The sequence below is a fragment of the Carassius carassius genome, chromosome 21, assembly GCF_963082965.1.
Source record: "Carassius carassius chromosome 21, fCarCar2.1, whole genome shotgun sequence".
NCBI lineage: Eukaryota > Metazoa > Chordata > Actinopteri > Cypriniformes > Cyprinidae > Carassius > Carassius carassius.
The window spans coordinates 20,349,348-20,458,105 of NC_081775.1; the positions used below are offsets into that span (position 1 = coordinate 20,349,348).

The following is a 108,758-nucleotide window of genomic DNA, read 5'->3' on the forward strand; positions in this document are numbered from 1 at the left end:
TCCTCTCAGGGTTTCTCAACAAAAACACCTCAAGTTTACTCTAGTCACTATTCTGTTGAGCTACTAAGGTCATGGCTAGGTCAAGGTCTTCTTCTAATGTTTTATTAAGATTGTAGAAACATTTTAGCTCAACTGTCTCTAAACTCCTGAGTGAACAATACATTTTCCCCAAATGCATTTGAGTTCCATAGTTGGTTTGAAATGTCCTTACTGAACCTGCAAGATCACGATGAGACAGGAGCAGTGAAGTACTGCCCCCTGGTGTTAGTGCTGCAGCAGTACATGTGGGTAAAAACTCTTCCAACCTGCTCTCTTGGAGATAGCTGCCTCAAGAATGATCAAACAGAAATTTCTCTTAAAAATGTAGAACTGATGTAGAATTGAGGGACATAATTTATTTTTAAGATGAATGTGTAAAACTGATAAACAGCCATATGGGTCCAGTCTTTTGAGTATTTATACAAATGTAAAAACGAATATTTAGAAAATTTGTAAATATGTCTAGTTTGAACATTTTGAACTATCGTGACAGTGTTTAAGGAATACTCCAGAATAAAATATCAAATGTAAATTCTATGTTTACTGCTAAAACAATTTACTGTTTTAGATCCTATCATGAACCTAAGGTCATAAAATGAAGTGTGACAAATACTGCACCTCATGAGTGTGCTAGCAAATCTATTTTTGTTCCTGGCTGATTTTATGAAATTACGGTAAGTGTTGATCCTCGCTATCCACAGCTCCTGGAATTGATTGAACAGCGGGTCAAACCTCTGGTGAGCAGCTATGCGGTTCTTGCTGCTCTTTGTCACTCCATGATGAAATCCCATCTGTCCCAAAGTAACGGTCACCAAAGTCTCCTTCAATGACAGCAAAAACACACCCACAAGATCTCAGGACATAGTGTAGGGTTTGTTTCTTATATTTATATACACTACCATTTAAAGATTTGGGGTCAGTAAGATGTTTTGGTATTTAACAATAAATTCCTATTAGTTAACATTAGTTTATGCATTTGCTAACATTAACTAACAATGAGCAATATATTTGATTGCAATATTTTTATTCATCTTGGTTAACATTAGTTAATAAAATAGAACTGTTAATTGTTAGTTTATATTAGCTCATGAAATATATTAGTCCATTAAATATTACAGATATAACTTTTAATAATGTATTAGTAAATACTGAAATTAAAGGGATAGTTCACTCAAAACTGAAAATGCGGTCATTAATGACTCACCCTCATGTCGTTCCAAACCTGTAAGACCTTCGTTCATCTTCGGAACACAAATTAAAATATTTCAGATGAAATCCAAGAGCTTTCTGACCCGCCATAGACAGCAAGGGACCTACCACGATTAAGGTTCAGAAATGTGCCAAAAACATCGACAAAATAGCCCATGTGAAATTTCATGGTTCAACAATTTTATGAAGCTATGAAAATACTTTGTGCACAAAAAACTAAAATAACTTTATAAAAAAAAATCTTCTCCTTCGTGTCTCCATAGCACCATTTTGGAGAATACCACGAAGTATGTACGTAGTTGCGTTGCTGTCTACGGAGGGTCAGAAAGCTGACGGATTTCATCAAAAATATCTTCATTTGTGTTACCAAGATTAACAAAGGTCTTACGGGTTTGGAATGATAGGAGTGTGAATAATTAATGACAGAATTTTATTTTTTGGGGTGAACTATTCCTTTAACATAGCATTATTAATTAAGATTAATAAAATACTATAGAAGTATATTTCATTGTTAGGGTTAATGAAATGTAAATGTTTTTGAACGCCGTCTCTTGTGCTTACAAATGCTGAATTTATTTGAACAAAAATAGTGTGGAACATTATTACAATTTGAAGTAGTTTCTATTTAATATTTTAAAATGTAAGTTATCTCTGTTATAACAAAGCTGAATTTTCTTCAATGTAACGTGATCCTTCAGAAATGAATCTAATCTGCTGCTCAATAAACATTTCTTTTTATTATCATTTGAAAACAGTTTAATTTGAAAGGACAGGATTTATTTGAAATTAACAATCAATTGTTAATGTATTTATTTCCATTTCAAACCTTTTGAATCTATGTCAGGAAAACTCACCTATGCCTGGAATGACATGAAGGAGGTCATCTAGACTCTTGTCCACAGCAGTGGTGATGATTTTGACACGAGGGAAGGCGTAAGCCACTGAGTGAACACCCAGCTCCGCCATCAACAGAGACACCAACAAAACCTTGTCTTCCTGGACATCATGGTCCTGTATATACACACACACACTCACATTCAACAAATGCATCATTGCGGCACCTTATTACTTTATTGCTAGAGAAGACAGTCAAATACACTTTGAGCAAAAATGTTTGGACTGTACAGCCATTCAGGGTTTGTACTGTTCATCAGTACATTGTGGAATGAATGAGGTCGATGGCCACATACCAGCAACACCCTCACTGCCATCATGGCCGCTGCTCCTGTGGAAACGGTGCTGTCCATCAGTATCACATGGTCCTCACTGATGTCTCTGGGCAGTCGCAGGTAGTGCAGCTAAATGGAGGGCGGGGGGGGGGGGGGGGGGGGGGTCTTAGTTACCACGGAAACTAAGTGAGAAAGCGGTAACCACAGCCACCAAAAAGAATGAAACTGAGGAGTCAGGAGATCTCCGTTACCACGGAGACAGAGACCATCAGGCAAAACGGACATATAGGGTTTGTGAAGGGCTGAGACATTAACAGATACATATATATAGATACATACATATATATATATATATATATATATATATATATATATATATATATATATATATTAGTGCTGTCAACGTTAACGCGTTAACGCATGCGATTAATTTTTGTTTGGTTTAACGTGTCAAAATATTTAACGCAATTAACGCAGCATCCGTATTTTCTGCCATCCGTTGGCTAGCTTTACATTATATGATCACGCTCTTATTCATTTAAATGCTTTTAAACATTTTAAGCGTGGCAAGACAAAAGAGAATGCGCTGTCTGCGAATGCCCTTATATGACATTATCCTCATAAGAGCAATCTTAAATGATTTATATAAAGTCTAAAATGAACAAAAAGAGTTGTGAGAGAATGAGGCGAGATCCATAGACAGTATATAAACGGTGAGATCCGCGTGTCTGTCTGCTCTTAAAGGGACAGCAGCCAATAAATCTTTCTGTCAGTAAAGTTAAAGAACAAAGGGAACAGAGAAAATGACTCGCTGCTCTTGACTAAATAACTTTTGTAGCTTTAATAAGGATTAACTATTTAATTTATAGTTTATGCAGTGCAGACTGCATATAACTTTGATAACTTTATTACATTTCTGTATATTTCCTAACTGTTAAGACAGGAAGGGCAGGAGTAAACATGACACTTATTATGGGTTTATGTTAGCATTGTTTTAAGTTTACTTAAATTAAAAACTGTTATATTTTTGAAGCCTAATAATAAATGTAAAAAAAAAAAAAAAAAAAAAAAATCACTGTGTATTCCTTAAAAGGGATGACAAAAGGTCATCAAAATATTTATATTAAGGCAGTCATAGTTACATTAATACTTCACCATGAACCATTTATTTTTAATAATTATTTTATGTGCCAACTGACTTGTATGCTGATTAATTAGCTGACATTTACTGTAATTAATTCAATAAAATGTTGTAATCATATACATGTAAGTGTTATTCATTGCAATTAGTTTGATTAATTAAAAATGTGTAGTTGCATACTGTGGTGTGTGTAATTGTTGCTATTTGTTTGATTAATCAACAGGCATAATTCAATTCACATTTTTATTGATATGTGATTATTAGAAATTAATTTTATTAATTAATTGTCATTTAATGTAATTACTTCAAACTATATTTTATTAATACATGTGTGACTAATTGCTACTCAATTGATTAATTAACTGGCAAACATACTTAACCCAAATTATTTTATTAGCAATTAATTTGATTAGTAACCGACAGCTCACGTAATTAATTCCATTAAAATTTTATTCAAGTCTTAGTTAATAGTTTAAATCTCAAATTCAGGTTTGATCGCACAATAATATCAAACTTTGGCGAAAAATACACTGAGTGGCACACATACACACACACAAAAAAAAACACCCACACACCTTGGAGGGCAAGAAAGACAGCGCATATTCAATAAGCAACCGCATCAGTCTCTTTGAGTAGAAGATGAACTCATCACGGCTGGTGTCTTTGTTCCTTAAAACAAACAGAAAAATTGAGGAGGAGTACATAAAAGACGCAGAGAATAGGGTAAAGCAGGCCAGTGAGTCATTAGCCTGATTCACACATGTGAGGAATTCTGAATGGCAGCCGGAACAGATGAATGGATTCCAAAACACAGTTCAACAATGAGCGTTACCATTTAAAAGTAGGACTCTTGATGTGTTTCAGAGAACTGATTCATACGACGCTCACCTGATAATGGTGTGCAGACCGCGGACCTGTGGTGTGCTTTCCAATACACTGAGAGTCTGAGGAAGCGGCTGGGACTGATGGGCCGTGGCCAGGAGTGCCCTGTGTGTGTGTGTGTGTGTGTGTGTGCATATGAAAGTGCAGAGACATAAAGCAAAAAATGATTCAAATACAAATGAAAGCCACTTGTAAACCAGTCCATGACATTTCTAACACTATTACTAAAGGATCAATTGGGCATTTTGCCTTTATTTGAAAACATAGTTATGGGTTATAGTCCTGTTTAAAGGCACAAACATACACAACAAGACCAACTATATATATATATATATATATATATATATATATATATATGTGTGTGTGTGTGTGTGTGTGTGTGTGTGTGTATAGCTGGTTGAGGGCTAGATGTCAAGCTTTTTACTCCAGAGAATCTCTCTATATTTAACAAATTGATTTTTTTTACAGACCGCAAATTTATGTTTATATATGAGGGTGTGTGTGAGAAAGAGGAAAACTACTCTACCTGACACTAATCTCACGCTGGCGAGAGAATGCATGAAATAGAACAGATATGAAAGAGCAGTGAAAAACTATGAAAGAGAAAGAATGAGGCTGAGAGTGTGAGAGAAGTCATCTGTCTTGTCTAAGAACCACTAAGACAATTGTTTCCTTAATTTTTCCTAGATTCACCGGCAGAGGGCGCCGTTTCTGTTTGTTTTGTGTGGAAATGTGAAGAAAGCTGAAGCTGAAGAACAAGATATAAATTGTATTTGACTGGATTACTTGTTTTGTAATATTTTACCTATTGTATATTCTACCATTTATAAAGTGCTAAATGAGATTTGTGAGGCAATGAATTTTTAGCTCCTTTATGAAACAAACAGTTTGTGATTATACTATACAGTGATTTTTTAGTTGAAATTGTGTATAACACATAACAGTGACTGTAAAATATTTATTTTAGGTATGGGAGTGGCATATATTGAGTTCTGAGATTTGGAAAAGAGCTACTGGGCTATTTTTGACTGGTCAATGAGCTAGTTTGTTTTTGTGACCTGGCAACCCTGACACCACATGCCCCTTAGATTTTGGAGACAATATTGGGAGAAAAAATAAAACATCTCAGGTTTACATGATGACCTAAGCTGTTAAAAATAGTTTTTATTTTTATTTTATTTTACCTGTTTTGTCTAGGGCAGACTACTAATGTGACCACAAAAATAAGCGAATAGCTTCTCCTGGTCTGAAAGAATGGATAAGATCAGTTCACAGGACACTATCATAATGTCCTTTTTCACTCACCTCTTCTAGCTGGCTGTGAACATGCTGAACGATCAGGTCAATAGCCACCATGTTACCTCCACCTGTGTGTGAAGGAGAGAAATAAATAATGGAAACATCTGCAAACTGCAATTATGAACTGCACCAATGCATGTGTGTTGAACTCACCACGTGGCACTACAATGTCTGCAAGTCTCATGGTGGGTTCGATGTACTGCTCGAAGGCTGGTTTTACAAATTTGTTATATTGTTTAATGACTCCCTCAATGTCCCGGCCTCTCTCTGTGATGTCCCTCCTCAGCCGCCGTACCAGCCGGATATCTGAATCTGTATCTACAAAAATCTTCATGTCCATCAGCTGCAAAAAAAAGAAGAATATTATGCTTTCAGTTGTGACAAAGATATTTTTACACTCAAATCAAGATCAAAAATTAAGTAATCAATATTAGTAATTACTTTAGTAATCAATATGCACTAAATAAAAATGCACTGATTTATCAACTTCTCGGAACACATTAGCATATACATCCTATTCTATACGATATGGGCTAAAAATCACAAAAGACCAAGTTTGATTTAATGCGATGTTATTAAGATGGATTTGTGATAATGGTCCTTCAACTTCTCCCGTACTTCATCACCAAAATATTTTTACCGCTTTCTTTGCTTTGAATTTTTATCTGTGTCTTTACAAAACATTCTGAAATCGAAACATTTTACCATACCTGCAAGAGCTCTTTGTCGGCAAAGGACAAGATGCCTTCAAAGATAATGACGCTGGCACCATAAACATTTTTCTGAAAGAGCAAAGACCATCAAACAAACTAAAATCTTTTCCAAGCCATCTTCGCTATGATAAATTATGACTGTATCTGTGGTATATATTTTTATTATACTTCTGGAAAATCTGTGAAACATCTGTCTCACCCAGTCTTTCTGGCGTCCATGTGTAGTGAAGTCATAGACTGGGATTTTTACACTTTTTCCCTGTTTAAGTTTCTGCAGCGTGGTCACAAGCAGCTCAAAGTCGAAAGCTCCAGGATGGTCAAAGTTATAGTCGTTACGGGCAGCCAGAGCTTGTTCCTCTGGAGACAGAACCTGCAGATGGGTAACATAAAGGTTGCATGTTTGATCACTGGTGGGGCGACACAGACACTGGAAAGATCACAATCCTGCCCTACCACCATATGTGTTTTAACAGCAATGCAAGGGATCACATAAACCATAGCATCTGGGGCTGTTTTAATATATTAGGATTAGCAAAAACATGTTCAGAGCTACACACAATTAAAAAAGTCATAGTTTGTCTAAATATGAAATGTTATTTTTCTGATATAACATACAGCATGACCAGTGTAGTCTGATTCTCTTTAGTAGATCAGCACAAATACATAAGTAGTGTAGTTTCTGACTGGTTCTTCATAGCAAAACCTTTAATACTATTTAAAGATATACATGATACACATTATGAGTATTATCAAAAAATGTTTTGTGTGGTTACGTGTTGGTACAAACATCAACAGAGATGGAGATAGAAGGAGAAGGATTGCAAAGATTTTCACAAAAACTTGACTTAACAGGCTAACTTCACATGGTGGAACAATCCCTCATTCAGAACTCACACTCGATACAAACACTCACAAACATCTCACCTTATAGAATGAGTCCATAGATAGCAAAACCACCCAAGGAACATCCAAAGCTTCAATGATTTTATTGGATACAGAAGTTTTTCCAGATGCACTGCCACCGCACAGACCTGTATTAACATGATTACTTCATTCAGACATTCAGGTTTAGTATTTAAACTCAAATCTACAATAAAACCTAAACTGAGCCAGTAGTGAAAGTCTTATTTGAATGGTATTTTTCTGTTCAGCATGAATTCAGTATGTTTCCAGCAACCCGTACCAATAACAAAGGCCTCTTTAAACTGTGCTCCATGTTCATTGTACCAGGGCGGTCTGCTGGCTGTGTAGATGGTACGTGTGCCGGTGCGGAGCAGTGGAGGTTCGGTTTTACCCAGAGTGCTGCTTTTCCTGCGAGAAGTGCTGACCGCAGGGAGGAGTCTGTCCAGAGAGTCTTCACCACTTCCACTGGAACAAAAAAAGAGAACTGTTTTAATCCTAGTTTAGTTTTTACTCATCTTGGTTAATCTTAATTTCAATAATTGTTTAATACATAATTCAAATCAAATGTTGTATCTTTTAATATTATTTAATGGACCTGAGCTAAATGTAATACTCATTGTTAGTTGATGCAGTTAGTTTGGTACCTTATTGTAAAATGTTACCAAGACACCTGTAGGTTGATTTTCCCAAAAAGTGTGAACACTGTTTTCTGTCTGACCCACCCAACATAGCAACAGCAGCTCCACCAATGAGATGCATTTGGGATGGGGCAATCTGTATGTCCAACCAATCAAATACAGGTGGAGTGTTTGGGAAACCTTACTGACTACAGTTATTTTTTCTATTCTTTTTGGTGCCACTAATTTTACGTAATAGCACACTTAACTTTTTTTCATAACGTTTCATGCAAAACAAATATATTACATTTATGCATTTAGCAGATGTTTTTATCCAAACCGACTTACAGTGCATTCAGGCTATACATTTTTTTACCAGTATGTATTTTCCCTGGGAATTGAACCCATGACCTTTTGGGCTGCTAACACAATGCTCTTCCACTGAGCCACAGGAACACTTTACTTACTAAACATGAACACAAACACTTACTAAAACAAACAAAAAATCAGCAACAAAGCATGTACCAAAGAATTAAATAAGTTGCTTTTATCAAAATCCAAAGTGCAAAGTGTTATTTTTGTTTAGTTTATTATAATTATGAACATATATTTTATAACTTGTTTGATGTTTATAGGATATAAATGCCAAATGCAATTGTAAATGCCTTACAAAATTAACTGGCAGTGAGCAGCAGGTGTAATTGATATGCTTAACAAAAAGCAAAACTAAAACTATTCAAAATCTTTTGGTGACACTTTACTTGAAGCCTTTATGTATAATGCATTATAAAGTGTCATTATAGGGTATAATGGATTATAATTATTCATAATACGCGTTGTTATATATTATATCTTGTCGAGACTAATTATAATCAAATTTAAAATGCATAGTGTAACAGCAAATTTATAAGTGTTATAATGTATTAACTGTGGTTACAATTATTCATGACATTGTACAATGCATTATGAGGTGCATTACAAGGCATATTCAAATTAATTAAAACTACATTTATAATACATAAAGGCTTTAAGTAAAGTGTTACCAATCTTTGTTATTAACTGAAATAAGGCTGAAATGAAATGGAATTTTAAAAAATTAGAAATGTTGCCTTCACAAATTAAATGAAATACGCTTTAAGCACTAAAATTAATACAACTAAAAATAAACGAAGGCTAAATATAAAAACAAAAACCAATATAAATGACAAGGCAAATTACTAAAACTTTAAAAATTAATACAAATGTAGAAGCACTATAATAGTGTATACAGCAAATATGACTAAAATAGCAATGATGGGTGTGTGTGTGTGTGAATGAATTTTTAAAGTATTTTCTTGTACATGATCAATTGATTCAACCTAAAACTGAAACGAACAAGCTTTCAAACATTAAAATCCAACTGAAATAATTTAAAAGGTTTAAAACAGCAGCCAAGAGATCTTTTCCCCTGGATCACATCAGTGTCATACATAACCTGTTTCTCATTCTTTGTGTCAACATGAGTGAGTGACTAAATCAGGCCAGCAGTCACAGCTCAGTCAAAACAGCTCAACAACACAGAGCAATGGAGAAAGGTGCTGCTAATACTATGATAACAGCCAAAGGACATGTCAAAAGGCATATGTCACTCTGTTCAGATTGTACTCAAATGGGTGGATAAAACGGCATTTAATTAACCTTTTAAATACTAAAAACAGTGCATTTAATAACTTACCCTCCATCTGTACGGAGTGCCCAGCAGCCTGATATTCTGGCCCCTGTGTATCCGGGCAGCGTGCTCATATCAGCTAAAATAGTCTGACGGCTGTCTTCCATATGAGCAATAAAGGTCACATTCTCAACGAAGCTCAAACGGCCAAACACAGATAAACCAGCTAATAATCACAGCTGAAGCACAAAGCCTGGGTCACAGAGAGGGCAGACATCATCGCACTCCGAACGCACTGGGAAAAACACACGCCTCCCCAAGAAAGCACCAGATCTGTAGATAAACACTGGGATCTGCCTTTGTTTTATCAGAGTAATCCTTGAGGTTTGATCATTAGCCGACCACTCTAATGTATTTGAGAAACCTTTTAATAAATAGAAACCGACTTTTCTTTGTGTCTGGAAACTCGCTCGCAGTGTGTGGGCTTGATTGAATAAGAGGATCAGATCTCCAGGTGACATGGATGGAAAGTATTAATAGAACCAAGAGACAAGGAAAGCTTAGCTACTCAGAGTTCTCAGATTTCATTTATATGATTAACAAAATATATTTATATTATAATATTTATAATTAAACAAAAATATAGCACCAAAACCCAATGGATAGCATTAATCTTATTTGGAATCATATTTCGCTACAGTACTTTTCTTCCTGAAAGACTGAGATTGCATACATATTTTACTCGGAACAAAAAATAAATAAATAATGCTTTTTGTGGCTTTTTATATGCTATAGGGATCCCAAACTTGGGATCACAAAACCCTGGGCTTCGTGAGGAAGCTACATGGGTCTTATGAGTTGATGAAAAGCTAATAATTAATTATAATTCAAAATTTATTTTAAAATAAAAACAATCAAAATAAGAGGTTTACTAAAAAAATATAAATCATTTCATTTTAATTACATGCCATGTGAGCATGAATTAACGTGCTGTTAAAGTATTACAATGCAAATTTGTTGTTAAATGACTTAAATAGAGAACTTAAAATCGCACAGTGTAGGCCTACTTCAAGTAAATCTTTTACATCAAAGGTTGTAGCTTGTTATACTAAATGTTGACTTCACTGTTTTCCAAGTGTTCTTAATCTGAGCTGGCCACCCCACCTACATTCTAAAACTATAATAATGTAGACTATAGATTTTACAAAAAGAATGTGTGTTAAATTAAAATGTAGGTCATACCACCTGGTATTAAATAATTATTATAAACCACAATACTTTTAATGCACGAGTTAATTAAATCACATCTCAAAGGTCGACTCTCGGTTGGGGATCAGTTAGGATGTGATCTCTCCACGGTGCACTAATGGGAACACATGTCGTGTCGGGAGGGAGACCTCAGTCTATGGTTCATTATAATAATAACGCGTCATTAGCGCGCAGCAGCCGCCCGCTGGAACTGGGGCAGGAGGGAAAGAAGGGGGTTAACTAACACAATGCTGATTTATGTTCTTATTACGAGTAAATATCTTTCATCATCATAACGATGAAACGTTGTATTCCATAGTATGAATAACCGTACCATACCGTGGCAAAAATAATTAATTGGCTCGGTGTGGGTCAACGGATAGCAAGGTCAGGGAGAAGTGCACCTGCGTAACGCATTGACACTTTCCCTATAATTTAACTCTATATGTTTGTAGAGTAAATGGTGGATCGCAGACAGCTGTATTGTGATACCTGTTCGACCGGCTTGAGTGTTTCCTCCTGCACTCCATCTCACACATAACTTTCCACTGAGATCCGACTCGCCATGAAGCAGGACTCGACAGTCAGCTGTTAATACGTCGAGAAAAGCATTGTGGGAAATGTAGTTTCGGCACGCTCTGTGTGCCATTCTTATAATTCAGTGCCTAAAGTCCCTAAAGCTATGGACTGTATCTTTTTAAATTTTCTCTAAATAAAAAAATGGCTTAAATGTGTTTTAATTTACTCGTTGAAAATAATTAATTAATTAGTGTTAGTCTCAAACTGTACCTGTATGTCATGACATCACTTAGTAGGCAAACCTGGAAAACTACTTCACAACAGGTCCACTCTTGTAGATTTAAAAGTTTAGTAATTCATGTGGTCAACATCAGCCTAGGTCACATCTCCAAAATTGTTGTAGTCCAAGTTTCACAAGATTAGAAGTTTGTTTTGTAAATAATATTTAAGTATAAGTGCATGAACTGTATAAACTAGCCTTTTTTTTAGTTTCAAAGCTCAAAAGGCTTTGTAGGAATGACCCAAATAAAACAAATAATTTCACAGAAAGAAATCTCTTTAAAAATTATCTCTAAAAAATGAGTGCAAGTTGTGCAGGCTTACTTTATTTTAAATGAAAAGTTCACAAAACAGCTTGAGCTGGGAGTATTGTTATCTCTGAACTAATTCCCATATCACAAACATACTCATACACACAAAAAGTATAAAAAAAAAAGAAAAAAAAAATGTTGCTTCATAACAATCACAAACAACCTGTCATATATAATATGTTCAGAAATAATCATTTAAATGTAAAATGTCAAATACACAAATATGCATGATTAATTTAAATGGTAAAAACTTTTATGATCAGTTAGAACAGTCTTTTAACTGTAGGTCTGAAGACCATAATATATGACAAAATGCAAATGTTTCTTTCGGTAAATGGTATGTCATGTAAAAATGTGACAGTGCATTCTGGAATGTACAATGCAGATTTAACATGATCAGCACTGCCCTAAGGTAAAAGCAAATTGTGTAATCCGAACTTTGACTTAAAAACAAAAAATGCCTATTTTTTAAATGGCAAATCAGTTGGCTTTTTACAAAGTACAGATAATGCTTAAACTAGTTTAGCCTCTTTCAGTAGAAAACTGTTGCCTGTAAAGTGACTTAAATGCCAATGCACTTCACACAGTATTAAGAATGTTTCTGCCTAACCTTGACAGGAAATTTATAATCAAATCTAATATATCACAAGCTGAGTCATGGTGTCACAACACTAGAACTCAGGATCCTATCATTACTTGAAATCAAAGTCTTCACAAAATAACACATTTACGCCGTTTTGCGTTTCCAAAAACACGTTCAGGTTGTCACACTGTACCATCTTGATGTTTTGATGTGGGATTTTTTGAATGGCCTTTTGGGCAGGTCCACGCTTGAGTCTTTTTTAGGCTACAATGCAGCTCGTCATTGTCTTACATCTGTCATCGGCAGTTCTCAGAGACTTACAGAGCTTTGTAATTTTTACACAACATAAACACAGACTTTTGTGACCAAAGATACTTATCATTTCGCTGTAAATGCTGCCGTCATTGTCACATGGGGAACTAGTTTTTTTATCTTTTCGTTCCTAGAACAGAATCATCTGAAAATAAAAAGAAACTAAGTTTTCAGAAGAAAAAATACAACCCACTTAAACAGGCTGTCCAGTTGGGTTCACAGTACAAATGCAGGTTTAAATTATTTAGGTTTAACTCTAACGTCAAATGATTCCAGGAACACCTGCAGGAACTGGATACATTTTGCTTTCGTAGTTCTGTCTTGACGGGCACGTTTGAGGGCACGTCTGGCACGGTAACATTCCAGCAGAAAATAGTTAGTAAGCCTGTTTCTGTGGGCAAAGTTCATAATATAGCAAGTTCTGTCAGTAATACCAGACATCACTGTAGAAGGTCTTGCAGACTTAAAAATGGATCTGACTTTTTACTAAATCAGTGGAGCTTTGGTACAGCCAGCTGGGTCCTCCTTTATCAGTTATGAAGATTTGAGATTCCTCTGCATTTAATGTTTCCATTACAAAGTAGATTTGGGGTAGATAAATCATGAGTGCACATGAAAGCTCCTTTTGTAGGTCTCATCTGGTATGAGTTTTCTTTAAGCTTAGTGAGAATGTGAAGGTTGAGCTGTATAACTGAAACCTGTCCCTGTGTCCTAGTCCATGACAGCTCCAGTCAAATGTCTCTGGCCTCAGTCTGACCAGACCCACTGATGTCCCTTCAGAGTGCAGTCAGTCTGGTAGAACTGCCCCACGCACGGTTGAAGCTATGACAGGTTTCCAGAGAGCCCTGGAAAAACAGAGGGAAAGTGAGAGATGAGGGGAAGAGAAAAAGCATGAATGAGTGAATGAATGTAAAATGTCTCAGAATAGTTCTCCAGTGGTAACTTACACACATATTTAAGTGCTACAGTATATGCTGGACATCGAAATTGAAGAGGCAGTTTTTGGGGAGTTTTATGGATTTGGTTTTTTTTAATAAACACTATGGGACTATCAACAAGCAAATTTTTATTTGTCACTAGTACTGACTGTTCATAAAATTCACAAATGTTAATTAAATCATTAATTTCTTGATTTTTGTTCATACTTCTTCAGGTTTATTCATCTGACATTACTCTAATAGTGATCGAAAAATCAGGGGGATCGAAAAATCAGAGCTCCCTGGGAAGTTTAAAGCTTGGCTCTATCAACACGGACTGTTGCCAAGAATCATGTGGTTGCTGACTGTGTATGAGGTCCCGATGACATGCGTTGAAGGAGTGGAGAGGAAGATCAATAAGTACCTCCGAAAGTGGTTGGGAATCCCTCCAAGCTTCACTTCAGTAGGCCTCTACATAAGATCAGGGCAGCTCCAACTTCCTCTGTCATCTGTAGTTGAGGAATTTAAAGTCGCAAAGTGCAGAGTCGTAATGACATATAGAGACTCACAGGATGAACAAGTCAGACATGCAGGCGTCATCACAAGATCAGGTCGCAAGTGGGCAGCTGATTCGTCTGTTGCACAAGCTGAGAGCATGCTGAAGCTACGTGATGTCATTGGAGCACCATGCTCTGGAAGACAGGGTCTTGGAACCTCACATTTTCAACAGTGGAGGAAGGCAGGAACCAGTGAAAGAAGAGCCGATTCAAGAGGAGGTAAGGGACCTGGAAGAGGAAGGATGAAGATCAAGGGCAGTGGACCTAGCTTCTCAAGGGGCCTGGACCAGATGGGATCTTCCCAAGAGGAAGATTACCGGGGCGGACCTATGGAGACTGGAACCGTTCCGAATCTCCTTCCTGCTGAGGTCAGTGTATGACACACTCCCAACCCCAACAAACTTGCACAAGTGGGGCATGAGAGAGGACCCATTGTGCAAGCTTTGTGGGGAGAGGGGCACCATGGCACACATCCTGGCCGGGTGTAAAAAAGCACTCACCCAGGGAAGGTACAGGTGGCGCCACGATAGGGTGCTCACGACACTCGCCCACACCTTAGAGCAGGAGAGGAAAAAGAGACGCCAGCCTCTTCGGAAAACAACTTCAATCCAGTTTGTAAGAGAGGGGGAAAAGCCACCAACCACAGCAACAACAAGAACCAGTCTGCTACAAAAGGCCCAGTCATGGGAAATGAAGGTCGATCTGAGAGGAAGGCTGCAATTCCCCCAGTTTGTCCAGACAACCCTGAGGCCAGATGTGGTACTGTGGTCTGAAGAGGGAAAAAAGATCATCCTCATAGAACTTATAGTCCCATGGGAAGAGGGATGTGAACAGGCCTTTGAAAGAAAGAACGCCAAATACCAAGACCTGCAGCACGACTGCAGGGGGAAAGGATGGCAGGCTTGGCTGTTCCCGGTCGAGGTTGGCTGTAGAGGATTCCCTGCTCAGTCAGTGTGGAGAATGCTAACAGCCATTGGAATAACAGGGAAGGAGAGAAAGGCATCAGCTCGCAGGACTGGGGAGGCAGCAGAAAGAGCCTCTTGCTGGTGATGGAGCAAGAGGGAGGTGTTGAGCTGGAAGCCAGGAGGGGAAGATGGGCAGTGACTTGGCCACCACTGCCGACCCACCATCTGGAGGGTGTTGCGGATAAGGGTCGAAACACCCAATGAATGATGGGTACCGCCTGATGACATCAACCCCTCCTGGCCAAGGCTACATTCACTTAAGGTGAATGAAGGGGAGAAGCATTTTCGAATGTATTTGTAGCTTAGAGTAGAAAAAGATGTAGTCAACTAAACAATTGGCTTATGTTGTTGGAAAGGGTGTCCTTGCAAGAAGATCAACGTATTTGGGCATCTCTGCCATCAAAAAATGTAAACCCTCCTGCACTAAAGCATAAAATAAAGCTGCTAGGGAGAGATAAATAGGCACAGATTCACCAATCCGCCACAACTTTCATTTTCCATTATGCTCACATTATTGCTTTTAGGTCATGCCACCTGCTGCAGAATATTTCTTCCTCTTTTTTTCTCTTTATTCACACACACACACACACACACACACACACACACACACACACACACACACACACACACACACACACACACCTCTGCTCAGCAGCTGTAAGTTGCGCCCTTCCTCTTGTACTTGTAGTTGTAGAACCTGCTGGAGAAGCTCTTGTCTCAAAGTCTCCTGAACCAAACCCATCCGCTCTAACTTCTCACCATTCAATCTCAGGAGAGCACGACCTGTCAAAGACAAAGTGACAGAGAGAAAGACAGTTTCACTAAACATGAGCTCTTTGGAAACACAAGCTCTGCAGCCTCTGCATTATGCATGCACAGTTTTGCTGGCAGCTATAAACAAGTTACAGCATAGCAAATCTCCCTAAGGTTATTATCTCCGTGTTCCCAGTGATCTTTGCATGTGTGACTATGGTAACATGCTGTGTGGAACCGCTGCCTGAGGGCACAGGTTGCCCCGGGTTCATTTCCCACTTTATTTCCAACTGAGCCTCTCGTGCTGTGACACTGTACACTTCAGTCCACAGCCATGCAGAAAAAACACTGCACCTGTTTTTGAAATCTCTATATTCTGTTTCTCTCAATTTACTTTTCTATGGATCTCACCCAGTGTGTCTGTGATCTTAATGCTTTGTGTCCACTGAATGAAAAGAGAGGATTTGTGGAGGACGTGAAGCCACACTGGTCCCTAGTGAGCAAGAGCGCACTCAAGGAGTGAGTGGGAGAAGCAGCGGTCTATGTGCCAGTGTGTGAGTGGGACCCCGTGATATGCTCAGACATGAGTCGCATATTCACACTATAATGCTTCAAACCCAAGAAAAACATGGTAAAATAGTACTGAAGGATATCAGTATGGCCAATGAGTCCTAGCTTCAAAAAAAACCAACTGGCTGCAGATTTCCCCATTGATGGCCAAAAAAAGTACTTAATTATAATATAAATTTTATTTTTTGGCAAAAAGAAATATACACTACTATTCAAATGTTTGTGATCAGTAAAATGTAATGTTTCTGAAATTATAATATTGTAAAATATTACTACAAATGTCTTCAGTGTTATGTGATCCATTAGAAATCATTCTAATTCGCTGATTTGGTGCTCAAGAAATATTTTATTATTATATATTGATTATTATAATTTTATTAATCATTATTATCAAAGTTGTGCTGCTTAATATTTTTGTGGAAACCATAACACTTTTTTCCAGAATTATTTAATGAATAGAAAGTTAAAAAGAACAGAATTAATTTTTTACTGCCACTTTTGATTAAATGAATGCACCTTGCTGAATGAATGTATTATTATTATTTCTTTTTTTTATAAATATACTGGCCCTAAACTTTTGAACTGTGCTGTATATTACTAATGTTATTATATGACATTATATATCTCAGTGCCTGATTCTTTTCATTGGCACTTAAAAGCTTGAAATTGATACAATTATAACTTGTCTTTCACAGCTCAGGCAAATAGCTAATGAAGGCTTTGGGACTGTACATGTTCATGCATCATGAAGGATACATGTCTCAGATAAATGGCTTTAAAAGTTTCCATGAGCGTAGATAGCAGATGTCCAATTTCATACTTTTGAGGATTCAGTGCATTTTCTAGAAAATGAAAGCATGAAAGACTAAAGCACTGTAAATTCAGGGATTGAGAATGAAATAGAACCAGTTCTTTGACAAGAGACGTATTTTTGGAAAACTAGATGAGCACAGGTTGGCTGACCTTCAGCTAAAAGGTTAATGCTTCTGTCATACCATATGATATATAGTAGATGTGCTGGAGTCAAGGGATTGGTCTATAACTGCTGAGTATGCAATACCTTTTAAAAGGTGATTTTGTGCAAGGTCACTGTGAGATTTCACACAGAATGCGATTTTCAAATGAATAATGGCTAACATGTTAAAATCAAATAGGGATATATTAAATTATAAACAATTATAGGTGTTGTTGTTGTTGTTTTATGCTGGATAACACACCTGTAATGGCGTGGTGGGAGAAGGCTTCAACGTAGGTCAAGTAGTTGTGTGGACAGTGTTTCTTCAGCCATCTGCACACATCCTGCTGAGACCACAAAACCACTGGCCTGGAGAGACACAGCAAGGTTGGGCTGGTGTGGTAAACAGAGCACGATTCACCTGAACGTAACTGAAATACAAAGAAATAGAGCATGGGGAAGAGAGAGACAGGGAAACTAATTTAAATATGCATTTCACAGATAAGCGGTATTGAAAAACAAATCTCAAAATGTGACTGAATAGTATGCGTCCTTCTGGAGTCCAACCACGCATGAATGCCCAACTTTTTATAGCACTACTAATCTGAAATCAATCTCATGCGCAATAAAAGAAGTATATTAACAGACAAACAGCTCTCCTTTCTGCCAAGTCCTCTGGGAAATATAATTTTTGTTTAAATAACTGTGTTCCATGTCATGCACCGGCAGTGATTGAGATGGATGTTTTCATCTTCCACAGCCATCTGATTGGCTGCCTAACGGACACGGCCATGATTCTGCACATCGAGCTGTATAAATGAAGGCCATTCTAGAATGATTAGCATTCGTTACAATGGCTGCGCTAGTGACATGAGCCACAATAACACTCGCTTGACCTTCATCACACACTTCCATATGCTTACAGACTAATTATACAAAATCATCCCGCAAAGATAATTCCAGAAAATCATCCCCATTTAGACATACTGAATGTTTATGAGCTAATGAAACTGAGTTTAATGCATCTGTGACATACAATATTATGATGTTAGTTTACTGTGACACCAAAGAAGCATTACGAATATTTACACTACAGTTCAGAACTTTGGGGTCAGTCAAATTTGATTTGAAAGGAAATAATTTTGTTTGGGTGCACCCAATTGATCAAAATTGACAGTAAAGATATTTATAAATTACAGAAGGTTTTTATTTCAAATAAATGCTTTATATTCTTTAAAGAATCCAAAAAAAAAAAAAAAAAAAAAAGATATCATGGTTTTCACAAAATGATAAGCTGCACAACTAACAACTTTTTTCAAAAACATTAAACATAAAAAAACTCCAAAATGGAGGGTGGTGGGCCCCATGGATAAATGAAAAACAATGCAATGTGCAACTAATAAGTATTATGTGCCCTTGTCCATAGATGTCCAATCAAACTTCACTTTATTACAATTCATAATAAATGCATTAAATATTATTTCTATATTATATTTGACTATTTTCTAATGTGGTAGGTTGCCATAAATTCTGGTGACTTGTTTCACAAATAGTTTCATTCCCTGTGTTTTGCATATTTTCTTCCTTTTCCTTAGTGTTCCATTTCATTAACAGTCATTTATCCTCAGAAAATCACAGGCCTCTATTTTCTCACTTCTCCCTCTATTTATTTTGTTTTTCTAAGCCATTTGCCGCCGTCTGTACCCCATCCCTCAAGTTCATCTTCAATTTTCTTTCTCCTTCACAGTTTTTGCCCCATCTCTACTGCTCTCTCTCTCTTTCTCCCTCAGGCAACTTTCTACTTTATGCCCTTTCTGTGTTTGCCCTTGAGTGCAGTGGGGATTTTTTTCTTCTGCAACTGCAGGAAATTGCACACATACATTCTTGCATGTGAACATACATGTATACATGCATGCATGCACACATAAAGGCTGAATAAGTGACTGTTCCACTCATCTGGTCCTGGGCAGGATGCACATCTCTCTAACAACTGTCTTTGTAGGGCATAAGAACACTGCGGTCTCTCTATGGCTGTAGAACCCCTCTTAAAATTATAGTTAGTCCAAAAATGAATAATGTAATGTACTCACCCTTTGGAAATCCAAGATGTAGATGAGTTTGTTTCTTTATCAGGGCAGATAACATTACATTCTCCCCAATGGATCCTCTGCAGTGAATGGGTGCCATCAGAATGAGAGTTAAAATGCTTAATGATGAATCTGTTTATTAAACACACAGCTGTGTGCTTCACAAGAAATTAATTGATGGACTGGAGTCATGTCAACTACTTGTGGATTATTGTGATGTTTTCATCAGCTGTTTGGGCTCTCATTCTGACGGCACCCATTCACTACATAGGATCCACTGGGAAGTATGTGATGTAATGATAAAGAAACAAACTCATCTACATCTTGTATGGCCTGAGGGTCAGTAAATTTTTAGCAGATTAAATTTTTGGGGAAACTATTCCTTTAAGCACTTGTAGATGAGATTTTCAGGCATGTCAGTAAGTGCATTTACATCTTTTTAAGTACATTGTTTGGGGCTTACAATAGATCTGACTAAGCAGCTTTCAAACTTCCCCTATTTTAATGCCCATTATTCGAGATACTCTCTTGAAATGCACTCTGACATACAATGGAGACAAGCTGATGCAATCATTCTTACTAGGCAATGCTATAGAGAGAGTCTATACTTTACAGAATATGTTAGCGAGAAAGGAATTCACACCACTTAAATGTAAAACATGAATTATTTACAGTATGAGTTCCATTCACACAGACCCTAGAGGATCAGTGTGAGCACAATAATGAGAAGATACACACCCTAACTATCAAAAATGGCCCCCAGTACACAAATGCATACATAACAGTCACATTTTTGACTACAATTAGTCAACAGGCACTTGAGTTCCTTATTTCTTCTTTGATCATTCTGCAATGTCATGTCTGTGGAAAGTGGTTTGTCTTGGCAAAGTTTATAGATAATCACAACAGCGCTGATGAAACGGAAAAAAGATTTGCGCTAAAAGTGACGTTTTCTATTTTCTTTTCTTCTTTGTTCGCTCATTTTTTCTGGGAAGAGCACACTGTGTGGTGAGATGTCAGTGAGTCTTTCATGTACTGAGATACACAAACCTGCATTGTTGAGAAAAAAACTAACAAGTGTAGCTGGGCTGAACAAAGGATTTGTGTATGAAGCCATTAGGGGAAGAGATAAAACAGAGCTGTTTATCTCTCCTGTCACTGTTGGAAGAGGCTAACAAGGTTCACCATTCATTAATGATGGTTTAAATTAAGGCCAAAAAAGTGCAGAGGTTAGTTAGGATCTCATCAGCTCCTGTTTGGTTTTTTCATGAGGAATAAATTAACATGGATGTCTGATCACGCCAAGCTTTTGATCATGAATTCACTTTTTGGAAAATCAAAGGCAAACATTCTGAACCTTCACACTCGGTTCAGCAAAATGCTACAAATTTAAACCCAAGTTCAGAAGATTCACCTTAAGTCTGGTGTTCCTCTTCTAATTACTCTGGCAGAAAGCAAGATTTGTGAATGTTATAGAATCTGGTGTCTGAGACTTGAAATAAATCTGATGAGACAATAAAATTAGATGAAACATTTTTATCCATTTTAAAATAATAATACATAATAATATATGGATGATTTACTTTTGATCTTTGATTATATGTATCATGTTTTCCACAAAAATATTAAGCAGCACAACCGTTTTCAATATTGATAGTAATAAGAACTGTTACTTGAGCACCAAATCAGCATATTAAAACGCTGTCTGACGAGTGACCCCAAAGTATTTATGTATTATAATATATATTATACTATGTGTAAAAATTATTTTCAGAGAATGGCAGCACCTATCTTATGTGTTTTATGTGTACATTTCATTTAGCTAAATTGTTTAAACGCTCATATTTAATCCACTAAACAAAATTTCCAAATGAACAGCGCCTCTGCTAATTTCACTGAGGAGATTAAAAAAAAAACTAATTTAGCACTAGAAAAAGAGAAATGGAAAAGAAAATGGAAATGACAACAGAACACTGGATTTGCCTCAAGTAATTACTTTTGAATACTATTATTTAACAGATAATATATCTATCTCACTTTAACAAAATCAGGTTTGAGTCTAATTAGTATGTTCAAACCTGTCGTAAAATCTAAGAGTCTAATTGCGTGGGCGAGACTGACTCTGACCCACAAAGCTCTGCAGACCTGACTAGAGGCACTTGCTTCGTTAATATGCTAATGCAGAAGATCAAATGAAGTTAAAAACACACATTACTACCCATATCTTTGCTTGCAGTACTCAAATCAGCAGTGCCCATATAACCTGAGGCCCACAAAGCTTTTTAAAGCCACTCTGTAGAGAGTGGTCTCTATCTTCTCTACCCGCTGGCCAAACAGCATCTTATTCATTCTTTACAAATGACACACTTTTAGATGGATGGAAAGATGGAGAGAGAAACGAAGCATTTTGTTGCCAGACCCCCCTCCTTTACCTTTTTTAATGCACAGGTTGCATGAAAAAGTGCATTTCTGAAAGGCGAGAAATTTCCCAGTATTAATAATGCAGAACAGCAATACCTACATTATATCAGTACACAAAGTCTCAAATGATGAGGTATGGAATAACTGAAAGGCGTCATGGCTTTAGCTCTACTGGATAATAACTATAGTTACCTACTCTGTGGGTTTTCATATCGGTCACATAAATTTGCACTGCAAATAGTGAAGTTACTAAATTATCTACTTATCCTTTCATATGATATATGAATATGGTGATCAACTAGCTATATTTTTGAGTCTTTCTCAATGTGCTCTTGAGGTCAGTTTCAACAACATCTGAAAGTGCACTAGCAAGAGCTTGAAAAAGATTGGGTTTTGATACTCAAGTCATGTTAATGAGATCATACAAAATTATAATCATTTATGTATACAGGGCATATATAAAAACCATTTGGCTTTGTACTCATCTTAATTATTTAATCTGAAGAAGAGGAATGTTATTCTTTCTCATGCTCAATGAGACTTTTAAACCACCAGCTCTGATAATAAGACAAAATACGTGTTTCCACAGTTATTAAAGTCATAAATGTAGAAAATATAAAAGTTTTTTGTATTTTCATTCTTAAAAAATGTAATGTACAGTTATAACACTAAGCTATACAATCAAATTGCATATACATTTGCAAATTACATATTGGCATCAAATAAAAAAAAAAAAATAATAATAATAGTTATCTAGTTATCTAAACCTTTCTCTGTTCAAACTTGCATAATCAATCGAAAAAAATCTCTTTAGGAAAGTTGATTTTTGGGGGTAATTAAAAAAATGATATATTTCTTACACTCCCATTCACCAGTATAGAAACTGCCCCAACTATCATGTGAAAAGGGTTCATGTATGAGTGAGATGTTTGATTAAAGATTTCCTTCTTGGTCTCACCTGCAGTCCTTCGGTTCCAGGCTGTTGGAGAAGTTTGACTGTTCGGCCACCAGCTGTTTTGCGGCTGTGCCCTTCATGCCAGGTGAGGTTTCCACCTGCACAACGACTCAGCTGGTACTTAAAGTCCTCTGGAAGAGCCCTGTACTCCACCGCAGGACGACAGAAAGTAAAACTAGAGGCCGCTGCAGCAGAAAAAGAGAGATTCGCCATTTATTCATTCACTTCAACACAAATTCCATTATTCTTTCAACCTGGCATTAGAATGACTAGTGCCTTGTAGGTGATTTAGTGTTTATGTCCAGCAACAGTGCTGTGGTTACCGGTCAGTTTGAGGACTGTGTTTGTCATTAGGGTTTTGGTGGTTAGGAGAAGAGTTTTAGGTTTATGCTTAAGTAAAAGCAAATAAGAAATGTTTGAATGACCCACATCTCCTGCGGCTGACTGGGTGGCTTGGATTCTTCCCAGAATAATACCTAAAGACGCTAGTCAGCAAAGTTAATGGGAAAATTATGCATTAGCATGTCAGAGGGTGATAAAAAAACAGAGCAGTGGTAGCCCATGGGGTAATCTAATGAAAAGCATATGAGGCTCCAGATTTCCAGGAAAGAAAACTTTAAGTGCTGTTAAATACCGAACGCCTCAAAAACATCAGTTCTTGCTGAGCTAGACAAAACTAGCATTTGCAATTCATGAAACAGTTAACATAAAATATAATTAATAAAGACGCCTGCTAAGATCTTCCTGGTACAAAATATGCTTTAAAGGAATAGTTGACTTTGGTTCTTTTGTGAAAAATGCTATAAAACCATAAAAATAAAATAAATAATACCATAAAAAATTATGTTTTATTAATTTGGTTTTATTATTATGTTCAGAAAATAAATAAATAAATAATGTTTCATTTCAGGTTGTTGCGAAGTTGACCCCACAGACTTTCATTATTACATAAACCAAACAGCTAAAAAGAAATATTCAAAATATCTTTGTTTGTGTACCACAAAAGGACGAGTCATGCAGGTGAGTAAATGACAGAATTTTTATTTTTGGATGAACTGTCCCTTTAATAAAAAAAAAAAGACAGTGTACATACATTTAACTGTGAGAGTAAAACTAAAAAAATTTGCATATTTCTAAAAGCAATACAGCAGACCACCACAGCACAGTTTGGCTTGACTGGTGACTGTAAATGAGTCAGTGGGCAGCATAAGAAGATTTTCTTCCAGACGCTGCGAGAGGCTAGTGCATTAACAAACAAAGACAGAGACGTGTGCATATGTGCTCATTAAAATCTCAGACTTCTAATCACCACCTTAGTCCTAGCACAAATGAGTACAATCAGTCATCTCTGTGCATGACAGCTTGTGTGATGGTAATATATCTCCATATGTGTGTGTGTGCATAAGCACGAGTTGATGAGAGGGAGAGACTATAAGTTTGTGTGCGTGTTGGAAGGTGGAGGCCTGGATGAGATAAAAGGGATGTCTTTTGCACTCGTCCCCTGCAGCCTCACAGGCGGCTACAAAGGCCGTCCTCATCAAGAGTGCATGGGGGATGCCTGCCTGTGTGAATGCATTTGGGATGGAGTCACAGATGAACACAGTCTTTCATCAGAGTGCCTCTGAAGCAGACATTAGAGAGATGTCGCACAACTGTGGCTGGAGGGTGAAAACACGGCAAGGCCTGTTAGTCCTGGACAGATGTTGCCCTTATTTCTATTTATGTGTGCACAAAAAGATGTGCTTCCAAATCTAGAAACAGTATATCCTCCTGAAACCTTATTCTTGATCCACTAAAGGAAAAATGAAAAAGTCTATAGAAAGCCAAAACGTTTTATTCTGCAAAACACAAACTAAATTGCTCAATTTAGAAAAATGTTCATATTGCTCTATTCCATACAATATAACTAAATGGTCACCATCTCCAGACTTGACAAACAAAACCATCAGCAATGTTTCTGTGTCATTTTCATTCACTGTATGAAAAAAGCAGCATCAATATCTCCATTTGTTGTCTACAGAAGAAATAAAATGGTATGAAATCAGAATGACATGAGTGCGACCACATGATGACACAACTTTCATTTTTAGATTAAACTATTCCTTTAAACTATTACATTTGAATATCATGAATATGAGGTTACAGCCAGGCTTCATGGCCAAGCACATGTGACCCATTTCATTGCATGTGTCAATAAAAAAAAATAAAAAAAAATAAATAAAAAGATTCTAAATCCATATTTTATCTAGAGGTCCATCATCCATGACAGCTCTTAATTCTGAAAAACATAATTAAATCCAGGCCAAGGTGTTTTTCTCACCTGCTGTACCCACTGGACTGAACTAACGATGTGGTCTCTTGTGAGAAACCAAGCAAGTGTGCCAGAGATCTCCGAACAGCATGAGGGGTTTGAACTTCGGGAAGGGAGAGAAACACAACATCTGTGTGGAGTAATGAGCTACTACAGACTGAAAGAGACAGAAATGTGGAGCTGGAGCTCCCTCAGATCTGTTTGGCCTCATTATCTATGCTGATGAATGCGAAAATGAATATGCAAGCCTTCATTTAAGTGGTGTAGTGACACAAACTGCTCAGCAGGTAACTGGTTCACTAGAAAACTACAGAGACTGAGGACAGTTTCATTGTGTTCTGTGATTTCATACAGTTCTAGGTTTGAAAGGAAAATAGGATCGTTTTTTAGGTTTTCAAGGACATGTTGAGATGTGGAATGGTGTGCAGGATTTTGTCAATGAGAATCCATTATTACAAGTTGACACCTTTCAATTTACACAAAAAATAAATAAACAAATAAAAATCACAAAATCTTTAGTAACAGGCTGATAAATGAAATTCTTAACTCAAACTTCACAACATATCAATAAACCAGTTATTTTGGCATTTTACACTCATAATGGAGAGCCAAATAAATAAATAAATAATAATAATAATAAATCATTATTGCTTGCTTATTATAATTAGAGTTATCATTAAGAAAATGTAGCTTCATTAAAAGCAAATAACTCAATTCAAAATTCATTTGAACTGATTCAAAATACAAGGCTGTGAACCTGAACACACTGAAACCCAAAAATGTATAAGCCATCATACACACATTAATTAGCAGACTGACAACGATTAATTCTTTAAAACCAACTATGTCACTGGGCACAGGCTATTTTATCCTGAGCAGATATAACTGGAAAACAAAATCTAATGTACTTAAAAAATACGCGAAATTGCCTAAATGAGTGCAATTAAAACATTTATATTGAATTCAAATTATATGATATATTCAAAATTATATAATCAGGAAACTGAAAAGAAAATGTTATTCTGGGGAAGCAGATACACCGAATCATCTCTAGCTTGCAACGTACAAACTACTACGATCAACCTTACGAATAAAAATTATATCACATAATTACCGTCTACTGCCATGTCAAAAGTCCAGACTCTGCATCAAGAAACAATACTCCTGTCAGATTTAAAGTTGGGAACTGAGGTGTCCCATTTTCTGCCCTGGGCGCCTTCAAAGGTGTTTCTTTAGCAGGTACATCCAGTGTGTAGTGATCGACTCACGCGCTTCACAGTGTAAAATATGAAAGTACACAGATCGCGCGCTGCTCATTCTCACACTGACGCCTCCCCACGCACACTGTTCACTTCAACCAGCTCTGTTCTGAAGCTTTTCATATTTTGTGAAGAAACGCCTCTTTATTACATATTTTATGTAATCTATTTAAAATGTACGATCTCTTAAATAAAATAAATGAAACACACATCTAAGTATGTTATATAGCCATAAATAAATGTGATCGCACGCAACATAGCCTATATAAAATTGGCTTTGCTAAACAGACTCTTAAATCTACACATTTTCAAAAAGTAATTAAAATATGCAATTCACGTGGAACCACCTAGCGTCGTGTATTAAGTTATTTCTAATCTTTATATCTGTCACCAAAGGGGTGTTTCGTGAGAAACAGTCGCCTGATTCTCTCTCACGTCCCTGTGGGAGAACTCAAAGCCTTTAATTATGTGAACGGCAACATGCACATTGGGGGATGTGACCCTTCAAATATTTCATCAAAATTCGGAAAATAATTTAAAATCATTATATTGTTAGCTTTATTGACGTATTGATTAGAATTATGCTAGAATGCCTGTATTATAACGTACACTAATGTTTATACAACGATTTTAAATCTTAAATATTTTCTTCTTGCAATACAAACACCAGAGGGAGGCATTTCACCTCAGTTCTCTCAACAAATCATCAACAAGACCCTCGCCTAAACTCCATTCGGCTGTTCTCTACGGGCTCTGAGCAGAAGTTTGTACGTTTGCTGCTATTTTGCAAAACAGTTCTCCTGTGAGTATCAGACCTATGTCGGAATATAAAATATTAAAGTAAACAGTAGGCTACCCACGTAATAACAATCTACGTCCTCTGAGATTATTTAAGTGTTGTTCAGTCAGTGGATATTTTTCAATCAAGTGAAATCAGTCGGGAGCTGATTAGATTTGAAAAGTTAAAAAAAATATAAGAAATGGGACAGGGGGCTCTTTTTGTTGTGCGTCGTCGTTACACTGTAACTTGTTTAACGTCACCCATGTAAATTACCTACCCTCGCGGTTGTTTACACGTTATCGTCAACATCCGGGTCAGAAGAAAAAAAAACTTCGTCAAATCGTCAATTTCGAGAAACTTACCCGAGTGCTGTACATCCAGTCCTCAGACCATTCAGGCATTTTTAGAATTAAGTGTGTTGTTGGCAGCCCATATACACAGGCACTACTTCCGTACAGTTAAAATTACAAAAAATCCAATTATTCAATAATTCGTATTTGGGTGAACCTGAATTTACCGTCAGTAGACTATACTTTGACACAGATAATTTGCTTTAAAAAAATCTTAATTAACAAATGTTAGTCATGTGAAATGCACACAATAGAGATAACTTACTAGGGAAACTTGAAATGTTATGTTTGTTTGATTGCACATTATAGTAGTCTACGTGTTGGGTTATGGGGTTCCATCTAAAAAGGCTTTAAGTGATGGCCCTGAACAGCACTTTAAACCATCTTATCCTTCTGTCATTTCTGTCATCACTGTTAATATGATAATAGTGACAGTATATCATCCAATATTGAGGATTAATGAATAAATGGCAGACTATAAATTTGTCCCTTCTATGACTTTTAAGTAGTGATGTCATGTATTTCTCTATATGAGAAAGTATTCTCTCTGTTTTGCTTCTCTGTTGTGCTGAGATATTTTCTTTTCATCTTTCTGAATTGCTGTATTTGAGAGTTTTGTTGTGGAGTAGCCTACAGGCTTATGATTTAAATTTCAGTATCATATTTGTAAAACTTTGATATAATATCTGTAAACTTTAAACTATTGATGAGATGTTGAGATGATAGTGAATCCAAGAAAGTTTTACTCCAAGCTCTGTACTGAGTTCTATACATTTGTCTTGCAGTTTTGGTGAAAAGAGAAGAAACTGATGGTCAATCTTGGTTCTAGACAGAGAACAAATATTCTCAGTCTTGTGTCCATAAGTTTCAGTGTGGTGGGAAGGTGCCAGGCATCAGCCACACTTCACACCAAATATAACAGTCTTGAGAGGACAAACACACAGTTGACTTGACTGATTTCACCACAAGGAGTTGAATGTGGATGGTTGGTGCTAATTTTTTGAAGACAAAGACAACGGAAAAAATGCAAAAGAATCAAAGAGAAATAATACATCTTTATTCATGTCAAAGGCTTTACTAAAACTTTTGCTCATGGTTTCTGTCCCCTTAAAATGAATATTTGACCCCGCACACACCCCATAGCCTATTTACCATGTTTTGCGCTCTTTAAATCATTCACTAGTTTTGGCTTCTACAAGGTGCAAATTGTGATTGAAATGAAAAAGGGCTCCACCCTGCTTGAGGTGTAACACATCATTACACCTGATGAACACGGGTTCTGCCCACTACTGAATACAGAACAGCATTATGAGAGTTGGAGGCCTGAACAGCTGGTTCATTGTGATGTCATGTCCTGTGGACTTCCTGGGTGGAGGTGGTTGTGAAGAATGTTGTATGTGTGCCCGGAGTGGTAGTGGAAAGCCAGTGCCGACAACATACTGTGCATGTTTTGTCAAACAGTTGGTGAATAATGTGAGGGTGGTGTCACACAGACAAACATACTTAACATTCGGGAGTCATTTCTTTAGAAAGCCATTTGAAGCAAGCCAGACCTATGGTATGTGGTTTTTAAAAAGACCTCATATACAAAGTTGGACATTGAGCAGTCAGACACATAATAAACCAAGACAGGGTGATCAGGACACCAACGTGAAGCAGAGGTTTGTATCATCCTCAAGGTCTTTGCTTTGTTGATGACATCGACATGAAATATTGATTGGAGAGAGGACATTTCTTAATTTTTTTTTTCAGAAAAAAGTGAGTGAGGAATGGTATAAGCATGTTTTTTAACTGGTTTCTTTCCCTTAAATGAGCATATTTAAAATATTTTTTTATATGAACAGCACATTAATAACCATCTATATGTAACTTTTCCCAGATCTTTTTCCCGACAAAAAAATGAAACGGTGACGATTTAATCACTCTGTTAAATAACACTTAATTTAAACTATTAATCTCCCTATCCAGTCCCATGCAAAACATACTGGAAACTAGAAACCCAACCCTGTTTCTATTAAAGGGTTAGTTCACCCAAATATAAAAATTATAACATTAATGACTAACCCTCATGTCGTTCCAAACCCGTAAGACCTCCGTTCATCTTCGGAACACAGTTTAAGATATTATAGATTTAGTCAGAGAGCTTTCTGTCCCTCCATTGAAAATGTATGTACGGTATAATGTCCATGTCCAGAAAGGTAATAAAAACATCTTCAAAGTAGTCCATGTGACATCAGAGGGTCAGTTAGAATTTGTTGAAGCACCGAAAATACATTTTGGTCCAAAAATAGCAAAAACTTATTCAGCATTGTCTTCTCTTCCGGGTTTGTTGTGAGCGCATTCACTGCAGTGTAGTGATATCCGGTTCACAAATGAATCACTCGATGCAACCGGTTCTTCTTGAACCTGTTCACTAAATCGAACTGAATTGTTTGAAAGGGTTCACGTCTCCAATAAGCATTAATCCACAAATTACTTAAGCTGTTAACTTTTTTAATGTGGCTGACACTCCCTCTGAGTTAAAATAAACCAATATCCCGGAGTAATTCATTTACTCAAACAGTACACTGACTGAACTGCTGTGAAGAGAGAACTGAACATGAACACCGAGCCAAGCCAGATAATGAACGAACAATTGACTGCGAAATCTGCGTGCGACAGATTCACGCTCGTGCATTATTTTAATGTGCTTTCGCATTACAATAACGCGCTCTCGCTGCTGCTTCTCCACTGATCACAAATACTGCAATCGGAGTACGTGTGAACCTGTATAATGTATAACAAATCTATTTCAACACCTGAGGCACCGCTACAATTAATGAGCTCTATGAACAATGCATGGCAAAAAAAAAAAAAAAAGTCGCTGGACACGGGATTTATTTATTTATATATTTTTGCCATAAGTCTATAAATTTCTTTACACCTTTACTATAGTGATTATTTTGACTTATGTCTGTTCTAGAGACGTCACAACTTTTTGATAAAGCTCTAATTGGTTTTCTTTTGGAAATATGTTTCAAATTCATCCTGAATGCATTTATGACTGTAAAGCATATATGTGTGTGTGTCAAAATAGTGATTAAACTCGAAATCACAAAATTGCTTCAAGAAAACGCGATAGCACAGCCCTAGTTCATTCAATAAATACAGTTAACAATCTAGCTTCTGAGTACTAAGTCATTAACCCAACAATAGCGGGGTCAGTTAATTTTTTGTTTTGCAGTGGGCCGCGCAAACATATGTGTTTGGTTGTGTGGGCCGCGAGTTGAAAAATGTTGGGAACCACTGTCTTCTAAATCTAAAATCTCTTAAACTATGTTCCGAAGATAAACGGAGGTCTTACTGGTTTGGAATGACATGAGAGTCATTAATGACATAATTTTCATTTTTGGGTGAACTATCCATTTAATGCCAAAAAATAGTAATAATAATAATACTAATACTAATAATTAATGCAATGCAGCAGCAATAAGTTCATTTTTGTTTTTCAAGTTTAGAGGATCAAACACCATGAAATATAATGTCACAAAATATACAGGAATGAAGTTGCATTGGATCATATTAGTTAAGTAAACTGACCAACATCATTATCATCATCAAATAATTATGGATGAGTATGGATGTAAATAAAAAAATAATGTACATAAAGAAGAAATTAAAATAAACATCATACCCAAACTTAATTTTTAATCAATTTGTAATTAAAAAATAAAGAAATAAATTATTACAGATTGATGTCAAAATTGTCCAAAATTTAAGAAACGCATTTACCCAGTCTTTTTTTTCATACCAAAAAAGTCATACCAACAGTGATTTACAGATTTCTTTATTTCAGTCCTGCATGCTTTTGCAAATATGGAAAAGTGAAAATGTGAGTGTTTATACAGATTCCTGACCCTCCACATTAGAGCAGCACAGCCCTTGGAAACAGAGTAAACATTGTTGGCTAATTAGCCACTACAACTAAACAAAGGCATGGTGTGTTTTGCCCTTGTGGTCTTTTAGAGGGGAGGTTTGAGGTAGTGTGTGTGTTTGCTGGTGGTGTGTTATGGGTGACTTTTTGGGGCTGTGCACAATTAAGGTCTATGAGTAGTAAAGAGTGTTTGGAATTCTCACTTTATCCACAGACCTATAGTTCAAAGTTTGCAACACCACCACAGACCTCGACCACTACCATAGTGACAACCATGGATACAAGTACTGTGGGCGGATGTCATAGCAATAAAGAGAAAGGAGCGGTTACTTCAATGATTGTTCGTTTGTTCAGCTTTGCAATTAATCCTTTATGGGACAAGCATGGTCAACAGGAAAGATTCTCTTTCACATTGTATATTTTTCATTAGAGCTATTTTGCTATTGCCAGGTAATCGTTAGTATTTACAGTCCGGCTCTCAGTGTTTATCGGAGTTAAACTGTATTTGTTCCATATGGCTGTGTCTGTGTTTGTGTGTGTGAGCATGTGACTGCAGCCTGCAGCTAGTGAGACCATATGCTTTTTTAGATTATCTGCATAGCCATATGCTCCTGTTTCATTCAATGTTGAGAAAATGGGCAATAATCAGAGACTTTACATCTGACCAAAGGTTTTAAAGACACATTCCCATAACTAGATATAATATAAACGCTATCAAATGTGACATCATGACACCAGACATACACCTGTACATTTCAGAAGGCAAGATCGCATTTTTAAACTGATATCAGTCGATGATAATTACTATTAATTGATCCTGATTTGTTTTGTAATTATTTAATTCATACTCAAAATTATAACTATTATTTATCCATCTTGAAGTATTTCCTACAAACCTCTGAGCATCACTGTTGTACTGTGTGGATCAGGTCTCAAAAATAGCACCTTTGTGTAAATTGTGTTAGGTGGCATAGTAGGTGGATCTATGTAAATGAGGTCTGGTGTTTTATGAGGTGACCAGAAGTCTCAGTCCTAGCAGTCTGCAGGAATCTCAGCATCACCACCACAACTGGAGCAGATAGTGTCCTTTTTAGACACTGAGATTTTTTTTTTTTAGTATTGACTAAGACCAACATGGACAGATGTGACACTAGCTAGCGTCACACTTTTATTTACGTAACACAAGGCATATGTCAATTTTTTTAGGTCTATACTAAATTTTTGGTGAAGACGTTTTTTAGCTACGTTTTTTAGGATTTTCCTCTAGTTTCTTCGTTTTTCCCTAGCATTGATAATATACAAACATCATGTTATTGGAGATAAATTTGCATGGTTTTCTCCTTTTTTGGAGTTCTTTTCTGACTGTGGCAGCATTTCAACCTGCGCCAAACCGATACAGCCTCTACTCTGGACCCCATCCACAGTACAACTCAGCAAAACCAACAGCCAGGCATAAGTGAGTATCCACGAGTGAAATATTCTTTCTCTTAACTGATGGCACAGGTGGTGAAATAGCTGTTTGATTTTACTAAATGATTTCAGACACATATGGGAGGCAATAAAAAGGAATCTTCCATTCCAACATCATGTGAGATGCTGTTTAAGATCTTAGTTAAGAAAATATGATACAGGACCACCTGTCCAACTTTTCCTATAGACACTAAAAGCTTTTCATTTTCAAATACATTTTCCAGTTTGGTATTACTGTTGGGTGCAATATGTTTAGTTTACATTGAGGCGCTATCAAAAATCTCCTCAAACTTGGTGAATTCATAAAGAATACATTTTTTTACAATGAGATCTTTACATTAACATTAGTAAATGCATTAGGTATCATCACCAACGACAATGATCATTTATATAGAATTTATTAATTTTGCTTAATGTGATTATATATTCTGTAATTGTTAGTGGAACTATAAAACAATGTTAGTTTATGTCTTTTTTTATGTTAAAATATATGTACAAAAAAATGTAAACCAAGATAAATAAATGTTGAAATTCTGTTTATTGTTAGTTTGTATTAACTACTGGTTGGCTAATGTTAATATATAAAGGTAGTTTTAGGTAACATTTACTGTATTTAGGTAACATAGCATATTGAGTACAGCAAAGCAAATAGCTGATTCTTTCAGTGTTGAGAAAGAGGGAATATTTGGTTTTCTTGCTATTGACAACTTCAATTATTAAGAGTTATATAATTGTATCTCTTCAGGAACCACTGTGCATATGTTGTGGAGAAGACTGTCTCGTTCACTATTCAGGATGGAGCGACTCCCTTCATGAAGCCAGAGTACAACAAGTGCGCTTGGGGTCAGAAATGCCAAACTATAAAGTAAGCTATTAGTAACTGTTTAACTGTCATTCATTTTTAAATAAATATATATTTCTATAAAAAAAGCATTTGTTACATTTAGCTAATTTTGACACCCTGTCTGTTCTTACAGGTATCGCATGTACTACAAACCCATGTATAAAGTTGCATATAAGACTATGACACAGCTGGAGTGGAAATGCTGTCCTGGATATGCAGGTGTTGGTTGTACTGCGATATATGGAATGAAAGCAAGGCCCCTATTCAAAGGAACACTGTCTGCACAGAAGGGTCCTATGTCTCGTTTTAAAGGGCCCATGCCAATGCAGAAGGGTCCTATGCCAACTTTTAACAGGCCCATGCCAATGCAGAAGGGTCCTGTGCCTCCTTTTAAAGGGCCCATGTCTGCACAGAAGGGTCCTATGCCTTCTTTTAAAGGGCCCATGCCTGCACAGAAGGGTCCTATGCCTTCTTTTAAACGGCCCCTGCCTGCACAGAAGGGTCCCATGCCTCCTTTTGAAGGGTCTATGCCTGCACAGAAGGGTCCCTGGCCTATGCAGAAGGGTCCGATGCCTTCATTTAAAGGTCCCAATCCCACTCAAAAGGGTTTAGTGTCTTCATTTAAAGGGCAATTTCCCCATCCCAGCTTCAATGGAAACCCCTGGAATCAACCTCAAACACCACCTAATGGCATGAATGAATACTCTGGCCCTAATACTGGTCCCTCTTCCCGATATACCTCAGCTGAACCTTCTCCAGACCACCAGGAACCTGAAATAGATTATCCTGAACCGATGCCAGAGCCTCAAGATCTTGGCCATGATTTAATCCCAGAAGAGAATGAGCCAATCACAGACTACCAGAATCCACAGCCAGATCACTATAGTTCTATACCAGAACATAGTGAGACAGAGCCTGTTCCTAATGCACAGGCGCCCTCTGGTGGAAGTGAAACAAACCAAGGTAAATGAGCTATATTTTACAGTTACACACTCTAGTGTATATAGACGGTTTCAACGGCCACAACATAAACAAACGTTACTGCGCATGCGCGCTTTTTTGGACCTAACTTAACTTCCGGTAGACTTCCAAATAGAATCAATAACAACAGCCAAGTTCCTCTAGAGTAGATATTTTTTGATAACAAACAAAATATGTTTGCGGCGTGGATCAGGCGGACTTAATGAAAATGCAAATTCATTCCTTGGCAGCAGGAGATGTTTTAAAGCATAGACATAAAGCGCGAGAAATAGAGGTTTCCCCAGTAACAGCTGTAAACAAAGCAGAGGTGGTACTCTCACACGCTGCTTTATCAGGCATATAACATGCAAGTCTTGCTTCAGAAATACAGCGATATAAAAACACCTGTGCCTCGTTTTGATATTTAAACATATAAATGTAAGGATTTATTATTATTAAACGTGCAGTACGTAACGTTACTCATGTTTATTCAGCGAAGCCTTTTTGAAAAATTATCAGTTTTAAAATTGTGGCGAGTCTCCAAAAATAAATAAATGTATGGGAAACACATCCCGCAGCACAACCACCTGACCCCAACTTCAGTGTACTCATCACCTTGACTTTAACTGCGTTTGTAGAAGGCACTGCAGCCAGACCGATATACACAACACAGACTGGAAGTTAACTTAGGTCCAGGCGCGTGCGCCCGATGAAACCGTCTATATATAGTTTTTTTTAGATCATTTCTTTGTACAAAATAAAGCTGCAAGTGTGTTCAGACTAACTATATAAATATAATGCATTACAGATCATGATGACAACAGTATCGAAGATGAGCGGTTGGATAGGATAGAAGAGGATGTGCAGAGACTCTCTCTTGGTCTAGAGACTCTCCGTGGTACTGTGACAGGCCTGGAGGACAGCTTGCGTGCTTCCCTCCGTGAAGATGCCAACCGAATGTTGACTGCTCTTATTTCTGCAGGACCCAGTCCTATCGCTGCTCCTTCCCTGTCCAGGGACACCTCTGTGGGTTTCGGAGATCTGCCTGGAGGTGCACCAGATATTGAGGGTTCAGATGTGGTGGGTCAGTTCCCAAACTTGGTCGATTTGGTTGAAAAGGTTTCAGAGCTACAAGCAGAGCTTGTGGCAAAGGCATCTGAGATTGAAGAGTTGAGAGGAGCAGTCGTGGGTCACAACAACACCCTTCAAAGACTGTCAAATGGGTCGAACCTCACACAAACTCACTTTCAGAAAGCCCTGGAGACAATGGTAGAGTCCAAAATGAGTGAATCTCGGGTGACCATCTTAGATGGCTTTGAAAAGCGTGTGGAGAGTGCTGAAGAGCGATGCGAGAGTCGTATGGAAGAGGTGCGCCTTCAGTGCAAAGAGGAACGTTTGGATGGACAAGAGCAAACTGAGCAAGTCCTAGACATAAGGGCCATAGGATTACGGGCAGAACTCCAAAAACTGCAGGCTCAGCTTCAAGACCTGGAGCCTGAAGAGGGTTGCTGCATTGCCATATCAGGTCTAACTGAAAGGCTTATTCATGTGGAGCAGTCAGTGGGTGGTTTGAATGAGTCCCAAATTCATTTACGTGCTGAACTTGGTGGACACAAGGACCATATAGAGGGCATGTTGGAAGGCCGACTGGGCTATGTGGAATCCAAGATGAACATTGCATTAAATCAAGAGGAACCAAACAAAAGAGGGCCTAGCAAACTTGAGGTACAATTGGAGGGGAAGCTTAAGGCTCTTGAAAGTCGTCTTTTGGCTGCAGTGGAGGAGCTAGGTAATGTCACAGCACCAACTTTACTAGAGGGTCAGGCTGTGCCCACACTGGAGACAGAAGTAGAATCACTCAGAAGAAGAGTTGAGGACGATTTGGACCGTTTACAGAAACAACTCAAATCCATAGAGGTCATGTGCACTTCATCTTGTGTTCCACAGCCTGTTCTTACAGGATATGTCGCTCCTTTGGGAACTGAGGATGAGGGAAGTGATGAAAACCACAAGGAAATGAATGGGAAACTTGATTTACAAGTAGAGAGATTGAACAACCTCAATGCCACTCTACATAACCTTCTTGTCCAGTTGGCAGAGAAACAAGTGGAGGCAGGTCTTCAGGGTGAGGTGACCCTGCTAAAAGTTAGCGTGAACTCCGTTAACAGGTCTCTCTGTGGCTTGCAAGAGTCTCTCGGCTCTGTGATCAGAGAGGTTGGCCAAACCAACCTCACCTGGCAAGAAAGAGAAGAAAGGCTTGCGCAGCAGGTGAAGGGTGTGGTTCAGCTGGTGGGACGACAGGCATCTATGTTGGGTACTGGGGAGCGAAAGTTGACCCGTCTGAAAGGGGAACTCCAGGATCTAAGGCGCAGAGTGGCCGGAGAGCTCCAGGGTTGCCGTTCCACTGCTATGGGTGTCCAGAAAGAGGTGACTGAAGTCGGGGGTCGTGTTGCTCGCGTGGAGGGTCAGTGTGGAGGCCTGGCACACCTGGCTGATGACCTGGAAAGAATACGAGGAGAGCTGGAGAGACACTCTGATGGGTATCTGTCTCATGTAAATAGCACCCTTGTTAACCATTCTCACCAGCTGTCTGAGCTCAGAGATAGCATCCAAAACTGCACTGGACCACCTGGATCTACTAGGATAGCTGGGGACAATTTAACTGCAACACAAGAAATGGCAGAACAACACACAACAGAACCGGCCCATCCCAGAGGAGACCAGTTTGCAGTCCCCACACAGTACAGAGGTAACTAATAATTCAAGTGCACTTTATAATGTGCATACAGTTTTTCCTCACAGATACTATTATATAGTATCTTTCTCAGGAGACTCTTTTCTTTCCAACATCTATGGTATGATCAGTATTGAAAATCAGTCTTCCCAGTCTGTGGTGCTGCTGTTTAGTATGTTTTTTTTTTTTTAAATCATTAGTCTTTTATTATTATTATTATTTTGTCTTTTATTCATTTTTACTAAGCAATTTTATGGTTAAGTGTATTAAATGTCTTACTTTGATATTGTGAATATTTTTAATTTTCAACTTTTTTTATTGTAGGGTTTTTGAATTAGAGAGACATAAAGGTAAATTAGAATTTTGGGAACACAACCTTTTGAACTCTTTTTTTTGTGTTTATACCTTTATATATATGGTTTTGTAAAAGCTGGTTCTTAATAAAATGTTAAAATCTCACTTAATTTTTTGTATATTAATGTATTATTGATCTCCAACAGTAAATATGCAACAGGCTAAAAATTGCACTCTTTAGTTTCATAACATGAACAAGTATATTTGAAAATTTGTCATTTTAATCTAGATTTTTATATGTTAAAAAGAAATGACAAAAATATACAAAATTATCAACTGTAAAGGAGTTCCTGTTGTATTCAGTGAACCACATTTTCGACCATAACATCTGGGAAGGAAAAGAGAACACAATTAGTTGAGCTGTGGTATCAATAATGCCTGGGAAAAAATTGAAGAAAAACTTCAATTGTGAAACCAACATCCAATTTCTAAGATGTTTTCTTTCTTTAAGGGATTCTAAGCTTTGGAAAGGACACTTACAACCACAGCAAATAACTTTATAGTGATTATTGAGGAATGTTGGTGCTGATACTTACTAGCAGTCACAGTCGCCTCCTGTTGTTTCAGATTTTTTATGCGTTTGATTATGCCAAAAGCATCATATCCAAGCGCTGCTGCTGCCAGCAAACCAAAGATCTTAAACAAAGAGCAAACATGAAAAAAGTGTGAGAGAAACAATGATGAAAGCACAAGGGTCATAAAATGCAAAACAGAAAATAAGAAAATCAATTGTTCATAATCACATCTTATAATAACTGAAAAGTATGTTAGGATCTAATTTAGTAAAATTTGTTAAGAGAGTTTGACAGCAACACCATTAGATATTAATTGGAGGGCAGAGTAACCGATAATTTTTATTACTTAATCTTTTAAGATTATCCTTTCAGCCACAAACGCAGTCTTTGCCAGTTTACTCACCGAACCAGCAACTTCCCCGGAAATTTCCCATCCCCAGCGAAGACAGACAAGAGAAGTAACAAAAAGGAGGACTGATCCTGTGATTGCTCTGAATAAGTCCTACAATATGAAGGAGAACATATGCCTTTGTTTAAATGTATTTTTCAGTAAAAAAAAGAAAGAAAAGAGGTTGACAATAAAAAGGTATCGAGTAAGCTGCATTTATAACATAGTGGGCAAGTAATTGGTCTAAATAAAGAAAGAAAGACAATCCAATATCGAGTACACAATTTTTTTTTTACCAGCCATTGGAAATACATCAGTGATAAGTACAGGTGGGTAAGTAAGTCCATGGCATAAATGATGAATATGAGAATGGCCCAGACCAGCTCTGTAATGCAGCCCCACAAGTAACATTCAAAGGATACTGCTTTACAGATAGTCATAATGGTGCACAGAGCCTATTAAAACAAACAGTAAAATAATTTTTAAAAAGGTACTGTATACACACACACACCAATTTGTTCAAGATAAACAGCTTGTAATGTGTATTAAATAAAAGTATTATGCTTAATACTACTTTAAACCAATCAGATTAGTACATTATTGATTTGAAATCAGCATGAATCTTGAATAACTACATTTCTAACTCTGGGCAGACTTACAATTTCAAGAGCTAAAATCATCCCCTTGGGTGACCAGATGAATTTTGTGTTTTGTTCAGTGGCTGAACGTGGCTGGTTATCTTCTTTTGTGTCTACCATCTTGATCCTGTAACTTGATTAAAAATAATAAAGAAGCAGGTACACTAACAGACAATCAGTGCATAATGCTCAAAGAAAAAGAAAAACCTTTATTATATAGATAAAGATATGATATTAAATAACGTGTAGGTCACTGTTTTTCATACAAATACCTGGAAACCATATAAGGTACATTTTTATCATGACATTGAGGTGCGATATGTGTGGCTACCATTTTAACTGTGGTTACCATGACCTATATGTATGCTAATGGAAGACCAATGGTTAATTTTAATAAAACTCAAAACAGTCAAAATAATTAAATTTCACCATATAAAAATGAGGTTGTTACAATCTTTACATGTTACTGTTTGATAATGAACGCTCTCTCTCACTATGAACTAATGCAATATCAAATTGCATTTTACATTTTATTTTACAGAGCAGTCAAAAAGAGACAAGAGGTTATGCAGACAGGAAGAGATGTATTTTAAAAACAAAAGGGATAAATATTTAATCTTTAAACACAAAGAAAAAATTGGCCTAGTTTTGAATGTCAACAGGTAGTTGCCACACTTTACAATTTACATAACAACAAACTTCACAAACCTTTATAACTTGTTAAGCATAAAACTATACTATATATACACTTAACCAATAAATAAATCGAAATATAGCCTATAGTATTTATACTGGGTTATAAATTATTTAAAATCTTAATCGTAATCTGTGATATGTTTGATGCATTAAATACCTGAAAAGAAGCTGTTGAATAAATCGCTCGGATGGGATGCTTTCACAGTGTGTTTGGAGAGAGGAAATGAACCACATACATCTATTGCACAACATAATGCAACTCCCACCCATAAGAGTTACAATGAATGACGCAAGATTCCACATTATCATCATCTCTGCTGCTGTGTTGCTTGTTGCCAAGTCCACAGTTTTCCAGCAAATTTGGTCTTATTTCACCCTGGAGATGCGGGGTGGGGGGGTTTGAGTATTTGTACATAACTCAAGTTGCCCCTTGTACCTAAGTTTAATAAATATGCTAACACCCCCCACACAAAGAAAGTATTCATCTACAATACAGATTTTCTCATTTGCTAAGACACGGTTAATGAAACTGTGATCCACTAGATCTTCATCATCTCATTCTTAACACAGCAGAAGTCTTCTCTTGCACAAGACTTTTTCATTTGTTTCAAACATTTTTTCAAACCCTATGTCCCTACAGATCTCATTGAACTTTGGATTCATTGTGTTGAACAAAAGGAAAACATTTATTCACAGCTTATAGAAACTACTTGCATAATTCTGAATTTCCAGTGCACCTGTGTGAAACTCATTTGCACAACTCTTCAATCAGCAATCAGTCCTCATCTCTCTATAAAAGATTCCTCCTCTGTCCTGCTATTTGCAAGTATGGATCAAAGAGACCAAAGGCATGGAAGGAGTGTAAGCGAGCATGGCAGAGGGCCAGAGAAAGAGGAGTCTGTATACTTGGTGGAGTAGCTGCATTACTGTAAAAGGAGAAAATACAGCTGAAGTTTCAAATAAAATTCAAAGGGTCCAACCCATTCTGAGTTAGAGCACTGTGGCCTCTATTGGCAGGCTTTTTTTTTTTTTAATGACAACAGGTAAATCACAATGTTACCGTATTACATTGTGAATTTTAACTTCACCGTATTGCCCTGTTGGCAGAACAAGCTTTGTCTCCAGTAATGCAGATGTTTCATCAGTCCTGTTTTTATTGTAATGCAATGTTATACAGTTACATGCAACTGGAATAATTTGCTTTATGAATTTGCATTTTTAGAGAATTATGTACATAAAGCTCAAGGGGCATATCACACATTTGTGCTGCCATCTCAAATGATGTCCTTTGCCACATACAAACTATCAGTTCAAAACAGAATGCCTCACCACATTTCTTGATGCACTGAATTAAAGACTGGTTTCACATAAAGAGAGAGGGCTGTTGATGGATTTGCCATATGAGGAGGTATTTCCATTGGTGCACTGCAACACTACAAGGGAAAAAATACAATTTGAAGTTCTGAGTATTTTAACTCTTCATTTTGTTTTTTAGATATTACCAACCATAAGTTTCCTTTTTACTATATTCAACAATTCTGAGTTTGAACAGTATAATTTCATATTGATAGCTGTGTTTTGTATTTTGTTGTCCATTGTGTAATAATTGGTTGAAAGAATAAATTAATTTGACCACAAGCTGTGGTGTTTGATGGAAATATTTGATTATGTTGCAATTTTTTATGTTTTGTGTTGGAGCATTTTGCAAACAAAATGAGTAATTTTGGCCATTAAACTTCAGTTTCAGCCTGTGTGCTAAATGTTTTGAAAATGTGATGTCTGATTGGACAAGTGTGTTTAATCAATGAAGAAAAAATCTGTTGTAAATTTAAGGATCATTATTGCAATATCAAGAGCAATAACTATCAATTTAATCGATTTTAGTCATATTTTGGTTTCACTTTTTAATAGGTTATTTACATTATGCAATTTTGTGTAAATGCATACACGAGTAGCATCAAACATTTTGGTGGTGAAATAAATTGATTTGCAACAGTCTATATTAGTGATTGATTTAAGTTAGGCCTAATGGTTAAGGTACTTATTAAATATTGAAGTATTTGACATAAGTAAACAACACAAATAAATAAAAAATTATGCATATCAAAAGCAGCCCAGTTCTTTATGAAAACTTTTTGTAAGCACACACACATGCTCATGTTAAATATGGAAAATATATCATGAGAAAGACTGACGATCATTAAAGCTTTAACATCTGACATTTGAATTTGTGACACGGTAGATACCTAATTTTCAGTTTTGCAAAAAAAGAAAAAAAAAACAACAACAAAAACCTATTTTATTTTAATTTTTGAATCAACAAAAACATAATTATTGAATCACAGAAGCAACAAAAAACTTTTTTTCAACAGGATAACTTATTTTTTTATTGAATTTCCTTTGTGGATTCCATAGAACAATACAACAGAATTTCTGGATAATTTTGGTGATTGAGTTTTCAGCATGGTCATAACCATTTTCATCAATATCTTCATAAACGCTAAGATAATATCATACACATTAAATACAGCACAACCCAAAGGCATCGAGAGTTTCACAAGACATATCAAACACCACTAACAACGGAGAAGTTGAGTAGCATATTCATTTAGAAGAGGGGAAGAGTGGGCCAGAGCAGAGAATGGAAGAGAAAGAGAGAGAGAACGAGGGAGGGAGAGGGAGACACGCTAATACATTAAGCAGGCCGACGGCCTTCTACCCAAAAGCGAAACCTGGTTTTCCTCAAAGTCGCAGGCAAATTTAATAGTCTGAAAAATATCAAATAGATAGCTATAAGTGGTAAGCTTGCATTATGAGCATCTGATCATGCAATAATATAAAGGATCTCATCATAACAACATCTGCTGCATCAGCCCTAAATAAAACGATGGGTAAAAACTAATCTGGTGCATTTACTAGATTAATAAGATGTTTACTCAGCATCCTTGCATTGGAAAGTGATAGACTTTAATATATACTGTTTGAATACTATACAAAACAATAACTTTAAAGACTTTATTGCATCTGTTAACCTGCCATGAACATGGTTCAACTGATACATTTCGTAGCTAATTTAAACGACCCCCTTGATTCCAGCCGAGAGGTCGAGCTATCATATACACCAGATATTTCCGATCATCTGCATTTCGATTGATTGATCGAGCAGAAAAATAATCTAAACTGGCATCCCGATAATGTTTTGATGCAAATCATGGACATTTCACACTATAGCAGTTCATCTACCTCTTAAAGAATAAGCATATATATATTTATATGTACATCTGAAAATATACCTCAATATCGCAGGCTTAAATCCTGTGATACTGCATATGCTTTTGAGAGAGGGAAACAAGAAAATATTGATGAAATTGAAACTGGCATGTATATCTACATAACTGATGTCTCAACACACAGGATTAATTCTCTCTATTCGGTGCTTACACAACACAAACCAAAACCCCAGTCCATATATATATATATATATATGGACTGGGGTTTTGTTTGTGTTGTGTATATACTGTATATATATATTTTTTTTTGTTTTTTTAGCATCCTCTAACTTAAACGGCACTACATCAACACAGCACTCAGATGCATTGTGTCATGAACAACCACGCTAATTCTGTACAGAGAATGCATGTGCTTTTCATAAGACAAAGATTTCAAAGAGAGAGTTCTAAACAGAGTCAACATTTTCAGTCAGGAAATGAGAAATGCTTTAAGATACCCTTGACCATTTTTCTTGCTGGTTGAAATAATGTGGTCCCTCCATGAGTTTAGGAATGATTCTGCCCACGGTAGCCCTGGATGCTCCCCACCTCCTCAGTCCCAGTCACATCAGTGCTCCATCCCACCCATGAAGAAATGAAAACCAACAAAATACCGAAACAAAAGAGGTCAACATAGAAATGGAACAAATTGTACCAAAGCACGACCCACCAGAGGTAAACATTTTCAAGGAACAAATTCTGTGGGGCTTTGTCAATTTTTTCACATAATTATTATTAGATTTATTTATGGTCTCTAAATTGAACTAGACTACAGTTAAATAATAAATAATCCCAGACATATCTTAAGTAAATATTTATATTTATATATATATATATATATATATATATATATTCGTTTATAATGATATCTACACAGCACAAATACATTCTCTCAAGTTTAGCATTACTATTGTCAACATCATCAATTCAAAATTCATATAGCAATAGGGTTCATATACTTTTTCATATATTTTGGTACAGTATTCAAGTGTTTTGAAATTTGATCAAACTTTTTTAGTTGTATACATCACAATAATAAACAGCACATTAAAATTTCCTCCGCTCTATCCCCCTCCCATCTATATGTGATTTTGGAATAGACCCCTTCCCCTCCCTCCCTCCCTCCCTCCCGCCCCTCTTATCTTTCACAGACGTAAGCACAGATGCACAAACAGGGAGAAGTGTGGGGTTGTGGGTAGGGTTCAGGCACCACACTGCTAGAGTCACACGATCAACGTCTTTCTGTGGAGAGACGGTGAGACACACTATTTGAGATTATGCTGCCATTCAAATTCTGGTCAATAACTGATCAATTCCATTCTATTTTGTCAAAATAAATATGAAATTAAGTCATAAGGATTTAAGTTTTAAAGATTCACTTTAAGTGACAAGGTTTAAAGATGAACTTTAAGTGAGCTAAAAGGGATGCCAAAAACAATCTAAAAGCAAAAAATGATTAAATATCAGCCAATAATAATCCTTCAATATCAAAGCATCACATCAGCACTCACCAGCCATTTCCTGCTTCCTCAGATATTTCTTCGCTCACATCTGGTTGGAAAAGGAGGTGGGTGCCCCCTGCTGTTCATATCCACCCTGACCGTAGTCTCCACCTTGATTGTAGCCTTGCTGGCTGTAATCGGGCTGGTAGCCTCCCTGGGAGCCGGCGTATGGGTCCTGCTGCCCATAACCTCCCTGCCCATGGGAATCAGGGGCAGGCTGCTTCTCCTGGGGGGGCTGTTGGCGCATAAATGGTGCGATGATCCCGGTCTCCTTAAATACGAACCACAGGTTACCCGTCCACAAGATCAGGTTGAGGAAGCCAAAGACCTGGAGAGAAAAGTAAATAAAAATAAGGTTTATAATTCAGTTTCGAAGTTTGCTCTAATCACAAGAGAGACATTGGAAGACCTGCATAAAAATTGATTTTTATCAGTAAGGGAATTTTCTGTATGGCCTATCAGAAGTATTAAGACTCACCACAGAAGTATTAAGACCAGACATGACAGGGTCGTAAACTTCACGGCAGTGGTTGCCTTCCTGTTCACAAGCGGGGACCAGTTCTAGAACCTTCTCTGGGTCTGTAGCTGTCTTGACATCAGACAAGCCCTTAGCCCATGCTGCCGAGCTCACCAGCCACATGAAGGTGAATACACACGTCACACCAAAATCCTGTAATCAAATTATGCATATAGAATTATACGTGAATATATAGTCGGTAACACTTTAGAATACTGTTCCATCATTAATTGATAACTACACTAGAACACATGAGTAACCAATATAAGCACTCTAGTAGCTACTAGTATCTAACAAGAAACTATGATGAATGAAGTAGTGAGTAATAGTGCTTAGTCGAATGTGGTCGTTCACTATTAGCTAATCAGTTATTTTTTACTAATTTACTAGTTGTCATGCTTTTCACTTTAGAATACTGATGCAAGTAATTAGTAGTTCCTTTAAAAGGATTTAGTCATACTTGCGTCATTACTAGTGGGTTAGCATGATCTTTACTTTAGAATTAATCATACATTATGCATAATTCACATTAATTGTGAACCTGTACACATTACTTCTTAGTACTGTAGTTCTCCAGGATATATGAAATAAAAAATAGCAGTTATTGATTAGCTAATAGTGAACTACCAGTTTCAACTGAGCGCTATTAATTGCTAAATCATTAGTCAGAGCTTCTCGTTAGTTAGTAGTAGTTACTAGAATGTTAATAGTGCATTAGTCATTTGTTCTTGTGAAGTTATTCATTAAAGATGGAAAAGTATTCTAAAGTGTTACCATATTGTCTAGTGTTAAATGAGACACTGAGCTGCTACATCAATAATCCACCCAGAATTCTAAATTCATTACAAAGTCAATGCTAAAAAAAATTCATATCAAGGTCATAACCATTTCTTGCAGATTTTTAGAATAGAATAGAATGTTGAAGAATTTGCTAGGTCTAATTCTAGTATGAAAGCAATCAGTCTGAACTATTCGCAAATATGCTCATTCTTATTTGTATGCCGAAAATGCTAAACATTCTTGTCTCATCAAATTCAGTTAGGAATTACACAAATAATGTAAATGATACCATATTTCCAATTCAAAACAGTTGTCAAATATCAAATGTTTCAATTTACTTCAGTTACTTCTATTTTACCTTGCACTCTCTCAGTGTTATAAATGACGCTTGGTGTTGGAATTCACACTGTGCTACTGTGACAATTTTGACACTGACAACCGCTGTCAGACCACTGAGACGGACCACACAAAAAATTCTTTTTTAAACCTTTTCTAAAATACAAGAGCGCTGCCTAATGGATTGCAGCACAGCAGTACAAGAATTTCAAATATTTGGGGGGACAATTTGGCCATTTCTAATTATACTTGCCCCCTTCAATGTCTCTGGTGGTGCAAGATGAGTAAATAATAGCAGATTTAATTTTTTTTGGGTGAACCAATCTTTTAACAAACTGCTGCTTTAGTGCTTATGTATTATAGAAGAGAACTTACAATAAGTGGTCCTTTATTGTTCTCACGGTATTTCTCAAAGGCAAAGACATAGATGCTGAGAGCTGCCATGGAATACAGGAATGCAAAAACAGCTATGGTGACGAAGAACTCTGCTGAGGATGAGTAATCCCCAATCAGGAAGAAACGCTCCTTTTGGGCATTCTTGCAGACAGGGGCATCAAAATATACTTGATGAAGCCTGAAGGAGATACAGGGGAACCGGGTTACTGACAGAACCATAATACTTTCAAAGTTGGGCATCTCAGCACATTTACAACTTAGCCTAATTTAGAGTTACTATATCAAATCTCAATGGGCTGGAGAAACAGTTCACCTTGGATTATGAACCATGAAGAAAAGGAATTTTTTTTTTTTTTTTTTTTTACATATTTAGTGTACTTGGGATTACAAACAACTCTACTTAAATGCTTAACACTACGTGCTCAGAAGCACTAGAATTTAATAAAAATTTCAAAATGGGGTTCAGAGAAAAATACTGTATATTAAGAAAGGATAGATAGATAGTTACTTAGGACCAGCACATGACCATCTTAAACCAGCTCAAACCAGCTACCATGCTTCAAAACATACCTAACCAGCAGCATATGCCGTTTTTTTTTCAACAGGGAAATAGCTAAACAAATAAATGTTACCAATTAAAGAATTTAATCAAGATCTTTTGTAATAGGAATAATATATAACATGATGCTATAAAACATTATATTTTACATAACAGTAATAAAAAACTTTACTAATTTTCCCACAAAGTATAAAAGGGTCTTATATACTGCATGTAGTTGTGTTTATATTTTAGGAAGTAGGACCCTCGTATCAGGGGATCATTTGATAATTTGAAAACCCTGCCAAATAAAACACCAGAGGGACTGACTTTGTACTGCATTAAAAGCTGTTCCTGAAAAAGTAAATGCATATTGATAAACAAGTAAAACGTTGATATGGTCACACAGGTCTAAAAAGACAGAGGTACCTGAAGGGATACTCAAAATCCACAGTTATTTTCAGGTCACTGTCTGATCTGTTTCTGCACTCCACGCTCATCCTGAAGGAGCCGGAGTAACTCCCACAGGTGGAGAATGCAAAGATGGCAAACACCTGGAAAAGAGGTTTATATTTATGCATTTGGCAGATGGTTTTATTCAAAAGCATTCAAGGTAATACATTTTATCATTTTATGCATTTATGAAACAAGCCCATGACCTTGCCATAGCTAGCACCTTCTCTTTGCTTAACAAGTGTTTCACATGTATCACGTTTAGTGACTAGAAGGTTGTTTTGACTACGAAGGTCAAGGTTTGGGACTGAAAAAAAGAAACAGAATGCTTTCTTTACATTTTCATCTGAAGACTCACATTCACACATCAGTGAGGAAATTTGTGAAGACTGGTGCAAATGTGAAAATGCCATATTTTACACATAAAAATGGTTTACTGTAGGAGGTGTGTATGAATGCAATTAAAATAGAGACTAAATAAACCAAATGAAAGCATCTTTCACCATGTGACAGCAGCATCCTGACATTATTTTTTATTTTTCCTTTCAGGATTTAGAGTCATAGAGATTACTTATGGACTTTGCCTGGTGGAGGGACTGAATGGAGAATGAAGCTATTAAATTTCACTGAGATACTCTGCCATCTGTCATATAGCTGAGCTGGGCTCTGTTATGAGCCCAGGAATCATCACAGGAAACTAAAAAAATAGGCAAACATCAAGCCACAGTAAACCATGCTAAACAAAGGCAGACCAAACAAGTCAAATGAGGTCAAGAGACAAAAGCATCTAAACAAAGACTGATAACCAACTGAGTAACTTAACCATACATAATACATATACAATTATTGTACAAACAAAGCAAAAAGCCATAACAACTTGTGTTAGAAAAAACAAATCACATAGCCCAGTATACACCAGGCCAGACAAGGTCCAAGAGAGACAATTAATTCATTAGTCAGGCAGGCTACACACTACACAAGACAGTCCAAACTAATCAAATCTGATCAAATCAAACAAAATCAGATCAGCTCACATTACCAAGGCCAGAAAAGAAAGCAACCCAATTGAATTAAACTGAGTTTCGTGGTTCAGTGAATCAATTAAACTGAACAACTGTATCAAAAGTAAGCTTATACACAAATGCTGATTTGGAGAATTGTAATACGTCCAAACAGTTCTGTATTACTTAAATAAAGAGATAAATGATCTTGAATTATTAGAATGATGGTTGTTCTAGTGCAAGAGAGAGTACAGACAGGATATACAAATATAGTCTTGTTCAGCATTTTACTAAAAAAGTTATTTGGTGCCATTTTCACTTCGTACAAAGTAAAGAAGCACCGTGTGACCAATAGAGGGCACTTATACTCTGCATCTGTGCGTGTTCTCCCACGTGCGTGATAGATAACGGTGCGTTGCGTTCATGGTGTGTTCACGGTGCGTTTACCCTGGCGCAGATTTTTTACGTTTATTCATATTATACCAGATATCTCTGCTATGGTCATTCATAAACAAAGCATCTTTCCAACTGTAATTTTGTATAGGCTATACGTTAATTATATTGGCCATGTACTTACCTTGCCTGAATGAATGCAGTACACAACAGTTACAAAATTATACTGCACTTTTAAATAAACTAATATAATATAAAATGTTCAAATGTCAAATTACACAGAACAGGAACAGCATCGATTATTGTGGTAAAACCTCCTACATTTTTCTACTAGGTACTGAATTGAAAACTGGTGCTATTTAACACAAAATAATTCACTAAAATGTATTAAAATAAGTCATTCAGTGTTCTGTATTGATGATTAAAAATTAACTATTATGTAATGTTGTAGGCCCACTGAAATGATATGTATTACTGCTGCCAGTTTATTTACAAGTAATTTAGATTTCAAACACACACAAATCTGTTTTATGTTACAGTTATATTAAACTGAATCTCCTCTGGTATGTGTACTGTATGTCTAAAGTAGTAAGCTTAAGGTAAAATGGGAACCAGTTACAGCTTTTAAGAAGCCAATTCCTAAGCCAAGCCAAAGTCCCTTTAAGGGTATTCTTCAATCTTTGGCCAGGCTGAGGAAATTACTGACTATACAGAAACCCAAAATGTTTGCAACAGACTGCGTACTGTGCAGGAAGTGTAAAGTCTACTGGTGTTGAATGCTTTCGTATGTTTGATTATCAAGTTTAAGATTTACATAATGTCTTAGATATAATAGTAAAGCAAGTTATTATATGAAAAGTGACAGTATCATTTCACCATGTTTGGATATAGGCTATGTCGCTTCTCAGCTATAATATATGATGGACATATGTGTTTTGCAGTTCTTCTAAGTAAATACATTTATGTCTGAGAGTCATTTATGGACTAAAATTATTAACACACCATCTAATATAGCCTATATATATATATATAATATTAGAACTTACCCATTGTAAGACTTTGATAAAGCCCAGTGGGACTTTCAGCACCCTGAACTGTCCACCGGCAACCAACTGTCAAAAAAACAACATGTGAAAAACGTTAGTCAAACAGACAGACAGACAGACAGACAGACGGACAGATAGATAGATAGATGAAAGTGTTATGGATGATGTGTCTTCAGCACGATGACTCATAGCACAAACAGGCCCCTTCGCTCATATAAAAGCCAATTTATTTTGAAGCGATTGTGAAACCTACGCATAGCATCTGCTACTGTAAAGCCACTGTCGAAAAAAACAAAACACAAACCTAAGCAGTAAAAGGAGGAGACAAAAAACATAATTTTAGTCCAAAATTCTTTACATCTCTGAAGCTAAAAGCAAAGGAAGGAAGGTGAGTCTCGGGGACCTTGAACCATGGCCAGACCGCCTGCGCGCGCGTCACAGCCATCTCCGAGCCCCCGAGCTTCCGAGCAGCAACCGACAGAGATTTCTGAAACCATTTTGCACGCAATCTGGAAAATGCAAGGCCCTTAATTGAGGACAAATATATTAAATGTGCAGCTTAAATGTGACAGTTTTTTCTTCTTCATGCATGACGGCATTATTGATATTTGGAAATATTTGCTCAATCAGCCCTTTGGCATGTGATACTGATTTTACTCGGACATAGTGACGTAGGAAGGTGCGGTTTTACACGACACCATTGTTTGCCCGTGGGGATGGTCCTCCTTGCTAATACATAAATCAGTCAGATCAGTACATCGATTTATATCTCCTCTTTACGCGATTTAATTATTCATTGCAATAGCTTATATAAAATTGGGCTACACACGAATGAAGTTTGCATCCGCTTGCAAAAATTTGCAATGTTCTGTAATATAAGCAATCAATAAATAATATTATATGATTGTGTGTCATATTCAGTAGACACCGATTCCTCGATTACTGCCTGTATTGCCTGATATTAATTAATAAATAATAATAATGAGACAGAAGGGCCTGGGCTTATAGTTGAAAGTCACACAGTCACAGACAGTATTGGGATGGAAGTCAGCTGCCATTTTAAAGCGTAGCCTATCTACGACCGCATCTGCATGTGATAAAGGGGCCTCGTCCATTCGCTTTGGTTTGATGTTACGCTTTTGCACTAAACGTAAATGTAATTTAAAAGCATACCAATAAACGTGCATTTAATAAATGTATAATAACTGCATGTATCACAGCCTTCTACAAATACTTCAATACGTCTAGCAAATCGTGCGCTTCATCCGATTTGTATAAAATACTATAGAAACCATAACGCCAAGCATGTGTTTAAAATGAAAATATAGGATGGCACGAAAGAAAGCTCCTTGAAATACTGTATCAGTGAACAGACGGACTGCATAAGCAGGACACCTCTGCTTATAAGAATTTTCCACCATCATTTCTAAGCGCATTTTTATCGTATACAATGAATGTCCAGCTGAAAGACAAACGAAAAAACATATATAAACACGGCAATAATATGCTAAAATAATTTTTAACCCAAATGCCCTACCTGATTTACAACATCCATGTTAGTCGCCTGCTCGTAGATGGGAGAAACAGCTATAATCGGGGGGAGGCGAGTGATGGAAGCGGAACAGCCCTCGGAGGGGGAGGGAAAATCGACAGAACGGCTGCTTCAGTTGCGTCACTCACGCGCTTCGAGAACTAGAAGGCGTTTTTGGTGCGCAAAGAGCCGAGCGGGATGAACCGACCGACGCTGATCGCTGTAGAGCAATGAGATCATTAAACTGTCACAATTCACCTGCTTCTTCTAGCTGTATCTTCAGTGATGCTCTCAAATATTATATTTCCCCTTCTAATGAGTTGTTGTTTCGATGGCAGGCTGCTCGCGCTGCAGATGCCGTAAATTATGAATGTGATTGACCACTGACCACCAGAACCGGCGGCCACTAACGTAAATGCGGAGATTGAATTAGATCGTTTCATTTTGCAGTGGTTCGGTGGAACGTTATTGTTGGTATTTGGGAAATACCAACAATTCATGAGAGTCTTTAACAACAATATCAAAAACATGAATAGCTAGATCTATGAGAATGATGTAGGACTGTGAGGATATTCTGGAGCTACAGTTGCTAACTCAGGATTTGACTGGGCTAAAGAAGATTGCATGCTGGAGGCCTGTATCGAACTTCATATTTTCAACTGAAATCTTGTTAAAATTTCGTAATGAACTATATTTATTAAGATCTTTCACAGACTAAGGAAGGTGTGAATAGAATGTTCTCCTTGTGGGAAGTAACCATACAGAGTTGGACTGACGATGATGACTCATACACTATTTTTAGAGATGGAAAAAATAAACACTCGTTTAATAAAGAAATGCTAAAACATGAAAATAGTTCTGAAATCTCAGCTAAAAAACCTTGAAAAGAAAAAAGAGCACTTGCAGAATAGGCTTAATAGATTATATCCATAATGTGTTTTATATATTTAATTTGATATTTTAGCGATATTTAATAATCGTATTAATTTTTTTTTAAATTCTGATATACAGTATGCAATTTTGTAATATAACAACATTTTATATTATAATTGTATAATATCTAGAGCTTTTGGTGCTTTTTGTGATAAATATTCTCTTAGATATTACAAGCACGAAAGGCAGACTCATGATAAACTATATTTTTTCCTCACTCCCTACTTCTTCCTTTTGAAGCCCAGAGGCCTGCAGCTGTTCTTCTCATTGCTAATAAAAACACTATAATTAGAGGTTCTCTCTGTATGTTATGAAAGTGTCTCAGTGACAAAACTCATGTGCTTCAATATCCATAGCTTCACTTTTGGAAATGAGGCTGAGAAATGTTCTAAATTCCCTTGATAGAGAACACTAAATATTAATCATATATCTTTCCTCTGGCCAAACAATTTGGGCACATTTCTAATAAACACATATAAAGCAACCCTGGTGGAACTTGAACCCACAATCCCCAGCTCCAGAAGTTGATGCCTCATTAGGCCACCGATCCTTGACATGATTTGCTGTATTTTGTATTACAAATTGGCTTTGCAAAAAGCTTTCCCACAAAATGGCTAAGTTGGCTCAGTTTTCACAATTTAAAATGACCATGATTCTCCATGATATTATAAAAATGACAGATTGCAATGAGTGGAAACATTTCATCTTTATATTTGTTTACAAACATAATTCAGAATGTAATGAACTCTCATTCAATCCCACATATAAATCTTAAGTTAATATAATATTCCATGTGAAGCGGTTCTATTAATTTTGTTCTGTATATTTACACTAATGAAGTAAAATTGTTAGGCAAGGGAGCAAAAGCTGGGGATTACATAGAGATGTGGTATGACAGACAAGTTCACATCTGCAATCTGTGGTCATTTATTTTTTAGAAAATGTTCAGTAATTTCTATTTTTACTGCATGAGAATAGGGCACAGTGTCCTTCTGAATAGATCACTGTGTCTGTGGCTGTTTTTTTTTGGGGTATTATCAGTGAAAGGAATCTGACAAGACTAAAGTACTGTAGCTAGGCATATCAACAGCATTTCAAAACCACACCACATGTATAAAACTGGAATAAAAAATTAAAACAAACAATTAAATAATAATAATAACAAAATACAAAATTAAACAACTTTTCAACAACAACAAAAAAAAGCCCATCATGGAAAACTGAAAAAAAACACAAATATACACAACATGCGAGACAAACCTGTAAAATTATTAAGTGTTAATATTTAAATTATTTATTAAAACTTCATTTTAGTTTAATTATTTCGAAAATTATTTCAATTATTTAAAATACTGTATATTTTAGGTACAGATAATCCCTCTGTAAAAGACGCATAAAAATAAACAAACAAACATAAGAGTGATGGAGTAAAAACATTAACATATATAAAATGTTCAACAACATAAGCTGTTTATAAAACGAGTCCTTTCAGAAATCTGAATTTAAAGAATGTAAAACTGCCATGTTGACAGGGTAAACTGGAGCTGGTCTCTTTCACAGATTGAGTAAGAACCGGTCACAGTGTTTCAGAACTAAACCACCATTCTCAGCAGAGTCTTTCTGTGACTCAGAGCAGCATGAACGATGTGATTGGTCAGTCAGGATTCTGTAGCTCCACCCACTGACATCCAGATCAGCTCTTTATCTGTTATTCAGAAAGATGTAACACAAGTCATCTCATCAGCCAGTTCTTCTTCCTCGTGGCTCCTGATGGGCTCCTCATCACTGTATATGAGTCCCATGTCTGTGTGGTTCAGGAAGCCTTGACTTTCCCCTGAGCCCCCACGACTCAGGAGATCACTTGCAGCACTTTCCATCTCATCTATGGTCATGTGACAGGCATCTGCAATCTCCCGCTTGGCAAAGGCTACAAATTTGGGGTCCTTGGCATACAATCCCAAACCCTCAGAGATCAAGACCTGAGGAAGGCAAAAAGAGAAAGATCTGTAGTGACTAATGGCACTATACATGTCAAACCCAGAAGACATACGGTATAAATATAGTCATTTTTCTGTAATGTTCCCTCGATGTTGCCTTAATGTTGTTTTAGTTGTAACATGTTATAATGTTACTGTAATATTGATGTAGTCAAGCTGTAATGTGTCCATAATGTTATTATCGCAATGTTGCTCTCATGCTCTAGTGTTTCTCTGCTCCTACCGCTTCTACCAAACTGTCAGCGCTGCCTCTCTTCTCGCTGTAGTGAGGACTGAGTTGGGTGGGGACTCTGAGGGTGGTGTAGGCTCTATACGGCTGCCCCCCTCCACCCGTAGAGGGTCCCGAGTACCATCCTGAACTGGAATGCCGAACTGTCGCAGGAACTCCGATGGCACCAGACTTTTTGTCCCAGATGCCTACATTTCCAGCCCCTCCTGCTCCATCCTCATCTACTAGGATAAGGGGAGCGTAAAGCAGACGACCCTGTTGAGGGCCGGTGTTTGCCCAGGATGCTGTTGAACCTGTGGACGATCTAGCGCTGCCGTGACGAGAATCGTAGCTGCTGTATCCCTAAGAGGGAGAGAAAGAAACAGACTGAGTCATAATGTTATGACTCGTTAATATTCAATGGAGTCACTTCAGTTATAAAAAGCAGTTGACAATCAGGAAATGTGAACTGTGTGAAGATAAGGTGTTTCTTCAACTACAGGCAAGTTGCAAGTTTAGGCATTTTGGAAAGTAAAATCCTATTCAAGCTATTTTAATTGGTCTGCTAAGACTAATTTCACAATTAACATTTTTTTTGCATCCTAAATACATAAAAATGTATATATTTACACACAAACATATTTCACATATGGTCACATATTATCACAACAATTTAGCCCCTGATAAACCTTTTTAAAAATGTATTTACTGAGCAGTACTAGCGAAGCACATTCTTGAGACTGATATGTGAGTATATGCAATATATAAAAATAATTTTTACACAATGTATATTAAGCTATATATATATTTATTTAGCAATTTGTTCCTTTTCATAGTAGTTAAAATAATTCTTATTTAATTAATATACTGTATCAATTGAAAGACTAGGTCTGGGAAAAGGGTAAAACTATTAAACCAAATGCATTAGAAATGCAGATTTTTATTTTATAGTCTGTGCCACCTCATTCAGTGAATAAAATATATATACAATATAATAAATAAATAAGTAAATATGTGCTTTATGAAAATGATGTAATTGTAACATTGGAGAAGATGTAAGAACAAAAAGAACACATTGGTAACACTTTATTTTAAGGTGTCCTTATTACACATATTACATGTACACGTACTTAATATTATAATTACAATTAATAACACATAAATACATGCAAGTAACCCAAACCCTAATCCTAACCCTAACCATATAGGAAGTACATGTAGTTAATTAATATTACTCAGTACTTAAAAACTACCCTGAAACAAGGACACCTTAAAATAAAGTGTAACCAACACATCTGATAGTGTGTCATGGACAAAAAATGATATATTGTAACATTACCTGTGAACGCGCTCTGCAGGGTGGGGAGTTCTGATGGTAGGTTCCCGGGATGGGCAGATCATCGCTGCTATCTTGCCTTCTTAAACACTGTATGTTAAATGAAGCCTTTCTCCCTGAGAAACAGACAAAAATAATAATAATATGTCACAAGGTGACGATCTTTAGGGGCGGAACCAAAATTCGGGAAGTTTGGTTCCGCCCGGAAGCGTTTCCGCCCGGACCGGAAAAACAGAACACCGGAATTTCCGGTAGCGCCGTAAGAAGGAAAATCAGGGAATTCGATGCACCTGTGCCTAGTTAGGGACAGCGGTTGGTGATTGGAGGATACGCTGGACAAGGCAGTACTTAAGGCCAAGTTATTTCCCAGTCTGGGAAGCTCTTTTTGGTGTGTGTGAAGCACTGGGTTGTGCCCGTCTTGGTACGCTGCTGGTAGCTGTCTAACTCTCTCTCTCCCTCAGGCTGGAATTGTATGATTGTGAAGACATCGCGAACCTTAAAGGTTGAGAAGTGAACAGATTATACGGCGAACTGAGACGACGTGAAAAAGGGGATTGGAAGTGGCATTGATGTGAGTACTAAGAGCCAGTCGAAAGTGCCCTGTATATTGACCTGGCGTTGTGTAGATCTCTCCAGGAGGAGGAGGGCGGCCCTACCCCTAATATAGTGTGGTGGGAGAGCCGAAGGAATACTTATTGAAGTAGTCACAACGACGACATCACTAGCTAGGCCGCATATTCCATCGCCAGATCCGAACCAAGCGAAGTGAAGGAAGACGGGTGTCCTTTCCGTACACTGAGTGTGGTGGGTGAGTCTTCGTGCTGTGAAAACCTATAATTTTGACGTGGTGCTGTATATTGCTGTGGGCTGCTGTGTATTGCCGTGTGTCCTGTCAGATAAACCCCCGCCTTCACGCACTTCGGCGTGGGAGGACAAGGAGATTGCTGGTCCTAGCCTAGTTCAGTACAGTATATGTTGTGAGCGTGCTTCAGATCTCCGGAGATAGCACGGTACGCTGTGTCCAGCCCAGAGGTGAAAGCCATCCAAAGCAGAGTAACTGTGTTTTGTGTCCAAGTTGATACCTGTGGAGAGAAAAGGAGAGAGAGGTGAATAACACGAGGAGGAATAGAGCGAACCCTGTACTTACAGTACGCTGTGTCCAGCCCAGAGGTGAGAGCCATTCAAAGCAAACTAACTGTGCTATTGTGCCCAAGTTGATACCTGTGGAGAGAAAAGGAGAGAGAGAGTGAATAACACGAGGAGGAATAGAGCGAACCCTGTACTTACAGTACGCTGTGTCCAGCCCAGAGGTGAGAGCCATTCAAAGCAAACTAACTGTGCTATTGTGCCCAAGTTGATACCTGTGGAGAGAAAAGGAGAGAGAGAGTGAATAACACGAGGAGGAATAGAGCGAACCCTGTACTTACAGTACGCTGTGTCCAGCCCAGAGGTGAGAGCCATTCAAAGCAAACTAACTGTGCTATTGTGCCCAAGTTGATACCTGTGGAGAGAAAAGGAGAGAGAGTGGGTAACACGAGGAGAGACTGAGGAAACCTGTACTTACGCCGCTGCCTGTGGAGAAAGAGAAAGCGAGTGAGCACCCAAGGAACGAACTGTGTGAACCAGTACTTACTGTGAGCTGTAATCAGCGAAGAGGTGAGAGCAGGACCAAGCTGAACTAACTGTGCCTGTGTGTCCCAGCCGTTGCCTGTGGAGAAAGAGAAAGCGAGTGAGCACCCAAGGAACGAACTGTGTGAACCAGTACTTACTGTGAGCTGTAATCAGCGAAGAGGTGAGAGCAAAACCAAGCTGAATTAACTGTGCCTGTGTGTCCCAGCCGTTGCCTGTGGAGAAAGAGAAAGAGCCCGTTGCCTGTGGAGGAAGAGAAAGAGAGTGAGCACCTCGAGAACGAACTGTGTGAACCAGTACTTACCGTGAGCTGTATTCAGCGAAGAGGAGGAAGAAGGAGGGCGCTACGGATACCTAAGACTCAGGCCGGGGCCCGAGTCCTACGCCCCGGATCCCCGTGGCCCCCTTGCTCCCTGACCTCTTCCCGGCCATAGCCCATCTGGAGGGCCGAGTCAGAGTTTAGTTTTAATTGCCCTTTCCCTATTCCCCAAGCTATTTTTAAATATTTAAATAAAGATTGTTTTATCACTTACTTGTTCTCGTGTTGTTTGGCCATTGGGTCGGGTTTGGGGACCTCCTCGAGGTGGAAGTTGAGAAGGGGTGTGGCTTAGTTAAAGCATAGCCAGCCCCTGGGTGTGACAGATTTTGGCGTAGTCGGCAGGGTTTCCACCTCGAGTTGAGTAACCAAGGTCGTCCAATGACCGACAACGCGGGGCTTTCAGCCCAACCCCGTGCCATGCCCGTTTTTATGGGGAGCCCCTGGATTCAAAAATATGGGGGGACAGAATCCGAGGTACGATTGTCTGAATGGAAGGCTCAACTAGAGTACTTGGCCGACCTACAGGGCCTTAGTGCAGCCCAGCGGCTTCAATTTGTGTTAAACTCCCTGGATGGAGAAGCGCGGCGAGAGGTGCATGCCGCCCCCGAAGCCGTTAGAGCCAACGCCCAAACCGTGTTCCAGTTCCTCACTGAACAGTATGGTGACCACACCCCCGTAGCTGTCCTTCGCTCCCAGTTCTTCAATTGTAAGCAGGGCCCCCGCCAACCGATTAGAGCTTTCGCCCTGAGGTTGCGAGAGCAATTCGCCCGACTACAGACCCGTCGGGACCACGGGTTGGGAGATGGAGAGACTCTATTGCGGGACCAGTTTCTTCTGGGGTTGAAGGAGGGTCCGGTGAGACAGAGCCTACGTATCCAGTTTCGAAGGGACCCGGGTCTTACGTTCGAAGATCTGAAGAAAGAGGCACTGGCCCTGGAAGGTGATGAGACTGAGGTGAGTGGTTCCCCAGTGTGTGCGGTTGTCAGTGAAGTAGCACCAGCACAACCCGGAGGCCCTGACTGGAAGCAAGCACTGAAGGCTGAACTTTTGAAAGATGTCCGCGATCAGATGTCTGAACTGTCTAAAGCCCTCGTAGGAGAATTGCGCCAAGGACGGGCGCGGGAGGAACCACGGCCGGCGCCCCGAGACCGAGTGTACTCAGAGGGAGGCCGAGAGCCGTTCAGGCGCCCGAACCACTTTAACCGGCCCCGTTTCGAATGGGACGAGCAAGGGCGACCCATCTGTAACCGCTGTGGCAAACCAGGTCACTATAGCCGTCAGTGTGGGCCCCGCAGGGCGTCAGAAGGGGGTTTTTAGGTCGGCCGGCCACTGTGGGTCGTGTGGCCGGGACCCCTCGAGAAGACCCTGGAAGAGGATATGGCTCTAGGAGCCAGATGATTGGGCGTAGCCCCGTGGCGAAGGTGAGAGTGTGCGGCAAGGAGATTCAATGCCTGGTAGACACAGGCTCCCAAGTGACGTTGTTTGCTGAGAGTTTATCCGAAGAAGTGTTTGGGAAACAAGGGGCACCAGGGGCGGAGGCCCCCTGGCTTACTCTGAAGGGCGCAAACGGCCTCGACATCCCATATATTGGCTACCGATTGACGGACCTAGAGGTTCACGGAGTGATGGTCCCCCAGAAAGGTGTGATTATCGTGCAAGACCATTGTCTGGGTGCACATCGAGCCCTGTTGGGCATGAATGTCCTCGCTGATTGCTGGGAAGAGCTATTTCGGGCTAGGCCCGTATCGAAGATACCACCTGCAGAGAGGCCCAAGTGGGAGTGTGTGGTAGCTGACTGTCGAAGGGTGCAAATGAGCCAAGTCCGCAGGGAACAGGAAGAGGTAGGAAGAGTGATGTGTCGTTTTGCTTTGTCTGTCCCCGCAAAAAGTGAGGCTGTTGTGTGGGCGCGAGTACCGCCCCGAAGAGCGGGCCCAGAAGAGTGGGTGCTGGTGGAGCCCCATGTGGATTGTCCACAAGTGGAAGTGGCACGAGGATTATCGACGGTCCGGCGGGGGAGAGTCCCCGTGAGGATACGGAATGTACATCCATACGCGGTGCAACTACATCGGCACCAACGATTAGCCCGTCTGACAACGGTTACATCCCACCAAGTAAGGGAAGAGAGGGATATTAGTTTTCGTCAGGTGTGCCCCACTGTCATCGAGGTGGCCCTGACACAAGTAGACACCCCATGGGGTGGTATGGAGAGGAGTGTGCCGAGCCACCTGGCGGGTGAGTCGTTACAAGGGGAGGATTTAGAGCAAGCACAGACACAGAAGTTACAGGCCCTCCTTCGGAGATGGCAGCATGTGTTCGCCACCCACGACGAAGACTACGGATGCACCCAGGTGGTACAACATCATATACCTACCGGGGATGCAGGGCCCAGCCGGGAGAGGTATCGCCCAATTCCGCCCACTTTGTATACCGAGGTACGTACACTCCTGCAAGGCATGCTGAAGCAAGGAGTTGTTAGGGAAAGCAGCAGCCCGTGGGCGGCCCCCATAGTGCTGGTGCAAAAGAAGACGGGGGCTTGGAGATTCTGCGTGGACTACCGTAAGCTGAACCTCGTGACTAAGAAAGACGCTTTCCCTTTGCCACGGATCGAAGATTCGCTTGCCAGCCTCACGCAGTCGGCATGGTACTCTACCCTAGATTTGGCCAGTGGCTACTGGCAGGTGCAGGTGGCCGAAGCAGACCGGGAGAAGACTGCCTTTACAACCCCGTTTGGACTATTTGAATGGGACCGGATGCCTTTCGGGCTCTGTAACGCTCCGGCCACCTTCCAGCGGCTGATGCAGCGGTGCTTGGGAGGTCAGTTAATGGAGTCAGTATTAGTTTACCTGGATGATGTGATTGTCTACTCCCCAGATTTTGATTCACACCTGAGGCACCTCGAGGAAGTCTTTCGGGCCATGGAGAAGTACGGATTGAAACTACAGCCCAATAAGTGTCACTTACTACGGAGAGAAGTCAACTTTCTGGGCCACGTGGTCAGTGCGGCTGGAGTGTCCGTAGATCCTGGAAAGGTATCGGCCGTGAAGGACTGGAAGGCCCCGAGGACAGTGAGGCAAGTGCGATCCTTTTTAGGATTTGTGGGATACTATAGGCGTTTCATAAAGGACTTTTCAAAAATTGCTAAACCCCTTAATCAGTTGCTGGTTGGCACAGGTCGTAACCGGGGCCGGGGGTCGCCCAACGTAGACTGGGATGCAAATTGTGAGTCGGCGTTCCAGACATTGAAGCAGGAGCTGCTACAGGCCCCTATCTTGGCATACGCAGATTTCACAAAACCATTCCTTTTGTATACAGATGCCAGCAATCTCGGGCTGGGAGCGGTGTTGGCTCAACGGCAGGACGGAGTTGAGAGGGTCATCGCGTACGCCAGCCGGAGCCTCCACCCAGCCGAGAGGAACGATGCGAACTATAGTTCTTTCAAATTGGAGCTGCTGGCGTTGAAGTGGGCCCTAAGTGAGAAATTTAAAGACTACCTCTGGGGTGCCAAGGTGACGATCATTACAGACAATAACCCATTAGTACACTTACAGACGGCGAAGCTGGGAGCCGTGGAGCAGCGGTGGGTGGCCCAACTGGCCAACTTTGACTATCAACTACAGTACCGACCAGGGCGTGAACGCACGAACGCGGACGTCCTCTCAAGGCTGCCCGAAGCGGAAAGCCCCGGAGGGGCCAGCCCGGAGGAGGGCTATATGGTAGGAGCAGTAGAGGCACCAGGCAGCAGACAAGAGGCCGTGCCTGAGAACTGGGGATGGGATCCCCGTCGGTGGAGGGAGAGACAGGCCAGGGATCAAGATGTGCGGCTGGTAAGAGAATGGCTGGAACAGGGCCGACGGCTGACGCCAGCGGAGAGGTTAGCCCAGACGGATACTGGGAGGAGGCTGCTGGGGCAATGGGACAGGCTGGAGCTGAGAGATGGCGTTTTGTGCAGAAGGGTCAGTGACCCGAAGTTGGGCGAAGAAGTACGCCAGATCGTGGTACCCGCAGATGAGGTAACGGCTTTAGTTTCGGCGTACCACAACCAGTTGGGGCATCAGGGACAGGAGAGGACCGTGTCCCTGCTTAGGAGATTCTTCTTTTGGCCCGGGCTAGAGGCATCGGTGCACGCCCTAATTCAAGCTTGCCCGAGATGCATATTGTTTAAGTCCAGACGGGAGGTCCGAGCGCCAATGGTACCCATCCATGCGAAGGCCCCCCTTCATATCATGGCTATGGACTTCTTGACACTGGGCCGACCACGAGATCGCTACCAGAACATCTTGGTAATAACGGATTTGTTCACAAAGTACGCTTGGGCTATCCCCACCCTCGACCAGACTGCAACCACCACCGCTACAGTTTTATGGCGGGCCGTCTTCCAGACGTTCGGATGCCCGGAGTTTCTGCACTCCGATCAAGGAGCCAACTTTGAGTCCAGGGTAATTAGAGAACTATGCCAGTTGTACGGTTGTACGAAAACTCACACCACTTCGTATCATCCTCAGGGGAACGGCGGCTGTGAGAGATTCAATCAGACCCTATTGGGGCTGCTGGGGACCTTGGACCAACAACGGCAGGACGATTGGGTGAGTGCCTTGCCAAACCTCCTACAGGCCTATAACAACAGTATACATAGTACTACGGGTTACGCTCCCACTTACCTGATGTTTGGCAGACACATACGAATGCCTACTGACCTGGTCCTAGGAGTGATAGCCGACCAAGAGGAAGCAAGTGTAACGGAGTGGGTGGGGCGCCATCACCAGCGCTTGCATTTCGCCTACGAGCAGGTGTCAAAAAGGATACAGACGGCAGGAGAGAAAAGTAAGCGGTTGTATGATCGGACTGCTAGAGAAGCCCCTCTACTGCCAGGAGAGAGGGTGTTGGTGAGAGATAATCGGCGGCAGGGGAAGGGGAAACTGAGTGACCGTTGGGAGGCCACCCCTTATGTAGTCTGCCGGCAGCAGAGGCCGGGGCAGCCGGTCTATACCATCCGGCCAGAAGGGAAGTCAGGCCCCGACCGTGTGGTGCACCGGAACATGATTCGCCCATGCCCTAACTACCCTGAAGCCGTGGAAGAAGTCCCCACGGAACCTGTACCAGCGGCCCCCTGGATTGAAGGTTGGGCTGTGGTACCAGGGAGACCCGTGGTGGCACCACCCCCGATCGCCCCGAGAGAACCAGAAGCAGCCCCTGAACAAGCTGAGCCCGATTCACCAGTGAGACGATCCCAGCGAGAGAACCGAGGCCGACCCCCTGCCCGCTATGGGGAGTGGACAGCCCGAGGACGTTCTAGGGACTAGAACGGATTGGCGGGGGAGGATGTCACAAGGTGACGATCTTTAGGGGCGGAACCAAAATTCGGGAAGTTTGGTTCCGCCCGGAAGCGTTTCCGCCCGGACCGGAAAAACAGAACACCGGAATTTCCGGTAGCGCCGTAAGAAGGAAAATCAGGGAATTCGATGCACCTGTGCCTAGTTAGGGACAGCGGTTGGTGATTGGAGGATACGCTGGACAAGGCAGTACTTAAGGCCAAGTTATTTCCCAGTCTGGGAAGCTCTTTTTGGTGTGTGTGAAGCACTGGGTTGTGCCCGTCTTGGTACGCTGCTGGTAGCTGTCTAACTCTCTCTCTCCCTCAGGCTGGAATTGTATGATTGTGAAGACATCGCGAACCTTAAAGGTTGAGAAGTGAACAGATTATACGGCGAACTGAGACGACGTGAAAAAGGGGATTGGAAGTGGCATTGATGTGAGTACTAAGAGCCAGTCGAAAGTGCCCTGTATATTGACCTGGCGTTGTGTAGATCTCTCCAGGAGGAGGAGGGCGGCCCTACCCCTAATATAGTGTGGTGGGAGAGCCGAAGGAATACTTATTGAAGTAGTCACAACGACGACATCACTAGCTAGGCCGCATATTCCATCGCCAGATCCGAACCAAGCGAAGTGAAGGAAGACGGGTGTCCTTTCCGTACACTGAGTGTGGTGGGTGAGTCTTCGTGCTGTGAAAACCTATAATTTTGACGTGGTGCTGTATATTGCTGTGGGCTGCTGTGTATTGCCGTGTGTCCTGTCAGATAAACCCCCGCCTTCACGCACTTCGGCGTGGGAGGACAAGGAGATTGCTGGTCCTAGCCTAGTTCAGTACAGTATATGTTGTGAGCGTGCTTCAGATCTCCGGAGATAGCACGGTACGCTGTGTCCAGCCCAGAGGTGAAAGCCATCCAAAGCAGAGTAACTGTGTTTTGTGTCCAAGTTGATACCTGTGGAGAGAAAAGGAGAGAGAGGTGAATAACACGAGGAGGAATAGAGCGAACCCTGTACTTACAGTACGCTGTGTCCAGCCCAGAGGTGAGAGCCATTCAAAGCAAACTAACTGTGCTATTGTGCCCAAGTTGATACCTGTGGAGAGAAAAGGAGAGAGAGAGTGAATAACACGAGGAGGAATAGAGCGAACCCTGTACTTACAGTACGCTGTGTCCAGCCCAGAGGTGAGAGCCATTCAAAGCAAACTAACTGTGCTATTGTGCCCAAGTTGATACCTGTGGAGAGAAAAGGAGAGAGAGAGTGAATAACACGAGGAGGAATAGAGCGAACCCTGTACTTACAGTACGCTGTGTCCAGCCCAGAGGTGAGAGCCATTCAAAGCAAACTAACTGTGCTATTGTGCCCAAGTTGATACCTGTGGAGAGAAAAGGAGAGAGAGTGGGTAACACGAGGAGAGACTGAGGAAACCTGTACTTACGCCGCTGCCTGTGGAGAAAGAGAAAGCGAGTGAGCACCCAAGGAACGAACTGTGTGAACCAGTACTTACTGTGAGCTGTAATCAGCGAAGAGGTGAGAGCAGGACCAAGCTGAACTAACTGTGCCTGTGTGTCCCAGCCGTTGCCTGTGGAGAAAGAGAAAGCGAGTGAGCACCCAAGGAACGAACTGTGTGAACCAGTACTTACTGTGAGCTGTAATCAGCGAAGAGGTGAGAGCAAAACCAAGCTGAATTAACTGTGCCTGTGTGTCCCAGCCGTTGCCTGTGGAGAAAGAGAAAGAGCCCGTTGCCTGTGGAGGAAGAGAAAGAGAGTGAGCACCTCGAGAACGAACTGTGTGAACCAGTACTTACCGTGAGCTGTATTCAGCGAAGAGGAGGAAGAAGGAGGGCGCTACGGATACCTAAGACTCAGGCCGGGGCCCGAGTCCTACGCCCCGGATCCCCGTGGCCCCCTTGCTCCCTGACCTCTTCCCGGCCATAGCCCATCTGGAGGGCCGAGTCAGAGTTTAGTTTTAATTGCCCTTTCCCTATTCCCCAAGCTATTTTTAAATATTTAAATAAAGATTGTTTTATCACTTACTTGTTCTCGTGTTGTTTGGCCATTGGGTCGGGTTTGGGGACCTCCTCGAGGTGGAAGTTGAGAAGGGGTGTGGCTTAGTTAAAGCATAGCCAGCCCCTGGGTGTGACAAATACACAGCAGTGAAATGTACAGATTAACTTATACAGGTTTAGTACAACCCCATATTACATACACACAATATTATAATAATAGATTTTACCAGTAGGCGTTGCAGGCAGCAGGCGTCTCCTTGCTGTCCTCCTGCCTTCACCATAACTGTGTCCATAATGATTACTGTAGACAGGGTGTCTCATAGAGTGTCCATCATACATGTCTCTATGTGCCGGGAACATTGTGCTGTCCTCTGGATAACCATGCCTGAGGTATGTATTTTTAATTCATAAAGTGAATCAGCTTCAAAATATGAATTCATTCATTCAGGCATAGGCAAAACTTTATGAGTACCTTTCTCTAGAGATGACACTCTCGCTGTCCTCATATTTTCCATAGAAGCGCTGCTCTCCAGGGTACTCACCACCTTCCTCTCGCCGAGATAACGGAGAGGAGAATCTGTCCCTGGAGTCCCTCCTGAAGGAGAAAAGAGGAAACCTGCAGTCAGCAGGAGACTGAGAGAATGGCAGACAGGAACAGAGAAGGGTAAGAGTGGTGCTGCAGACTATGCTGAATGCTTACCTTGGGTATTTGTAGTATGATGATCTATCAAACAAAAACAGTATGTAAAATTAATAACCAATAAATTACATCATTAATATGAGGTTTAATATAAATAATTACAATGGAAACAACTAGATTTACCTTCTAGGTAGCTGGTCAATCACACCATTCTTGTGTTGGTTATGAAAGGAGGAACGCATGCTGTCTCTTCTTCTGAAATCCTCGCGTTCCAGAGCACCGTTCCTGTTCTGTGTTTTTGCTAAGGAGCTCCTACGTCCCAGTCCACCGTTCAAGATGCCTTCTCCTGAGAAAGGAACAGGAGCACCGCTGGGAGTAGTGGCCAAAGAGGAGCGCTGGCTTTTGCTTGAGGGCTCAGCGTGGCCTGCATAGCCATTTTCGTTCTAAGAGGCCAGCAATATGAGCGAGAGAAAAAAAAAAAAAAAAAGAATTTTGTATTAAAATATATCTAATGCAACAAGAAAACACTCCAAATCATAGCTATTTTTTAAATTATATGTATTTACAATTATATTTTGAAAACATCACATTAAATTAGTCAGAAGTGACAGCAGAGACATTTATGATGTTCCAAATAAATGCTGTTCTTTTAAACATTCTATTTGCATTCTGTTTGCAATAATAAGTAATGTTTCTTGGGCACAAAATAAGCATATTAGAATGATTTCGGATGGATCATGTGACACTAAAGACTATGCTTGTGGCTGAACCTATACAAAAATAAGATCAAGTAGAAGCGCTGTGGCCTCTGGAGCTGGGGATTGTGGGTTCAAGTCTCACCTGGGTTGTCTTTTGGTCACGTTTCTAACAATGCAAGTACTCACAACACTTTAAATATTTGCGCAAGAATGACTACTAATAATTACTCGACTTACATTACAGGTGGTGCACTTTAAGTAAGAAAAGCAATTATGCAATCTATGATTGACGAGTAAACAAATTATGCACCTAGATATATGATGGTTATATATATGGTTTATGTGAGCATTTCACCAACCAAACCACAACATCTACAGCAACACCACAAAACCTTCATCTTTAACTTCCATTCATACTCAAATTACCATTCATCTCAATAGATCTGACTATTTGGATATAATGGACAATTTTCTATTTTCTAATGTGATTCAGTTAATTAATTGAAAAATAGAGTAATAAAAAAATAATTGTGCTCCAAAATAATATTGATGGTCTAAGTGATAGGCACCTTATAAAGAGCATCATCCTCCTCTTGCTCCTCCTCCAGACCCTCCTCTTCCTCCTCCAGATCTTCGTTCATGGCCAGTCTCATTTCTGGCCCAAGGTCCTGCAGAGTTCGCAGCCCTGCCTGACACAGATGCACATGGAAAGAGACAGGCACCAAAGTATATATGCAGCTCAACAAATCATCAAAAACACAAAGGAAAAGACATGAATACAATTTAGAAACCACTAAATGTAAGATTTTAGGTTGGTAGATGTTTACTAGAAGAGAAAAATCAAAAGCCTGTAATGTTATCAAGGCATGTGCTTACTATTACTGAAACTTTCAAATTTACAAGAAGGCCTAATGGATAAGGCATCAGTCTCTGGAACTGGGAATTGTTGGTTTAAATCTCTCTTGATTTGCAAACCTTACGTTGAAATTGTAGAAAACTGGATATCATCAACCTATCAAAGCTAAGCTGTCTGTTAAATGATGAAATGAAGTTGAAGCCAGTCTTGATGAATCATATGAGATGGACTGAGGTTGTGAACCAAACAACTGACAATTTAAAACCAAATAGGGCTAAAAGAGAAGGTGACAATACTGTTGTTTTCATGGTTTGATTTCACGGTTTATGTATAGAATTATTGACTAAGACTACATGGCTGTCAGGGATCTGGAAGGAGGACACAATCACAGAGTGAGCGACAAGGGTTTATTACAAAACAGAGCAATACAAATGGGTAATGAGGTGTGCAGGTGATTCAACGGGAGGAACACAGTTAACAGAGAGAGAGCTAGGGAACACCACTTGGACATCAACTGCCAGAATAACAGCAGAGGAAGCGGCAAGACCAGGAAGATGGAGAAGACCAAGCAAGGCACCATAGAGCTGAGCTCAGATGCTTGTTGACTGCAGACTATGAAGCAGACCAAGTACCAAGCAAGGAGAACCAGTGGCAGGAACTAACGGGAACAGGTCAGGACAGGAACTCTTAACAACACAAAAAGACAAGACAAGGCTCCACTGGAACAGAACTTACTCCAATGCAGGCAGGGGGATAAATAAAACAAGAACTGATAAAAAGTAAAGTACTGTAACATAAGGAATGATTACCAATTTAACCAACACAACTAACTTGAACATCAAACAAAAAATGCAAAACAAAAGATCAGGACTAGAAGAACTGAATAAACAAAACAGACAAGAACATGGAACTACAAAGGACCAGACAAGGCAAGGGCACAAGACCAACCAGGAAGAGAGACATGGACACATACTCAGCCACATCCAAAGACAGTGACAGAAGGGATGAGAATGACCACAAATCAGTAAAAAAAAGACTGATGAATGATGAAATGCATGCAGCATGGACACAAGCACATACATGTAGCCTCAAACTACCAATGACAGCACACCAACAGAGAGTGATAAAAAGAGATACTCAGAATGAAGACAGCCAGGATCACAGCTCTATGGTGAAGGCTTTTGTTAGTTTAGTCTGCTTCAGTGGATCATCTCTCAATGTGGGATTTGTACAAATTCATTAAATGATTGTCAAGTCATCTGTTTTTTGTGATTTAATTTAGTGCAAGTGCGATTGTCATTTAATTTAGTGCAAATCACACATTTTGCATAAAATGTGTAATTTAGCAAATGCAATGCTATTATTGTGTCCAGATATATTGTAAATGACTCAACTGAAATAAAATGCAGAAGCTGGGATAGAGATCTACCTGTAGAGCTGAAGGGTTACCATTCTCTGACTCTCCCAGAGCCACTTTCTCTTTCCTTTTCCGGAACTTTCTAAAATAGTCCTGGATCAAGAATGTGGCATAGAATTTGCCCACAGTCACTTCTTCCTCTGTAAAAGAACCAACACAGAATGTTGCAAATGCAACAGTGCAAAAGTTCTGAAACAGCATTCAGAACTGAATTGAGGCTGTCCTTTAAATGCCAGTTAAATAGGAGTTGAGGCAGAAAACTAAACACAAAAATATTAAATTATAAATAAATTAAAATTGTACAATATTACATATTGTATTCAATACTATATTTAATTTGTCAGTATAAATTACTCATTAATGTTTTCACATGCACAACATATACACCATTTCCAGAAACACCGGATATTGATATTCACTGTATGAAATGCCAAAAAAACCCATTCAAAAACATACATTTCATATACCTATATGTAGGTCATTATATATAATAAATTAACTTTCATTTTATAGACCATAATGGAAGAGCATTTCATCTTCCCTGACAATTTGCCAGAATAATTTACTACAAGATTCATAAGACAGACACCTTATAAAGAGTTCCTAAACTATCTATTCTTGTGTTTTTTGCTGATATATTATTATTTTGCAATTCAGTAAATTCCTCTTCCTGCTACTCCAATTAAAATGAACAATTCTGTCCAAATTCACACTTATGAATTAAAACAGAGCCAATTTATAAATTTTGCCCAACTCTGGTGTATTGTGGTAATTTTCTGAGGGGTGGTTTACTCTTTTTTTAGGGCCTGATTGTGTTTATGGGGTGCAGTCTAACGTATTAATGCTTCATTAAAAAAACAAATTCCTGCTTTTATGAAGCCCCTCCCTCAGAAATACACAAAGGGCTCTGACTGATTAGCTAGTCCAGTGTGTTGTGTTGTGAGACTAAGAGAGAGAGAGAGATGCAGAGCAGGCTGATGTAAGGAACAGGACTGAGAACCGCTGCTTTAGAACATTGATTTTGAAACTTGTGAATCCATTAGAATCTTTAGAAGTCAATGGCAATTCATATATGAATAGATTTTTACGTGCACCCCTATTTTTCTTCCACTACTCTAAAGCAGCGCACCATGGCCATGCGCCCTTTGTTGCATGTTCCCGGGGGCGGGGTTTGTCTGGGCCTGTGATGTCACAAACCTGGGAAGTAAATCGTTGTAGTCCCGTTGTAGGCATTAAACTGACAGAATTTTATCTCTGTTTGCATTGAACTTTCAGCTCCGCAAATTTGTAGATATTGTTTATGCTCAAACAGCAACATTACAAACTAACTAACATTAAAAAAGGGAAATCGCAATCAACCACCCCTTTAAAAGACTAAATAAAAATGATCCACAAAGAACTCACCAGTAGGGGGTGGGATAACCTCATCCAATATTTTGGGTTTCATTCTCTTCCAGATCTTCTTAATGATGATTCTCAACTCTTCGTTCTCTTGATCAGGATTCCCTGAGAACAACACATTGCAGCCACATCAGCTTACACAGCTACTAGGACCATGTCCTTTTACACACGTTGTCTCATTCTTTCCCATAAGTTTAATCGCATATTATTATTCTGCATGGGAACCTACAGTATACGGTTGTATGTGGCTGATTTCAGTGAAGTTTAATATGAAAAAAAAACATGACAATGAAAGGGCTCCAGTATTTATATGCAAAGCACACTTTCATATGAATCATCTGTAGCTTAATTAGAGCGGTGAAGCAGATGAGTATGCAGAGGGTGTGTGTGTTTGTGTGGATGCCCATACTGACCCTCAGTTTTGATTTTCAGAGCAGTTCTGACTAGGGCAAAAAGCGTGGCGTTGAAGGTCACCGTACCATCACTGTTCAGGGGCATGTTCATGGCAACCAGCCTCTGACAAAAAAATAGAGAGATATAGTTAGAGAGAAAGAAATGGAAGAAGAACAGACCAAATGGATTTTGTGTGTCTGTACCTTGCAGGCCACACGATGAGGACAGAGCTTCCCAAATCCAAGTGGCGGCTGGATTGTCCTGAGCAAAGCCACTACATCCAAATGCTTTATTCGACCCCTGAAAAAAAAACACACACATTTATTTAGACTTTAATTGTTAAAAAACAAGCACTAGAGAGAGACTGATAACCTTACTTGGCTTCAGGGTCGTACTCTGACCAGATTCTTTTAAACTCATCCAGGTGATGTGGTCCGAGAATTGACCAATCGCGGGTCAGATAGTCAAAATTGTCCATAATGACAGCAACAAACAGATTAATAATCTGAAAAAGCACAATAGTTCCATTTCACTATGCAAATCACATTTAAAACATTTCAGCCAACATAAGGCTAACATGCCCTGCATAATAATCACTGTACAAATATTTTGTAAGAAGAAAAAAAATGTAAATGTAAAAATGTTCTTTAAAAAATACACAAGTCAAGAACAAAACAAACAAATAAAAAAAATAAAAACATTAGGTTTTTTAATTCTTAATAAAATCTGGGAAATTATGCAGTCAAATGAAACTGCATGACTCAAGTTATCAAGGGCAATTTAATTTAATAAACAACAACACTTACCAGGAAGGCGCAGAGCATAAAGAAACTGATAAAGTAGACAATAGCAAAGTTGCTGCCGCATGTGAATTCTTCCCCGGGCTCATAGTCTGACTCTGGGTCACAGCGCTTTCCTGGAAGACTGGCCAACATGATCTCCTGCCACGCTTCACCCGTTGCACACCTGCACATGAACAGCACATACATTACATTTATGCATTTGGCAGATGCTTTTATCCAAAATAAATTACATTGCATTCAAGGTAAAAATTTTTAACATGTAAACATGTTCATGCATTTCCTGGGAATCAAACCCATTAACTTGATGTTGCTGGCACCTTGCTCTACTGTTCTGTGATTAACAGAAAAGCACACTCTCTCACCTGAAAAGTAGCAGTACAGCCTGTGGAAAAGTCTGAAAATTGTTGTTCCTGTTGATTTGTGTGTGGTCGTGCATGGCAATCTTTCCAAATGTCTGATGAATAGAGCATTATTTATTTATTTTTTTACGGACCAATTGTGTTTCATTTAAAAAATAATAGATATAGTATAAATATAATATAAATATAAAAAAATATATAAATATTAAAAAATTATGATCATACGATAATATATACATTTTCCGATCCTCCAATTACCTGCATTCCAATTACAGCATAGATGAAGAAGATCATAGCGATCAGAAGAGCAACATATGGCAGGGCCTGAGGGACAACAAGAACTGTAACAGACCACAACAATTGCTCAAAATATGAAAAAATGTTTGAGACAAACATCATTGTCTTCTGACCTGGAGTGATTTCACAAAAGTCCAGAGCAGGGTTCGAATGCCCTCTCCCTTGCTGAGCAACTTTACCAATCGCATTACACGAAACAGACGGAAGAAAGTTATGGATACACGAGAGCTGTCCTCTGAGCTCTAAGGAGAAAATAAAGGAGATTTTTTTCCCTACAGGACAAATACAGGGCGATTCTGATTTTTACATGAAATATTTGTGAGCTATTGTCTACATTAAACATTAATATAATCATTACTGGAATCTAATAAGACTAAAGTGATATTTGTAAAAAAAAATATTATTATACAAATTACCACTGAATTTAGCTTGACCGGCACCAATGCCAAGAAATCTGTGCTAGTTTAGACTATCATATAGAACCATATCTATTTCAATCCTGTTGATTGCATAAGTAAAAAAGGAACTCACGCTGAACTCTGTAACCACAATGTCCACCACACTTCCCACCACAATCAAAGCATCAAAGGAATTCCATGCGTCGATAAAGTAATGCTGCAGAACGGAATAAAAAATAAAAATCAACCAGATATTAAAGGTCCCCTTCTTTGTGATCCCATGTTTTAAACTTTAGTTAGTGTGTAATGTTGTTGTTAGAGTATAAATAATATCTGTAAAATTCTAAAGCTAAAGTTCAATGCCAAGCGAGATATTTTATTTAACAGAATTCGCCTACAAAAAACGACCCGTTTGGACTACAGCCCTCTAGTTCCTGCAGGAATGACGTCACTAAAACAGTTTTTTGAATAACCTCCGCCCACATGAATTCACAAAAAGGGGGCGTGTTCTTGTTGCGCTCCGACAGAGAAGGAGGAAGAGCTGCGTTTGTGTCTGCCATGTCATTGAAACGCTGTTATTTTAATCTCAGAGTCCAATCACCTTTGTTTGGGCTTCCCAGGGATGCTGTACTTGGAGATTAATGGTTACACTTTATGTTTAACTCGGTTCCCGAAAATTATAATCCACATGTAAAACTATGTGCAGCACATTTTGCTGAGGACAGCTTCCTCAATCTCAATCAGTTTAATGCCGGATTCGCACAAAGATTATTCCTGAAAGATGGAGCAGTTCCCTCTTTGTCTGAAGAAGGCGTTGTTTATGGATCACAACCGGTAAGTGTATTTTATTATTTAAGTTGGTGCGTTTAACAGTTTCTGTAACTTACTACACAAAGGGCAACGCTGTTTAGTTTTGTTAACTAGATGTTAGGGCTGTGCAAAAAAACGAATGCGATTTTCAAGCTTATCTCGTTAGTAAAAACGCTCCTGTGATTATAAGTACATCTCCAGCACATGCTCCTGCCCACTTGCTTCTCAAAACTAGTCCAATCGCGTTACCAGGAGGGCAGCCTGCTCTAAGCTGGTGTCGAATCACAACACAGGAACCGCTGGCCCAATCAGAACTCGTTACGTATTTCTGAAGGAGGGACTTTATAGAACAAGGAAGTCATCAGCCCGTTTTTGTGACAGTGTAAACAGTGATATACAGATAGGTGAATTGTGTAAAAAATACTGTGTTTTTTTACAAGCGAAACATGAACACATGTTATATTGCACACTGTAAACATTACAAAGCTTCAAAAAAGTGCGAAAAATGGGACCTTTAAGAATAACATACTTGAAAAGTTCAAGATGGTTTGAGAAGTGTCTAAATGATTTTAAGACAACAGATCCGTAACTTTATCGACAGGATACTTTATAGCAAAAACATGTATCACATCAAGTGAAAGGACTGACCCTGAGTCTGAGAGCCATCAGTTTAATGAGCATCTCCACAGTGAAAAGGCCGGTGAAAACCATATTGAGGATGTCCATCACGTAACTAAAAGGTTTTGACTGGTCATAGTGCTGTGGAAGAATCCAGAAAGAGTATGATTCTACATTCAGCATTTAACTCATTATTAGCCTCAAATCATCTGGTCTTGATCTTTCTACTTTATAGACCTATATATGTTTAGATTTATGTCAATTTACAGAGGCCTTCTTTTATCAGTGCAACTGGCTTGGTGCTAAAATGGTGCTACTCAATACTAACTTAACACTGACCTCAAGGTTCATGTTGGAGTTTTAAGTATGCTAACATAAGCTCAGATTCACAATACTAAAAATAGACTAAAATGTCTTTGTCTGTGGTTCTACATGCTGATTATACAGCTTTTTGTAAGGCTATGTCTTTTGTCACACTCAGCTGTTTACCTGCACAGCCAGAGTAACGGTGTTGAGGAGAATCAGCACAAACATGATGTACTCAAAGCCTGTGGAGTTGATTATAGACCAGAACTTGTACTGAACTGGGTTTTTAGGGATGTACAGCTTCAGCGGCTGGGCCTTTAGAGCGTATTCCACACACTGTCTCTGTAAGTAACAAAAAGAAGGAGACAACAAGGAGACTTATATACTTATTGTTAATACATGTTTCAGTTCTTATTATAAAGAAAATTAGCATTTCAGGGGCTAAATATTGTGTTATTGGTGTCAACCTGCGGACATGAAAAAACCTGTGGCAACAGTGTTAACGTAGCCCAATTATTGGCAATACTGAGATCTAACATTTTCTTCCTCCTATTTTTTTGCTGATTACACTTAAGCTGCAATTCAAAAATGTATTTGTTTTGACTCCATTCCCGTCAGAAACACCATCCAATCAGTTTCTGTATAAAAAAAAAAAATGTATTGAATACAAGTGTCAGTGTCACATGATCCTTCAGAAATCTTTCTAATATGCTAATCTGGTGCTAAAAAAAACATTTATTCTTATTATTAATGTTGAAAACAGTTGTGCTGCTTGATATTTTTGTGGACACTATGATAATTTTTTTGGATGCTTCGATAAATTGAAAGTTCATAAGAACAGTATGTATTTGAAATACCAATCTTTTGTAACATTATATTGTCATATTTAACAAAATTCATGCATCCATGCTAAATAAATCAATAAATCATACTGACCCCAAAATTTTTAAAAATAGTATGTCACATTACAGAGGTAAAACTGGTTGTGAACTTAAATGTAAAATGTAAAACACTGAAACCTCTCAAATATTCTTTAAAATAGCCTTCCGTCCAACCTGATTTTTGTCCAGCTCACAGTTCTTGAACTCAGCCTCTCCTTGTTCACGGAAAGTGATGATGACAAAACCCACAAAGATGTTCATCATGAAGAAGGCGATGATGATGATGTAGACGATGAAGAATATAGAGATCTCCACGCGGTAGTTGTAAATGGGGCCATGATTCTCTGCATTGGCATCAATGGCTTTGTAGAGCAGCCTGGATGAGGAAAAACACAATGTGGAGCATTGTGTAAACATGGTCATGGTGACCTTCAGTGACATATGGAGGAAGATGTCAGAGGAGCAGACTCACGCTGGCCAACCCTCAAACGTGGAGACTGTAAACAGGGCCATCATTCCCATCAGTACATTATCGAAGTTGAAGTCGCTGTTGATCCAGATCCTCTCTCTCACCATTGGATGACTCACATCTCCATCTTTATACACCACAAACGTGCCCCTGTGTCACAAACGAACAAACAAACACACACACACACACACACACACACACACACACACACACACACACACACGCACACACACACACACACACACACACACACACACACACACACACACACACACACACACACACACACAATTTGTAGGCACAAATGGATGTACACATAAACCACTCATGACACATAAGCACACATGTTGCCCAAAGGCACACACATGTGGTTAATGTAAAAACATAATTAAACAGGAATGACAGATGCTGAAATATGACATACTTGCACTGTTCTGGAGTGTTTTTAGCTTCATCTGTGCAACGATAAAATTTACCCTATAAAACACAACAGTAATAATGCAATAAAAAGTACATTAGTACACATTAGTATATACATATGCTAATGTTAAACTTGTGAGAGCACAAGATGTAGACAGACTTGTGTGTGTGTGTGTGTGTGTGTGTGTGTGTGTGTGTGTGTGTGTGTGTGTGTGTGTGTGTGTGTGCATTTAACCTTGAAAAGCTGAACACCGATGCAGGCAAACATGAACTGAAGTAGGGTGGTGACGATCATGATGTTCCCGATGGTCCTTATAGCCACAAACACACACTGTACCACATGCTACACACACACACACACACACACACAGAGAGAGAGAGAGAGAGTAATGGAGTCTCCACAATATCAATGACAGAGAAGCACTCAAACAATTCTGCAAATATTTATTACACTACCATTCAAAAGTTAGAAAGTTTCAAAGTAAGATTGTTTTTTTAGTTATTTAAATTAAGCAAGGATGCATTAAGTTGATCAAAAAATTCAATAGAACAAAATGTATTTGAAATACAAGTATTTTGTGATATTCGTATTTCAAATACATTTTGTTCTATTGAATTTTCTATTTTTAAAATAATCCTGAAAAAATTTACCATGGTTTCCACAACAATATTAATCAGTACAAAAGTTTCTTCAGCTCCAAACCAGCAATTTACTACGACTTCTGAAGGGTCTTAAGACACTGAATCCTGGATCAATGGCTGCTAAGTAATTTCTTATTTTAAATTGTGACAATATCATAATATAACTGTATTTTATACAACTACATTTTACAGCATTTTTGAATAAATAAATGCAGCCTTAGTGAACATAAGGGTCTTTCAAAAACATAAAAAAACCACTTACAGAGCCCAAACCTTTGCGTTTACTAAAGATCAGAGTATGTAAACATGAAGAGAAAGGAGGTTTTTTGGGCAAAGAAAAGGAAAGAGGTAAGAAATATTATCATAATTGGTTAACTGTATATATACATGCCTTTAACACATTTGCGAAATAATCCACAGGCACAAACACACTAAAAGTGTACCTTGAGTCCTTTGGCTCTGTTGATTGCTCGAAGAGGCCTCAGAACTCTGAGCACCCTTAGGATCTTCACTACAGAGATGGCACTCGAACTAAGAGAGAGGAAAAAGCAAGAGAGGTTTGACTTTGTAAGTGTGGACTCAAAAAGCATTGTCTCTTAACAGTGTGATTTATACTGTATGGTTTCATCAGCAGTCAAGTCATATTTTACCCCTTTCACATCATCAGTGAACGCAGGTATTCCACTTTTTCATACAGTTATGCACCAAGGTAAATACTATAAATATGTAAATGAATAGTTGAAAGCATTTGGTCATAAGATTTCGATTCCTGTGTTTATTTTCACATTTGCATTGCATTCAAAGCAGGATATGGGAACCATCTTCATTTATCCACCAGAGGGCAATGCATGCATATGCACATACACGTACATATCTCTATACATCAGATAACTCACAGACTCACAGAAATTATGAACAGAAATCTTTTGTATGTCTATGAGTGTAGTAGACTTACTGTAAGAAAAAGGAGACCAGAGACACACTGACCACCAATAGATCCAACAAATTAAACCAGTTTCTACAGAAGGAACCCTTATGCAGGAATGCGCCATGCACTGTCATCTACAGAGAAAAAGGAAGGGAAATTTGAAGAAAGGTAAGGACATTTCAGTGTAGCAACATTTTACAAAAGCATCTGATTGATTGATTGGTACCTTCAGTAAGATCTCCACAGTGAATATAGAAGTGAAAGCATAATCAGCATAACCCAACACCTGTAGAGAGAAATAAATCAGTTCCCCTGATATGAAAAATTATGTTTCACTAGTATGATTGATGCTTGGTGACAGACTTGTTTGTGTAAATGCGATTTAGACAAGTAAGACACGTTCCCGGAGCACACACTAAAAACACACTATTTGTACTGAACAATCATGGTCTGAACTCTTACTATAATGTCTTCCTAAACCTTCAGGGAAATAATAGATTGGTAACCATGTTGTTCAAGCCCTTGGCCCCAGTTCTGACCCCCAATCTCAATTCTGATTGGTTGATCCCATGTTGTTCCAGTACTAACAAGGATACTGATCCAAAAACATGTCCTACTTTAAGGTAAATCATGTTAAGCTATATGTTTATGCGTGTGCGTGTGTGTGTTTGACAGCAAGCTGATTGAAGGATGGCGTTCCCCAGCTGGCACTGAAGAGCTCCTCCAACATGCCAATCAACATGCTGCAGTAAATAACTATTTATGATGCTGCTTGTGTGTGAGCAGGAAACTCACATTGTTCCTGAAGGAGTGAGCTCTGATTGGATCCTCCGCAGCCAGAGAAATGCTGCTGAGAATGATGAAGACCAGGATGAGATTAGTGAAGATGTGGTGATGGATCAGGGTATGGCAGCCCACTCTTATTCTGGAGGGAGACACAAAGAAACATGTGGTTATCTGTGTGATGTCAACAGCGTCCAAAATGTAAAATATCTTTTAGATTTTTAGTTGATTCTTCACATTGCTCAACTCATGAGGTGCACGAGGAAACATAAAACAGATGCATTTTACACAAAACCACCAACTAACCACTAACCTAACAAAGTCACATAAGTCACTATGTTAGTGAGTGAAAATTAGTGCATTTGGATTCATTTCCAGACAGATTCATGCATTTTGAATTATGTTATATATATATATATATATATATATATATATATATATATGTGTGTGTGTGTGTGTGTGTGTGTGTGTGTGTGTGTGTTGCATCCCAAATGAAGAGTTGCTTGAAATCTAAATGACATTCCGAATAATTGCAGATTTTGTGATTTTGTTTGCAAGCAGTGGAAACTCACATATTCTTGCTGTTTAAACTTCAAAAATAAAACAGATTTGAGTCGGATATAATGTTTGCTGTTTGCCTAAATGGATTTACCTTTTTTACTAAAGATAAAAAACTGGTACCTCTGAGGAAATATACCATAAGAAGTTTATTTAGGAAGGCAAACGTTTTATTTGATTAATGAGTAACTCCAGAACTAGTGTTAACACATTGAAATGAAAATGTGAGGAACAAAAACACAATTGCCATGTTTAAGTGAGTGGGTGTTATTTTTCCCCAAAAGTACTTTGGAATAGTTGTGGAATACTTGTAGAAAATGTTTTATATAAAGAAAAATATAATCATAGTAACAAAGAATTAATCAAATAGTTCAGTCAAAAATGTATTGTCAACACTCACCCTCAATACATTCCAAACCTGTATGACCTATTTTCTTCTACACAAAAGAAGATATTTTGAAGAATGTAACCAAACAGTTTTGATGACCAATGACTTCCACTGTATGGATAAAAACAAACAAAAATATCTGAAATATTTCATCTGTGATTCAGAGACGAAAGTAAGTCAAACATGTTTGGAATGATATTATGGCAGAATTAATTTTTTTTTGGGGGGGGGGGGTATCTCTTTAAATGGTCAAGTGCTGTCAGTGAATAGTTTAAAGTGCAGACTCACGGGTTGGTCTTGCTGAGGCAGAAGAACGCACTGCCCTCTGGGATCGGTAGAACTTTCTCTTTAGGAGGAGCAAAGTCAGCAACATTTAGCTGAGTTTTCCCTTATTCCAACAGAGAAGAACATAAAGAAAGAGAGAGGGAGAGATAGAGAGAGAGAAACTGAGTTAATGAGATCACAATCTAGCTCTATCACCACTGTGTCCTTGAGTAGCCACCACTAAACCTCAGGACACTAAGAAAGAGGGACCTTTAGTGCAATGAGTGTGTGCTGTAAGATGAGGAATTATGGTCACTGATGTCTTCTCAATAACTACAAAACTTTTCAGAATAAAATAACTGTTCCAAAGCAATATGCTGTCTTAAAGGGGTCATATAATGCTTTTTTAACAATAATTATTTTGTGTATTAGGTGTAAACGAATATGATGACATGCTTTAATGTTAAAAAAAACACATTATTTTTCAAATACTGTACTTTTATTTATTTTATTTTAGTGATTTTAGGTCCTCTATATGCCCTGCCTCTCTCAAATGCGTAATTTTCTACAAAGTCCCTCCTTTTGACAAGCGCAGTCTGACCCAGTGCATTGTGATTGGTAGATCAGTTCAAGCCCAAAAGGGGAACAGAGTCCTGTGACAGACACAGTGATGAAGCTTGTATGTGTTTGCAGTACACAAGCCACGGACGGTTAAGACAGCTGACTCCACTGTGTGACCCTATCTCTGTCTCTCTCTCTCTCTCTCTCTCTCTCTCTCTCTCTCTCTCTCTCACACACACACACACACACACCACACGCACATACACACGGTGCGCAAAACTCCGCATTTGAACAGTCAATAGCAAATACTTAACCTAATAACAAAACATACTTACAGTATCTGATTCAGAAGCCCTCCTCTCCTAGGTTCACGAAACAGTCGTCCATAAAATGCGTTGCTGTTCTGTTGTAAGTAATCTTAAAGATTCCTAAATGCATCTACTTTCAAAAGTCCAAATAAAGTGCTTTTGCTTTCACCTAGAAACACTCAGCATTTTACCTTCATCATCTCCCTCTTCGGGCTCCTCCTCTTCCTCGTACTCATCATCAATATCCACCTGTGGAAAACAGAATGAAAGAAAGACCTCAGTGTAATAATATCAACAACAAAGACAGAGGAGTTTGATTTCCATACCTTCACCTCTCCGTTCTCTCCTTCACCTTCACCTTCACCTTCTACCTCTTTTTTTCCTCTGTCAGGATCAACAGAATCGCATGTCAGAATTTAGATTTGTTTTTGAATATACAGAACAGTGGGTGAAAATGCATCTATTTTGCATTTTTCTAAAATAAATCATTATCAGCGTAATTTCAGTAAAATGTTAAAATGGAAAATAAACATTTAGTATTTGGTTTATCTCCCTTTTGCTTTAATGAAAGATTCATAATTCTTATCACTTCATAAGGTGGCTATTATAGTTTTTTCTTCTTCTAGGTTTAAGCAGGATTTTGAATCTCAGGACCACACTGTGTATGTTTAAGAATAGTAAATGTGTGTGTTGTCATATTAAGAAAGACAACTGAGTTAAGATTTGGTAATATGATCTGGAATAATCTAAAAACACACTCATTCTTCTTATTGTCTCCATCCCCTCCTGCTAAGTTGTCAACAGCGATGGCCAAGAAGACATTCAGTAGGATATCTTAGAGAGCAGCAGTTAAGACCCAACAAAAACACAAACAGAAAGATGACAAATGACACAAAACTACTACGCAGTGTTGCTTTGTTACTAAATGTAATAAATACAAATGAATAAAAATAGTGTTGTTGTTTTGTTAATGATATCAGATAAACAAAATGGAAGCATAATAAGCAAATAAAAATAGGTTTCAGACAGAAAAGGATACAGTTACCACAAATGAACAAAATCACAAAATAAAGACAGACGATCATTCCAGGGAAAACTGGGCCTCCATATGCCATGATACCATCATACATGACTACATTCCAGTCTTCACCTGTTAATATCTGTAGAAAAAAATGTCCTACATTTAGCAAAAAAACTTAATAGCTCAGCTACACCAAAAAATGTAAAACACTGACTTTCTTAGGATTCTTAACTTTCTTAACATTTGAGCAGAACTTTATACTTTAAAAGCATCACTTTTCTTTGATTTTTAATTTATTATATTTTTTCTTTATTCATGAATAATATGATTAGAAACAATTCGGCTTATTAAACAACAGAATATAATGTTTTGACTGTTGTAGCAGAGTTTACCTGAAAGCAGGTTAGCAGGGCCTGAGGGAAGGAATCAAAGGTGCTTCTCTTGGTCTGCGTCTCGTCAAAGTTGAACTTCCCTCCAAATAACTGCATGCCAAGCAGAGCGAAGATGATGAGGAAGAGGAAGAGCAACAGCAGCAGGGAGGCAATGGACTTCATAGAATTCAGTAGAGAGGCCACCAGATTGGACAAAGCCGTCCAATGGCTGAGGAGGACAAGTGGGGCAAGAATTAGCAGGGCAGAAAAGTGATGAGTAATGAGAGAAACAACAGACAAAACAAATGCACCAGAGCAAAGAGGGAATTCAAGTTTTTGCAGAATATAAGAAAATCACACATTGTTTTTAGACATGCTGTAAATTAGACAGGGTTGCAAACATTAGAAACCTAAAAAAAATTATAAGAGAAAATAAAACTGAGTATATACTATTCAGTTTCTTAAATTTTTTTTTTTAAAAGAGTTAAAAAATTGTTTAAGAAGCCTAAGTACCGTGTGACTTTGAAGATCCGAAGCAGGCGGACGCAGCGCAGCACTGAGATGCCGAGAGGTGGCATGATCTCCATCTCCACAAGAACTGTCTCCAGAATCCCGCCGCACACGACAAAACAGTCAAAACGGTTGAAAAATGCCACAAAATATGCCTGTAACCCCAGACTGTACATTTTCAACAACATCTCCACTGTGAACAGTGAAAGGAGAACCTTATTGGCAATGTCTATGAGAGAGAGAGACAAAAAGAAAGAGAAGCAGATAAACAGATTTAATTACAGTACAACCTTTTTTGTCAACATGTACTGAAAGTTATTGGTAACACCATGATGGACTCTTATGAAAGACACATCAGTATGAAAACAAAGCTAATAGCGTTCTATAAATATAATTATAAACGTGTGTCCAATGCTGTGGGACAGTGCACATGTCATGTCAGTAAGGTGATGTTCGGAAACACCCACATACCCTGAACGTCAGTGAGCCAGTCTGGTTGGTTATAATGTTCAGAGGCACTGAGAGCAGTGTTGAGGAAGACTAGGATCAGCACTAACCAATAGAACGTCACTGATTTCACTGCTGTACGACAGTTTCTACGAATGCAACGGTTCCAGCGGCGCAGGGCACGACTAAGCAAACACACACACACAAACAAAAAAAAAACCTAATTTTTACATTCATATGGCAAAATTACAATACATTATATATATATTATATATAATGGCATTCAGAATATATGTGTTACCCAAATAAAATTGACAAACAGTAAGTCTTTGAGAAGGTGTTTATCAAGCTAGGTGGTGCATTAGAAAAGGGACTCATCTCCTGTTTCCAAAAAGCATCACAAAGTGCTTGAAAAAGCTGTAAACTAATTCCACATTGCACAAGGTGCAAACAACCTTATGCCTGTTTCACACATACTCCGTCTACAGTGCGTATGCGTTGCATATTTTTTTAAGCACCCATGTTAACGGATTCCAGTTGCGTTCCAGGAGCATTTTGTCTGCAGCAGTGCAGCGATCGTTTATGTACCGAGTAGCGGACTGCAAACGCGTCCTGTGTGAAAGCACATCAAGTCCGTGCTGCACCACATACATAACGCACACGGACTGCATACGCACTGCAGACGGAGCATGTGTGAAACAGGCGTGAGCAGGGCCGTAGCTGGGGTCAGCGGGGACCCGGTGAAGGTTGTACCAGTGGGCCCTGTTTGAAATTGTTTAATTTGTACGTTCGTTTATTTTTATTTATTTGTGCTATTTACACAAGTTTGTAGGTGTCAAGGTACAGAAACCAAATAATGAAATGTAAAATAGCACTGGATAGTCTTCAATGTAAAAATGAAATATACAATCAAACCTACATTTATTCAGACACCTTCAACATTTCTCACATTATTACAGTTTTGCTATATATATCAAAAATTATATCTGGTGTCTGAATAATTTTTGGTTTGACTGTTAAAACTACAAAGTAATTCAGTCAAGAGCAGTGAGTGATTTTCATTTTCATTTTCTTGGATTAACATTACAGCAGCCAGTAGCTAAATTAGGCGCAGTCACTTTAAGACACGATGAACGCATCCAATATAATACACATCCCATTTTTTTCCTCAACTGTTTACTTACACTTAAGAAATAACTGACAGTTTTTGAGTATAATTTCCAAGGTGGATATTTTGACATATTTTGTATGTACTTTTCGGCACAAGAGCAAAAATAAGCAAATTCGGTGTTCAAGCGTTTTTAGACGCCTCTCTCTGCATGAGCCCTGAACACCAGAACACCGCGAGTACTGAATTGGGTTTTTCACATCTTTTTGTTTGTTCAAACTGCGATTTGTATTTGTTCGTTCAGGTGCAGGAGGGACTTCGAGGAGAACTTCGCAGAAGAGAGCTCGGTTCAGTGTCACTGTCCGTGATACGCGACTCTCTCTCTCTCGTGCGCACCGAACACAGCGCGCGAGTAACCAGCTACTCTGTTCAGCTTTTCCGCGTCTTGTTTTTGGATGCTTTAATGCTTAAATTGACAAGCGGTAAGGCTTAAAAACATGTGAAAAAGATAAGCTTTCGTGATGATGCGCAGCAGTGGCCCGTCAACTGTCCTGAGCATCTTTTTAGGCTGGCCTCAGCCAGTCGGTTATATAAAATATCAAGGTGAAAGTCATCATAGCTCGCGTAGTATAGACCGAGCTCCCAACCCAACTTTGAGAATAGACTAACGGCAATATTTTTTTATCGCCCGATAAGAGTCTCACATTAACGCAGCATGTTAACGCCGATAACAGCCCACCATATATATATATATATATATATATATATATATAATGTAATATATAATATAATAATATAATCAAAAGTAATGAAACATGTAATCAAAGCAATTTCAGAGGGCATGTATAGCAAAAAATCATTTACATATTCCATATTTTTGTCCTCTCTGCCAGAATAAAATATCTAATATCTTTAAAACAATAGAAATGCACTTTAAAAACAAAACTGCATAACATAAGACTAGTTTTCAGAGAATATACCTTAAAGGAAGGGTTCACCCAAAACTGAAAATCCTGTCATCATTTACTCACCCTCAAGTTGTTTCATCCCTGTATAAGTTTATCATGTTCATCTTGGATGGCATGAGGGTAACTTTTTAGCTAATTTTCATTTTTAGGGAAACTAATCCTTTAACTTTGATAGGTTTGCATTGTTTTATACATGAACTTCTAAGCATTAATTAAATTTAGCTAGATTTATGCTTTAAACAAGAACTAAATAAAAATACAGTGCATTTTCTAAAGTAAAGTCTATATATCTAGTAGACGGACCCTGAACTACTAGTTTGTCCTCATAATGACTCACCAGCAAGGGATCTTCATAATGCGAGCGCTGAAGTCAAAAGACAGTGAACAAAACAAAACAAAGTGACAATGAGCTCAAAGACAAGCAAAACACAGAGCAATGGGCAAAATGTGCACTTTGATGCATTGTGCTTAACAAAGATCCAGTTCAGATACTGAAACAAGGACAGCCAAATAAACCCAGAGTAATGAACTGACTTGCAAGAGCACAAAGAATACAAAGAAAAGAAAACATAATGAGCCGCAACTGAGAAATTAAGGGATGACACTCCATTATGGCTGATAACAACTTCCATTAGTAAGCCGGCAGGACAACGCAATGACAAATGTTGTGGGTTATGCTGTTTCTAATTATAGTGGGTATGTATGTGTGTGTATATTATTACCAGCAAGCAGCACAACAATCTGTGTGTTCCTCATCTATGTTTTCAGTGTTCTCAGAGGCCGTTTCACTGGCTGGAAGACTTGCTATAGCATGTGATAAAACAGGAAGAGAGTGAAAGATACACAGAAAAGTATAGGTATATGAGAGACAAAGAGAAAGAATAATGTTGGCCACACATTGACACAGTTTTGGAGATAAGAAAACTCTCTGAAATAGGGTCAAAGCACTTAATATGGGTCCAACTGAGAGATGGGATTTCTAGCCCCAGATGTAAATTACAGAATTAGACCCGACAAAGTTGAGTGGGGCTATATATAGAACAGCGGGGGAGTGAAGGGGTCATGTGTCTAGTTCTGAATGGCTGTACCGTGGGTTTCATTTGAGTGGCTGAACCAGCCGAATTTCCCCCTCTTCTTATCAGCTAGGTCACGCAAGGTCACACCTGAGGGGAGATTGAAAGATCCAGAGAGAGAAAAAGAGTGAGAGACATGGAATAGAACAAAATGAGAAACAGAACAGACGGAAAAGCAGGTGGTGGGTGGGGAAATCTTTACCTAAAACATCAATAGTGAGATGTTTAATGTATATTTATGTATATTGGGTACTCCGTTTACTATACTTCTAACTGGACCTCAGCACAACTTCCACACAATTACAGTGCAATAAGTACAACAGTTAGTTGTTCCAATTTAACAGACTTTAAGTATACCAGTATAGTTTACTAAAAGTACAATTACAGGGTAAGTATATACTGTTAATATGTAAATGTATTTGTAGATGACTTAGCATAAAATGTATTTAAAAGACATTTTAGTATATTTATTTTCACTAGGGCAGTTAAAGGTAAAATGTGTAATTTCCGCCACTCCAAACTGAGATGTAAAAATAATGATTCATCTTTTAGGGTCCATGGCATAGTAATTTAGTTATTATTTATATAATAGTATAGTATTTATTATTATTTTAAATAGATTTTATTTTACATTAAAAATTTTCATTTTAATTTTACTTTAGGTTTCATTTTTAGTCATTAAGTCATTTTTATTTATATTTTATAGTTTTTCATTTAATATTGACGTCTTATTTTAAATTATTTCAGCGTTATTTAAACAAAAACAATTTGTTAGAGGGTGCATTTTTTTACATTACATTTTAACTTAATGTGCACAATATACAATATATATATTAATTCTTTTTTCTGTTTTGTTTCTATTATATGTCTCATTTTGTTTTCAAAAGGATGGTCAGAAATCATAAGATTAATCCCAATTATTTTATTCTATTGACAACCATAGTTTCAAACACTAAGTAACACTTCATCTAACATTAATAGTGGTTTAAAAACAACAATTTTATAGTTGTTATTCCGTTTTTGTTAGAAGGCCCTCAGTACGGGATCCACATATTTGGGGCCCTTGGGATCAAAAACTCTGTCTTATTTAATAGTCTTTATATGGTAAACTGGTATAGGAGAAAAAGGTGATCAACAATGAACAAGAGATAGAGGACAAAGGGGTTATAGATGGTTAAACAGAGGAAGAGATCTCACGTCTGTTCCCGTCCTCATCAAACTCATCAATGTCCTCAGCCTGAGTGATCCAGTCCATATATCCACACAGATCTTCCTCCATCTGCTGTTTCTCACGAAGCTTCTGGAAATCTCCACGAGCTTTCGCCTTCTCTCTCTCCTTAGAGAATTCTCTACACACAAGTATGGCCTGTTAAACAAGCAAAACAAATGCACACACGCGCAATACACACTGTGGACTTTCACACTCTGTTTAACGGAGAGGTAAGCAGCACAAGGCAGAATCTTTGGGGAATTCTGTTGTCTGCAGGAAATCAAACTCTGCAAATCTGCTACTCTCAGCATCTTGGGATTGTTAAATTCAGGTGAGTAAAAACATCTGATAACTGCTGCTGCTGTTTTCTGTTAAACGATCACAGACATGCAAACAAGTTACAATGCACAATTTATGATGTCATGAAATGCAGAAGTCTTAGCTCATAAATATTGATTGGGTTATGGACTAACTCTCCTAATACATAAATTGTCACATTTGATGTATCTATCATGGTATTCATGCTTTCAGAGTCAAAACTGAAACAAACAATAACATTACAGTTAGAAATCAACAAAATCAACTGTACACTATTGATTTGCTATTTTTCTGCATATTTTCACATTTGTCAGTAGAAAAACGTGTGGATCATAAATAGGTATTAAAAAAAATAAGTACACTACCATTCAAAAGTTTGGAGTCAGTAAGTAATGAATACTTTTATTCAGAAAGGATGCATGAATTAAACTGAGCAAGAGGAAAGATATTTATGTTAAAAAAGATTTCAAATAAATTATGTTCTTTTGAACTTTCTGTTCATCAAACAATCCTGAAAAAAAGACATCACCATTTCCAAAGAAAATACAAATAAATTATATATATATCTTAAATGTATATATATATATATATATATATATATATATATATATATATATATATATATACTCAAAAATATTTAATATTGCATGATGGCTACTGAAAAACTAAAATGTTGCCATAACAGGAATAAATTACAATTTAAAATATTAAAAACAGCTCTTTTAAATTTTAATAATATTTTACAGTATTACAACTGTACACACTTGCCCATAAATAAATCGATCCTATCAACTCACCCGCTCAAAACACCCAACACAAGGTTAAGAACAAAGAAGGATCCAAAGATGACCAAGCTTACAAAGTAAACCCACGGCAGCTCAAAACTAATTGCATCATTCATCTACAGAGAAGAACACACAGGCAAAGGCAACTGTATCAGTGTCATACACAACCACTTCCTTGAAAGATAATTATGGACCATTACAGTCAATCTGAAGACACAGTTTACGTAGTTACCCAGTACAAGACATCTGTCCAGCCTTCCATTGTGATGCACTGGAACACTGTTAACATGGCAAAGAAGAAGTTATCAAAGTTAGTGATGCCACCGTTTGGTCCATCCCACTTTCCCCTGCACTCAGAGCCATTGGCAGCACACTGGCGACCGTGACCCGCATACGCACACGGGACTGGATCATCATCTGCATAACTATCTGGGAAAGATAAGAGACAGACAGATGAAGTAAGACAGAGAGTGACAGAAAATGGACATAAATATTTTATGTGACTGTGTGTAGTTACCTGTGCCTATAAAATAACAGGTGCGATGCATTCGTCCGATGAAGAGCTCCAATCCAATGATGGCATAGATGATGATGACAAAGAGGACAAGCAGAGAGATGTGCAGCAGGGGAACCATTGCCTTCATGATGGAGTTTAACACAATCTGCAGGCCTGCACACACACAGAGCCGAGAAATCATCAGTCTGTAACCCAAAATCTGTATTTTTGCATTAGATACATTCCCATGCTTACAGGTTATGTCCATTAAATAAATTGTAATTTTTTTTTTTTTTTGCAAATAATGAAAGTTTTGTAACAATGTAATGTGCTATTGTCCTTTTTGAGAAATTTTATGCAGCATTGCTAAATTAAAGTATTAATTTCTCTATATGAAAAATCTAATTTTAGTCAAAGACAAAAAAAAAAAAAACATTTTATTTGAAAATAATGTTCAAAATGACAAAATGTTTGTGACTTTTCACTTTCACAATGAATAATCTTTTTCATCTCATCTTTGTTATCATCAAAATAAAAATAAAATCTGTATCAGCATTTTTTCAAACATTTTATATAAATGACTGACTGAGTGGTTTATGGACTGATTGACTGACACCAACATCAGTTTACCTTAATCAAGACAATGGCAGCCAGAACATAATAGTACTACATATGTACATAGTGTGGATTTTTTATGTGTGTTTTCTGGCAATGTCACCTTGCCTTACTGGGAGAAGTGCCAGGATTAATGTGCAGGTGGGCACATGAGGGAGAGATCCCATAATACATGCAGGTAGGCTGAAAAGATCCACACCAGCTTCTAAATGTACTGTGGTGGAATAAGTCAATGGTTTACATGATCCTGTTTTCTGCCATCTTGGCCAGCTTGTACAGTACAGTATGTAATTGTGTTTTCAGCACCATGGACAGCGCTCTTTAAAATCATCACCTTAGTATTGTAAAGACACAAGCAATGAATGGCTTTTTGTTTAGTTGGTCAATAGCACCTTTGGCCACACTACACATACAGTCTTTACTGGTAAATTACTGTTAAGAGATCATGTGTGAACAGGGCCTTTTTAAAAATACTGGTAAATTTGTTTCGGCAGTTTAAGGTTATGAGAAGTTGTAACATTACCAGTAAATTGCTGGAATGATGCCACGCCTGAACGCAGAATGTAGATTACCAGTATGAGCACGTACAAGTTCAGAATGTGCTGACATTAAGACATCTACTCTGAGCCAATCATAACATTCTGACGCAGATGACGTATTGACTCCGCACTGTGTAGTTCAGTTTGAAGTCATCTAATAAGGTCTCTGGGCCAGAAGAAGCTGCATGAATGTGAACGTTTGACACAAAAATTAAAACATCAATAAAACACTGACTGCGTATACTGCAAACACAACACCGGGAGCGCAACAGTTCAAAGGTCATTTCTGGTTAATGATTTCACAGAATTTACTGTTAATTTCAAACCAATGTGTGAATGGTATAATGGTAAAAAAAAAATTAAAAAGCAAATTTTTTAATTTACCGGTAAAGTCATTCTGGTAATTTTCTGGTCATATCCTGGTATAAATTTTGTGAAATGGGCTAATGATTCATGAGCATGTGTCAGCGGGCCTGATTTTGAAATGACTGCAAAACAGCACAGCTGCTGGTTGCAACCATAAGTCAAGCTCATTGGTGAGGATGCTGAATTAATCTATAGGCTCAAGTATAACGATAGAGAAATCAGGCTACACCAGTCTTTCTGATCACTGCCTAAATATTGTAACTGTTCAAAACACTGGTGCATTACACAAGCACATCACTCCATACAAAACATCTCAGAATACCTCCTTAGGAGCACAATGACAATCTTGTTTGGGTAAAATACCATTGAATAGTTCATAGCAATGTAAAACAGATTTAATCAGGCATCAAACTGAATTGCTTCATTTTCTTTCTATTACAAACACAAACTCACTGGGCACTCCTGAAACCAGTCTGAGGGGTCGTAAGACTCTGAAGGCTCGGAGAGCTTTGACATCCAGACCTCCCGGTTTCCCCGGTGTGTGGGAAGTTGTTTCACCGGATTTATGAGTAGCAGTCTCTAATACCACACTGAACAACCTGCAAAATACAAACAACAAACAAATATACATAAATATGGTGCATTAAATACATATTAAATAATCAAATGTATAATGTAATGTTAAAGGTAAAATTATGATCTTCTTACATTAAATTCTGAACGTCAAATATTCGTCAAATGAAAGATTAAAACATTTGAATGCAGGAGACCAGGTTTTACAACAAAGACAGTTTTCATTCGTTAAATCTTATAATAATATTTAATAATATTTAGTGTTTGAATATTGGTTTAATTTCACACTTACTTATAAAAAAAAAAAAAAAAAAAAAAAAAACTAAAACTAAACACAGACCAAAATGAGATGCCATGTTACAGATTGTAGTAAAACTGACTAAAACTAATGAATATGAGATGACAAAGGTGAATATAAAAAAAAATAAATAAATAAATAAAAAAACAGTCTAGTCCCATTCCAAAAAATGAATGACTCTTATACAAGCTAGGTCCTTGTCAATGAATCCTGGACTGGTGTAGTCTCCAGCGATATCGTCGACTTAACTAATTATCGGACCTAAAACCTGCATGTAATAACCATAGAACACTGTCTACATCATCAGTTAGGAACCTAGGTGTGTTATTTGATCTTTCCTTCAAAAGCCACGTTTCTAGCATTTGTAAAACTGCATTTTTCCAATCTCAAAAATATATCTTAATTGCGACCTAAGCTCTCAAAGTCAAATGCCAAAACGCTTATTCATGCATTCACGACCTCGTGGTTGGATTATTGTAATGCTTTATTGGGTGGTTGTTCTGCACGCTTAAAGCTGAAGTTGGTAACTTTTGTAAAAATGTATTTGTTGAAACCTGTCATTATGTCCTGACAGTAGAATATGAGACAGATAATCTGTGAAAAAATCAAGCTCCTCTGGGTCCTACCAGTGGTCCTATTGCAATTTGCAGAAATTCGACCGCTTCCGGTAAGAAACAACCAATCAGAGCTGCGGGGTCCGTAACTTTTTTTGTGTTCAAGATTTATAAAAATTTATATAATAAGCGAGTACACCATGAATCCATTTTCCAAACCATGTTTTTATCCTGTCCTGAATCACTAGGGTACATATATAATAAGTGTTTATATTCGGACTATTTTACATTGCTTCGGGAGTACCGCGCGGAGTAACCCGGTACCTTTGTGATTTTTCATAGACATAAACAGAGAGAAGTAGCTCCGGCTACAATGTTCTTCCGCAACACGCAAGCAGTTCTGTTTATTAACCGCTAGAGAGTCAAAAGTTACCGACTGCAGCTTTAATAAACAAACTCCAGTTTGTCCAAAATGCAGCAGCTAGAGTTCTTACTAGAACCAGGAAGTATGACCATATTAGCCCGGTTCTGTCAACACTGGCACTCCCTATAAAACATCATATAGATTTTAAAACTCTGCCAATTACTTATAAAGCCCTGAATGGTTTAGTACCGAGTTCATATTGCATTATATTCATTCACATCCTCTACCCTCTCAAAACTCTGTCAATTTGATAATACCTATATTCAAAATCAACTGTGGGCAGCAGATCCTTTTCCTATTTAGTGCCCAAACTCTGGAATAACCTACCTTACATTGTTCAGGAGGTAGACACACTCTGTCAATTTAAATCTACAGTAGATTAAAGACCCATTTCTTTAACCTGGCTTACACATAAAACACTAACACATTTCTATTACTCAAATAAATGTCAAAGATTTCTAGGCTACATTTATTAGGTCAACCGGAACTGGAAACACTTCGAATAACATAATGTATGATGTACTTGTTACATCGTAAGAAGAATGGCATCTACGTTAATATTAGTCTGTTTCTTTCTTATTCCAAGGTCCCCGTAGCCACCAGATACAAAGATCAATACTTAGAGACGACCTCTACAGCTCTGAATTTCAGCGGAGACCAGGACAACTAGATAAGCCCCAGAGATAGATCCCCGGTGAAGAACTTGTCTCCTAGACGGCCATTGGGACAATTTTTTTTTCTCTATTCTGTCCCCGATGGAGTTTTGTTTCCTTCCTTCTTTGTTCCTTTCCTCGCCTCTGGCTTGTTTAGTTGGGGACACTTAATTTCCCACGATATCGTTGACTTGATTGCACAGATACTTAAACTGAACTGAGATTGATGATGACATCACTGAATTCAATGATGAACTGCCTATAACTGAAAATTGAGCGTTTACTATTGTCCTTTTGCAATGGCACACTATTTTCCTATTTTGATACTGTAAAGCTGCTTTGACACAATCTGTATTGTTAAAAGCGCTATATAAATAAAGGTGACTTGACTTGATGAGCCAGTTCTTTTTAGGAATAAACATAAAGCTTGACCAGCGTCCCCCAATTCCACAATAAATAACTCCTATGAACTGGTTCTTTTAAGTGGTTTGAAAACATACAGCTTGACTACCAAAATTCTATTCCCAAATGAATGTACTGAAGTGTTGTGGAAGCTGGCTGAGCAACAATATTTGTGGCACCTATCCCAGCTATCTTTGTGCTTTCATGCATACACATGCACACACAAATACTCTTAGGAAGGCATCAGTATTATAAGCCGCAGTAATATGATGTGTAATACCGTGTGTTTGGAAAAGATCCACCTGCCCATTAGCGGTTCTGTCTGTGAGCTTAATGAAATCTCTAATCAATTCCCAAAAAAGCTCTCAAAATTATGCTCAAAAGGCACTAAATGCCTGGCACAGTCATCTTCCGTTAGATAATTAACCATCACTCTGACCAACTGGCCATTAATGACCTCAGAACAGCTGTTTAGGCCCATTTTAGCAGGACGGACACAGCTCTTGGGATAGTCGCTCTTTAAATACACTCTGTGGTGCACGCAGGAAGAAAATTTGTTTAAATAGCATACTATGAAAGTCTTAATCTTTTTTAAGTGGATGAAACATGTATTTAGACACTTTACATATATACACATTTACTAAAGGGATGTAAAGGCTGGTGTGTGAAATTAAGGGTCAATTCTCTGTAGGTAAGACTAAGACACAGTGAGAGAGCGAGGATTGACAGCCAGATCTGACCAGATAATCCAAGAGGGATAGGTTTAGAAAAGGGAAAATGATGAAAGGGGGGGGGGGGGTAAAGAGAACAGCAGGACAAGAGGAGAATTGTGAATAAGAGGTGAATAAGAGAGCTGCTGCTGGCCATTACACAACCTGAATAAAAATCATCTATGAAAATTAATATGCAAGTGAATCATGGGAGGAAAGGCTGTGATGTCACTCCAGTTATTATGACTCAGTCTTAAATTACAAAGACAGTAAACAAACAAGTAGGGATGGATAGAGCAGTGAAGATGGTGCCGTACCCTACGATGACGATGACAAAGTCCAGTAAATTCCAGCCGTTGCGGATGTAGGAGCTCGGGTGCATGACGAGGCCGTACGCAAGGATCTTCAGAAACGTCTCGATGGTGAAGATGATCAAAAACACATATTCAACTTGTTCCTGGAGAGACAAAAAAAAAAAGAAAAAAGAAAAGGTCAAACACACACATACACACATCAGACGGAAATTTTAAGTGGTGGCCAAAATTATTAGAACACTAGTGTTTTCACCATCAGAAAACGTTTAACGTTTTACGTTAGTTATTGCTATCTTTTTCTGTATTGTGCTAGTAGGAAATATCAGTTTACATGTCCAAACATTCATTTTGCCATTAATTGTAATAATCCAGTGAAATTCTGACAACAACCACTGCTCCACACAGAGTTCAGTTTAGTCTGTCTCAGTTTGTTCTGTTTCTTCATGTTTTTCCAGACAGACTGGATGATGATCAGATATCTGTGTGGAGCACTGGCTTTTGTCAGACTTCGTGTGCAAACAAAAAACTCACTGGATTATTACAATTAATGGTAAAATGAATGTTTGGTAATGTACAGTAAACTTATATTTCCTACTGACACACATACAGCCTTTACAACCATTGTTTAGACACACACACACACACATATATATATATATATATATTTATATAAACTTAATAATTATACAATCTTATATCCAATTATATAAAAGGTTTTAATCATTTTTGCCCTCATTTGTTTATTTGAAATGAATTAAATGACAAAAAAAGTTTTAAAACTACAAAATTCCATGTAGTCACTCAATTAATGTGGTCACAAATCTGACAAGAAAGCTTGAGGCACTCAAATCAAATCATACCATCAAATCAATATTCAAAAGCAGATGCAATAAAAATAGCATATTTATCATATTAATTGTTGACAGTAAAAAATGATGCTTTATATTTAGGCAAGCGTGTGCACTGGTGTGACCTCATGACCTGTTCACAACACAGTGGCAAAAGAGGGCCGGTCCTGAGCTGAGCTGGACTTGAGCTGGACTTCAAAATGGGGAATCTGTGAGCGTTTCAAAAGATTACTAATCTGTCATCCTCTCTTTTCTCTCCCTCCCTTTCATTTGCCACTGCTGGCGTATGACAGCAGCCTGTCCAGTGTGGAGGCACATTTGTGTGCACACACATACTCCCTCCAAATAAGCAAACATATAGACAGAAACAGCAAATTAACCACAAAAAACCCCACACCATCTGTACAAGACAGAGGACAATACCATATATAACCATACTTGCACACACTGCTCTCCTTGATTTAATGTAAAGTGGCATACAGCATAAACTTGCATTTGCTGGACCGTATGTCTCTGTCTAAAGTATGCGGAAGCTTCAAGCAAACCGACAGGAACAGAACGTCCATTAACTACTTCTGAGACTCTCAACTGCATATTCCCTTTCTTAGATGAGCAGACAGACCATGACAGCATTCAAAACCTTTCTTTGGCAGACAAAAAAAGTCAATTAGTTTGCATAAATAATAATAATAAATAATATATGTTTAAATAATTATATATATATCTGCAGGCTAGGTAAATTAAACTGTAAAAAGTCACTATTCAGTGCTTTTTTTTTTTTTGCTTGCCACAACAATGAAATGTCTTTGAATTATCTTATTTTGGGGACTTTTCTCAGCACATATTGATATGTGCAATTAATCGCAATTAATTAGTCTGCAAATCATGTAATTATTTCAATTAAAACTTGCAGTGGATTAACAGCCCTAGTAATTAGACATACAAGCTTAGAGTGCTGAATGCCTTTGAGTAATGAACCGAAGACAACAAGATGATGGACAGTAAAATATAACAAACAATATGGCAGAGGGAAAGACCAACCGGCTCTGTGAGAGAAGAGACTGACAGCAAAAACACACTCATTAAATACATGCCCCCTCCTTTGCACCTGGAATCCAGGATGTGGCTTTAAGCACCAGAACAAAGAGAACAGAGAAAGAGAAAGAACAGAGAAAGAGAGACAGAGAGAGAGAGAGGGATGGGGTGATGGGGGAAGGGTGCTGAGAGACAGGGGAGGAAGAGTAAGCTGCTTAACAGGACCAAGAGCATTTAGAGCAGCCAAACTAACAGACAGTTTGTACAATCTCCCCTGACCACCACTCTCTCTGCTCTCACTGTCTTTATAACCCTCCCTCTCTCTTTCTCTTTTACATCATTTGGGTGTCCTGTTATCCTACAAATATACAAAGAGGAAGGCAGTGCAGGTGAATGTGACTGAGCTTGCACTGTGAGCACATCTTTAAATACTTAACTCACATCAAGCTTTATTCTGTTTTCCGATTTCAATGCAAACTTGTTTCAGCTCTGCGTGTTATTGGCACTGTGGACTTTAACTGAAGAGACAGTTAACCTAAATATGAAAATTATGTCATTATTTACTCACCCTCATGAGTCATTTAAAAATGATATGACTTTCTTTCTACTATGGAACATAAAATCAGAGGGCCTCAATGTCATTTTATAAATTTTAAAAGTATTTTCTTTCATGTTCCACAGAAGGTCAAACAGGTTTGGAATAAAATGAAGAAGACATTTCAAGAAGGTCATTTTTTGGGTGACCTATCCCTTTCAATTCACTTTGAACACACTTTCCCCCTTTAAACACATCAATTTAAGTAGTCCACTAACAATGTCCAACAGTGAAAATAATTGTATAACAGAAGAGAATTTGTAATTTTTTTTTAATTTGTGATTTTTGATGGATTGTCACTAAGATTACTTAGAAATAGATCCTGAAAATGTAGCTTTGCTATCACAGGAATAAATGGGTTATTTTAATAAGTTTAATTTAATAGGAATAAATTGTTATCTTCAATTTTGATAATTTATCACAATATTGCAATTTTTTTTATCAAATAAATGCAGCTTTGATAAGCATAAGAGAACATACATTTTTTTTTAATTAAACCTAACTTTGAGCTTTGTGTGTATTGAAATGTAACAATGAAACGAAAACATGAAATGTAACAACTGCAATGAAAAGAAAGGCTAAATGCTATGAACTTCATATCACAGCATATGCTACTGAGCATTAGCATTAGTCTCAATGTTACTCAAAAGCACTGTGACTAAAGGAATACCCATAAGCCCTTGTACTTGAATAAATTTGTCATTATTGTTTGGTCAAACAGAGGGACTAATGAGTTTTTTTTATATAATTGCAATATATTTTAGCTCTATTTCATTATCTATGTTTAATTATAAAAATGTAAGTCACCATTAGGTTCCCTTTTGCTAATATTTAAGTTTTTTTTTTTTCAAACAAAATGCTTTCAAAGTGGTTGACACAAAGGCTAACTGCATTTACTTAAAACTAAAGCCTATATGCTTACTTTATATATCAACTCTATTATTTTGCTTCCTTGAAACCTTGGTGTTTTTCTCTTGATATGTAAATCTAGTCTGAGTGAATATTACAACCCCACAAAAAAAGCTGACTCTGGAAGAAAACACTGTCATTCGTTCACACTGTGATCTTTCATCTGGGTTGCACATTATGTCTTGTTGTGGCTCTTTTGTCACTGCAGTGTCACTTTTCTTACATTTGAATGCAAATTCATCTTCTATAAAAAGAAAGTGGTGCTCTGATGGGACAGGCATGAGGCAATGCCCGAGGGGGGTCGTGTTCAGGGTCCTGATCACATGCAACTCGATTGGTCTCCTCTCTTATTCCTCTCTTTCTCTTCCTGTTTCTCTCACACAAGCCTTAGGGAAGATCCCCTCCACTACAGAACTTCACAACACGTCGCGCATTTCAGTACAAATGGGGCGCAGTCATACGCGCCTGTAAACTCGAGATGACAGCGGGACAAACTCTGAGTCTCACATCGCTGATTTGGCAAAGTCCAGTGAAAGTACTAATGTGCTGAGATGTGAAGAAAGGATTACTGGACTTAAACGAAAGGTGTTTCATTTGGTCGAACCCTTGCTGAGAAACAATAGCTAGGGGCGCTTCTCTTTCGTTTATGATTTCTCTCTCATCTCAGTGACCTTTGCATGCCGAAGTGAAGCTATAGTGCGCACAAGCTCATGCAGCCTCGCATTGTTGCATGCCTCACTGCATCTGTGGAGAAAAAAGGCACTTTGTTTCCTCGATGCCACTAACGTGCAAGCAAATTAAAGCCTTGCAGTTTCAGATTCAGGTGCCAACATCACAGTAAAACAACGAGATTTAAACCAAAAATTACAATTTGAAGGGAAAGTTAAACAAAAAGTGAAAATTATGTCACCGCTTACTCACCCTCATGTCAAAAATATCTGTTTTACCCATACAATGAAAGTCGGTGGAGACAAATGTTCAAATGTTTTCTTTTGTGTTTTACAGAAGATATAAAGTCATGCAGGTTTGGAAGAACATGAGGGTGAGTAAACAATGACAGAATTCTTGATTTTTTGGGGAACTGTGTCTTTAAGAATGGCTGCTGAGTGGATCAAATGTGATGCTGTCTGATGGGATACAATGAGAGGTTGTGAGATGAAGGTGATTACAGAGTAATACCACATCATCAAACAGCAAAAAAAATAAGGATTTTTATCTCAAAATGACACCTGATACAAAGCTTTTCATTTTCTGACACTGGGACAGCAGTAGGACTCCAAATAGTGTGGCTAAAGTGAGTCACATGACAAAACGCTCTTGTTTGAGGAGGATGCCCCTATGTGTGTGTGTGTGTGTGTGTGTGAGACACGTGTGTGTGTGTGTGTGTGTGTGTGTGTGTGTGTGTGTGTGTTTCTCTGTTAATTTGTTTGTATTTTCAGAGGGATAACAAAATGCACAGTAAACCTTACCAACTGTAGTACATATTACTTATTTGTCACAATATTGCTGTTTTATCATATCTTTATCACATTTTGATTAAATACATGCATTGGGGAGTAAAAAAACTAAAACAAACCAACCAATTTAAAAAAACTACTGACCCACCAAAAAGTATGCATAATTACTAATAGTATACAATAGTCTCTTGAAAAAGTTACATAAATTCTTTTTTCATTTTTAGTTCTCATGTCTTTATGTCCAAGCACCCAACAAATGTCTTTGAAATGACTCCACTGTTATCTTTTCTGTTTTGATACTTTTTTTTTTAGATCAAATCACACCAGCATTCTGATAGCAGATGAACATGTCCATTCTGAACATGTTGTTGAAATATTATACAAAAATAAACCCACTGTTTTTTTCTGTTTAGACACACTGTAAAACTACAGTCAGAATAGACCTTGCTAAGAATTTAACAAAAACCTCATCAAAGTTTTTTGAGAAAAAGAGCAGAGCACAAATCCAACACATCTGAAACAGGAAACAACCACCCAGAGAGCTACCAAAAGACACAGCAGAATGAGACCAGAAAAGACCACCTAGGACAAACCACTAGAAAAGAAATTGATATTACGTAATACATAAACACACATGCTTCTGACTGCACCCCGAGATCCATAACACACCTCCCAAATGGGTCAGCAGGAATTTGGTCAGCGCTCCGTTCCGGGCACCATCCCAATATATCTGATTATGAAACAACACCTGGGAAGGGAAACACCTTTTCGATCTCTCTTGTAGCTTATGCAACTTTTACCTTACAGTATACAATTTTACAAACCAAATGAAGTTGGGGGTGGAACTGAGCATTTCCACAAGGTTCAATAAAATACACTAAAGGAGCTTTACTACTGAATGAGCAATACTGAAGGAACTTACCATTAATGTTGGCAAAAAAACCTAAGCTGATCTGAAATTCACAACACACCAATTTCACACTTTCAGAGAGAGCAATACTTACTAGGTCATGGTTGGTGGCGTTCGAGTCGTCTTCGGGAAAAGGCTTGGAGACCCCCAGAGCAACACAGTTAGCGAAGATTGCCAGAAGAATAAAGATATCAAATGGTCTGGATTCATATGTTAAGGTAAATGTGATCTTATTAGAGTGCCATTACATTCAACAGGCATTATTAACAAGTTCTAATGTGTTTTTACAACAGATAGACGTAAACCGTTTGAAAGCTTGAAAGTAGTAGTTTAAGCTATGTTTTCTGTCATTGACTAAGTTGTAATGGATACTTCCACTCTACAAGGTGAAGAGCGGCCCTGCGGATGGGGTTGTTTAATTTTAGGCAGAAAAGAGCTCTGGGCGCGCGTTGGACTTGGTTGGAGCCCTGGACCTGCTTCTTCACATGCTGACTCTTCTTCTTATGCGTTCCAGTGGAGCTGGTGGTGGAGTTGAGCGTTTCCGTCCGGTTCATCTTCGGCTGTTCATTTTCCTCCCACTCGTCTTTTTCATCTTCGTTGCCTTCATTGCCCTCTCCTCCTCCACCTCCCTTCTCCTCCTCCTCCTCCTCCTCCTCCTCTTCTGCTTCGCCACCACCCTCCTCTTCCTCTTTGGAGTACCCATTCCCTAAAGACAGAGGTTTAGTCACTTAATGAAGGGTCATATGTCTGGATGACACACCAAACAACCAGTCTCTGAACAAAAATGAACTAATGCACTGGCAATGAGTGGCAAGGGTGCATTAAATTGATCAAAAGTAACAGTAAAGACATTTGCAAGGTTACAAAAGATTTGTTTCAATCAAATGCTGAACTTCTGAACTTTCTACTCATCAAAAAAACTCATCTATCAGGTTTTCCACGAAAATCATGGTTTTCACCAAAATATTAAGCAGCACGGTTTTCAACATTGATAATGATAAGAAATCAGCATATTAGAATGATTTCTGAAGGATCATATGACAGTGAACCCTGGAGTAACCCTGAGGAACCCTATAACAGGAATAAATTACATTTTAAAGTACATTACAAATAGAAACAAAATTGTTTTTTTTTATTGTATTATATTACTGTTTTTACTGTATTTTTGATCAAATATATGCAGCCTCAGCGAGCATCAGAGACTACAAAAACACGAAAAATTCTTAGCAACCCCAAACCTTTGAACTTTAAAGTTCACTTTTAAGCACCAATAAGAACATACATAAAGCAAACGTGCTATTTTAGAACTGTCGGTAGAGTCCCTATAAAAGTGAACCCCTAAAAAATGTCCTGTTGCCTGTCTTGTCCTGAGCCAATCCAATTGTGTGAACTTTTCATTGAGTGTCGACAGAAATGACTTGTTAATTGTCACCAGATCTTAATAAGGATTTTTTTCTGCTCCCTTGCATGCCAGTAGTTCAGATTTCTATTTGATTATTTGCCCTAAACAACAACAAAATAATCATTGGAAATGTATCATCTTAAATGTATAATATGTATTACACATTTTTAATTTATGTAATTTTTTTCTTTTAGATTTTTAGTTTTGCCTTTATTATGATAGAACAGTGCAGAGCTGACAGGAGGTGAAGTGGAGGGTGTGGGATCAAGAAAGGTCCACAGGCCGGTACTCGATCGCGGGACGCCTGTGTTGCAACAGTGCTATATGTCAGCGCACTGCCCACCTGTTTAGGATGCAATGTAGGTTAGAAAGAGTACTGTAAGTCACTACATTTTCCTACATTTTCCATAGCATTATCTATCTTAACAGTTGCTACAACAAGTGTTCCTCATCATTTGGACACACGAAAGGAGTGAGTGATAGAGAGCAAAGTAACTAAAAACTATGAAACTCCAATGACTCTGGTCATATTAAAGAGGGTGAGCAAGATAAAGAAGACAAAGCTTTCTAATCTGCCACAGTCTCTGATGAACGTGAGGCCTCTGCACTAGGTGAAGAGAACCACACAGTAACAGCTGTGACCTACTTCCCACTGTGAGAGGGGGTGCAGAGCGGGATTCTGGGCCAGCGGTTTCATATGTGAGTACCTGTGGATTCATGATGTTAGCCTCTAGCACAGCTAGCTGACAGCTAACAGAGAGAGTCATGGGTAGGGGGAGGGGCAAGAGGACACTGTGCAGATAGTGAATTATAACTTCATTATATGCATAAGACCTCAGTGAGACCGAAGGGAATCCTATCAGCCAGAGATAACAGTACTTTCATTGAACATTTAAAATGGGCAGGCAGAAGAGAGAACTAAAGTGAACTATCATGACTGCTGTGCTTCGCTGATAAAGACACACACCAAATGGAAATTGAGGGTAAAATTTACCACATCATTAAAAGAAGGTATTATGAAAAATTAGTTATGGTTTTGGTTTTCTCTGTGTAACCCTTACTATGATGGTTAACATAAGCCAACAGGCTCTCTTCTACTTTAAAGACAGGTTTGTTGGGTTTTCAATCATGTTATTATATTTGCTGCATGTCCATAATTTCACCCAGGAGTAATGAAATGTGCATACACAAGTTGTTATCGATGTCTATTTCTGAACATAATGAATAAACAAAACTGACCTCAAAAACAACTCCTATGGTTGTGTGGCTGTGGATACTGAGACAATTTTATGATTCTCATGAAGATTAAACATGAATGAAGCTTTGTTTCTTTGGCAAGAAACCAAAAAATGTATAAATAAATTATTGAAAAAATTACATTGCAACATCTGCATTATTTTTCACCAATTTAAGGGCTCTGCAAATTGCTACATAGGTTAATGCTTTTGCATATTATTTTATTTATCTTAATTGAGTGACCTAAATAGTTTAGAAACATGTGCAAAGAGACACATATAGCAACTCTCATGTGCAGACTTGTTTCTAAAGCAGAAGGATTTGGTTCTTGAGCTAGTTAGGGATCAAAGATTAGAGGCCCATTTAATCAAACTTACTACCAGCAGAATATTCATTTACCATCTTCAGAGGCCCTGCATTACACTCTACTATATGCATTAACCTGCAGTGCTGGGGTTACTTGGCTATGATGGCAGTCAAATGATATCTGTAATTTCAGGTTGCCTGCAATAAGAAAGTCATCATAAAGCGCATGTGCAGGTTGTGCACTGAAAATGACCCTGTGGCGGTGAAACATCTGGTGCTGCAAACAAGAAAAATAAATTGGAAAAATAAATTCATAATTTGAGCTCAAGGCTCAAAACCTTCATCTTTCATTATAATTAACATGTATAACATTTTGTGTTCCTGTAATTAGTACAACGGTCAATTATTTTGACTGATGAGGTGCATTTACTATTTTACATGGTTTAAATGATTATTTTAACAAAACAAAAAAATTCAGTAAAAGATGCCTTTATATATATATATATATATATATATATATGTGTGTGTGTGTGTGTGTGTGTGTGTAAGTAAATGTATTGTGAAATAGAAGTGAAATAAAAAGTATAATATTTATCAAAGCAATATCTACAATGATACAATTTTACAGCAAATTGCTATCAAAATACAGTTTTTAAGTAATTTCCAAAAGTTCACATAGAGATATTCCCAAAATTCCCGCATAAACCATGATATCAGTGTTGCATTTTATTTTTAAAAAAGTGATTTTCTTATTATTTTTGTTGAGTTATGTTCATTGGGTGTTTTATATTATATTCTGTTATTTAGTTAACGTTTAGTATACATAGTTTTTACGTCATGTCAGGTGTTTTATTTTTTTGTTTAAAACACACAATTCTTCCTACACCAAAGCCTTAAATGTTAAAGTAGTTTAACAACAAAATTAAACTGAAATAAAATTACTATTTCATTTAGACACGGACACACGTTTACGCAGCGATTTGTAAAAAAGTTGATATTTGACAACTTAAACGGCAGGTACATAAAAACTAAATTGCATTAGGCATTTATTATTTAATGCATGCATTAAATTATAAAATAAAACTTACTTTTTCGGTTCTCCTCATACATGTCGGATTGTCACTTTGACCTCATTGGAGCAGAATGCATGATCCTCACGACAGATTCTTCACACATTTTTGAGGCATAGTTCCAAAATAAGCTTTTTCAATGAATGCGTTAAGTTTTCCAGTTGTGCAGTCCCGGACCTGTATCCAAAGATGCTGTCAGTCACCTCCTAAGGGCGTTTCATTGTGAATCAAATTAGTTGTATTCAGTTCTAAAAATGAACTTTGAGGGTGACAAAAAGAAAAAAATTCTAGACGTTGATAATTAAAGCGCACCCTCTGTTCTCTATCTGTCTCCGCAGTTAAGCCATCAATTCAGGATTAAAGAAAAAAATGACTCGTTTAAAGGGACAGGCAGCCTAGAAACTTATTAAAGGGAAGGATATTGGGCAAACGATTTTATGGAGCGTCGACGGAAAATGTGGGCGAGTCTTTGCTCATTTTCTAACGCAACGGGTCAGTCTACACACATACACAGACGAGCGCGTGAGCGCACTCTCGCTGTGTCTCCGCGTCTCCGCGCGCTCTTGTGCGCGTTTGCGTAGGATGTGTGAGCACGGTAGATCAAAATTCAGTTCTACTAATTCTATCGTTTTTAATGTAAAGGTTCACAGATAACTATAACCTAAATCATGAAAGGAAATGTGTAAGGGGAAAAATTAGCCATTTCCACATTGGGAAAAAATTGTACAATATAGCCTATTCCATGAAATTTGGGCGGGGGGGGGGGGGGGGGGGGCACTAAATGCATTCACTAAACCTAAGCTGGACTTGTAAAACTACCTAGAACCTTCTGTATTTCTTTAAAAGACAAATTTGAACAGTTGTCAGCCAATGAATCCTAGGGAAGAGGATACCTGCACTTGTACATTAAAATCAGCTATAGAATTCCTTCTGACATTCCCATGACATACTCAACGTCTAAGTCTCTGTAATCCCCGCACACATGTACCACTTCAAACATATTTGATTCAATGCAAATCAGGCACCTTATTTGCCAAAACATATATTTGCATGTTAAAAAGAACTCAAAATGCTTAGGTAACTCTTACCTTCAGACATAATGAATCATTTTCATCACTCCCTATAAAAGCACAGTTGTTTCACCTAAGTCTCCTTTTTAATGGTGAATCTTATTAATGTAACATACAAACAACCATAATGCAGTTTACAGTTACAATGTTTTTTAAAATGTTCCATCTTATGATGGTCTCTCAGACAGTGCTATCAGTTATTCACCATTCAGCAGACGTTTGTCACCCAGAGGGATGTAGAGTACACTAATTGCAGAGTCAGTCTCCCTGGAGTAACAGTGGGTTTAGTGCACTGCTCAAGGGCCAATGCCCCCGTTTGAACACACTATGATGTCCTTTTTGCTTCACTACTGTCCAAGTGCAAATCATCGTATTCCTCAAGTCTTATATAAAATATCAAATACAACAAACTCAAAAACAAAATACATCTGAATAGTGAAAGCAAAACAAACAGAGGGCTCTCTCTGTGTCTGATTATGGGTGACAAAATGCTTTATTAATTTATTCAAAATTTTTGGCACGACCCTACTAAATGTATACTTTCTTTTCAGAAATAAACAGAGGTATAAACCAGTCTACTATAGACTGCTATACACTGCTGTAGTGAATTAATTAAACAAATGCTTGTTAAAATGGACACATAAAAATGGACAGTTATTGCCCTCTAGTGGTTACACTCTCAGCTCTCAGCAAGATGACATCATAAAATATGTTAATGAAACAAAGTGCATATGGCATTTGAACTGCATGCATTTAAAAGATTACCTCATAATCTGATAATATGTCAAATGCCATTTTACGTAAGTAAATAATTGTCTTAAACTGTTTAAACTCCAAGACTCTTATCAGTATTCAGCTTTCTTAACTAATATGGTTTCAACTTTCACAAAACATTCTCTTAAATCACCTTGTTTTAATAATGTTTACATCTTTCCTGATATAACATATGATAACACTGAAGAAAATGATAAGTCTTTATTTTCCTCATCACTCTCATTTAAAACCCTCCTTCACATGCTCTCACCTATTTATCTGCTATCGTGTTCTGAAGAGATGAATTACTTTGATTTATCTCTCTGTCTTCACACAGCATCCCTCTTTCTTGCTTTCTCTTTTTTATTTCTCCCTCGATTTCTCTTTCTCTCTTGAGTGAGTGCCATGGTGTGCACTGTTAGATTAGAGCTTAGTGGAGATGAATATGTGTAACATGGTATAAAAGCAGGGTTTTGCATTTTAATGTCAGTGATTTGACCTGCTAATTTTAACGTTAGATTCACTACTTACTTTTACATTTTTATTTATTTTTACATTTTTTCATCTAGGGTCATGAACATGCTGTGGTATGTGCATACAAAATTATGATGTTTTCATTGCTAAATGCAACTTCACTGAACTGATATTAAAACTTTTTAAGGTATATTTTGTTATGTCATATTTTGTTTCTTAACAACAACTCTAAGAGTATTTATACATGTATATTTATGCTTTTGGCAGACACTTGTATCCAGAGAAACTGACACTGCATTGAAGCTGTGCATTTTTGTCAGCTCATGCTCAGTCAGCTGGTAATTTGAGCCTATATGAATTTGACACTGCAAACAATGTTTGATCTTCAGAAAAAATGCAAACAACTTCTTTTTAAAATGTACTTTTTTTCAGGAATAAAAAATATTTACAAAACTGTAAATAATATTCACACTAAAAAAAAATCATATGTTCTCATGATTACTTTGTATTGTGTGAGAAGCATTTTTTTTTTTTTTGTAAATTTAGTAAGGGTAAAGACCCCAGTAAGGGTCAGTTTGACACTGAGCATAACTGGGTTGCACATCTAGATATTGAACCTAATAAAATTGCTAACAGAAAGTATATTGAATAATAAACTATGGACTTAATTGTGTGTATAAATCTGAGTAATGTGTTCTGAGTGTGTGTGTGTGTGTGTGTGTGTGTGTGTGTGGGTGTGTGTGTTTATTTGTTTGTTCCCGTGTACAGTCCTGTACTAAAGGGTGCACTGGGATTGCGGTAAGCAGGCACTTCTGTACTAAAACTGAGTCATAGTCAGCACTTTCTTAGGTGCTTCATTGACTTTAACCCCCAGCCAAACACATACACAAGTGTGACACTGCAACAGGCATTCCATCATCCCCTCTGTAATGAAGAGAATGTCTTGTTAATTGCCCCTTGTTGTTTATAATACAAAAGGGCTGTATAAAACACTCGGTGTTTCTTTGCAAGCAGCTCGGTGCAATTGTCTGTTAACTCTCGTTAATATCTTATAATGCATTTTATGAAGCAGTTGCACGTCTTGGAAAACGATCTAGCCAAAGATGATGTCTTGCTTGGGGTGGGTGGTGCTTGCGGGTTGCATGCGCTACTGGCACTGTATCCAAGATACCCACACAGTTTCCTTGGTAACTGGAGAGAGCACATGGATAAAGTGTGCGCATTAGTTAATGATGCTTACGACACTTCTTCCCTTTTTCATCCAAAACATTTGTGTAATGATAGTGGACGAATTTTTGAGATTACAGTAGTGTGTATGCTGGGGTTTAAAAGACAAGCGTCACACATATGTACTGTAACGTCACGGACCTTGCGATTGTCTTTAGTAAGAGTTTGCGCCGACGTCATAGCGAACCGTAAACAGTGAACGTATTCCGCTGATGTCAGCTGAAACGGACGCATTAGATCAACAAGACGCTGCTGCAGCACGCAGACCACCGAGAGTGTCACCCACCTACAGGCTCATCAATGTATGAAAGAAAAAAAACAATAGCTGTTACAAATACAGCACTTTTAGAAATGCAGTTACACATTTTCATTTTCCGGCAGTAAAATTCCGTTTACATAGTTTCAAGGCTTTTTGCACTACAATTAATTTTTAATCAGATATTCTTAACTGTAAAAATTAAGTAAATATGCCAAATAATTGATGAACTGAATAGAAGCCTACATTTAAAATTATTTTTTAATTAATGATCTTTAGTGATAGTTTAGGCTATTTCTATTTAAATGTGATATTTAACTTTTAGGGCATTCCCAGAATTCCATGTGGGAACCACAGAATCTTATTTAAACATTTTTTTATGTGTGTGTCTTCTGATATTTCGTTCATGTTTATAGTATGCATTTACGTTGCTACGCTTCGAACAAGAAATAAATGAATAAACAAACAAACAAAAATAAATAAAAATAAAATTTCAGTG

At 38.2% G+C, this 108,758-nt stretch overlaps 6 protein-coding genes across 9 annotated transcripts; 1 reads left to right on the top strand and 5 right to left on the bottom strand.

Annotated features, from left to right (window-relative positions):
- Positions 1-587: 587 nt before the first annotated feature.
- On the bottom strand, positions 588-11,499 carry uckl1a (uridine-cytidine kinase 1-like 1a). Its single transcript, XM_059503734.1, is given in 13 exon segments — positions 588-860; positions 2,103-2,259; positions 2,439-2,719; positions 4,124-4,227; positions 4,447-4,545; positions 4,967-4,983; positions 5,746-5,807; positions 5,893-6,082; positions 6,450-6,521; positions 6,652-6,822; positions 7,377-7,483; positions 7,636-7,820; positions 11,361-11,499. Coding segments are annotated over 13 exon segments (1,587 nt in total). The 5' UTR covers positions 11,408-11,499; the 3' UTR covers positions 588-765.
- Positions 11,500-12,231: 732 nt separating this feature from the next.
- On the bottom strand, positions 12,232-26,735 carry samd10a (sterile alpha motif domain containing 10a). The gene is made up of 5 exons (XM_059503733.1): positions 26,478-26,735; positions 23,056-23,237; positions 17,852-18,020; positions 15,954-16,094; positions 12,232-13,717 (listed from the first exon to the last, which is right to left on the bottom strand). The coding sequence occupies exons 1-5, from the start codon at positions 26,488-26,490 to the stop codon at positions 13,695-13,697; spliced, it is 528 nt and encodes a 175-aa protein (XP_059359716.1). The 5' UTR covers positions 26,491-26,735; the 3' UTR covers positions 12,232-13,694.
- A 5,954-nt stretch (positions 26,736-32,689) lies between these two features.
- On the top strand, positions 32,690-38,139 carry emilin3a (elastin microfibril interfacer 3a). Its single transcript, XM_059503735.1, has 4 exons — positions 32,690-33,122; positions 33,882-34,001; positions 34,114-34,943; positions 35,749-38,139. Exons 1-4 carry the CDS (start codon positions 32,974-32,976, stop codon positions 37,695-37,697), a joined length of 3,048 nt encoding a protein of 1,015 aa, XP_059359718.1. The 5' UTR covers positions 32,690-32,973; the 3' UTR covers positions 37,698-38,139.
- Positions 38,140-38,310: 171 nt separating this feature from the next.
- Positions 38,311-40,725, bottom strand: plp2a (proteolipid protein 2a). Of its 4 annotated transcripts, none has more exons than XM_059503737.1 (6): positions 40,423-40,720; positions 39,591-39,696; positions 39,228-39,386; positions 38,947-39,045; positions 38,565-38,664; positions 38,311-38,356 (listed from the first exon to the last, which is right to left on the bottom strand). In XM_059503737.1, exons 1-6 carry the CDS (start codon positions 40,575-40,577, stop codon positions 38,328-38,330), a joined length of 648 nt encoding a protein of 215 aa, XP_059359720.1. In that variant the 5' UTR covers positions 40,578-40,720; the 3' UTR covers positions 38,311-38,327. The 4 variants fall into 4 exon arrangements, with proteins under 4 accessions (XP_059359720.1, XP_059359719.1, XP_059359722.1 ...); XM_059503736.1 differs by having other exon boundaries at positions 39,591-39,702; positions 40,423-40,719; XM_059503739.1 differs by lacking the exon at positions 39,228-39,386 and having other exon boundaries at positions 40,423-40,725.
- A 4,320-nt stretch (positions 40,726-45,045) lies between these two features.
- sypa (synaptophysin a) lies at positions 45,046-52,148 on the bottom strand. Its single transcript, XM_059503740.1, has 6 exons — positions 52,034-52,148; positions 50,497-50,562; positions 48,033-48,157; positions 47,045-47,243; positions 45,515-45,706; positions 45,046-45,364 (listed from the first exon to the last, which is right to left on the bottom strand). The coding sequence occupies exons 1-6, from the start codon at positions 52,049-52,051 to the stop codon at positions 45,080-45,082; spliced, it is 885 nt and encodes a 294-aa protein (XP_059359723.1). The 5' UTR covers positions 52,052-52,148; the 3' UTR covers positions 45,046-45,079.
- Positions 52,149-54,190: 2,042 nt separating this feature from the next.
- On the bottom strand, positions 54,191-104,857 carry cacna1fb (calcium channel, voltage-dependent, L type, alpha 1F subunit). Its single transcript, XM_059503741.1, has 48 exons — positions 104,498-104,857; positions 100,838-101,171; positions 100,560-100,665; positions 94,715-94,854; positions 91,237-91,382; positions 89,285-89,437; positions 89,000-89,196; positions 88,780-88,883; positions 87,652-87,803; positions 86,470-86,544; positions 86,104-86,185; positions 85,719-85,745; positions 83,330-83,490; positions 82,862-83,087; positions 82,370-82,577; positions 81,996-82,116; positions 81,715-81,790; positions 81,283-81,340; positions 81,148-81,205; positions 80,112-80,211; positions 78,890-79,019; positions 78,321-78,380; positions 78,122-78,228; positions 77,610-77,697; positions 76,760-76,867; positions 76,529-76,581; positions 76,108-76,254; positions 75,810-76,011; positions 74,938-75,096; positions 74,479-74,589; positions 73,154-73,237; positions 72,736-72,864; positions 72,584-72,649; positions 72,329-72,420; positions 71,970-72,129; positions 71,541-71,668; positions 71,367-71,463; positions 71,184-71,286; positions 70,774-70,875; positions 69,382-69,509; positions 67,666-67,785; positions 66,582-66,841; positions 66,459-66,482; positions 66,231-66,353; positions 65,986-66,143; positions 56,505-56,617; positions 55,181-55,528; positions 54,191-54,939 (listed from the first exon to the last, which is right to left on the bottom strand). Exons 1-48 carry the CDS (start codon positions 104,517-104,519, stop codon positions 54,673-54,675), a joined length of 6,213 nt encoding a protein of 2,070 aa, XP_059359724.1. The 5' UTR covers positions 104,520-104,857; the 3' UTR covers positions 54,191-54,672.
- Positions 104,858-108,758: the final 3,901 nt, after the last annotated feature.

Bases quoted from the DNA above. Each gene is read 5' to 3' on its own strand.
- samd10a (XM_059503733.1), bottom strand. The intron at 18,021-23,055 runs GTGAGACCAAGA...TTTGTATTTCAG, and splicing joins CTGGAACCGAAGGACTGCAG to TTACGTTCAGGTGAATCGTG. The intron at 13,718-15,953 runs GTGTGTGTGTGT...CTGTTTTTCCAG, and splicing joins CTTACAGCTGCTGAGCAGAG to GGCTCTCTGGAAACCTGTCA.
- emilin3a (XM_059503735.1), top strand. From the start codon at position 32,974: ATGTTATTGGAGATAAATTTGCATGGTTTTCTCCTTTTTTGGAGTTCT. The intron at 33,123-33,881 runs GTGAGTATCCAC...GTATCTCTTCAG, and splicing joins AAACCAACAGCCAGGCATAA to GAACCACTGTGCATATGTTG. The intron at 34,002-34,113 runs GTAAGCTATTAG...CTGTTCTTACAG, and splicing joins CAGAAATGCCAAACTATAAA to GTATCGCATGTACTACAAAC.
- plp2a (XM_059503736.1), bottom strand. From the start codon at position 40,577: ATGATGATAATGTGGAATCTTGCGTCATTCATTGTAACTCTTATGGGT. The intron at 39,387-39,590 runs GTAAGTCTGCCC...TTGTTTTAATAG, and splicing joins TGATTTTAGCTCTTGAAATT to GCTCTGTGCACCATTATGAC. The intron at 38,665-38,946 runs GTGAGTAAACTG...TCTTTGTTTAAG, and splicing joins CCGGGGAAGTTGCTGGTTCG to ATCTTTGGTTTGCTGGCAGC.
- sypa (XM_059503740.1), bottom strand. The intron at 48,158-50,496 runs GTAAGTTCTAAT...CCTCTTTTCCAG, and splicing joins TTATCAAAGTCTTACAATGG to GTGTTTGCCATCTTTGCATT. The intron at 45,365-45,514 runs GTGAGTCTTAAT...TTTTCTCTCCAG, and splicing joins CTGGTCTTAATACTTCTGTG to GTCTTTGGCTTCCTCAACCT.
- cacna1fb (XM_059503741.1), bottom strand. From the start codon at position 104,519: ATGTATGAGGAGAACCGAAAAA. The intron at 78,381-78,889 runs GTGAGTTTCCTG...TTCTCTCTACAG, and splicing joins CTCACTCCTTCAGGAACAAT to GTGTTGGGTTATGCTGATTA. The intron at 71,669-71,969 runs GTAAGTGTTGTT...GTGCTTTTTCAG, and splicing joins TTATGCTCTGCGCCTTCCTG to ATTATTAATCTGTTTGTTGC.